At 44.8% G+C, this 108,475-nt stretch overlaps 3 protein-coding genes and 1 pseudogene across 4 annotated transcripts; 2 read left to right on the top strand and 2 right to left on the bottom strand.

The window, feature by feature from the left end:
* The first annotated feature begins 31,760 nt into the window (after positions 1 to 31,760).
* LOC111161027 (C-X-C motif chemokine receptor 3) lies at positions 31,761 to 34,395 on the top strand. The gene is made up of 2 exons (XM_022524475.1): positions 31,761 to 31,828; positions 32,858 to 34,395. The coding sequence occupies exon 2, from the start codon at positions 32,858 to 32,860 to the stop codon at positions 33,950 to 33,952; it is 1,095 nt and encodes a 364-aa protein (XP_022380183.1). The 5' UTR covers positions 31,761 to 31,828; the 3' UTR covers positions 33,953 to 34,395.
* Positions 34,396 to 36,858: 2,463 nt separating this feature from the next.
* Positions 36,859 to 56,229, bottom strand: LOC111160996 (germ cell nuclear acidic peptidase). Its single transcript, XM_022524427.1, has 10 exons — positions 56,177 to 56,229; positions 49,412 to 49,458; positions 48,970 to 49,006; positions 46,740 to 46,834; positions 44,684 to 45,013; positions 43,419 to 43,494; positions 40,066 to 40,210; positions 38,324 to 38,462; positions 37,371 to 37,575; positions 36,859 to 37,105 (listed from the first exon to the last, which is right to left on the bottom strand). The coding sequence occupies exons 1-10, from the start codon at positions 56,227 to 56,229 to the stop codon at positions 36,859 to 36,861; spliced, it is 1,374 nt and encodes a 457-aa protein (XP_022380135.1).
* Positions 56,230 to 62,191: 5,962 nt separating this feature from the next.
* LOC111161042 (O-linked N-acetylglucosamine (GlcNAc) transferase) lies at positions 62,192 to 96,286 on the bottom strand. Of its 2 annotated transcripts, none has more exons than XM_022524494.1 (22): positions 96,034 to 96,286; positions 93,052 to 93,202; positions 91,942 to 92,185; positions 85,342 to 85,410; positions 81,950 to 82,066; positions 79,304 to 79,383; positions 78,525 to 78,720; positions 78,133 to 78,273; positions 77,433 to 77,533; positions 77,113 to 77,266; positions 76,921 to 77,022; positions 76,315 to 76,494; positions 75,504 to 75,662; positions 74,663 to 74,752; positions 72,744 to 72,869; positions 72,176 to 72,346; positions 71,948 to 72,064; positions 71,688 to 71,858; positions 69,304 to 69,456; positions 66,546 to 66,798; positions 66,150 to 66,273; positions 62,192 to 63,301 (listed from the first exon to the last, which is right to left on the bottom strand). In XM_022524494.1, the coding sequence occupies exons 1-22, from the start codon at positions 96,068 to 96,070 to the stop codon at positions 63,127 to 63,129; spliced, it is 3,111 nt and encodes a 1,036-aa protein (XP_022380202.1). In that variant the 5' UTR covers positions 96,071 to 96,286; the 3' UTR covers positions 62,192 to 63,126. The 2 variants fall into 2 exon arrangements, with proteins under 2 accessions (XP_022380202.1, XP_022380201.1); XM_022524493.1 differs by having other exon boundaries at positions 93,052 to 93,232; positions 96,034 to 96,264.
* A 2,218-nt stretch (positions 96,287 to 98,504) lies between these two features.
* On the top strand, positions 98,505 to 99,710 carry LOC111160997 (annotated as a pseudogene).
* Positions 99,711 to 108,475: the final 8,765 nt, after the last annotated feature.

Consider the following 108,475-nt stretch of genomic DNA (forward strand, 5'->3'; position numbering starts at 1 on the left):
TCAACTTGTCCTTGACAGGATTTAGTATCCAGGTTATTGTATCCTCAAAGTGTTTTGCAGAGTGTCCTTCGTTTTCCCGTTTTTTTATGAATTCATGTCACATTAAAAATGTTTCTGCCAGAACAAAAAGTTTTTGCTTAAAGTATTTGTCCAAAGTCAATGGAGGAGCCTGGATTTTTTTTAAAACGTTTTTATTTATTTAATTGCTAGAGAGAGAGACAGTGAGAGAGGGAACATGCGCAAGGGCAGAGGGAGAGGGAGAAGCAGGCTCCCCGCTAAGCAGGGAGCCCGACTCGGGGCTTGATCCCACATGACCTGAGCTGAAGGCAGATGCCTAACAACTGAGCTATCCAGGCGCCCCCAAATTTTACTTTTGAAAATGTCTCTCTTACAGATAATTGCAAGAAAATTGCAAGAAACACTCAGATATCCTTCACCTGGATTTACCTGTTATTATTTGTCACTTATGTCATTTTCTGTCCCTCCCCTCTGTGTGTGTGGTTTTTTTTTAGTATATGTGCTGCCAAAGCGAGCACTCTGTGTGTGTGTTTTAAATGTTTCATGAATCATTTGAGTTACTTGAAGAAATTATGGTTTATTGTCCCTAAATACACAACATATATTTCTTTTTTATTCTTTTTTTAGAGATTTTATTTATCTATTTGACAGATAGAGAGATCACGAGTAGGCAGAGAGAGGGGGAAGCAGGCTCCCTGATGAGCAGAGAGCCCGAGGCAGGGCTCGATCCCAGGACCCTGAGATCATGACCTGAGCCGAAGGCAGAGGCTTAACCCACTTAAGCCACCCAGGCGCCCCACAACATACATTTCTTAAGAGAAATCGTGATCTGCTACAAAATCTTAATGCAGATATCACACTCTGAAAATTTAATTTTGAGACAATACAATACCTAGTTTAGATTCTCACTCAAAATTTCCCATTGTCCCAATATTGTTCTTTGTACCTGATCTCTAAAACAAAAAAACCCCATCTTTCCACGTAAAGATCATCCATTGCATTTCAGTTGTCAAGTCTCCTTAGTATTTAAACTAACATATTTTCCCAGACTTTTTTTTTTTTTTTTTTTTTTTTGGTCTTGCATGACATTGCCTTTTGAAGATCTGGTCCAGGAGTTCAGAAAGCTTCTTAGGCTGGATTTGTCTGATTGCTTTCTCCTGTTTAGTTTCAGGTTAAACACGTCGGGCAGGAATACTATACAGGTGATGTTCTGTCCTTCTCGGTGCATGACACCAGGATATTCTTGATGTCAGTTGTCCCACAACTTAATTTTGATCATTTGGTTTTGTGGTTATTTCTACCCTCTCTTTTCCGATGTTGGTGCTTCGCTCCCTTGTTTCCTTGACCAAGCTCCTTCGAGTTTCACCAATTTTATTCTTTTCCAAAGAACCAACTCCTGCCTTTGTGATTCTATTTCTTGTATACTTGTTTCCTCTTTCACTAATTTCTTTTACCTTTATTCCTTCCTTCATCCTTTCTTGAGCTTATATTGCTTTTTTTCTGTTTTCATTAACTTTCAACTATCCTTTTAAACATATGCATTACAAATACCCCTTTAATGGCAAGACAGAAAGGTTTAGGAGTAGCATTTTTGCTATCATTTTGTTACAAATAGGGGAACCACACAGATTTCTACTTTTGTTGGCAGGATCAATGATTTGTGGCACATTTATAGAAGGGAATACTTTTTCATCAGCAAAAATGCACAAGGTACCGCTACACAGAATAATAAGAACGAATCTTACAAATATGAGAGTGATTAAAGAAGCAAGAAACAATACAGACATATTTAATGATTCCATTTATGTAACTGTAAATAATGGGCAGTATTGATGTATCATTTAAAATGCATATACAGGGGCACCTGGGTGGCTTACTTGGTTAAGGGTCCAACTCTTGATCTCTGCTCAGGACATGATCTCAGGGTTGTGAGATCAACCCCTGTGTCGGGCTCCATGCTAGGCGTGGAGCCTTCTTAAGATTCTCTCTCTCTGTCTTTCCTCTCCCTCTCCCCCCAACTCCTGAAAAATAAAACAAAATAAAGATGCATGCATTGTGTATAAAACCATGAGGAAAAGCAAGGAAAGTGTGGTCACAGAAGTAAGGTTGTGGATTTCCTCTTTGGAGGAGGAAATGGGGCTGAAACCAGACAGGGAAACCTCAGGAGCCTTGGGGGATATTGACAGCGTTCTCTTCTGTGACCCGGGGAGTTTACACAGACATTAACTTGATCATCATTTATTAAAATATGCATATAGGGGGCGCCTGGGTGGCTCAGTGGGTTAAGCCGCTGCCTTCGGCTCAGGTCATGATCTCAGGGTCCTGGGATCGAGTCCCGCGTCGGGCTCTCTGCTCAGCAAGGAGCCTGCTTCCCTCTCTCTCTCTCTCTCTCTCTGCCTGCCTCTCCATCTACTTGTGATCTCTCCCTGTCAAATAAATAAATAAAATCTTTAAAAAATAAATAAATAAATAAATAAATAAATAAAATATGCATATAATCGTGACATTTTCCCTATCTATGTTACCTTTCACCATAAATGGCGAAAGAACAATGCTAAGGGAAATAACATAGTAGTATAAACATATTGTAATTATGTTATATCCAGAAGTAAAACTAAAATTATTTCCTTTATTTACAACAGGCCTCATTAAGATTAGTAACCTCATTTCATTTATACTGATAGCCTTATGTTCCAAATTTCATAGATTTTACTAAAAATGACAGGAATGATGTTTACATAATTATAATATGTAAATCAATCTCAGTTTTTTAATAGGTATTCCATATTTGAGTGGTATGTTTTCACTCGGAATCTAATTGTGAGTTTGTGCTGAAAACCCACAAAGGTGTTGCACTATGGTTACAGCTTTTCAGAGATTTCTACCTTCCCCATCCACTTCCTCTCAGCGGTGGAGGACCAAGAACCCCCGAGAGCAAGAAATGAAGGCCGAAAATCCAAAACAAAGGACCTGCGTTGTAATACGATGATTTGACCAGCTGAGGGCAGTGCCGTTCAAGGCTGTTTGTTGGGAAGTAAGGGGTGGACGCCCCGCTTTTGGAGTTCTCCCGTCCTTCGTAGTTAGCCGATTAGCCACTGAGACTGAAGGGGTTATTCGCCAATAAAGGTGGTGGGCGTGGTGATGGCGGTGCCCCACATTTCCCTTGCCTGTTTGACACTTCCCTCTTAACACCAGCCTTCACCCCTGCTTCCCCATCTGCAACCCTTTTCTTCCTCTTCTCCCTACACAGAAACTGAGACCAATGATGTGTTTGACTAGGCGTGGGGGCATGGACAGGCAGAAGAAACAGCAGGAGTGTGTGGGCAGCCCTTCAAGGCCTTATTGGTAGGGAGCAAAGCTAGAAGAATATTCCTGAAAAGTTAGACCTCACCCCAGGAGTTTCCCCTGCTTTTGTTTCTAGTCTTGCTTTCCCCCAAAGTGGCTCAAGTTTAGGCTTCACGCTGCTTTGTGGCTTTGAGAGGGTCAGTAGAAAGAATGTCATGGTTGTTTATTTCATTGACAGATGAAATGGAACAAAATGATCCTCTGGGGCCACCACCTCTGCCTAAAGATACATAGCATTTCCCATTGTAAATACTGCCCCATTCTCTTGGCACCTTTATTTAGAAGTTCAGCTACCCTAATTCTCCTCTCTTACTTAAGGATGGGCCTGAAGCAGAAACAAAGGAAACATTTATGTCAAAACTTTACGTTAAATGACTAAGTATTTAAAGGGTCTTTTCAGATTCTTCTTAGGGCTTTTCCATCTCTTCAAAAGACATAATTTTTTTTTTTTTTTTTTTTCTTTTCTTTTTAAAAGATTTATTTATGGGGCGCCTGGGTGGCTCAGTCAGTTAAGCGTCTGCTTTCCGCTCAGGTCATGATCTCAGGGTCCTGGGATCAAGTCCCACATTGAGCTCCCTGCTCAGTGGGGAGTCTGCTTCTCCCTCTCCCTCTGCTGCTCCCCCTGCTTGGGCTCATTCTCTCTCTCTCTCTCTCTCTCTCTCTGTGTGTGTGTGTCAAATAAATAAATAAAATATTTTTTAATAATAAAAATAAAAATAAATAAATAAAGATTTATTTATTTTAGAGAGGAGGCGGTGGGGGCAGAGGGAATGAGAGTGTTAAGCAGACTCTCCGCTGAACATGGAACCCAACACAGAGCTCTATCTCCTGACCCTGAGATCAGGACCCAAGCCAAAATCAAGAGTCGGATGCTTAACCAACTGCACCACCCAGGCACCCCCAAACAACATTTTCTTTATCGCTAATTCTATGGTACCATTAGAAGACATTTTGAAAAAAAAAATTATTTTCCCCAGAATTAAGAACCCAAATGCCTCAACTCATTTTTTCTCCTGCTTCCTGCCCCAGTATCATAGAAGTACAGAATCTGAGAGCCAGAAGAACTCCTGGAGAAATCAAATAGCCCAACTCCTGGGCAGTGTCCAAGTGAGGAATCAGACCTAGGGGGACAATGCCACGTCAAGGCCACCAGATAGTTCAAGGCTGTACCTTGTCCTCTCCACTTGGTCTTTCAGCAAGACCAGAGCCCTTCCGCCTCCTCACTCTCAGGTCTCTTGTGGATGAATATTGAAGTTGGCACAGCTCCTTCACAAGCTCCTGACTAGTTTGAGACACTGAAATCCATCCCCCTTGCTGTCCGTTACAGCTAGAGCCTTGTTAACCCATGTGAGTACCCCAGGTGAAGAAGTGGCTGCACCTGGGGTACCTGGGGGGCTCGGTCGTTAAGTGTCTGCCTTTGGCTCAGGTCATAATCCCAGGGGCCTGGTATGGAGCCCCACATCGGGCTCCCTGCTCAGCGGGGAACCTGCTTCTCCCTCTCCCACTCCCCCTGCTTGTGTTCCCTCTCTCACTGTGTCTCTCTCTCTGTCAAATAAATAAATAAAATCTTTTTAAAAAGAAGAAGAAGAAGAAGTGGCTGTACCCTTCCACCCTGTCCAGAGGACCTGTGGTGTGCTTGTGCTGGGGTCATCCTGGATGGCTGATCTAACAGGCTCAGAAGAAGGCGGAGTAAACTTGGGCAAGAACTAGATGAGGAATCATGAGACCTGGCTCTCTCCGAATCTGTGGAAAATCACTTCCCTCTTCTGAAGCACCATTTCTCCATCTGTGAAAAGAGGAAGTTGGCCTGGAACAACGCTGCTCAACCTGGGGTCCATGAACTTCCTGAAATTGTGTGCAACGTTGTGGGAGGCGATGTATGCAGACTCCGGGGAGGGTGCACAGAACTTTCATCAGGTTTTCAAAGGGGGTCTGTTACGGGCTGAATCATGTCGCCTCAAAAATTCCTATATTGAAGCACTAACCTTCATTGTGACTGTATTTAGAGACAGGGCCTTTAGAAAGTTAAATGAAGGGTTCCCTGGGTGGCTCAGTTGTTAAGTATCTGCCTTCAGCTCAGGTCATGATCCTAGGGTCCTGGGGTCCAGCCCGCATCGGGCTTCCTGCTCAGCGGGAAGCCTTCTTCTTCCCCTCCCACTCTCCATGCTTGTGTTCCCTCTCTTGCTGTCTCTCTCTGTGTCAATTAAATAAAAATATAAAACCTTTTTTAAAACTTATAAAGTTAACTGAGTTCACATGGGTGGGCCCCAATGTGATGGGACTGGTATCTTTATAAGAAGAGAAAGAGACACCAGATCTCTCTGTCTCTCCATAACATACAGAGAAAATGCCATGTGATGACACAGCAAGCAGGGGGCCATCTGCAAGCAGAGAAGAGAGCCTAACCAGGAGCCGAATTTGCTGGCACCTTGATCTTGGACTTCTAGTATCTGGAACTATGAGAACATAAATTATTTAAGCCACCTGGCCTGTGGTATTGTTTCGGTGGCCTGAAGAGACTAATACAGGATTCGTAGCCCCCCAAAAAAGATTCAGAGCCAATAGACCCACGGGTCCCCAGGAACCCACCCGGGACATTCATGTTTTACTGCAACATGCTTCTAGATATTTTGCAGGCTTCTTGAGTGTTTAACCTTTCATACACAGGGATTCCGGGGTAGCTCAGTCAGTTAAGCACCTGCCTTTGCCTCAGGTCATGATCCCAGGGTCCTGGGATCAAGTCCTGCATCAGGCTGTCTGCAGGGAGCCTGCTTCTCTCTCCACCTGTTGCTCCCCCTGCTTGTGCTCCCTCTCTCTCTCTGACAAATAAATAGTCTTTTTTAAAAAAAAAAAAAAACCTTTCATACACATATTTTACGTAGTTGTGATTATAGTGCATATACAAATTTGTTTTCCTTTTAAAAATTTTTTTCTTTTTTCAAATAAATAAATAAAATCTTTTTTTTAAAGCAAAATAAATCAATTAACTTATTTCTAGAAATGCTTTATATTTAGTGTAGAACTCAGAGTTGTCTGTGTTGCTAATCTTGTACCCTGTGGGATTCTTTGGCAGGACAGCATTTAAACAGAGTGCTTCACTCTTGGGTCCAGGGGTTCCTATTGAAACCCCCATTTGGACCCTTTCAATGGCAATGTTTTCTCATTCTTATAAGGGGGTATAATGGGCATACAAACAATGACAGCCACATCACAAAAGCACCAGATGCCCAACAGCCATCACTGACCTGTCAAAAGTACACTAATTTCAGAAGCATAAAAATGTGGAAAAAATGCGTGTCTTAGAATCAATGAAATATGTTTACTCACCACTACTGTGAATGCCACCTCTTCAGATAGATTTTTCCTAAACTTCATTCCCCAACGTCCCTTGCGTGCCTGTGATGTAGTTCTTACCAATAAGATGCCCCCGTGGAAAGCTGCGATTCAGAATTGACATGGGGTCACAGCTGTGCAGAGGTCATGGCTTTGCGGGCATGGATGGCAGCAGAGGCAGTGTTTCTGAGGTTAATCAGACTAACTAAGCAATGTTTTCTGAGAGTTTTGCCTAGACATGCTTCTATGGCTCTTCTAACATTTCTGCAGGAGATAAATTTCTTTCTGCCCCAACTAGTTAGAGCCCATCTGAGATTTCTTCTTTCCCACCTTCCTCGTTAGCAAACCCTGATTTTGTCTGCGGAAGCAACACGTAACAGCTAGAAATCTACATTGCCCAAGCTCCCTCAAAGAGTGATAACCACATGACTAAATTCTGGCTAGTGAGATGGAAGTAGAAGTTGGTGCATAAAACTTTTGTGAAAATTCCTCAGGAAGCAAGGTGACGTCAGTATGTCCCACCAGGTAATGTCCTGCAGCTGCCTTGCAGTGCGTCAGCTCCTCAAAGCTGGAGTTCTGTTTTCTTCTCGTTGCTAAGTGTGACCATAGGGCACATATTCAAGGCACATATTCATCTGGGCAAAATGAAAACCACACCCAGAAATGCATTTGAATTGTGATGAAGCAACAAATACATGAACCCTTAGGCCTCCTGCTGTATACTGATAATTCCCCCAGGAAACGGAGAACACTCTTTCAGCTTTGTACACGGCTTTGTACATAGCGGCATTTTACCTGACTCCCATTCAGTATGCATAAGGAGTCACTAGGTACAGGGTGCCTGGGTGGCTCCGTAGGTTAAGCGTCTGCCTTCAGATCAGGTCATGATCGCAGGGTCCTGCGATCGAGCCCCACATCTGGCAGACTGGTCACCAGGAAGTCTGCTTCTCCCTCTCCCTCTGAACCAGACTTGCTTGTGTTCTCTCTCACTCTTGCATCTCTCTCTCTCAAATAAATAAAATCTTTTTTAAAGAAAGGGTACAAATTGGCCAGATGCTTCTGTAGATAATGTTAGTGCAAGAAATGTTTGATGAGAACCTGAATCTATAACCTTGCTTTTGTCACAAGTAGATTTTTTTTTGCTGTATAACCAGTAATTTGGATTTTATTCTGTATTTACAAGGTTTGTCATTGAATAATAGTTAATATTCATCATATGGAAAGCTCATATTCATAACTCAATGAATGCTAATTTTCTTCTTGTTTGCCCTACATCCCTTTTCATACCCTAAGAGGCTGATTTTGTTTCTCATGATAGTCCTATTTCTTAGTGTTTTAAATTGGCACAACCCTAATTCATGAAGCTTTAAATTATTATTATAAATTTCTTTGAAGATTAAGTGCTCTTTATTCAACATTCTTTTCAGTGTGTCACATTGGATATGTCATACTTAGACATTATGTTCTACTGAACCTAACAGTGAAATCTGAGTATCATCTTTCCCACTGAAAAGTGACTGAATGTTTATACATGTATATTTTGTGGAAGGAAACACGGATGAGAGAGCTGAATCAGTTGACCTATCTCGTTGCGTCATTAACTTCTCTTCTTCTCTGCTGCTTTGAAGGCAGATGTGAAGGCTGGCAGTCAGGCAGCCATCTTGCGAAGGTTAAATGTTCTAATATTGTCTGAGCGGAAATTCAAAAAGAGTCCGAATTTCTGAAAACATCGTGTAGATACCATTTCAGCCCTTGATTACCCATCCTGGGACTTTTCCTTACATGGGAAAATATGTTTTTATGTTATTTGTTTGGGCCAGGCTTTGGAGTTCCAGTTATTGGAGCTAAATTGGAATGTAGTACCTCAAAGTAGGAGCTACAAGGTACAAAATCCAAAATTTTAGAATTGGCTCAATAAGGAGGATTAGGCTTGGAGCCATAATGGTAAAACTATGGAAGATTAGAAAGTTATCACCCTTAGTTATTTGGTGGTGAAACATTTGGTCAAACAATGTTGCCTGTGGTAATTTAAAAAGTGGGCTCTGTACCAACCAAAGCTGTAGGACAGGGCAGTTAGGTTATTTTTAAAACTGTATATGGGGAGCCTGGGTGGTTCAGTCGGTTGGGTTTCTGACTCTTGATTTCATTTCAGGTCACGATCTGAGGGTTGTGAGACCCAGCCCCACGTCAGGCTCCATGATCAGCCCAAAGGCTGCTTGAGATTCTCTCTCCCTCTCCCTCCGCCCCTCCCCCCTGCTCTCCCTCTCTCTCAAATAAATAAATAATTCTTTTTTTAAAAAAAACATGTATGGGGGTGCCTGGGTGGTTCAGTGGGTTAAAGCCTCTGCCTTTGGCTCAGGTCATGATCCCGGGGTCTTGGGATCAAGCCCCACATTGGGCTCTCTGCTCAGCGGGGAGCCTGCTTCCCTTCCCCTCTCTCTGCCTGCCTCTCTGCCTATTTGTGATCTCTGTCTTTCAAATGGATGAATAAAATCTTTTAAAAAAAAGTATGTATTTTTTAACCTGTCTACACAGAAGGGTGGGTCACGGGAACAGATACAGGGGAGAGACAGAGAGATGAAAGGAAGCTATCCTCACCCCTACGGTGGCCATTACGGCCCTTGCACCATCATCTCAGGTCCTGGCCCCCATGTCAACAAGGCTGGAAGAGTTTCCCCCCTAACCAAAAGCTAAGGGAGTTTCTTACCACAAGACCGGCTGTACAAGAAGTGCTAAAAAGGAGTCCTTCAAGTTGAAACCAAGGGATGGTAAACAGCTACGTGAAGCCATGTCAAAATGGAAAGATCTCTGGTAAAGGTAAATCCATGGCCACACAGAAGAACCCGGATGGTACCATGGGCACATCTAAGGTGGTATCTGGAGAGAAAGCCTGACAAGGTCATCTTGGAATGGGGGAGATCTGGGTTGCTATATGCAGAAGGAGAGGAGAGGGAAAGAGAAGAAGCTGAAGAGGCAAACGATAGAGGGGATCGTTCTGGATCAAGGCCTGCTGGAGGGGCTACGGGGGAGGAGCTAGGGTGCCTGTCAGAGGAGACTGCTGGCGGGGAAGGGGGATGACTCTTCCTCAGCTATGGCAAAAGGAAGTCAGGGAGAGGGAGACAGGCATTCTGCTGATGAGTGTGTTCCCCCAGCAGAGGAGGAAAACACCTGTTGGTTGCAAACGTGAACATTTGGAAGCAGACACAGTAAGCAGAAAGTTATCTGGGCCCTGAAGCCACCCGGGGAAAGGGAATGTGGAGATGTGAGGCGGCAGTTGAGGGCACGGTGACGTGGCTAAGGCTTCAGGTTCTGGCTTGGCAGAGAGGCGACTGAGGCCGTCCCGGAGGCTGTCTGGGAAAACAAGGTTGGCTAGAGGGGCTGGAAGCCACACTGAAGGCAGAGTGACTTTGGCAGAAGGAAGAGAATTGAAAAAACCAGAGGTGGTACTCAGAAAAGAGGATTTCCAAGTTTAAATATTTGAAAATGAAACCTGAAACTTGGGTTGAGCAGAGAAGGCATCCTAGGTGTGATTAAACCCGTGGGAGGCTGACTAAGAGCAGAGGTGGGAATTACTGAAATTGAAAGGAACAGTTCTATGGTGTCATCTATTCCCCATCACATACCGAGGACCCAGAAGATGACAAAACTTGGGCCCGAAGAGGTGAGGCAGCCAGTCCAGAGAGATGGCGGGGTTGAGATTTGAACCCAGATCTGTGACTCTGTGACTTGCCATCTTGAAAGGGACACGGTGCTCTCCTGCCACCAGTGGGGAATTGGAATAAAACAGATGGCATGGAGGGAGGACGATGTCCCCCAGGTGAGGGCAGGTGAAGGCAGAATTAAGCACAAAGTTAGTTTGGACAATGGAAAAGGAATAAGAAAGTTTGGTCCGGGGGTGCCTGGGTGGCTTAGTCAGTTCAGGTCATGATCTCGGGGTCCTGGGTCCGAGTCCTGCGCCAGGCTCCTTGCTCAGCGGGGAGTCTGTTTCTCTCTGTCTCTGTCTCTCTGCTCCTCCCCCACCTCATGCTTTCTCTCTCTCAAAAAATAAATAAATAAATAAATAAATGCAAATAAGATGAAAAAGAAAGGTTTCGTTAGGTTCTTACACTTGGGATCTCATTTTTTTTTTTAGTTCATTTTCTCTAGGGCCACTTTTAACAAAAGCGGTTCTTTGGAGGTTATCCACGTGTAACACATGACAATTTGGTGAGCACTTTCACTTCGTCGCTCGGTGCCTTCTCGACAGTCTCTGAGGGTAGCTAGCATGATTATGCTCGTCTTCCTGGGGAGAAACAGAAGCTCATAGACTGTGATTTGCCCGTGATCACACAGGAAGTGACAGATGAAGGGGTGCAGTCCACAGTGTTGAAAGTAGGATTTACAACCCCGCCCCCCCCTCCCTGCACCATCCCTTCAGTGTTGAAGAAATCTCTAGCTCTAGCACTTTCAGCCTGAATTGTCTGGGACCAGAAGGGGGTGGTCTAGGAAAATGAGAGCCGTGCATGCTTGAAACCACGTAGTTGGAGAGTACTACTGAGAATCTTCTAAAATGGCAGAAATACAGACATAACGGCACAGCCTGTACCTTCAAAGAACGCATCTGTGTCGAGGTGGAGAAAGAATTGTTTTTTAAATTGCAATCCAGGGGTGCCTGGCTGGCTCAGTCGGTTAAGCGGCTGCCTTTGGCTCAGGTTCTGGTTCGAACCCCGCATGGGTCTCCCTGCTCAGTGGAGAACCTGCTTCTCCCTCTGCCTACCGCTCTGCCTACTTGAACTACCTATCAAAATAAAAAAAAAAAAAAAAAAACCTTTTAAAGAAAATAAAATAGCAATCCAATATGCTAGCTTCTATGCCATCCTGGTAGACACTGTACTGTGGGACCCCCAAGGAGAAACAACCACTACCGTGCTGAGCTTTGAAAGCCAGCTTCTGGCAGGAAGAGCATCCTGATGGATAAGAAGGCAACTGAGTTCGGGCATAGCAGATGGGAACAGTGTGCCCAGGGACACAGACAAAAGCCTCTAGACCCATTTGGTGAACAAACCTTGCAGCATGCTTGCAAAAATGTTAAGAAGCCAGGAAACAGGGTTCCCTGGGTGGCTCAGTCTGTTAAGTGTCCTCCTTTGGCTCAGATCAGGTTCCCAGGGGTCCTGGGATCAAGCCCTGCACTGGGCTTTCTGCTCAGCGGGGAGTCTGCTTCTCCCTCTGCCTCTGTGTGCACGCTCTCTCTCCCTCTCTCTCTCTCTCTCACTGTCTCAAATAAATAAGTCTTTAAAAAAAAAGAAGCCAGATCACAGGGACAGAATATCAGTCTCTTTATGGAAGGCAGTAGAGGAGAGTTCTGGAGAGTTTTGAACAGGAAGGTGAACAAGGAGGTGATAGGATTAGGTTTGTATTCTGAACAATCTTTTCCGTGGAGAGGAAAGTCTGGACCCAGGAAAATTGGAGAGGACGCTGTTCACAGTGGGCCAGGTGAGAGACTCTGGCTTGAGCCATGCAAGGAAAGCTAGAGAGGAGGAAACGGATCCGAGGCAGCTCGCACAGGTAATTTTGAGCACTCGTGCTGTTGGGGTCACAGAATCATAGGAGATACACCTGCTTAGCGGATATGGCTCGCTGCTCTCCAAAAACACCGGCAGCCGGTGTATGCAGGTGAGTTCCTTCGAGCACCGCAATGCTTTTCCATTCTCGCTCAGTCTCCCTAGAATGCTTGTTCATATACACTGCTCCATGAAGTAGATTGTATTCTCTGATTGTGGATAAAGAAACCCAAAAGCTTCATTTTAAGCATGTGGTTTCCCATGTAACTGTGTGTCCAAGCCCTTTGGCAGATTGAAAGGCATGTTTCTTTGTTATTAGTCCCAGATCATAAATCTAGGTATGGAAGAATATTATCCTTCTCTCCTGGTTTTTTTTTTCTTTTTTTTTTTTAATTTTATTTATTTATTTATTTTGACAAGGAGAGACACAGCGAGAGAGGGAACACAGGCAAGGGGAGTGGGAGAGGGAGAAGCAGGCTCTCCACTGAGCAGGGAGCCCGACGTGGGACTCGATCCCAGGACCCTGGGGTCATGACCTGAGCCGAAGGCAGCCCCTTAACTGACTGAGCCACCCAGGCGCCCCTCTCTCTTGTTTTTCTAAATCAGCTCAATTTCGGTTCTGCACCCCATCTCAGCAGAGTGCTGGGAAATTCTACCTGAGTCATTCTTGCAGTTCCTGCCTCCCTGAGATCAAGACTAGGTCTTGGAAACTTCCACAGTGCCAGACATCTGAGGGAGCCCCATCTCATCACCGATTATCGGTAGTCTGTAAACTGCCACTAACCCTTTCATTGTCCCTGTCGCGGGAAGCTGAGGAAATCTACCAGACGGCTGGGAGCTCTTGTGTTTCTGTGTGAACAGGGCGGGGGGCGGGAGGAACTACACTTCGGGTGGGAATTACCAGCTCCTCAGAGCGCTGCTAGAAAGCCGGTCCGGAGACCCACAGTGCTCTCTCTCCCCCCTGCCAGGCTACATTCCTTCCCTGACCTGTTGAAGTAGTGAGGCAGTAAGGAGCAGAGCTGGCTTCACTCTGGTGGGGGGGGGGGGGGGGGAGAAAAGGGAAAAATACAAGAAGGAAAAAAACACCCTTGAGCCTAAGGTGTCTACAAAGATGAGGTGATTAGCTGCTGAGTGGGTTTATGAAAACTGATATAATATCAGAATAAAACGATATGGGAGCTTAGGATTTAATTTGAAAATTCCAGCGTCCAATCTAACTTTAAGACACTTAAAATGGCTTCTAGCCCCATATCACGTACTCATGGGGCATCCAATTTTGCTCCTAGGAGCAAAATTTCTTTTCTTCCTACGCCTGTGTGGTGGATGAAATTAGATGTCCACATCCTTCTCCCCAGAATTTGTGAATTTATGTTATATTACATGTCAAAGAGTAATTAAGCTTTGCTGACTTTGAGATGGGGAGATTCTCTTGTATTATCTGGGTGGGTCAATATAATCCCATGGATTTTTCTTTTTTTTAAAGATTTTATTTATTTGACAGAGAGAGAGAGAGAGAGTGAGCATGCACAAGCAGGGGGAGGGGCAGAGGGAGAGGGAGAGGGAGAAGCAGGGTCCCCGCTGAGCAGGGAGCCCAACACAGGGCTCCATCCCAGGACCCCGGGATCATGCTCTGAGCCGAAGGCAGACGCTTAACCGACAGAGCCACCCAGGTTCCCCTCACATGGATTTTTATAAATGGAAGAGGGAGCCAGAGTGAAGGAACCAGAGAGATGACAGTCTGAAAAGGACTCAGACCGACATTGCCGACTTTGTAGGTAGAGGAAGGGGTCATAAGCCAAAGAATGTGGCTGGTTCTAGAAGCTGGAAACAGATTCTCCCTTAGAGCCTCCAGAAAGGCCTCCTGCAGGCACCTTGATTTTAGTCCAGTGGGACACATTTCGGACTTTGGCCTCCAAAAGTGTAAGATGAAATTGTGTTGTTTTAAGCCACTGAGTTTGTCATAATTTGTTAAAGCAACAATAGGGAATGAGTACAAGCTGACAAGGGAGAATCCAACTTGTGAATTTCTCATCATTGTTTCCAGTATAACTGCTTCCATCCCAGGGCTTGAAGGCAGCACTGGGCAAGACCGGTAGCATGTTTGTTCCCATGCCTCGGTGGTAGATGGTGTGGTTAGAGCAGATGGCTCACCTCTAACCCTGCCTACTTGGGCTTTTATAGAAATAGATGTCCTCAGGGCACCTGGGTGACTCAGTGGGTCAAGCATCTGACTTTGGCTCAGGTCATGATCCTAGGGTCCTGGGATCGAACCCCGAGTCAGATTCCCTGCTCAGAGGAGAGCCTGCTTCTCCCTCTCCCTCTGCCACTCTCCCTGCTTGTGCTCTCTCTCTCTCTCTCAAATAAATAAAATATTTTTAAGAAAGTTTTTTAAACAATTGATGTCCTCTCTTTGCCCTCCAAGCCATCTAGAAACCAAATCTTTTTTTTTTAAAGATTTTATTTATTTATTTGACAGACAGAGATCACAAGTAGGCAGAGAAGCAGACAGATAGAGAGAGGTGGAAGCAGGCTCCCTGCAGAGCACAGAGCCCGATGTGGGGCTCGATCCCAGGACACTAGGACCATGACCTGAGCCGAAGGCAGAGGCTTTAACCCACTGAGCCACCCAGGTGCCCCAGAAACCAAATCTTGACCAAAGGTGAGTGTTAACAGTTTTTGGATCTGCAAACGGATTCTCCTTCCAGCCATGTCCAAAGACAGTAAGTTAAGGAGGAAAGCTACTTTACCTATTTCTCTTTTTTAAGACAGGGGAACCTTTTCTCCAAAGCCAGCCAGCTGGTTTCCCCTTACATAGCATGGTCCAGAACTCAGTCGTCATACGTGATTGCTCCTGCTTGCCAGGGAGTCTGGGAGAGTGAGTATCTGACATTGAAAGGGTTTTCTAGTGGAAAAGGAGAGGAGCATGGCTGTCAGGCAGACAACGAGAAGAGGACGCCAGAGCCACGGTCAGCCCAAGCTTTAGCCTGCCTCTCCACGAGAGCATCCTGAGCTCAGTATCTTGCTTCCTCCCACACCAGCTGGGATCCTGGGGTTTGCTCTGAGTAGCGGGTTTTCTGCTTTCACTACTTCCCACACTCCTGGCCAGATGACCACCTGGGTCACGGTAGAGCTGCAACACCAAGGGAGCGAGCCTTGTGGCTGAAACACCACTCGAATGAAGGTTTAATGCCAAGCCTTAGAGAGTGTTGACACCTCCTCTAACTTTTGGGCTTCTTGCAGAGGCTGGCATTCCTTAGAGGCAGGCATGAAAGCTAGGTCATTTGCCCGCACCTTAAATGCAACCTGAGTTTTCAAAAGCATCCTGCAAAGTTGTGCTTTCTACCTGTCGGGCAGCAGCAGGGGGAGGGGTGGGGAGGAGGGTGGAAGGAGGACCATAGAGCTTGTAAGAGATTGGCTTCTCAGACCTAGCCTGGACAGAAAATTCCAGGCAGGCAATGGCCAGGCTCTTTCTCCCTCCAGCACCTCCTGGAGACTGTTGCAGTAATTCAAGAATAAATGGGCCCTGCTGGAGACCAGAGTGGTTAGGAAGCCTTAAGAGGCAGGACACAGACTAGGCAAGGAGACCCCAGCATCTTCCTTCTGGCTGGAAGCAGGCACAAATATCACCCACACAGAGGAACCCAGCCATCTGGCCCCCGGGGCTTCTGCAAGGTAAAGAGAAGGATTTTTCCACGGGAGTCTTATCGAGGGGGCCCATTCCAACCTCCCAGGGGGTATAAATGGCCAGCTTCCAGCTCAAAAGATAGATCGCTAGGGCTGTTGGGTGTGGAAGGGTGAAGTGCAGGGCAACTGCATCTTTGGAGGTGGCTGGCCCAGCCAAGGGGGACGACTTGCCTTTGAATCCCGGCCCTGCCCTTTATTTGCTGGGTGATCATTCCCAACCTCACTTTACTTTCCTGAAAAGTAATGATCCCAGCTCCCAGCCGCAGTATTTACACCAGCCAAAAGGTAGAAACAACTCAAGTGTCCGTCAACGCACCAATGGATAAAGAAAACGTGGTCTACCTGCACAAGGGTTAGACCATAAAAGGGAAGGAGATCCTACCCCGTGCTACAACACACATGAACCTTGAAGACCTGCGAAGTGAAATAAAGCAGTCACAAAAGGGCAAAGACCGTATGATTCCACTTCCATGAGGTGCCCAGAGGAGTCCAGTTCATAGAGACAGAAAGCAGAATGGTGTTTGCCAGAGGCTGGGAGGAGACGGGAATGGGAATGTGTGTTTAATGGGTGCAGCCTCAGTTGAGGAAGATGAAAAGAACTCTAGACATGGATGTGGTGATGAGTGCATGAAAGTGTGAATATACGTAATGCCGCTGAGCTCTGCTCTTGAAAATGACTCCGACAAGGGGTGCCTGGCTGGCTCGGTCGGTGGAGCGTGCAACTCTTGACCTCTGGGTTGTGAGTTCCAGCCCCACGTCGAGTGTGGAGATTACTTAGAAATAAAATCTTTTTTTTTTTTTTTTAAGAAATAAAATCTTTGGAAAAAGTGGTTACGATGGTAAACTTTAAGTGATGCATATTTTGCCATTAGTTTTTAAAAATGACTTGCCCATTACTAAAGTAAAACACTCACATTAAAATAGTAAGTGTCGGGGCCCCTGGGGTGGCTCAGTAGGTTAAGCACCTGCCTTCGGCTCAGGTCATTATCCAAGGTCCCTGAGATCGAGCCCTGCATCAGGTTCCCCACTCAGCTGTCTCTTTCTATCAAATAAATAAAATCTTAAAAAATAATAATGATAAAATAAAATCATAAAGTGTCTAAATGAAACAACTCAAAACAAAGAGTCTGATTCCACGTTGACATACAGGTCTCACTCCTGCCTATCATTGTGGGGGAAGAAGGCCGAGGGACCTAACAGGTAATAATTAGTGTATTCTTCTTGGTATTTATAAGGATTCAACATATTCTAGAACTTAAAGTTTACACAGACTAGCTTCAAAGCCATCATCCCATTTTATCCTTTCAATATACCGAAATGATTGGAGATGTTGAGGTTAATGTGATTTTCTCTCTATGAAGAAGGCATGGCCTAGCATAAAAAGGTATCTGTGAGTCTTTGTTCCCAAAACTGGTTAAAATGGCAAGTTTTCTGTCGTTTTTAAAATGAAAAAAAAAAAAATAACAATGATGCTACATGGTTTTTCTCCCCAGGGAGCTGGGGAACTTCGGGAGATAAGAAAGCCCTGGATAAGGACCCCATAGAGAAAGGGAAGAGTATTTCTTTTTGGCAGCCCCAGCCTCAAAAGGGGCTCAGGTATCCTTTGTAAGGCCTCAGATCAGTTGGCTTGAACCTCACATTTAATACTCGAAAAAAATACTTGGGCACTAAAAGCACTAGGCCTCTCCTAAAGGCCGGCTTCTCTCTCTGAGAGCCTGCAGAGTTGCTGACCACCCCCACTCCAGCCTCAGCAGTCATGGCCAGGGTGCCCTAGCCTACTGGGCCGGGAGGGACTGGAGGCCACTGACTGCTGGGCCTAGCCCAAGGGCTTTCCCTTTAAAAAAAAATTAAATTGGGGCCCCTGGGTGGCTCAGTGGGTTAAGCCTCTGTCTTCTGCTCAGGTCGTGAACTCAGGGTCCTGGGATCTCTGCTCAGCGGGGAACCTCCTTCCCCCTCTCTCTCTGCCTGCCTCTCTGCCTAGTTGTGATCTCTCTGTCTGTCAAATAAATAAATAAAATCTTAAAAAAAAAATTAACACCGCCTCTTTCTTCCTCGCAAGTCCTGGCAGTTTTCTGCTGGCTCCCTATTTCCACGCCCTAGCCTTGGCCCTGTAGTCTCCATCCAGGGCCTGAGGCTTTTGACCATCCGCATCTGCTTTCTCTCCGCACCTCCTCCTTGCCCAGCATCCCCGCCCCCATCCCACCCCACAACCCCCCTCCCCCCAGGCAGCTAGTGTTCCTGGCACTTTTCACATCCGGTATTATCTCCCCCAAGAAGGTCAAGAGGGTTAATAATTGATGTCAACATTGTGAACTTTATTACCACTCTTCAATATAATATTCATTAACAGCTGTGTTTGAAACGCGCATCTCCTCAGCACTCCGGTCTAGTGGTTTTCCGCTCTTGCTATGCATTACAATTACCTGGAGAGCTCTTGAAAGCCGCCCAAACCCAGACACCCTCCCCAGCCCAATTAAATGAGAAGCACAGCGCAGTCATTACTCTCCATCAGGCATAATTACCTCTCCACGTCTTTGTAAGCAGTGGGTCCCAGTCCTTGACCCACAAAAAGAATTAGCAGGAGCGCTCCATCAGTATCCAGCCCCATTCCTCCCATGCTGAGAAGGGTATGACGATCTGTAGTATCCTTTCCAAATTTCAAGTTGTTTCTTCCTGTACCCTACTTCTGTCTCCACGCCCATTCTTTCCAAAAGCACATTTTTCAGAAGTGATCCTGGCTCAAAATATACTCTATAGTGATAGCCGGGGAGTTGTGGAAAACTGAATGGTTCCCAAAGAGCCATCCAGTCCTAAACCCTAGAAACTATGTACATTATCTGACGTCCTTTCTTGGAAATGGGGTCTTCACGACGTAATTAAGTTCAAAATTTTGAGACATGGGGCGCCTGGGTGGCTCAGTCGGTGAAGAGGCTGCCTTGGGCTCAGGTCATGATCCCAGGGTCCTGGGATTGAGTCCCACGTTGTGGGGCTCTCTGCGCAGCAGGGAGTCTGCCTTTCCCTCTCTTTCTGCCCCTTCCCACTGCTCATGCTTTCTCTCACCCACGCTCTCTCTCTCAAATAAATAAAATCTTAAAAAAAAATTTTTTTTTTAAATTTTGAGATGAGGAGTCTCTCCTAGATTATCTGGGTGGACATCAAATTCCATCAACAAGTGCCGTTATAAGAGAGAGACAGAGGGGGCACCTGGGTGGCTCAGTGGGTTAAAGCCTCTGCCTTCGGCTCAGGTCGTGATCCCAGGGTCCTGGGATCGAGCCCCGCATCTGGCTCTCTACTCAGTGGGGAGCCTGCTTCCTCCTCTCTCTCTCTCTCTGCCTGCCTCTCCGCCTACTTGTGATCTCTCTCTCTGTGTCAAATAAAAGCTTTAAAAAAAAAAAAAAGAGAGAGAGACAGAGGGAGATTAGACCCACAGAAGAGGGTGCTGTCTGAAGATGGAGGCAGAGATTGCAGTGACAGGGTCATAAGCCAAGGTCTGCTGGCCAACAGCCACCAGAAGCTGGAAGAAGCAAAGAATGGATTCTCCCCTAGGGCCTCTGAGGGAGTGTGGCCCTGCTGACACCTTGACTTTGGACTTCTGGCCTTCAGAATGCGGGAGAACAAATTTCTGTTGTTTTTAAGACCCCTCCCCCCAGTGTGTGGACATTCCTTATGGTGGCCCTAGGAAGCTGATACAGTGACCGAATAAGTTCGGTAACTCTTCATTATTTTTAAAGATTGATTTGTCAGAGAGAGAAGGAGAGCACAAGCAGGGGGAGGGGCAGTGGGAGAAGTAGGCTCCCTGCTGAGCAAAGAGCCAGGAATGCGGGACTTGATCCCACGACCACCCCCACCATCTCTACCTGAGCCAAAGGCAGGCACTTAGCACTTAGCCAACTGAGCCACACAGGCACCCCAGCTCTTGTTTTTATAGCTTCACCAAATGTTTCCTATGTTAACGGGCATTGTTTCTCAAACACAGGCCCTGGACGAGTGCTCCCCGGAATGCACCTTGTGCTAGGTCACACACTAGCCAAGCATCAGGGAGCGGAACTCACAGCATTGCAGGCTGCGGGTATGCAAGACCTTTATGTGTGAGCTATAGCCACACACAGATTCATCGTGCCTCTACCCTTTCAGAACCTACTACGCACTTGCTTTTAAACTCATTCAATAAATATTTATGAGCACCCACTATGTATCAGAAATTCAAGCCTCAAGCCACGAAAGATAGAGTGATTTTACAAGCAAAAATAGGGGCACCTGGGTAGCTCAGTCGGTTAAATGTCTGACTTTTGGTTCCGGCTCAGGTCATGATCTCATGGCTCCTGAGATGGAACCCCGTGTCGGGCTCCATACTCAGCCAGAGTCCGCTTGGATATTCTCTCCCTCTGCCCCTTCCCCTGGTCATGTTCTCAATATCTCTCTCTCTCTCTCTCTCTCTCTCTCTCAAATAAATAAATTCTCTAAAAATAAAGAAATAAGTAAATAGTGAAAATAAAAATAATAAAAACAAAAAGCAAAAATCATGTCTCTTGTGAAAAGTACATTCTAAAGGAACAGTCAGTAAGCAAATAAGCGAATAAATATCAGGTAGTGACTAACGCTAAGAAGAGCATAAAATGAGCTGAAAGGGTAGAGAGGGATGGGGGGGCGCTCCTTTAGATTGGGTAAAGCCTTTCACTAGGTGATTCCCTACGTTAGTCGCATGTTAATCTTCTCAAGAACCATTTCTTCTTCCCCATGTGTGGTAGGTATTATCTCCATTTTGCTGAGGAGGAAACTGAGACTCAGGGAAGTGCAGTGACCTGCCCAGATCATCCAGCTGTTCAGTGGCTAATATGGGATTGAAATCCAGGCCTGACCAACACCAATGACTGCCCTTAAAGTCCATTTACCAGTAGTGCACTATATCGTGTCTATACTCAGCTGGACTCACAGCGAGAGCCTCCAGAACCTGGGGTGGGCTGGTCCACAACAGTGGAATGAATGGTTCTGAGGGTGAGAAGGCTGGAGGTTGGATTGGCAAAGGCTACTTCTCTTCAGACACTTGCCCTGCAGAATTCCTTCAGTCTGGGGTGCCTGGGTGGCTCAGTCAGTTAAGCGTCTGCCTTCAGCTCAGGTCATGATCCCGGGGTCCTGGGATCAAGTCCCACTCCCCCTGCTTGTGTTCCCTCTCTCGTCCTCTCTCTCTCTCTCTCTGTCAAATAAATAAATAAAATATTTTAAAAATGAATTTCTTCAGTCTGTTTCTGTGTTGGGAAGGTAGGCACAGGGTACTGAAACTTCCCACTTCCTCCCCCTGTGTCATCTCACCTTTCCTTTCTGTCCTGCTCCATCAGCTGGGGCCCTCAGGACAGGGCCATGAGATCCAGATAAAGAGAGTTTTGAGTTTTTATGGCTCACTGGCTCTGGCTGCACTTCTGGGTCCTAGATGGCGGGTAGGATGTGGGCAGAGACGGGCCAAGCACTGGATACCTGGGGTGTGTTTGCAACAGCATATGGCCCGGTTTGCCTGGGACACAGGATACCCAAAGCTGAGTGAAGACTCGGGCTGGGCAGGAGGCTAGGGCCAGATCACCAAACAGCTTTCATTCTCTGGGTTGGTGTTTGCCAAAGCTTGTATTGCAGACAACTCACAGTTCAGGATAGTAATAGCAGTGACAGGAAGAGGCTTTATGTGAGAAAATAAAGGTTCCTCGCCAGGAAGGTGGAGTTCAAAGAGACTAAAACAGATATCCTTTAAAAAAAAAAAAAAAGATTTACTTATTTATTTATTTGAGGCGGGGGAGCAGTGGGGGTGCAGGGGCAGAGCGAGAGGGAGAGAGAGAATCTCAAGCAGACTCCATGCTGAGTGTGGAGCCTGATGCAGGGTTCAATCCCAGGACCCACAAGGTCACGACCTGAGCCAAAATCAAGTCAGACACTTAACCGACTGCACCACCCAGGTGCCCCTAAACAGACCTCTTTTATGCCAGACTCCCCAGACTTGACACGAAGGCAGAGGGAGAGCAGAGAGGCCACCATGGATGCCATCCTCGTGGCAAAGGTGGGCAGAGACCCACTGGAGGCAGACTGGGCTGGCGCTGGCGAGTCAGTGCTGTGGACTCCGGCTCTGGATCACCTTCTGTCCCCTCCCTGCCACCCCCACCACCCCCACCCCAGCTAGCAGTCTCCCTCCAACCTGTTTCCCTGCACCTACCTGCTCCCAAACTCTCTTCCAACTAGCTTCCGAACCCCACCACCTCCCTCCTCCCCCTCCTTCTTCTCCTCCTCCTCCTCCTCTTCTTCCTCCTCCTGTGTCCCATCCATCCCGTCTGGGGCCTCTTCCTATGCAAGTGCTCCTCCAGCTGTATTAGAAGCTACAGTAACTTACAGATACTCTGGGTGTGAAAGACCTCTATTCACTAGCAAATATGCTACAAATTCATCTGCATTCTGCAGAGGATTCGTCATAAGCATCCTCCAGAACTATCTAGAATTTTTTAAAAATATCATTTGCCTGCCTGTTTTTTTTTTTTTTTTTAAGACCCAGACAGTCTCAGCTTTGAGTTACCACACCAGTTGGTTTCCATGGTAACCACCGATGGTTCCAGACTCCTCTGCTTCATTTTTCTGTGCTGGTACACAGCTGTGGCATGCCCAAGGTGCTTGCTCCCTTGTTCCAGAAAGGGGCCCTGCCTTGGTTTCTCCCGAGCCTTGCCCCAGTCCCTGCCCGGGCTCAGGCACTCTGAACTCTGGCTGGGGATACGCTTCATGAGCAACACACCCCTCCTGCCAGGCCCAGCTAGGGGGTCAGCTTCAGGCTCCTCTGCTCCTCTTAAATTCACATCATGGCCTCTTCAAACCTGAGACAGTAGAAGAGGGTGGTGAAAAGTGTGGACTTTGAAGCCAGACTGTTTGGTTTGAAATCCAGGCTCTGTCACTTATTAGTCGTTGAACCATGGGTCAGTTACTTAACTTAGTTGCGTCTGTTTCCTCATCTTTAAAACGGGAATATAAATAGAACCTATGTGAAAGACTTGTTATGAGGATATGTATGTGTAATGGTGCTTTAAACAGTGCCTTGCAGGCTTCCCGGGTGGCTCAGAAGGTTAAGCATCTGCCTTCGGGTTGGGTCATGATTCCCGGGTCCTGGGATCGAGTCGCGAGGCAGGCTGCCTGTTGAGTGAGGAGTCTGCTTCTCCCTTTCCATCTGCTTCTCCCCCTGCTCATGCTCACTCTCTCTCGCTCTGTCTCAAATAAATAAAAATTTTAAAAATAAAACTACACCTGGCATGCTCTGTTACCTAAGTGGAACTGATCAATATTGTTGGTGCCTGTCTATGTCATCATCAACAGGCATTTTGGCTAAGGCAACAATTAACACGGTACTGTGTGAACGGGGAAACTGTGGGTACCGCAGAGAATATTTGGTGTCCTCTCAAGCTCCTTTAAAGGCCTGACCCCCAGGCCCAGTGCGTGCTACCCCCCACAGCTTGGAGAACGCCCCCCCCCCAGCCAGGCTACTTGTCTCGAAGGGACCTCTCACCCCATTACCCATGAAGACTTGGGTGTGGAGTTCAAAACTGGCACCCAGGCCCCACAGTCAAAGGCAGCAGCACTTTGACCAATTCTGCAACTCAGGGCCCAGGCTCAGGCCTCCCCATCTAGGGCATGGGGTACGTCCATGCAAATGAAGCTGTCCCCATGGGTGTGGGCTGCGGGGAGCTAACAAGTCACACCTAGCACTCACTGCGCGCCAGGCTGGGGTCTGAGCGTCTGTACCCGGACAGCCCCCTTTCATCCACAGAGGAGCCCAGAGAAGTGAAATGACCCGCCCAGGCTCACACGGCCAGCAAATGGCAGAGCCAGGAATCCAGCCCAGTCTGTCCCATGGTCTCTGTGATCACTTGCTCTGCCACACTGCCTCGCACGGGGCCAGGTCAGCTCCGACCAGCGAGCACCGATGCTTGCCCTGCGTGTGCTACTCGATGCCCCGGGCAGAGAGCTAGGGGCTCCACACTAAGAGGAAGCAGGGCCCTGACCTGCCACAGCCCTGCCCAGGACCTGTGGGAAAAGCGCCCCCCCCACGCCAGGCCAATGCCACACCCTGTTGGGGTTTTAGGAGATCTGTTTGGGTAGTTGAGGAATTTTCCAGAAGGCCCAGGAGTCCAGGCAGGTAAGAGTCCTGATGGGATGGGGCCCATCATCACCAAGGGGCCTTGTGCAGGCTCCCAGGAGGGCAGCTTCAGGCACAACTGGGTGCCCTCCAAGGTAAGGAACCAGGGAGAGACACCAGTCAGCTGTGTTTGCTCAGTGGGCTACCTCTGGGCTGGGCGTACCGGGGTTTCCAGGTGCATCTCTTCCTCCCCGTGGGAGCCCAGCAGCAGCCAAGAGCCCCAGCCCAGACTCCAGGGGGAGCAGAGTCTGCCTTCCCTGGCAGCGCCCTGCCACCCCCTCAACCTGGCGGGCCTCTTTCTGCTTGGGAGAAAGAACTCCAGGCTCTCATCTAGGGACACCCTGTGAAGGATGTATATCTTAACCCCTTCTCTTCAGCCACTTGAGCCCAGGATGGGGTCACCCTGAAAGCTCCAGGCACAGCCTCTGTTCTTTGAGGGACGCTGAGTGGCTTGGAGAGGGAGCTCGAGGATCTTAAAGCTTCCCACCTGGAGAGCAGGCTGCACTTTCCTTCCTGGTTCAAGAGGTTGCAGGGAGAGGAAACATGAGAGACTACAGAGCGGAGCTGCAGGGAAACAAACAGGGTTTCAGAGGGGAAGGGGTGGGGAAGGGGATAACAAGGTGATGGGTATTGAGGAGGGCATGTGGGTGATGAGCACTGGGGGTTACATGTAACTAATGAATCACTGAACACTACATTAAAAACTAATGATGTATTATACAGAGGCTAATGGAACATAATTTTTAAAATGCAAATAAATAAATAAAATCCAACAGAAAAAAAAAAAGAGAGAGAGTGCAGGGAAGCTGGGAAGGAGTCAGGCCTGAGAGGTCACACGTAGCCTGGTAGAGGGAAAAGGCAAGAAGCAGCTCAGGATTCCGGAAATAGCGCCTGCCAGGGAGAAGCAGTGGGGACACAACTGTGGGAGCAGACGGCGCTTTGGGGGAGGAGGCCGCCAGCCACAGCCAGGGAGCCTTTATTCCTCCCACTGTCTTCACGCAGGTTTCCCAGCTTCTCGTGGGAATAGCATCAGATGCTGACCCCACCCTGTTCGAGGAAGATTCCTTCAGTAACTTTTATTTCAGTAGAATATCACTGAGGGGAAAGTTGCCAGGAGAGCACAGAGAGCTCCCTGACACCCACGTCAGCAACTATCGGCGTCTTACCTGGTTTGCCTTATTCTTTGTGAACCTTCTCTCGCTCTGCGCATATGCTTTCCAAGTCATATGTAAGTAGGTTGCAGATGTGATGGCCTTTTACCCCTAAATATCTAAGTGTGTATTTTCTAGAACAGAGACTTTATTTACATCGCTGAAATCAACAAAAGAGCACAGATATAGGATTATTCTCTCATCTCCAGGCCATATTCAAGTTTCACTGACTGTCCCAGATATTTAGCTTAATTTTATTTTCCTTTTGGATGGCTTCTTAATCACTCAGCTAATATGTGAATACAGTCTCTGTGGAAAAGCTTACAGATAGAGCCAAAGTAGTCTTCTTGGCCCACTACCCTTGATCCCAGTCCCTCAGACCTTAAAAGGTATTATAGTGTCTGTAATGGGTAAGAGCATGAGGTCTTGGGCACGTGGGTGGCTCAGCTGGTTAAGCATCTGCCTTCAGCTCGGGTCATGATGTCAGGGACCTGGAATCGAGTCCCACGTCGGGCTCCCTGCTCAGCAGAGAGTCTGCTTCTCCCTCTGCCTCTGGCCCCACCCACCCCCCGCCACTTGTGCTCTCTCACGCTCTCTCAAATCAACAAATAAAATCTTTTTTTTTAATATTTTATTTATCTATTTGACAGACAGAGATCACAAGTAGGCAGAGAGTCAGGCAGAGAGAGAGGAGGAAGCAGGCTCCCCACTGAGCAGAGAGCCCAATGCAGGGCTCGATCCCAGGACACTGGGATCACGACCTGAGCCGAAGGCAAAGGCTTTAACCCACTGAGCCACCCAGGCGCCCCAACAAATAAAATCTCAAAAAAAAAAAAAAAAACAAAAAAAAACAAGAGCATGAAGTTTCTGCCACTTGTTGGCTATGCGGCTTTGAGCGAGTTCCTTAAACTCTGTTTCTGTCGTCTGTAAAACAGAGGTGATAAGAGTAATAATGTCAAAGTCACTCCGTGATTATAGCAATCAAATTAATTCGTCCCAATAAAGCTCTTAGAGTAGTGCCTGGTGCATAGTTACGTAATCAGTGCATGTCAGCTGTTCTTATTCTCCTGTTTGACCTTACTCTGTGGGGCAACCCAAGGGAACCCAACAACCGAACGGTGGGCCTGCCAATGACTTTGTTTCCAAGGAGTAGCCCAGCTCACCAGCGTGGAGGACATCCCCCGACTGTTCACAATGGGAGCAACTGGGACTCAAGAACCCATCCAGGTCAGGCTTCCACAGTCAGATTTGTGTGCATTAACAACATAACAGCATTGCCACCTGTATATCTCTAGAGAGCTTGGGCTGGCCTCCCAGCTGAGGTGAGCGCCCTGGGTACGGGCCAGGATGGAAACAGAGGCACCCAGAGCCCATACATAGGGAAGTTTCCACGCCAGGCCTTCCAGGGCTGACCTGCAATAGAATGGCGATTTCCGGGAGCAGCACAGATTCTCCTGGGGGCGTCGCAAAAGGTGTCTGACCCGTGGCAGGTCTTTGCTGGGTCCTCAAGACCTCTCGTCATGGAGATTCTGATGTTTCTTCTCCCTGTAGGTGGGAAGGAACAGGGCGAGAAGAATGGGGCTGTGATGAGCTTTGGCAAAGCTCACTCTAGGACACAAGATGCCTGGTTGGGACCATAGGGTGAGGAAGGCGTGGCTCTTAGAAGAACCAGTCCTTAGGCAGCAGCGTGCTTTACGGGGTGGGGTGCAGGCAGGGGTCTCCAGCCTCAGCAGTCAGAATAGCCCATTAGAAAGCAGCGTGAATAGGAATCTTGTCACAAGGCCTACTGGCCAACTAGCCTGGGACAAGTCACTTGACCTCTCTGAGTCACCACCTCCATCCCTCAGAGGAGATCATGTGGGGTTGCCTGGGTGGCTCAGTTGATAGTCCGACTCTTTGTTTTGGCTCAGGCCACGATCTCAGGGTCATGAGGTCGAGCCCCGTGTCGGACTTTTAAGATTCTCTCTCTCCCTCTCCCTCTGTCCCTCTCCCCCGGTTCTAAAAAATAAAAATAAGAGATCACGTGTATGAAAGTATGGGTTTGCTGAATGGGAGCTATTTCCACGTTTCAGTTTCCAGGCACAGCTGGGGACGGGATGATGAGAAGGTCGTTGTGCCTGGGTCTTGAGCTGTTGTCCAGCCCCCTCTACCTTCCTGCTTATACACATGCCTGCCTTTCTGGCCAGACTGACCATCCCTGGGCTGACCGTCTCTTCTTGACTTTCTTGCCTTGGCACCTGCTGTTCTCACCACCTGAATCATCTTGACAAATGGCAACAACACCCTCCAGCCTTGGTCCCAAAAATGATGAGGGCCCCCGAAGCTTAGGAAATCATCCTCATGGGCCTCGACTGCATACACCCCGGCCCACGGCCCCAGCATGCAGAACGTTCTTGCGTCCGAAGAGGGCTCAGACAGGAAACAGAGACGGGGGTGGTCCCCAGTCTCAGGGCCTCCTTGTGGCTTAAGCTGTACTTCTCTGAGGAGAAGGACCAGCAAAAGGAATCCCCAAGTCCCAGCCCCAAATGGGGCGAACTCACAGCCCTTCCTGGGGCTAGCTAGGACCCTTCTTAACCATGTGTAAGAAGAGTCCAACCACAGCTGAGGCCGCCACCTGAGTCCCACAAGAAGCTCAGGCCCCAGCAGCCAGGCGCTTTTGGAGCAGGGCCCCAAGGGGCATGGCAAGGCTCCACGAGGGAGGTCTTGAGAGGCAGCAGACACTGAGGGGAAGGAGAAGGAAATGGCCCCCTTCCCTGATCGGCCCAACAGAGAACTGTAGAGGCCCTCCTTCCTGTGAGAGCCTGGGCCCAGGGCTCAGACCTCTGAGCCTCCCATCTCCCCAAACCACAGCCCAGAGGTGTGAAAAAAAGAAAAAAAAAACAGGGGGATGGGTGGCAGAGAAGAGACAGGTGCACATTTCACACCTTGACCACAGGTGGGGCCCGGAGCAGCTTCGCTCTGACTAACTTCCTCTTCAAGCTTCCCCCCTGGCTGCTCGGGAGGGCAGAGGCAGGAGAGGCACATCTAGCAGAACTCTGGGTGCTGGCCCCTGGTGTGGTGGGTTCTCCCCCTCCTGCCGCGTGAGGGCTGGGCCCGCCCCCAACTTGCTCTGTGGGCAGCTTGGGACAGGAGAGGACCAAAGCCAAGGGCCGCCGTGGAAAGTGACCAGAATGAGGAGGAGCCGGCCGCTCACCAGGCACCTCCTGGGCCACGCACCTGTAGGTGTCATCGGCGTCTCCACAGCAGCCCCGACTCTCACGCGCATCCTGGGCTTACCCCTACCTTTCAGACAAGGAACCTGAGGCAAGGAAGTAAAATGCCAGAGGATTAGGCAAGGGCCCACCTTTCTGGAGGCTGCCCCAGCGCATGGCCCACAAGGCAGCACACCCTACCCCAGGGTTCCCCTTGACCCGAAAGGCTCCTGGTCACTCCCATGTGTAGCCAACCTCCCTTGCTCAATGTTCTCTGCTGCGCTCCTACCATGTGCTGGGCCCTGGCAGGGGCCTCGAAGTCTCCGTGAGCTCAGTTCATCTCCTTAACAACCCTGCCAAAGGGACAGGTGCAAAATGGGTATGGCATTTGTCTGAGGTCACCCTCAGGCATGGTATTATTCAAGGACACCCTCAAGTAAGGGGTGGGCGGAGCCTGAGCCGGACCCAGCCAAGTTCGGGGTTCTTCCCACCCCATCACAGCCACGCCAGAGGCTACAGCCCAACTCAGAAAAGCTGTCTGCAACTTTTCAAACCTCGTGCCCGACCTTCTCTCATTTCTCCATCCCGGCAGCCTGGGAAGGTGGGGTGCATGATCCCCATGTGACCAATGGGGACTGGGGCACAGGAAGGGGACCAGGGATGCCTAGACTTTGACACTGTACACGGACCAGTGACTTCCCAACCTCTGTTTGGAGGCCCCGCAAGGAGTTATTTACCCACTTCAGCCAACACAAGCTGTTTCCAAATCTATTGGCTATTTTCCTGCACAATTTCATACAGAAAAGATCCTTTTAACACCAAAAGGGGGGATGAATGACATCATTGCAGAATATAAGACCCTCCTTTAAGTCAAACAGAGATTTTTGTTACCCTCACTTAAAAGCCCAGTTGGTGGGAGCTCCTCATGGGCCGGCAGCCGGAAACAGGGCTCCCAGCTCCTACCCCTCTTCATCACCCCGCAGGCAGTCAACCGCCAAGTCCGACCCATCCTAACTGCGAGGCCCCTGGTATCACCGGTCCTGCCCACCCGTGCTCCTCCTCCCGACATCCCCCGGGGTCCTCAGCTCCCTCTGGCCCGGACCTTGTGGGCAACAAGCTGTTTAGAGCCAGGACACTCACATCTTCTGTCCACAGAAGGTGGAGAGGGGGCTTGCTGCCTTGCAAGCGTGTGTCTCGTCAAGAAGTTTGAGGCAGGAGCGCCTGGGTGGCTCAGTGGGTTAAACCTCTGCCTTTGGCTCAGGTCATGATCCCAGGGTCCTGGGATCGAGCCCTGCATTGGGCTCTCTGCTCAGCGGGGAGCCTGCTTCCTCCTCTCTCTCTGCCTGCCTTTCTGCCTACTTGTGATCTCTGTCAAATAAATAAATAAAATCTTAAAAAAAAAAAAAAAGAAGTAGTTTGAGGCAAATTCCAGGCCTGAGCCTAGAGGCTCTGGCGAAGCCCTCTGCCTGAAAACTAGACTCCAGTGGACCTGCTTTGCCTCAATGTCTCTCTCTGTCTCTGTGCATCTCCTTTTCATCTCGGTGGGAGAGAGGGAAAGAGGAAACTGCTTAGCAGACTCAAGGTAGGGGCAGCCTTTCCCTACAGATAAGGAGAACAGGGCAATAGGGAGGGGAGAAGGGGGCAGAGGGCCAAGGGCCAGGAAGGCGAGAGAAACCAGTGTAGCACGCAACCATGAAAGGCCTGATCGGCTCCACAAATGTTTACAGCTTTTCCTCCAAATTGGGAGCGCCCCGTGTACCCTTCCCTAACCCTATCCTCCTCCCTCTAACCCCAGAAGTAACTACTCTCACCAATTTGTAGTGTCTCCAGTCCCTGTCTTGTTTTATTTTTCGTTAAGATTTTTTTTTTTTTTTGAAGGAATTTCTCCACCCAACGTGGGGCTCGGACTCACAACCCCGAGATCAAGAGTCCCATGTCCCACCGACTGAGCCAGCCAGGCGTCCCTCCAGCCCCTCTTTCAAACTTCTGGGACAAATAGCTGCATCCCAAACAACAGGGTATAGTTTTTTGCTTGTGGTTTCTCGAATTTACATAAGTGGTGTCCGACTCTACGTGATGTGTTCTATAACTGGCCTTTTCCACCATGCAGTCATTAGATTTTTCTAGCTGCAGCCATGTCAAAACATACCATTTCAAGTTGTTTTTAAAAAAGATTTTATTTGAGAGAGAGAGAGAAAATAAAGCAGGAGTGGGGGAGAAGGAGAAGCAGGGAGTCCAACGTGGAACTCAATCCCACTGCCTCGGGATCACTACCTGACCCAAAGGCTGATGCTTAATCAGCTGAGCCACCCAGGCGTCCCAGCAGGCCTTTTGTTTTTAACTGCATGGATATATCCTAGCTTATCCACTTAAAAAGACTGAAAGCAGTGGGATGAGTGATAAAAAGAGAGACAGCCATGGTTTCATTCCCAGCACCAAGCCTTATTTGCTGTGTCTGCCGAAGGACATCCCCCCTGCTCTGGATTGGCCTTGGGGATAACACCCCCGCCTCACAGGGGAGTTGTGTGGTTTGAATGAGGCCGTGTTGGAGAGAGTGCCTATAACACTGTCTAGCACATACCAAGTTCATTATTAGTAGTTCCCTTTCTTCATCCCATTGATTAGCAGGGAGGAGCAATAGTGGAAGACTAGATTCAGTGTGATGGATTGCTTTAAAATATTTTCATTTTTAGGGGCGCCTGGGTGGTTCAGTCATTAAGCGTCTGCCTTTGGTTTGGGTCATGATCTCGTGGTCCTGGGTTCAAGGCCCGCATCGGGCTCCCTGCTCAGCGGGAAACCTGATTCTCCCTCTGCCTCTGCCCCTGCCCCCCTCCTTGTGCATGCACTCGCTTGCTCTCTTTCCAATAAAGAAATAAAACCTTTAAAAATACATAAATATTTTCATTTTTCAAGGAGGCTCGTCTCTTTTACAGACTGAAGACCTTTAGCCACGCAGTCTATAGTCACACACGATCCGCTCCAGCCCACGGCCCATGAACACAAGTTCGGAGCATCAAGCATTGACTATCACAAGGCAGGAGCAGCAGTTTGTGCCCCTGGCAGCGGGGGCCGCCCCCCCACTTCCCAGACACGCTGCTTCTCCCTCCGATCCCTCCCCTCAGAGGCCCTGCCCTTTCCCAGGCCCCAGGCTCTCTGGTCCCAGACTCGAGGCCAGCTCCTGCAGAGCAGCTTTCCCTGGCCAGGCGGAGAATGTCTGGAGTAGGAACTCCCGTGGCCCAGGGTCTGGAGAGGCCTGGTACGGACAACCCCATGGAAGAGGTTGCTGCTGAGAATCATGCGAAACCCTCACTTCCTCTGTGTAACACAGGTCCCGACCACAAGCACCAAGGCTGAGGGGCAGGCAGCACGCAGGCCGGCAGCCGGAGTACCAGCCCAGCGACGGTCCCTGAGGTAAGTGCCGCTGCCCAGCAGGCCAGGAGGGACACAGCTACGCTGCTCAGAGCAGAGAGCCCAGGGTACTGGGGGAGAGTCAGGGCTGGGTAACCCCACCTCCCCCTCATGAAGCCGGGGCCACCTGAGGGTTGGGTGAGTAAAGAGACCACGCAGAGTTTGTGGTAAATGGAGCCCTGGGCCGGGGAACTGGGAACCCACCTTGGCCCCTGGCTTGTGGAGGACCACAGGGGAGTCCCCTGTCTTGTCTGGCTTCGGCGCCTCGTCTGTGAAATGCAGCAGGTAGAGGCTCACCCCTGACGGCCTCCAAGGCTGCCTTCAGCTCTGACTTGGAGCTTACTCTTCCATGTGGGACTCAACTGGCACTGAGAAGGCTGGAGGCTCTGGGGTGGTTTGCAGGGCGATGGGGTAAGGAATAGTTCTACTAGAGTTTGGTTGGGGGAACCCCCAGTGGGTGGCGGGTGGCCTCCACGTTTGGGAAAGGAAAATCAGGAGCCAAAAGCATGTGATGGGGGGGTGCTTCAATGATTTGTGGAGAGGCCCCACGGGGGGGCAGGAAGTTGGGGTCCCTAGGCAAGGACTGAGGAGGGAACTTGACTAAGAGAGGGGACTGTGGGGAGGTGCCTGGGGAGGAAGGTTGTAGAACTAGGCGTGGCTGGGGCAACAGAAGGGCGAGTTGTGAAGGAAGAGCCAGGAGAGAGGCGAGGGGTCAAGGAGGGTTCTTGGACAGCTCTCCCTCGGGCCCACGATACCCAGGCTGATGGGGTGGTCCAGAAGGGTGAGAGAGAAGCAACCTTTGGGATAAGAAGTTACCCCTGCCTCCCGGGGTGGGCATGGTGGCAGCGGTGGTGGCCAAGCCTGGGCAGATGGAGTTCTGAGTTCCATTGGCGAGGCCTTTGAAGAAAGGCAGGAGCAGTGGCAGGGCATGCCCCTTGCCTGGGGCCTGCCTGATGGAGGAGCCCCTCAGAGAAATGCTCCCATAGTGACTGCAAGGCCTTCACCCGATCCGCTCCCTGCCTTCGTCTGCAGATGAGCGAGCGCCAAGTGTTCCAAGCCTCGGAGCTCGCCTTCCTCCTGGAAAACTGCAGCTCTTCCTATGACTATGGAGAAAATGAGAGTGACTCATGCTGTGCCTCCCCGCCGTGCCCGCAGGACTTCAGCCTGAACTTCGACCGCGCATTCCAGCCAGCCCTGTACGGCCTCCTGTTCACGCTGGGGCTGCTAGGCAACGGCGCTGTGGCAGCTGTGCTGCTGGGCCAGCGGGCGGCCCGCAGTAGCACTGACACCTTCCTGCTCCACCTGGCTGTGGCTGACATTCTACTGGTGCTGACCCTGCCCCTCTGGGCGGTTGACGCCGCCATCCAGTGGGTGTTCGGGTCCGGCCTATGCAAGGTGGCCGGGGCCCTCTTCAACATCAACTTCTACGCCGGGGCCCTTCTGCTGGCATGCATCAGCTTTGACCGCTACCTGAGCATCGTGCACGCCACCCAGCTCTACCGCAGGGGGCCCCCGGCCCGTGTGACCCTCACCTGTGGGGTCGTGTGGGGGCTCTGTCTGTTCTTTGCCATCCCCGACTTCATCTTCCTGTCGGCCCAACGTGATGAGCGCCTCAACGCCACCCACTGTCAGTACAACTTCCCGCGGGTGGGCCACACAGCCCTGCGTGTCCTGCAGCTGGTAGCTGGCTTCCTGCTGCCCCTGCTGGTCATGGCCTACTGCTATGCGCGCATCCTGGCCGTGCTGCTGGTTTCCAGGGGCCAGCGGCGGCTGCGAGCCATGAGGCTGGTCGTCGTGGTTGTGGTGGCCTTCGCCCTCTGCTGGACCCCCTACCACCTGGTGGTGCTGGTGGACACCCTCATGGACCTGGGTGCCTTGGGCCGCAACTGTGGCCGGGAGAGCCACGTGGATGTGGCCAAGTCGGTCACCGCGGGCCTGGGCTACATGCACTGCTGCCTCAACCCACTGCTCTACGCCTTCGTGGGCATCAAGTTCCGTGAGCATATGTGGAGGCTGCTGGCACGCCTGGGCTGCCCCAGCCAGAGAGCACACCAGCGGCAGCCGTCGTCCTCCCGCCGCGAGTCATCGTGGTCCGAGACCACAGAGGCCTCCTACTCGGGCTTGTGAGGCCAGGTCGGGTTCTCCTTTCAGCACGTGGCCCCAGTGCCCCTGTGCTCCAGGCTCCTTCCTCCCTCTCCTGGTAGCCTCCTGCCCCACGTGCACTCTGGGGATGCTCTGGCGGCAGCCCCAGCACCCCCAGGGTGTCCCGGGGAGGTACCCCTACCCCGGCCCTGCCCTTGGCTGTGGGGTCTATGCCCGTTGCTGCTCCTTAGTTGCAGCGCCCCACTTGGAAAGTGGCTGTCTCAGGGCCCTTGTTCCCTTGGCTGCCCAGAGCCCCACTGCCCCTCTTATCCAGTAACTAGACCTTGGCCTTCCCCAGGTTTGGGGAGCACGTAGCGGAAAGCATGGTAGAGAATGCCCCCATGGGGCCCTGGCCCAGGCCTCCAACCCAGCATCTGTAGCTGTGGTCCCCCAGACCTGTGTATTTGCTCCTGGTTTATTTTTTTATGTCTACAATTCTGCTTACAATGCTTCAATAAACAAGATAAGCAGGCCCAGGGCATGTTTGTCACACATCATTATCCCCAGCCCAGCCAAGGCTTCAGGGATGCGTTTCCCGCTCTCCTTGCTGGACCCCGGATCTATGCCAACCAGCGCTGCTTGCATGAACGTCCATGTTGAGCCTCCTCTGGGACCCCTGGGCGCTCCTGCCCCTCACAGGGAAGCACCCAGGTGTATGGGTGTGTGCCAACAGTTGCCTGGACCAGCCAGCTGCTGTGTGGACATAATTTGGGGAAGGGCCTTCAGACACAAAGACCTAGTCCCTGCACTACAGAAGCTTAGGCTAGCGGGGACGACGTGGTGAGAAATAACAATACCAAACTGTCTATTGCCATGAGGCAAATGAGTGGCTTGTGGACTGTGACCCTGGCATTCAGAGCCCTCTGGCTGGAGCCATTTAGGAAGGCTTCCTGAAGACAGAAATGAGCAGACCTTAATGGACAAGTGGTATTGCCAAGGGCAAAAAGATGGGAGACAGTATTTCTGGACAGAAGGGAAGGCACTGGCAAAGCGTGGGAAGGCTGAAAACTGCAAAGCCTACCAGACCCAGAAGTGCTCCCACCTGGCTAGAGTTAGGGCTTCAGATAAGGAAAGGGTTGAAAACAGTGAGACTCAAAATTGGTTTGGGATCAAGTGATGGTACCAGAGTCCTGCTAGAAGGTGGGAGCCGGCTGTTCAGCTGAGAGGGTATGCGGGCTCCTCGAGGATGGGAGCAAAGCACTGAGACCGAGACTGAATGACTTGTTAATAGTCATTAGCACATAAGCCACCTGGAGGCATGAGGAGGGGGTGCTATGGCTGAGGTGGAAGCGAGTAGGGGAAATGACCGGGGCTCCCCAGAAAGGTAGGTGGCAGGACTACTGAGTGAAGACCGTCCCTTGGCAGGTGTGGGACCACTGTGCTGCTAGTTCCCCTTCATTAAGCCACCAATGTGCCATGATCCAGTTTCGCAGGTCAGCTGGGCCTCTGCCAAGACTGCAGATGCGACTGGAGGCAGGCCTGCTGAGGAGGAACCTGAAGACTTATCTAGCTGGGAAAGCTCCTATAACCCCAGGGCCCACACCCAAACCCTTAGACTTGTGGTTAGGCTTCAGTCTGCCACCACGGAAAGACAAAGCACCTGTGAAATAAAGGAAGGATGGAAGGAAGAAAAAGGACAAAATGAGACATCCTGCCCTATAAAAGGTTATCAATGATGTTCCATGATGCTAGATTAGTAATGAGGTTTGTGGCAGGCTGAGCAGTGGGTCCCCCAAGATGTCCACCCTCGAACCCCCAGGACTCATGAATAGGTTACCTTACATGGCAAAAAGGTTGCTGATAGGGGTGCGTGGGTGGCTCAGTGGGTTAAAGCCTCTGCCTTCGGCTCAGGTCATGATCCCAGTGTCCTGGGATTGAGCCCCGCATCGGGCTGTCTGCTCCGCAGAGAGCCTGCTTCCTCCTCTCTTTCTGCCTGCCTCTCTGCCTACTTGTGATCTTGGTCTGTCAAATAAATAAATAGTTTTTTTTTAAAAAAAAGGTTGCTGATAAGCTGACCTTAAAATAAGATTCTCTTGGATTATCCAGGTGGGCCCAGTGGCTTCACAAGGGTCCTTAAAAGTGAAAGAAAAGGAGCAGAAGGAGGGAGAGGGTGGGGAAGAGTGATGGAGAGAGAGAGAGAGAGAGAAGAGAGAGACAGATGTTGCTGGCTTGAAGGATGGAAGGGGGCCACAAACCAAAGAATGCTGGTGACCTCTAGAAATTGGACAAGATGAGGAAATGGATCCCCAAACCCCAGAACGTCCAGAGAGAAACACAGCCCTGCCCACTCCTTGATTTCAGGGTCTTGGATGAAGGACCTGAGGGTTGGTTCTGCGCTAGGCACGGGGTGTCAATGAACTGACCCCATTTAACAAGCAAATTTCAGGAAACATTTTATTTATTTTTTTGTCTTAATAACAATTATATTGGCTCAGCACAGGCTTATTCAATGTCAAGAGCAACTGAATTCATGAAATATGCTTGTCTTTTATGTCTATTTAAGTATAACATGTTCTACCTGCCAGCAGCCCTGGTCTTGGAGCGTGGCCTTTAAAACTCGATCACCTCCAGCATCCTTCTCCTTCTCTCCACCTGCCCCTCTTGAAAATGCAGTTTGTGTCTGAATTGTGTTCTACATGTTAAAACTATGTTAAGAGTAATACCCAGAGTGGATCTGATCCAAAGGGCTTATGAGTACCTCAAGGGCACAAAATTGCTTAGTAGCAGAATCCTTGCCTAAGAACAATCATCGTTAACACTATGAGGCTATAAAGAAATGGTTTAAATCCTAATATTCCTAATATTCACCACTTATCAGAAACATATTTTTCTAAAACTTCTTAGCAGTTAAGGCAGGGGCTCAGCCTACAGAAATGCGCCCCCAGATAACCTCAATGATCCTGCCTTTGCTTATCGGCATAATCCTTGCTCAGCCGCCTCATCACATCCCCATGGCTTATCCCTTCCGTCTCATGCTTAATCGTTCTATAATTCTCCTGCACGTACTTAGCAAAGGGCCTCACATGGGGCGCAATGGGGGTTCCATCCTTGCGAGTTAGCGGCAACATGACCAGAGGCCCCTTGCACTGGGCACAGATAAAGCGATCGGTGTTCAAGGATCTGGTATAGCGGCCGACCCTAATGAGGAAAGAGACACCACACAGCAAACTGATCAGCCAGCGGAACTCAGCGTGTTCTCGGAGCTGCTGGCTGGGGGCCCAAAGCAAGGCTCTCAGGCCAGCTCCAAGTAGCAGAGCATGGAGAAAGAAGACGCAGAGAGGAGCAGAGGTTTACTCCACAGGCAGGCCAGCCATGGGCTTACTAACGAAACCACGAAGGGCCAGTTAGCTGGAGGCCACAGCAGAAACGTAACCGAAGAGAAGTCTGAGGCGGAGGGTCTTACCTGGTTTTGCACCGAGTACATTCATAATGGATCCTGTAGTTAATCTTATAGTTATGGCAGCGGGTGACCATGGGCAGCTCCGGGTGCACCATGTTCGATTTCTTGGCATAATACTTCCATGCGTCCCCATGAGAGTCACGGATGCCGTCAAGCAACCAGGAGGCTGCGTGGCATATCTCATGGATCAAAGTGTCCCGGAGACGGTCTTGGGAGAGGGATGGAAAGAAGTCATGAGCACCTGAACCACTGCCCTCCAGTCTGCCCCCAACCACCTGAGACCCTCAACCCTGCCACACACGAGCCCCAGGTGGCTTAGTAGGAAAGTGACATGGTGGTGTGCTGGAAACTGAAAGGAGCGAGATGAAGAATGAGGTGACAGGGCCCCACACCTGGGCAGAGGCAAAGGAACGAGGATAGAAGGGTCATTTTGAAGATCTGGTGATTGGCTAGCTATGGGGGTGAGACCTTGAACCTTAGTTACTGGGTGAATAGAGACACCGCTGCTGGCAACAGGGGAGCTACCTGCAGAGAGACAGTTAGCCTAATCGAAAGACAGCCAAGCCGATAATCGTGTCCTCTGAGCAGAGGCACCTGGGTGGCACAGTCCATCGCTTGATTTTGGCTCAGATCTCGATCTCAGTGTAGTAGGACCGAGCCCCATGTCAGGCTCTGTGCTCAGCATGGTCTGCTTCAGATTCTCTCTCTCCCTCTCGCCCTGCTCATGCTCTCTCTCTCTCTCTCTCTCTAAAATAAATAAATCACTCTCTCTAAAATAAATGAATAAATCTTTCCTGAAAATTCTAAAAATAAGAAGTTAATGCCCCCAGAGCAAGGCGCAGTAGGCCCAGCTACCCAGGAAGGACAGGTAAAGCTGTGGCACAGGCTGTCAGGAAACACCAGTATGTAAGAGTCGCTACATAAGGAAAGGGCGCAGCCAGAAAGCTGCCTGTCACCTGCGGAGTCGCAGACTTTCAGGGAAATCTCGATCTTCGCGTAACGCTGCTTCTTAGGGTAACGGGTCTCACCCGTGGTGCATAAGCCAGCGGTCCTCAGCATCTTTTTATTCCAGCCAATATCAATTTTCTCTGGTAGCTGAGAACAAAACAGCAAGCAAAGTGAGTCAGCAAGCAGTTTCAAGCAGACCAAAGACTATTCACTCAAGAGCCCTGCAAGGGGAGCGCCTGGGTGGCTCAGTGGGTTAAGCATTTGCCTTCGGCTCAGGTCATGATCCCGGGGTCCTGGAATCGAGCCCCGCGTTCCAACTCCCCATGGAGAGCCTGCTTCTCTCTCTGCCTCCACTCCCTCCCCCTGCTTGTGATCTCTCTCTGAAATAAATAAATAAAATCTTAAAAAAGAAAGAAAGAAAGTTCTGCACATCTAAACATTCTGGGGAGGGGCGCCTGGGTGGCTCAGTGGGTTAAAGCCTCTGCCTTCAACTCAGGTCATGATCCCAGTGTCCTGGGATCGAGCCCCACATCGGGCTGTCTGCTCCGCGGGGAGCCTGCTTCCACCTCTCTCTCTCTGCCTGCCTCTCTGCCTACTTGTGATCTCTGTCTGTCAAATAAATAAATAAAATCTTAAAAAAAAATAAAAATAAACATTCTGGGGAGAGTAAAAGCCAGGCTGAAGCCCAGGTGAAAATGACGCACAAGCCATCAGGACACAAGGGAGATGGCTGAGGGTACACGCACACAGGACTTGAGCTGCCCCACATGGGGACACAGGTCAGGGGCAGCCAAGGAGAGAAGGGCAAACCCCGCTGAGGCAGGAAATGGAGCCCTCTCCCCCCCCCAGCATAAGAATGCAGAGATGAAACTGCACATGCACCTCAGTCCCCTCATCAGCCATGTGATGTGACACCACTGTCATGAGGAGTGACTTCCCCAAAAGCTGGGGAACCTGGTTGTGTCAGCAGAAATAATGAAAGTCTGAAAATCCTAACAACCGCTGAGGCTCTGTTCTAGACACTTAAGGAGTATTACCTTCCCTAGGCCTAACAATAGTTCTGTGGGGGCACCTGGGGGGCTCCATCAATTACGTGTCTGCCTTCACCTTGGGTCATGATCCCAGGGTCCTGGGATTGAGCCCTGCATCAGGCTCCCTGCTCAGCAGGGGAGTCTGCTTCTCCCTCTCCCTGTACCCCTCCTCCCCCTGCTCATGAGCTCTCTCTCTGACAAATAATATCTTTAAAAAAGAACAATAATTCTATGAAGTAGCAGGTACTATTATCGTTCCCATCTTACAGATGAGGACACTGAGGCAAAGAGGGGATAAGTAACTTGCCCAGGCTCACAGAGCTCCTTCCCATTATCCTTCAACATAAAGCCTCTCTTTCCAGATACTCAAGGATCAGCATACGCCCTCTCCACTCCCCACACACAACTGCTGCTCTCTCTGCCTACCATCCCTCAAGAACCAGAAGTCTTACTTCCTGCAGGCAACCTTATTTCCTGACCAGTTGGGGCTCTCAGTGATTTTTCTGCCTCTGCTGATCTCCTGTGCTGGTAACAGTCTACCCATAGATGATTAGCCACAAACCCGTGTGATTTCTTTCACCTACAACTGCATCATCTCTCCTTGTAAGCTGACACTTCTCCAGAGCCGGAAATACACAGCTAACACATCCACACACCTCACAGCTCCCGAGAGCGCCAGGTGTCCAGCAGGTGCTCATCTAGCGCTCATTCGTCAATACCTTTTTATTAAACACCGAGCTGTTAAACAGGGTGTAGATTTTCTGAACCAGGCTATCCTTATTTTGCTTGAATTTCCTTCCAGAATACTGCTTCGCGTTTTCCAGGTCACGCAGGAAACATCCAGGTATTTTGCATGTCGCTTTCCTGCGAAGGTTAAGTTCAACTGAGTTATGTACAGCTGGAGGAAGAAATGAGAGAAGTGCGCACATGCGGGTCATATCCACAGAGACTCAGAAAAGGTGCCAGTTCCTCGTCCTTCCAGCTCCTTGTAGGAGAGCAGTCCCCAAAGTTCCACGCATAGCCTTTTTCTTTTCACTATTTGCATTCTCAGAGATGTGAAGCCTGTGGCTTCAACCTCAGCAGGAGTGATCCCACTCCTGTATCCGCAGTCTCGAGCTCTCTCCTGGGGGATCCAGTTCCAAGTTGACAAGGTCCCCAGGTGTACCGCCAACTGATTAACCTGAGTACGTCCCCTGCTTGGTGTGTTTTGTTAGCGGACTTCTGTTACACCAGGCTGAAAACCTCAGAGACATCTTAAAATCCATTTTTATCCTTGCCCCATATTCAAATAAGCTCAAAAACCACAATCTCCTTCTCATCTCTTCCAGCCAGACCTCCTTTGCACCCCACGGTCGCCAGCCTAGTTCAAGTTCCTCTCCCCTCTGGGCCTTGCTGCTACAGTGTTCCTCTGTGTTCCTCCCCTCCAGGCCCTTTTTCTTTCTTTCTTCCTCCACCCCAACCCCCCACACACACACTATTCCGTCCCTCCCCAGCTTGCCATGACTGTGTAGCCTGGCCATTCAAGGCCCAGGTCAATCAGACCCCAACCTCTGTCTCCAGCTACTATTTCCACTGTGGCCAAGGTGGGCAAGTTAAATGTTCTCTGGACAGGAACTGTGATTTCCCGCAGTCTGTTCATGTCTGGGCACAACCGATTCACCCCTGAGCCCTAGAATGACCACGTCTCCAGCTCTCCTGAGAACCCCCATCCATGTAGTGTTTTCTCCTTTGCAGAGAACTTCTTGTTGCCTTATCTTATTTAATCCTCACCAACACCCTCCAAAGAAGCGATTGCTATTCTCATGATCTCTACTTGGCGGACAAGAAACCAAAGGTCCGAGGTCAGGTGACTTCCCCAAAGTTCACAGAGACCCTGGATCTTTGGACCCAAATCTTGGGGTCTTTCCCATTAGACCCCTACTGCCGCCCCATCTTTTGAGGTCTAATTGCACTGCACAAAGAATAGTGCTAAGCACATGGAGGACTCACACTTGTAATAACAATTCATTTCACCCTTTAATCCTGGCCACAACCGCCCACAGGTCCCAAGAGATGAGCCCACTGAGCGGCACAGATGAAAACAGGAGCAAACACACGTAAGCTGAGTCTCTGACTTAACGGAACTCCTGAGACGGGGATTTTGCCGGGACACTCATGAATCCTGAAGTCACAAAAGAAGCCTTCTGGGAGGGGGCTGGGGTGGAGAGAGGAAATCAGAACAAAACCAGGCCAAGGCAGCTCAAGTCAGGGTCCTCATCCCCCAGAGCCCGAGACTGGTGACGAACATGGTCTGCCTCAAATTACCTTGTACTGAAAGCAAATTTGCATCCAAAAAGGTAGCAGATAAAAACCCAAACCATCTGCAGACCTCAGCAGAGAAGGGGGGACCCCCCCCCGCCATTGGCACCTATGTCAAGCAGGCCTTGTGGCTTGGCCCACCTTCCCCTCAATGCCTCTGCCACTTCACTTGCAGGCAGAATACCTCCACATCAGAGGAACCAGCAAGACCCCAAATGGGTACATCAGACGCCATGACCCGTGAGCAGCCTGTACAGGAACAAGGCGAGGCACAACAGGAAGCCCGCAGACTACCACAGGAAGCACCAAGGCAACCGTGAGGAGTCCAAACACACTAGTCTCCTTGGGCTGATGCGGAGGACGCCGCCGCCCAGGGGCAGCCTCCTTCTGTCACACCACAGCAAAGCAATCTGGGAGCTGCCCAAGACATGGGTGCCTGGAAGCAAAGGCAGCTCATGGCTGTTATCTAGGAACCCAGAGAAGATCCTTGGCTGGCCACAGATCCACCCGTGAGAGAACATGCCAAACGACGAGAGCTGCTTCTCTGAGCGACAAGTGCAGAAGCAGAGAGCGCCTCTCAGCTTAGGTTCAAGTGGCCCTGCTGTGCCCGTGCCTGTCATGTCGTTCTTCTTCTCCCCGTAAGATGCATTTATTGTGGGGCGTCTGGGTGGCTCAGTCATTAAGCGTTTGCCTTCGGCTCAGGTCATGATCCCAGGGTCCTGGGGTCGAGCCCTGCATCAGGCTCCCTGCTCAGCAGGAAGCCTGCTTCTCTCTCTCCCACTCCCCCTGCTTTTTTTCCCTCTCTCACTGTGTCTCTCCCTGTCAAATAATAAATAAAACCTTTTAAAAAAAAGATGCATTTATTGCTTCAAAATCCAGGTATAAACAAAACCAAAACCAAACAAGCAGACAGTCCTTCAAACACATTTCTTGTCTTGTAAGATAGTTCGGATGTAAGTATGTATGACTCCTGAACACGAGGAAGAACGAAGAAAATTATGCCTACTACACCGTCTTTTTAAGGGGAAAGGTGAAAACGTCCTGCAATCTGAATGAAAAAAAAAAAGTGTCAGTTTTTTTGCTTCCTTTAAAGTATTGACATGTCTTTGGTCTAAGTGACCTGCTGTTCTCAGGACCAATTCCACACAGCCTAATAAAAATAAAGGCACCATGAGCCATCTAGTTTCACCCTGATGTTTAAGCTTTCGAAATGTTCAAGAACATCGACAAGCTGTAGGAGTAACTGGAGGCAGCCAAAGCACCGTGAAAACCCGAAAGGCAATCTTGACTGCCCCCTCCCAATTCCAATGAATGGGGACATGTCCACTCTGCCTTCCCGCCATCTCCCCTGTGACTGCTTTGGTTTAGTGCCCACTGGTGGCAACAAGGCAGTACGTAGTCTGAAGAAAAGTCTCATGTTTGGCTACACATGAGTTTTTGACCTGAGTTTAAGGACCGAGGAAAGGCCAGCACCGATGTGGGGGCCAAAGGGCTCTGGACCCACCCAGGGGAGCACAGGAATTGTGGTGGGGTGCCCGTGCAGGGCTCTGCTGGGGACAAAAAGAGGTGGGGAGCAGTGCAGTGTCTCCTCCTCCTCTCCTCCCTCCTCTTCCCAATTTATGCCCCCCCAATTCAGGGAAGGAAGCCTTGTCCCCTTCCCAACCAGACTCCTCCATCCCCTGGAAGACCCTCCCACAGGTGCGGTGGACCACTTCACACAGACGGGACAACGGTACCATTAATTCCCACGCAGCTGAACAAGAATAGTACGTACCCAGGCGTGCGTTTTTCAATTTTCCCTGCACCGGGCTTCTTCTTTGTAGGCGCACGTCTTTTGGAGAGTCTCACAGCTGTAAAGATAATAGCTCATCTGTACCCTGAAAGCTGGGCCCATCCAGAACTGGAAGAAAGGTGCACCCAGGAGCAGCCCCCACAGCCACACGCAGAGCACCATCTAGAAAAGGTCTGAAGCCTGCATACTCTCCATCAGTTGGTGACAAAGTCTCCCTGAGTCAATCCCAGAGCTGTCAGCAGAGTAAGCTGGGTACAAGGCTCTCATAGGTACAAGGACTATATAATGAGGTGATGTGAGCCTGCCGCTAGAGGTCAGATTGTGTGGGCAACTGAGGCACAGGCGGCATAAGGAACAGTGTGGCACATCTCATGCACTTGCCCTAAGGATGTGGCTCAGGGGCGCCTGGGTGGCTCAGCCAGTTAAGCGTCTGCCTTGGGCTCAGGTCATGATCTCAGGTGCTCAGATCGAACCCCTCATCTGGCTCCCTGCTTGGCGGGGAGCCTGCTTCTCCCTCTGCCCCTGTTCCTGTCCCTTTCTCTCTTCTCAAATAAAATCTTAAAAAAAAAAACAATACAAGGAAGCATCTCAGATTCTAGCGTAGACCTTCACTCAGCATACAAGCCCAACCTGTGTGTCTTTGGTTAGCCCCCATTTACTGCTGACTGCTCTAGCCAGAGACTTCTGTAACAGCGGTGTCATTCATTCGTTCACTGAAAAAAAGTATTAAACATCAACTATGTGCCGAATACCAAGCTAGACCCTGGGAGAGACTTGAAACTGAAGAGTCCTCCCACCCAGAGGCTCATCGTCCACTGGGGGGCGGGGGACAGATTCAGAAACACATCATAAGACAGCTGGGTAAGTGCTTTAGCAGGGACAGGCTCTGAGAACTTTGGGAACCCAGGAGGGAGGAGCCTCTCTGATGTCCGGCTCCCTACAGGAACTGACAATTGGGCTGGGTCCCAAGAAAAATGGCATCTCCTTAGGATGAAAAGCACAGAGAGAAAGCGTGCCAGATCGAGGGAACGACAGCTCCTAAGACACAGTTTTTCCTCTCCCACTTCCAGAAAGATCTTTTTGCCTGGGATGGCTATCTCCCTTAGCCACCAGGAAGCTGCTGAAAGGCCTAAGGTCAGTAGGCAGGACAGACCTCTCAAGGGCAAAGCAGGCCTGGCTGGTGCACAGGGAGAGAGGAGAGCAGGGCGGATTCGGGAGGTTGGGTGCCCTTGAGGTAACTGGCTTACCGGGTGTCACACATATATTCTTGGTCTTACTCTTCCTCTTCCGTGGCTGCTCCACCACAGGTGCGGGCTTGTCATCTGTAATCTCTACCTCGGCTTCGGCACCGCGTGGTGGCTGGCCCAGATTTTCACCATGATTCAGCTCCCCAGCATCATTAGAGGAACCGCTTTGGGAGACACTGAAGACCTCCATCTCTTTTTCCTCTGAGGCAGTTTGGCCCTGATCATACGAATCCTCGTCTATTATGAGCACAGGGCCCTCAAAATCACTGTCATCATCAGTAATAACTATTGGCTGCTCCTCGGTGTCTGATAACACATCCAGAATCTCATCTGAAATTCACGAGACACGGTCACATATTCATATACTCCCTCTGCCCACCCCACACACTCAACTTCAGATTATCGAGCACAAATGAAGCAAGCTGGAAACGGGGACGTTCAGAATCACAGTTAAGAATCTGTTATCTGGTTGTTGAGTGTGCTACGACAAACATTGGGGTGCATGCAGCCCCTCGAATCTGTATTTTTCTATCCTTTGGTAAATACCTAGGAGTGCAATTGCTGGATTGTGGGGTTGGTCTATTTTTAACTTTTTTTTTTTAAGATTTTATTTATCAGAGAGAGAGATTGACAGAGAACATAAGCAGGTTCCCCATGGAGCTGGGAGCCCGATACAGGACTCGATCCTGGGGCCCCAGGATCATGACCTGAGCCAAAGGCAGCCTCTCAACCAACTGAGCCACCCAGGCACCCCTATTTTTAACTTTTTGAGGAACCTCCATACTGTTCTTTGACGTGGATGGAGCTAGAGTGTATCATGCTAAGTGAAAACAAGTCAGTCAGAGAAAGACAAAAACCACAGGAAAAATCATTGAGAGGGGACAGCTAGCAGAACAGTAGCAGACTAGGGTTCCAAGCCACCTCTCCTTTCCCTGCTCTGATAACACAGGTTAGCCAGGAAACTCTGGCCAATGGTAGCTCTTTGGTAGTTACCAAAGAAACAGCCAGCACTTTAAGGGTGCAGGTACCTTAAGGAGAGGCCTATGGGTCATGCCCTATCTTTGTCAGAAGTGAACAAAGATCAATAAAGTACCATCCCTAAGGCCAAAGAGGCTCCTAGTCTTGGGGCACCGGGGTGGCTCAGTCTGTTAAGCATCTTACTCTTAATTTCGACTCAGGTCAACATCTCGGGGGTTGTGAGATCGAGCCCCACATCAGGCTCCACACTCAGCGAGAAGTCTGCTTGCCTCTCTCCCTCTGCTCCTCCCCTGCTCTCTCAGATAATTAAGTAAATAAATAAAATCTAAAATTAAAAAGAAAAAGCTCCTCATCTTCCTACTTTTCACCCCCCTACTGAATAGGTTCCAAACTGCGAATACGGCTCCCTGCCTCTGGAAAGGTTTTTAAAAGAGCCTCTGAAACCAAAGGGGCAAAGAACTGCTGTGGGAAACAGGCTCCAAGAAGGACAGAAATCTCCAGAAAATATACGCAGAATGGGGAGAGGCAAAGACAAAGAGCTAGCTGGAGAAAGCAAGGGTTCCCCCGAGAAGTCACGGTGGGCTGACTCAGCACCATCATCTAGCTAAGTCTCTCCCCAGCTGAAAAGAATGAGCCCACACCTCTCACCTTCCCTCTCTCTGTCATTCCCACACACAGAGGATGAAAAAAATGGTGGGGATGGGTGCGGGGGTAGAGTGGGGAGGGTTGCTGAGCAGCCTTCATACCTTCCTAGTGTCAGCTCCTTTCTTCCCCAGCCCTGGTCCCTATATATAGGTAGGAGGGGAACCCTGTATATAGGTGGCCAGAACTCTATGGAAGGGGATGACCAAGAGCTAAAGTGCCTAGAACAGTTGCTGCTGCGTTTGGAAATTCACCAGGGAGGAGGTGTGTGTAGGGAATCTATCCATATCCACATCCAGCACCCACGAGGGAAGAAATGGTGGCACCTGCTACTAAGTGGGTGCCAGAATCGAACGTTTGCTGACGCATATCCTGATGTGTACCCTAAAACCACTGTGTGATGGGGATGCCGATCTCAGCTACTTCCCTCCGTTACGAGTATACTTGCCTTCGCTGCTGATGTCAGATATGTGAGCTCTGACCTTATCACTGAAGTATTCGTCTTCAGAGTCAGAGTCAATCACCACATAGCTGAGTGAGGAGACAGGGAAAAACAACAGTGAAACGTCAGCACTACGGTCTTCTTTTCACGGCCTTTCCTAACTCCTCCACCATGGACACGAGCACCTGAAAATGTTCTATTGCCATTCCCCTTCTTCAGAACTACTCAATCATTATTCCCGATTTTCCATCTTTCAACCAAATCACTAAATCTGGCTCTATCCTTGCGAAAGGAGCTATCTGTCAAGTACTGAGTGAAATGGGCTGTCCAAAGGCATGTATGCCAACAGTTCTGGTGCAGGGCAAAAACGGACTAGGCAAATGTTAATTTTTATCAGTTAGTGGACATTTTCCTTTATCTTTACCTGTTACAGTCACAAATCCACTAATCCACTTCTACCATATTCACATTTAAGCTGCCAGGTTGAGGGGCCTTGGCTTTCCCGTTGGTCACTCCCTCCTTAAAACTCTTTTTGGGATTTCCAAGCTACTGTTCTGTTTTGGTTCTCTTCCTGCCCCTCTATCCACTCCTTCTCACTAACCTCTCTTCCTCAGCTCACTCCCAGGCTTTCTCCACAGTGCCTTCGCACCAAGCTAATCAATTCCAAAGGACTGCGTGGACGTCACCTATCTGCCAACGCAAGCCATTATATCCAGGCCAACTGTGTGCCTGACTTCCAGCTCCACAATTCTAACTTCCTACCTGGTATCCCGTGGGTAGGGCTGACTTGCGGTTCACACGTGCAGGAATAGCCCTGCCCAGCGTTTATTGACGGCGTCTGCTCTGACGGGTCTGCCAGTCATCCTGACTGATCCCTGTCTGTACTCAACCAGTCGTTAAACGTTTTGAGGATCGGCCCTGCCTACAGGCCCCTCCATTTACACAGGCCCAAAACTGAACTCAGTTCAAGGAAAACTGAGAAGCGGAAAGCCCCCTCCTTCCCCAGTTTCACCCTTCCTCCAATATCCAACTTATAGTAGCCTCCAGGGACTAGACCAAGAGCTGTGGGCATTCCCAGCAGGCCCATTAAAACAGATTTTCTCTATGTATTTGTTCAACATCTATCCCTTGGAGGCAGGAAGAAACCAATTTTTCTATTTAAAAATTGGACATTTAAATGTATTATCAAGTAAGGACTTTATTATGTATAATACTGGAAGCCACAAAGAAACTACAATAAAGCATCTGAAACCTAAATGATGACCGTGATGAGCACCAGATGATGGACAGAAGTGCTGAATCACTTTATCATACACCTGAAACTAATAGTACACTGCACGTTAACTATATTGGAATTAAAATTTAAAATTTTTACAATTACAAACAAAAATACTGTAGGGGGTGCCTGACTGGCTCAGTCGGAGGAGCGAGCGACTCTTGATCTTGGGGTTCAAAGTTCGAGCCCCATGCTGTGTGTAGAGGTTATTTAAAAACAAAACAAACAAACATTTAAAAAAAAGTCTTCAGAAAGATAAAAATAAAAAATAAAAAAAATAGGGCAACCCTGTTGGGACCCCTCTCATTCTTGAGAGCTTTTTCTATCTTCACTTAATAAACTTCTATTGCTTTACTCACAAATAAATATATAAATAAATATAAAAATATTGTCAAAACACAGAAATTTCAAAATTAAAGAATAAAATAAAATGTAAATGGCAGTGATGAAAAGATCCTGCATCTCCTGTGATTGTAGTAATGTTTACACTACCATATACATTTGTCAAATTTGTCAAATTTCACTGAACTGTACACCTCAAACGGTGAATTTTGCCATTATGTAAATCATGTTTCAACACACCTGCTATGGTAATTCGAGGAGTCAATGTGGAAACATCAGTTACCTAGCATCCTATTTTGGATTTATTCCTGTAAATTTTCTTAGCACCTCCTACAGTCTGGCACATGGGCCCATAAGGGCCTGAGGAGTAGAGAGTGGAAATTAGAGGACAAATCGATCACAAAGACATTCCGAATAAGAAAGTGACCAATTAGATAACAGGCCTGGCAAAAAGATCTAATACTCTGAACCCGGCTGTGAGATCAGATACCTACTATGACCCTGAACATAGTGCTCAGGGAGGAAATGTGTTGTTTATTTGTCAATCTCCTTACACACAACATCATTCCTCAACAAATGTCAAATGTCGCTAATTTTCCTACTCACCTAAAGTTCCTTTTCTGCTCCTTCTTTTTGGTTCCAACTAAATCAGAGAAGGAAAGAGTGTGTCAGGAAGCATCTGAAGGAGGATACAAGCCTAGTTACCCACATCTTTAACTCCCTAAAGCCTACGTCCAGAAGTTAGGGCTGGTCAAAATCGATGGGAGGCTTATATCCCCCCACCCTATGTGAGCTAGAGAGGAAATAAAAGTCAGGATACCTAGAATGAAAAAGATCAAGGTGGCAAACCAAGCCCAAAGAACTGCCTCTGCTCCTAATAGCAGGGAAATGACCTTCATCTCACCAATGTGGAGAGAGACCCTAGAGGAGATAGACCCTGGACCAGCTCACACCAAATGTCCCAAACCACATTTCAGTGATCTTCACAAAGACAGGGTTAAGTTACGCCTTGAAACGGAAATTACCACTTTGAAGCGATGCTACTTACAGGGCTCAAACTCTTCATCACTGCTTGAGTCCACAGTAAGAATGCAACTGTGAAAAATGAGATACGCATTGGTATAAAGGAAGGCCAATGAACATCGTTCGCAAGTCCATGAGCAGAGGATCTCGCATGGAGAGAACCACCCACCAGAGTTTCTGACATGTGTGAAAAGTTTTAGGGAGTTGGGAAATTAAGATCACAGCAGGGGAGGTGAAGAAAAATTAGGAGCAACAAGTTGCTCAGTCTACAGCAGAATCGAAAATAGGGGAAGGATGTTCATTGAGTATCATCAGCTACCAGCAAGAAGCCTGTTTTCTGCCAAGTGATCTATTTCTATGTAAAGACATGAAAGTGGGGGGGCTCCCAGGTGGCTCAGTCCGTTAAGCATCCAACTCTTGGTTTCGGCTCAGGTCATGATCTCAGGGTTGTGAGATTGAGCCCAAGGCGGTCGCCACACTCAGAGGGGAGTCTGCTTGAGGATTCACTCTCCCTCTCCCCACACCCACTCTCTCTGTCTCTAAAATAACTAAGTAAATCTAAGAAAAAGAGGAAAAGAAAGATATGAAAGTGATTTCTGAGACAAGGGCCACCCATGAAAAGACCCAAGGATGAAGAGATTACAGGTAAAAATCAAAAGGACCAAAGAGGGAGGAGGACACCTTGTAGGGCTTTACTGGTTTGAAGAGGGCCTACGGGGGCGTCTGAGTGGCTCAGTGGCTTAAGCCTCTGCCTTCAGCTCAGGTCATGATCTCAGGATGCTGGGATCGAGCCCCACACATCAGGCTCTCTGCTGAGCCTGATCCCCCCACCCCCCCAGCAGGAAGAGCCTGCTGCTCTGCCTACTTGTGATCTCTCTGTCAAATAAATAAGTCTTTAAAAAAAAAAAAAAGAGGGCCTACATACTGGGACTGTGGTCTAGCTGGGACATCGGCAAATGCTGAAATCCATTTCTTGGGGGGCAAACGAAGGGGGATTGCCCCAGCTGCGGCTGCTCCCTGCAATGAACAGTGATGCTGGGGCCCCTTGCTTCTTTGCCCCCCCCATAGGACCTAATCACAGGTTATCTTAGTTAGTGTGACACAGAGCTCAAAGAGGAAACCAAAAAGCACTAAAGGTGGACCTATAGTTCCATCAAGTTAACCTTCGGCATTTCTTGATGGTGTTCATTTTAACCTTGAGATTGGTTATCAGATTAGCAATATATTGGACGGATAATATTTTTATATTGGGTTATAATATTGCATTGAAAATATTTTTTTCTGTTTTTCAAGATACATGCTGGCTCACCCCCCTTGGTTCATTTTCCTGCTCATGTATCTGTCACTGTACACTGGACTTACTCAGGAGTAGACCTCAAATTTTTTTTCCATGTTTGTAATTTAAATTCAATTAACATATACCGTATTATTGGTTTCAGAGTCAACTTTTTTTTTTTTAAATCGGAAAAAAAAAAAAAAAAAAACTCTTGCCAGGTGTAAGGTTTCCCAGGTATGGGTCAAAACGTGACCCTGGTTCTCTTTTCTTAAAAAGATTTTTTTTTAAAGATTTTATATATTTATTTGACAGAGATCACAAGTAGGCAGAGAGAGAGAGAGAGGAGGAAGCAGGCTCCCTGCCAAGCAGAGAGCCTGATGCGAGGCTCGATCCCAGGACCTGGGGATCATGACCTGAGCCGAAGGCAGAAGCTTTAACCCACTGAGCCACCCAGGCGCCCCAAGATTTTTTTTAATTTATTTGAGAGTACGTGCGAATGGGGCAGAGGGGTTAGAGGGAGAAGAGAATCTTAAGCAGACTCCATGCTGAGCACAGAGCCTGAAGTGGGGCTCGATCCCAGGACCCCGAGATCATGACCTGAGCTGAAAGAGTTGGAGGCTCAACTGACCGAGCCTCCCAGGTGCCCTGGTAATTTTTAAAATACAGTATTTCTGCTTCTCCATCTTGTAGTATTAAAAAACAAAAACAAAAACAAAAACAAAAACAAAAAAAAACAAAGTATCTTAGGTTAAAAAAAGACTAGTCAGTGGCCAGGCCACCAGAACTACTAATTGGACTTTGGTTGATCAGTGAGAAACCAGTCCTCCGCCCCTCGCATTATGTATTTCAGGAGTCCTTCCGCCTTCAAACTGTGGAAACCTCTTTCACTCTGTTAATGACCTTGTCTCCTAAGTCACTGGGAAAATAAAGCCATCAGACAGGAACTGCTTCATCCTCCCACCAGCAAATCTACCATCCTATCAGCAACTACCCCCGATCCTCTTATTTCTTTATAGTTAACAATGAACACAGTGTTCGCACCACCGTCTCCGGCCAAACCCTCCCCTACACTTTGGATCTCATCCCCCTCCCGCCTTCTCAAGGATTTTATTCCTCCAATTTTCCATTCTGTGTTGCACTACGGTCCCCTCTATCCTGGATCATTTGTTCCACTGTCCTAAGACCCCACATCCCCCAATTTTATATTTCCAGCCTCCAACTCTCCACTGAGCTCCAACTGTCTGAGTGACCTCTTGGACATTTAATACGCATTTGAAACGTCACATAGCCAGTATATTATTCTCGATTTCTTCCCTCAATCCTGTTCCTATAGGAGACTGACCAATCTCGGTCAATGGCACAACCATCTGCCCAGTAACACAGACCAAAAACTTAGGGGTCATCCTTAATTCCTCTCCTGATCACACATCCAATCCATCAGCAAGATTTGCTGGCTCTACTTCTAGAATACGTTTCTTTTATTTTTTTAAAGATTTTCATTTATTTATTTGACACAGAGAGAGACAGCAAGAGAGGGAACACAAGCAGGGGGAGTGGGAGAGGGAGAAGAAGGTTTCCCGCCAAGCAGAAGGACCGACGCAGAGCTCGATCCCAGTACCCTGGGATCATGACCTGAGCCGAAGGCAGACGCTTAATGACTGAGCCTCCCAGGTGCCCCTGTAATACATTTCATCTTGTCTAAGCACAAGTACCACTAAGAAAGAAAAAAAAACACTACCAAATGATGACAAACTATCAAATGTATAATGGATCCCAATTTCAAAACTGTGGGGAAAAAAGTCTCAGAATTGGGGTCTCAGATCTCAGGGTCCTGGGATCGAGCTCCACATCAGGCTCTCTGCTCAGCTGGGAGCCTGCTTCCCCGCTCTCTCTGCCTGCCTCTCTGCCTACTTGAGATCTGTCTCTGTCAAATAAATAAATAAAATCTTACAACTTTACTATTACCACCTTATTCTATGCCACCATTGCCTCTCACCTAGACTTCTGTAAATAAGTTCCTGGGCCTCAGTTGTAAAACACACACACACACACACACACACCACTCATTTTGGGGTGTCTGAGTGGTGCAGGCAGTGAAGCACTGGACTCTTGATTTCAGCTCAGGTCATGATCTCCAGGTCGTGAGATCAAGCCCCCGCCAGTGTCTACACTCAGTGAGGAGTCTGCTTGAGATTCTTTCTCTCTTCCTCTCCCTCTGCCCCTTTTCCCCCACTCTCTCTCTCTAAAATAGATAGATTTTTTAAAAAAAGAACCACTTACCTCATACGGCTACTATGAAAATTAAGTAAGATAATGTCTGCCCTCCTACAGGATCACATACCTCTCCCACATCGCGGCATTTATCACACTATACCGTAATTGCTTCTTTACATGTTTCTATCTCCCATCCCACACAGTAAAACTTATACAAGGATTCGGAAGTCAGTACTCAACTGTCGGGCTGAATAAAAGAATGAATGAATCTCAAAAAGGGTCCCTTTTATTATTTTCCATCCTCCCACCCACAGCCCCATAGAACCTTATTTTTAAAAGACTTGGCCTGAAAAAAAAAAAAAAAAGACTTGGCCTGAAAGATCTCACCAATAAGGTTCTCCATTTAAAAAATTAATTACACATGCCATTTACACGAACCTTACATGAAAGTTATGTGAGGTACTGAGTGAGCCCAAAGAAAAAACAAACACACACACAAAAAAACAGTCATTTGCATTAATGAAAACACAGTGCCCAGGTCCTGAGACATAGTGGTCCCGACTTGCAGCGAGGGTGGGTGGGGAGACTGGCCAGTCAATATCCAGCCTCAAGGGCCACCTCCACCTAGAACTCCAGGATCTGGTCTTCCCAGCTGTGGTTTCCAGAACTTGGGTCTCTCAATTCTTCATCAAATGCTAGAGGAAAGACTCCTGTTAACCAGCTTTGCAAGGGGAGAACTGATAATGCAGACTGCCTGTTTACTTCTCAGGAGAACTAATGCCAACCACCCGCCCAGGGCATTATTTGGGGCAAGAGAATGAGAGTCAGCGGGAGAGCTGAGAATTTTACACTGTGCATTTTTGAAAACGCACATTAATTTTTCAGCTGAATCCTGCAACAAGTATCTTTGTCCATTTAATTACTTTTATAAAGTGGATTTATAAAGCTGATTCCCAAACGTCAAAGTCATCAAAAACATGACCAATTTTATGACTCTTGGTATATTTGCTTAATCATTTGCAAAGGGTTAGATCAGTGCATGGTTCAGGAGCATTACTATAATAGGATAACTTTTTCTCATTTACTAATTTAGTAGGTAAATAACATTAAAATTTTCATTTCTTTTTATTACTTACGATGTGTATTTTCCAATGTTTATTTGCTGCATTCTTTTGCTAATCCCCCCTTCCGTTTTAATGACTATCAACTGTTATAATGTTTACCAGATAGCTTTCTGAGTGATTAAAAAACACTGGAAAGAGGAGTGAGGGAGAGGAACACTTTGTCCCTGTTCCTCCAAGAGTCCCATTCACCAGGAATAAACAATGTGTCTTATTATTCTTCTAGAAAGTTCTTAAACATAAGCACATACCAGCACAAATCAAGTGCACACATCTTTTAAAATAAATAGTATTATGCTACACAGATTGTTCTGTCACTGGAAGTTCTTCACTTTACGTACCTTAGTAGTCTTTCTGTTACCAGAACATACATTTCTTACCATTTTTTTGGACGAACAATAATTCATTCAACTACACCCTTAGGTCACTTAAACTTTTTCCAAATTGGTGCTATTACAAACAATCCTGCAACAAACATCCTTGTGTGTATTTCTCTGTGGACTTGTAATTCAATCATACATCCTTCTTTCCCAGAACTGAACCAAGACAAAGTATCAGCCTGTACATGTCTACATATGATGAAATAAATATGAGTTATAGGAAGAAGGGACATGGGAGAAGGGGAAAAGGAGTCAAGAGCAACTAAATGTAAACACACAGAAAGGAATGTATGACATAACCACATTTATGCACTTTGGTGTATGTGAATATATATATATATATACACATACAAAAATTAAATAAAATTCTTCTAACAGGGAAAGAAAAAGTCCTAGTAATTACTGGGTCAAAGGACATGGGCATTTACAATTTGGATATTTCCAGATTGCCCTGCAAAAATGTTGCACCAATTTATATTCCCACAATGACTGTAAGAAATTGCCTGTTCTCCTACAAATTCACCAACTCCAGTTATTACCATTTTTTTAATTTTTGCCAACCTGATATATGAAAAACAGTATCTCATGAAATTTTTTTTTCATTAAAGTTAAGGTGAATAAATTTTAATGTCTATGGGCCAACATTATTTTTTTTCCCTAAGAACTATCTTCTGATATCTTTGGCCCATTTTCCATATGTGTGTTCACCTTTTTTTTAATTGTTGACCTGTAAAAGTTCTTTGTAGATGAAGAACAGCATTTTATCATGGGTAATGTGAATACTTTTCCAGTTTGTCATTTTTATACTTCTGTTTGATATCAAACTGAGGCTTCCCCCACTCCAAAATTATTGGAAATGAAATCCACCTGTTTTCTAACACTTTTAATGATTTCCTTTATTTTTAAATATTTTACCCATGTGTAATTTATTTTGTCGTAAGGAGAGATGAAGAATCCAATTCTCATTTTTTCCCAAATGGTTAGCCAATTATCTTCAAATTATTTGTTGATGAATCCATCTTTTCCCCACTGATTTGAAATGTCATTTTTTTATCATGAACTAAGTTTTCATATTTGGGTATTAGGGCCGATTTCCAGACTCTGTTCTATGGTTTCTGCTTTCTCCCGTATTATAGGCTTACATGCTTATCTGTGGAGGAAATCAGGGCAGTGTCCCTGGAGAGCAAGACTTCAGAGATAAGACAACGATTTTTTTTTTTTTAATTTGACAGACAGAAATCAGAAGTAGGCAGAGAGGCAGGCAGAGAGGAGGAGGAAGCAGTCTCCCCGCTGAGCAGAGAGTCAGATGCGGGGCTGGATCCCAGGACCCTGGGATCATGACCTGAGCCGAAGGCAGAGGCTTTAACCCACTGAGCCACCCAGGCGCCCCTAAGACAACGATCTTAAAATACCCCCTTATCATGGAGAAGATAAACACTTCATCTGTGTACCTCTAGAGGGCAGCACAGTGAACAATGGGATAGATGCTCCTAAGACAAGTTTTAAGTTCACTAGAATGAAGAACTTTCTAGAAATTACACATATTCAACAATGTACTATGTTGTTTCATGGAGTTTTATGCTCCTGGGCACTAACAGAGACGTTATATATATAACAGCATTCGTGCATTGATTAAGAGGCTGGATTCCTATGTGATTCTAAGGTTCCTTTTTACAATTCATTCTATAACCAAGTTATATACTCCACACACTTGAAAGAAACATACAATTTTTGAGAAAGTCATCTGGCCAGCACAAGTATAACTAAACTAAGAGAAAACAGAATTTTTCAAGTCTCACCAATCATCATCCTGGATCTTAGATTGGCCAGCTGCTTCTTCTGACATGTCCATGTCTACAGTCAAAACAAAAATACACTCTTTAAAAAACACCAAAACTCAGAACCAACATTTCTTTTCTTTTTTTGTAGGCCCCATGCCCAGCATAGAGCCCAACATGGGGGTTTGAACTCACAACCCTGATATCAAGACCTGAGTTGAGATCCAGCCGGTAGCTTAACTGACTGAGCTACCCAGGTGCCCCCGGAACAAACATTTCTACATTCTGCATTTATCTTTGAGCAGCTTATTCACCCTAATTTGAGGCCAAAGCTCTGCACTGTGAAACGAGATGTATTTAAATGTTTGTTGCAGGCTTTTCCTGGCTGGAGAAAACTAGAGCAACACCCTCTCCCACCATGCCCTGCCAAGGTTCTCTGCAGACCAATCAGAAAGCCCAAAGCACATGGCAGTAACCTCAACTGCCATCTTATAGCGATGCACCAGGATAATCCATTCATTTATTAGTCCCCAGAGAAATTTTCTCCCCATTGTAAGGATTTACAATGCACTAATCCCCATTTAGCCCCTGGCCCATGAGTATCTTCTCTCAAAAGGGATTCCCACTACCCCCATCCCCGCTGGCCCACCACTCTCCCCACACGTGAACTCTCCCTACTCCCACCTCAAGCCCCAGAGTCTTCCACCTATCTGGCTTTGACCCCTCTCCACTCTGCCATCCCTCCACCTCTCTATTCCTATTCCCAGGCACTCTTACACAAACCAGCCCACTACATACCATTAGCCAACCTCTACTCCCCCCATCCCTCTACTGTACCCACTGCACCAATGGTCTTACATGGGACCAGGTCACCCCAACCCCAACCGCTCTCCAACCTCCCCCAATCCCTTTATCTCCCTAAGCTAGTTTTCTGCCTCAGCCTATCTTGCATAAATACAGCCTCAAAACCTTCACTTACCCCGCCAGGACCCCCCTACTCCCCCCTCGGGTCCCCAGGAGGCCTTACACCAAGAGGCCAAGACCCCGCCCCCAACACTTCCGCGGCCAGCCAGTCTTGCACCAATCAGGTCTCGACACCTCCACTCTCCACCCCCACCCTCCTGCCTGCACCTCCCCCCACCCCACGAGGTCTCAGACCCAACAGGCCCAGACCCCACCCCCAACACATCCACGCCCAGCCAGTCTGGCACCAAGGAGGTCTCCACACCTCCACTCGCCACGCCCACCCCCCCGCCTGCACCTCCCCCAACCCCACGAGGTCTTAGAGCCAACAGGCTCAGACTCCGCCCCCAACACTTCCGTGGCCAGCCAGTCTTGCACCAATCTCTGCACCTCCACTCACCACCTCCACCCGCCTCTATCTCCCCCAACTCCAGAAAGTCTTAGACCAAGGGGCCCAGACTCCGCCCCCAGCCAGTCTTGCACCAATCAGGCCTCGAAAATGCCACTCACCACCCCCACCCCCCCTTCACTCCCCCTCCTCCCTCTCAATCCCAGAGGTTTTACACCAACAGGCCCAGACCTCCTCCCAGCTCAGCCCCCCCAGCCAGCCTGCCCGCAACCAGGCATACGCCAATCCGGCCTCAAAACCTCCACTCACCAGGCCCTTACAACCTTCTCACTGCAGCTAGCGAATCAGACAGCCCCCTCCGCACCCCCCACTCCCCGCACGCACTCCTACCCACCCTCCATTTGCCCACATTTCCACCCTCATTCCCACCTCAATTCGCCCGCCAGCCTTCCGGGATCAGGCATCTAACACCCCCACGTCCTCACCAGCCCTCCACCTCCCCTTACGCTGCAATCTCAGCCAGTTCTTCCACTGCTCAGGCCTAGGCGACCCCCACCTACAACCGTACACCACCTCCCCCAAGCCCCTTCTCCCTCATGCCCCCAATGGGATCTCCACAACCCCCCTTCCTCATCTTCACTTCAGTGGAGTTAATATCGCTAAGAAAAAATTAAAATAGCTTCCCCTAAAAGCCTTTTTTAAAAGTAGAAGTCGGCAAAATATTCTGCCATAATCTCAGTCCCAAGGTTCATAGTGAGGGCATGTGGCGGTCTTGATTTTAATTAAGCCCGCTCAACTAGGGTGAGCTTCAAGACTGTTCCCGCTTCAGTAACCACTTAAGCCCCACCAGCCGCCTACCTGCTCCAAACGCCTCTAGCGTGGCCGATCGTCGCTCACCTCCAGCTGGTGGTTGATGCCAAGGGAGCTCCTGAGCAACTGCGAGGGGACGCCAGGCGCGAGACCTTTTATAGATCTCGGGCTCAACGCGGGGGGGTGGGGGGATAGGAACTGACGTGTTCTCGTTCTCCCTGTACCCACCTATCACAGTGTGGTGTGCGGTGACGGGGCAAATTTAAACTTCGCGCCTAGGAACTCAAATTTGGCGCCCAGCCGCAGTGCTTCCGGAGTCAGGTCTATCACTTCCACGGGTGTTGCTTATTTTGTCACAGAAAGCGCTATTTCGCGCCGAGCTCTAGTCCCCGAGCCGGCTTCTGTAGTTTGCCGATCCCTTAATTAACTTTGCGGTGACATGGAAGAACTGGGCTGAATCTTCCCCAAAGCTTCATCTTTGTGAGAATGTGGATAAAGCAAGCCCCGTTCCTTGCCGAAATCGCCCAAACCTCTAAGCCTGTTTGCCTGCCCCCCCCCCACTACTGTGAGCTAGGGGAGATAGGGGAAGGCCACCTAGACCCCTAGATAAGAACAAGGCACCAATCCAACAACACCTGGCAACACTTGCTTCCAGAACAATTGCTTCCAGAACCCTCCAGACCCTGCAGATAGAGGGGTTGGTTACTTGAAGCTTTTTGGCACTCGCTCCGAACACACCAAGAAAAACAAACCGGGGGGCGCCTGGGTGGCTCAGTGGGCTAAAGCCTCTGCTTCGGCTCAGGTCATGATCCCAGCGTCCTGCTCCTGGGATCAAGCCCCAAATCGGGCTCTCTGCTCAGCAAGGAGCCTGCTCCCCGCCCCCCACCGGCCTGCCTCTCTGCCCACTTGTGATCTGTCAAATAAATAAATAAAATCTTAAAAAAAAAAAAAAAAGAAAGAAAGAAGGAAAGAAAAACAAACCGGGAAGTAAATGCTTTCTAGACGATGTTTCTCTGGCAGACGCCCGTTAAGTTTCATAATTTAAGCATGTGCCCAAACGGAACACAAAACCTCCGTGCATGTAGAGATATTAATAATATTGCGTTTATTTCATGCTAGGCACTGTTCCAAGTGTTTTATATGTATTTAATCTTTAAAACACCTCAGAAAGTAGGCAATGTTAGCACTCATTTTATAGAGATCACACGGCTACAAAGTGCCAGCACTGGGATTCGAACTTCAGCGATGGGAGCTCCAGCCCTGCATTATAGAGATTACTCAAAAATAAAATCTTAAGGGATGCCTGGCTGGCTGAGTCAGCTAGGCGTCTGCCTTCGGGTCAGGTCCCGATCTCAGAGTCCTGGGATTGAGCCTCTCCACCCGCCCCCCAACCCTCATGGCTCGGGGCTGAGCATGGAGCCTGCTTCTCTCTCTCCCTCTGCCCCTCCCCTCTGCTCATGCATTCTCCCTAACAAAATCTTTAAATAAAATCTTTTAAAAAATCTAAACTCTTAAGCACCAAACTGCCTATATACATAAAGGTACTTTCTGAATGAGTCGGGAATTGGATAAGAGGGGCTTATCATTATTATAACCCTATCTGTACAACAAACTTGAAAGTTTACCTCTACAAGCCCCTTCTATAAAAATGGGAGCTACGTAACTGTGCCTCAGAGGTTTGGGCAAAGAACCTGAACGTTAGTTGTCATTAATATTAAGAGGCATGGGGGCGCCTGGGTGGCTCAGTGGATTAAAGCCTCTGCCTTCGGCTCAGGTCATGATCCCAGGGTTCTGGGATCGAGCCCCGCATCGGGCTCTCTGCTCGGCAGGGAGCCTGCTTCCTCCTCTCTCTCTCTCTCTGCCTGCCTCTCTGCCTACTTGTGATCTCTATCTGTCAAATAAAAAAAAAATATTAAGAGGCATGTGCTTCAGATAAAAAGGGTTAGGACTGGAATTAAATCTTGTTACCCAAGCTTATTCCAGATCCACAAGCAACTTCTACAGACTTTAGACAGGAGGAGCTGAAGTGGATTGAAAAGGACAGAAAGAGGGGAGGGGTGAGAACCTTTGAATAGGATGCCCGACACCTTTCTTCCCCACCACCTTTTAGGAAACAAACACCCATCTACATCAGGACTTTGAGGGCCAAAACCCACAGAGCTTGGGAGGTAAATTAGCTGAATTTTTTTTTTTTTGTAATGTAAAGCTCTATGCCCCACATGGGGCTTGAACCCACAGTCCCGAGATCGAGTCGCATGACCTACCAACTGAGCCAGCCTAGCACCCCAGAAATATTACTGAAAATTTTTCTCTTTTATTATCTCTGAGAAAACAGAGCTAAACAGTCTGTTCTGGTCCCTGCTACTCTGATATCCTCCCTCATACCTGTGGCAGAGTTCAACCACCACAAAGAACACGACTAGTTCACACGAAGAGTAAGACTACAGCAGTAGCCGAAGCCAGAGCAGTCACAGTCATTACATAAGCCAAACAAAAACCACCATGAATGGGTGTGCTGGGAGTCACAGGCTTTGTCGTCCTCTAACGGATCCCAAGCCCACCCCTCTTCCACACCTGGCTGAGAAAACAAAATAATTCTTAAGATCACAGCTCCACTAGGGAAATATGGTCCTCCAGTTGTTTGGAGATGTTCCAATAGGAGTTTCATCACTGGGTGACCCTGTTTTTCTGTCCAACACTCAATCTCACAGAATACAAAATACATCAGCCATATTAAGGGCAAATCATTCATTTATTGTTTAAAGATCGCAAGACAACATCTGGATTTCTGTAGCACAATTTAAATGTTTTACTTTTCTGATAAAGCAGAGTATAATAGAAAAAACAATTAGTTTCCAGTGATATATCTATAGCTCTATTCAGAATTAAGTCTTCCACAGACATGTTACCTGGAAACAAAAGCCTATTACAATAAGCAAAGCTTCAACCAGAGTGGCTACTTTTCGTGCCAGGAAAAAAAAGTTCATCCCTATAGGAGGAATGATGTGCTATGTAAAATGGCTGTAAGGTCACAGCCTTGAGGGCACTGGAAGTATATTCTCCTATTCCACAGTAAGTAATTTGGTGAATTTCAAACATCAGTTTATCTGCAACCATGCTGGCAACCTCTGACTGGTAGTTCCATCGGGTAAAAAATAAATTAAATCCCTATACTGATGTTTCTTGATTTACATTTTTAAAAGGTACACAGTTCATTTAACATGTAATTCTGGCAAGAATTACATTTGAGACTCCTTGCTCAGATTTTGGTTAACAGTAAGAATCTTTCAGAAATTCAAGTTCTTATTAATCAATAATTTGTCAGCTAGGATACATTCAGGCATCAGCTGCAACTACAGAATAGGTGCACTGCCTCAGCGCTTTGGAAAGACATTATAATCTAGAACACTACTAGCAGACAAAAAAATATCTGTTACTGGAGAGCATAAGTACAGTACAGCAACACAAAACATATATTCATATGTCGGCTTGTTTAAGCCTCAAGCCCTCGATCCTTTGTTGAAATTCAGTAATTGTATTCCTATGGGTTTTAATACCAAGAACTCAAGCTCCAGGAGGGCTAAAGTCTAATTTGTACTCCAAACCACGTAGCAAAGCCACTTGCTACTACTGAGGCTGATCCGTACAGACTTCAATACCAAGTCCAGAAGACAATTATTACATAATACCCGAGAAGGTCTGAAAAATAATTACTCATTTACATAGCTGGTCCTTCAGAGCATTTTACCTCTATCATGTTTTTTGATGAAAGTTATTTAATGTATCGAAGATAACTGTGACTTACTGATCAAATACGTGAATACTTATACTTACCTGGGATTTCATTTCTGCTGAAAGAAATAGGAAGAACAGGACTCACTTAAAAAAAAAAAACAAACTTGAGAAAGGAAGGTAAAAATCTTATCACACACTATCACTTTTGGAAGCAGCATAGAGGGGCAGTCAAAGGTAAAACACTGGTGAAATAGGTCAAAACTAGGCCCCCCAAAAATCTATATTATTATCAATGACAGTACCACAACTATGCCCTGCATAATTAATAATCACTCCTAAGAATTTTCATTTGGCACCAGATGATGTGTTTAAGAGAAACACTCTGGGATATTTAAAATCAGACTTCGTTTTGTTAGCTGAGTTATAGGAGAAACTTTAAAGGAGGGGAAGGGAAGGGAAGGAAATGGGAAACGGACCAGAAAAAAATTTTTGAGTCATCATCTAAACCAACAAAGCACTGATAGCTCCAAACATTAGGTCAGACACTAAAACGACTGATATAGGCTCAAGTGGTTTATAAAACCTATAAAAAAGACTACACCAGCAAAGTCCCCATTAATTTGTAGAGTTCAGAAACTAAAACAAGGAGCAACATTTTAGCTTAAAACCTTATCTCAAGAGAATCATATACACTTCACATGAATAAAAATACCTGAAACCAAACATTTTTAAAAGCTCCAATACCCAAAGTATAAAGAAAAAAATTAATTCAGAAGACTCAATCAATCCATGGAATCACAAAACAGCTGGACAATCTGTATCTCCCCTCCACACTAACCATCCCATGGAAGACCAAGGGAGATCAGACCTTCCAGACCTATGCACCACCTGGTTGCTGCAAAATTCTGTGTAGATTCCTTGTGGAACAGCAGTTTCCCATCTCGTGTCTCTCCCTATCACGCAGGAAGCAAGTCTGGCTGTGCTATTCTATTATCGTTTGTCACCCATCTGCAACATGATACCGTACAGATAAGCAAAAGTACATTATCTAGTTCCCTTTCCCCAGAAGGTTGAGGCTCAGGTATAGGGGCAATCTCCTGTGCATAGTCTTTATTTAGGCCGACTCAGTGACTTCAACAGGCTTAATCATGTGATCAGGTTTGTTGCCAGCTGCATAGTGCTCCCACATCTGTAGATAGAGCCGCTCTAGTTCCATTGTGTATTGTTTGGTGTTGAACAGAGGGCTAGATATTCTCTGCTTCCACACTTTGCCACGAATTTTCTTCAGGCTAGGCAATAAAACAAAAAAGAACCAAGCTTACAAATCAGAGCAGAAAAATTCAGAACCAGCCCTCACAAATTCCTAGTCACCTCTGTGGTAAAATACATGACTGTACTTCACACTGTGTTCTCTTCTGACTGGCCACGCTGACCTCAACGCTGAAAAAGGGAAGGATCACAGCTAACGCAATGCTAACATTTAGAATAATCAAGTTCACCTCCACGTCCTCTGAAAATATTGTTTTTCCTAAAGAAGTATATCCACGAGATCCCATGCTTTCTCCATTTCAGCTCACTTCTACCTTTAAAAGAATTGGCAATCACACATGTCTATTCCCATGTACCAGTTAGAATGTACACTGCTTACCCTTTTCATAAGAGATTTAGCAATATGTGTGTCAAGAAACTTAAATGTTAACAACCCTCTGACCGATCAGTAACACTTTTACATCTATCCAAAAGAAAATGATCAGAGATACAGGCAAACCTGGCCATGCAAAGATGGTCACTGAAGCATCATTTACAATAGCTAAGCAATGAATGTGAGATGAAGTTTTCAGTTTATGAATATTTTAATGAAATAGGAAAAATACTCCAGGGGATAAGAAATATACTATCTCTACTGCCATAATTTTCCACTTACACGTGACTTACTTATTTAGATATTAGCAAAAAGTGTTCCTAGTATCACCAAGACCATGGTTTTATTCAAAATAGGGAAAAGAAGCAATCAGTCCTTCACTGGGAACAGACAGGTAAAGAATTCTCAATTCCTCTTCTGAATATGTAATTTGTGATGACATTCTTCTTCTATGGAGAGAATTACTACCTCAGAGGGAGAAGCTGGAACACTCCTATGCATTTTTAAAAGCAATTAATAAAAAAGTTTTAAAGTTTTTGTGACAGAACTAGTAAAATGGCTATACATTATGTTGGCTTCAACCCAACCATGACTATATTAATGCTACCTTTCAAATAAATGTACTTCTGTGCTCTATTTTTCTAAGTTCTGTAGGTCAACGGGAGAATGGTTGAACTGTGCTACATCCATACAATGAAATACTACTCAGCAATAAAAAAAAAAAAATGAAGTACTGATATAGGCCAACATCAGGGATCGATCTCACAACATTATACTAGGTGAAAAAAACCTATAGAGTGCATACTGTATGGTTTCATTTGTATATGGTTCTAGAAAGGCAAAACTAAGTTATGGGGAAAAAAATTCAGGACAGTAGTAGTTGTCCTGAGGGTTGGTGTGAAGGACCAACTGAGAAGGAATGTGAAGGAACTTTCTGGAGTGATGATAATGTTTCCATACACTGTTACAGGTTTGGGTTACAAAGGTAGGTCTCAAAACTCAAAATTTAAGATTTATGCATTCCACTGTATATAAATTCTGCCTCCAAAATAATATGAAACTCTAAGGATGTCCATTCTTAAGTATACAGGAGTATGGAGGTCTGCAATGTACTTCAAAATGTATCATGTAAGATGGATTGCTATATGGATAAATGAATAGAGGAATAGATACGTGATAAAGCAAGGATAGTAAAGTGTTAGTGGTAAAATCTAGGCAGTAGGTACAGAAGTTTACTGTAAGACTGAAAATTTTTATAACAAAATGTTGGGGGAAAGTATCATATGAAATCAACTAAGCTCCAAAAAAATTTTTAAATACACTAAAACTAAAACATTTACTGTAGTTTTCTCTAGAATGATGGACACAAACCTTAATTTTTTAATGACTGAGCTCAAAATTTTCAATCATTCTTCTTAAATATATGAGATATTCAATGGAGAAGATTTTGAAAATATAAATGCTTAACATCTTCTGAATGCTTACCAAGAACTTTTGTTAAGTGCTTTACATGGAACACCTTTTTTTTTTAACCCTTACATCTCTGCAAGGTAGGTACTATCATGCATCCCCATTTTGCAGACAGAAAAAGCAAGGCACATAGAGACTAACTTGCCCAAGGTCACAAAGCTTGTAAGTGGGAGGGCGTGGATTCAAACCGCCAAACAATCTCTCTAGAATATGCTACTTCTCAGAAAAACAAGAAGAAAAAAAAATTACCCAGAACACCCAAAGAAAAGCCTCATTTAAGAGAGAAACACTACTTCATTGTAGGCTAAAGCACCGCTTATCTAAGCACCACCCCTCTAATTCCCACCCACTTAGGGCACTGAAGTTATGCTGGCATTTTCCCTTAGGCTACAGTGAAGATGTAGCACCCTAATAGGGTCAAAGGTCTGGCTGTTTTCCCTACAGCTCTTCAAATTTTGAGGAAGGGTTGTACCAATTTACTCACTGTCTGAAATGTATGAAAAGGCCAGCACCTGGATGCTCCCTCATCACTGGTATCATACTAAAAATATTTATTTTCTGGCAAATAATGGCTATACTACAATGTTATTTTATATTTGCATTTCTATTACAGAGGTTGAAACTTTCTCTTATTAACCATTTGTATTTCTACTTGAATGAGTTGTCTGTTCATTTCCGTGTTTGGTTTCCTTTTAAGGAATTTAAGATATGAATGTTCTTTGGTCTTTATATAACCAGACTATTATTATTTGACACAGAAACAAAGATTTTCTTTCCCTCTTTGCTTGCCTTTTTATTTTCTTGACTCACTTTTATTCAGCCATTTACTCTTTACATAGTCACACCTATTGATCACTGCTTTTATGGAAGTTCAGAAGTTCTCTCATCTAGAGATCATACAACTAAATCACCTAGTTCATATTATCCTTATTTTATGATTTCATTGTGTAACATCTATATTCTCTCTAAATTTTCCTTATCTATCTCCGTTACCATAAAATTTGTTCACGGAAAAGTTTACTTACTATTCTAGGTCAGTTCCCAGTTTCACAGCTATGTCTTCATATTCTTGTCTATTTTTAGCAATAAGCTCAAGACAACCTAAACAAGTGAGCTGGGAAGCTGCAACACGAGAAGCAAGAGTCTCTCCTGCAAAAAAAAAAAAAAAAAGAAAAAGAAAAGAGAACAGACTGCACATCTGAGGATGTAAACAGCAGTTATTAATGTTGTTTGTTATGTACCCCATACAATGCAGATGAGGAGAATGGAACAGAGTGCTTATACTTAGAACAAAGCTCATTTTTTTATCATCTTGCCCTAAGTGCTGCTTCTAGTACACACAATTTCACCTAAAAAATGTTTCCCCTAAAGGAGGTTTTAAAAGGAACAAGGAAGATTCCAATGATTTATGGGCAACTCACCTGGCATAGTGACCATGGGTGTTCCTGCCCAGAGAACATCCATCCCTGTGGTGTGTCCATTACAAAGGGGAGTGTCCAGGCAGACATCAGCCAGCTGGCCTCTCCTGACATGTTCCTCTTTAGGAGCAACAGGTGAAAAAATGATACGGTTTTGGGGAAGGCCCATGTTTTGCGCATACTGTTGAATATTAGGTTCTCCTACTGCTGGAAACCGCAACAGCCACAGCACACTATTGGGAACACGCTTTAGAATCTAAAATAGGGAAAATAAGAATAGGGTTTTTTTTTAAAAGATTTTATTTATTTATTTGACAGAGATCACAAGTAGGCAGAGAGGTAGGCAGGGAGAGAGTGGGGGAAGCAGGCTCCCCATTGAGCAGAGAGCCCGATGCGGGGCTCGATCCCAGGACTCTGGGATCATGACCTGAGCTGAAGGCAGACGCTTAACCGACTGAGCCACCCAGGCGCCCCAAGAATAGTTTTTAATAACAGTTCTGCCCTTCTCAAGAAAGGCTCTCATAGAGCTCTAATAATTCTACCAGTCTATTCTTGTCACCCAGATAGCAGCCTACGATGAACTTTGTCTTTCCCTCATAGATGAATTAGATCAACTGAATTACAGGTTCCTGTTGTGCTTAGCTGTCCCCAGAGTTCAAAGAAAGAGAAAACTGACGTAAGACACAAAACAAGTTACTAATTGGCAAAATCTGAGGCAGCTGTGTCCTGTGGGAATCATTATTGACAGTGGTTTTTGCTGATGAGCGAGAAATTTTCCATTTCAAATTTTAAATCCCCCAGCATGACACAACAAACAGGATGAGCTCACACTTGCCTGACTACGTGCCTAATCAAGATCAGGTGTCAGCAGACTTTCTGTAAAGGACCAGAGAACAAATATTTTTGGCTTTGCAACCACATGGACTCTGTCATAACTACTCAATTCTGTCCTTGTCACTGGAAAACAGCTACAGACAGTATGTAAACAAGCAGGCGTGACTGTGTGTATAAAAGTTACAGAAACAGGGGCGCCTGGGTGGCTCAGTGGGTTAAATCCTCTGCCTTCAGCTCAGGTCATGATCCCAGGGTCCTGGGATCGAGCCCCACGTTGGGCTCTCTGCTCAGGGGGGAGTCGGCTTCCTCCTTTCTCTCTGCCTGCCTCTCTGCCTACTTATGATCTCTGTCAAATAAATAAAATCTTAAAAAAAAAAAGTTACAGAAACAGGCAGTGTGTCAGATGTAGCCCATAGGCCGCAATTTGCCAATCCGGATTTAGACCTGCATCTATTCAATGTTACCGCACAAGTTTACTATCCCTTCCCTGAGAGGCATGAGAAGAGATGAATTTCAGAATCTGGGATACTTTAGATTTTTTTTAAAATAGTACATAAAAAATAGTATTATATAACACTCTCAGCAGCAACTCTCTGTAAACAAACACATTAGTACCTCTGCTTTGAGATGTACAAATATTCCTACTGAATGGAACATATAAAAGACCAAAAGACAACCTAACATCATTTCAAGTAGTTTTGCTATCAAATAAATTTGCCACAAACTTCTGAAAAAAGCTTCTGGTTTTTGGACTTTTTTGAACACTGGGAAGTAAAGGTTAAGGGACAGTAAGCCTGTATTCACCTGCTTCTCTTCCACCCATACTTCTCCTTGAAAAAAAGAAAAAAAATACAAAGAAAAACCCCACCCCAATATCAAAAAGAAAATGAACCAGCAATTATCTCTATTTCAACCCAGTGGAGTAAGAGCCAGTTACGGATAGTCAAGTTTAGAACTTTCAGAGGTCCTGCTTATGCAAACTGGTCCGATGAACTGACCGAGAGGCAATGGCAAAAACCAATTCCTTCGTGATCAAAACTCTACAATACTGGGAGACTGTCACACATGGCTGGATGTGGACATGATGCTTTTGCTATCAGTTTAGACCATGGGTTGGTAAACTATAACCTGTAAGCCAAATCTGGCATATTTTCTGTTTTGGTAAATAAAACTTAACTGGAACATATTTATACTCCTACATTTACATAATGTCTATGGTGCTTGCCTGCTCCAAATGGCAGAGTTAAGCAAATGCAATAGAGTATGAACTGAAAAAAACAAAAATAATTACCATCTGGCCCTTTAAAACAAAGTTTGTTGATCCCTGGTTTTGAATACATAAGTTAAAAAGGTTCTTAACATGATATTTATACACTGGAAGGAAAAATCAAGGGGCACCTGGGTGGCTCAGGTCATGATCCCTGGGATTAAGTCCCGCATTGGGCTCCTTGCTCGGTGGGAAGCCTGCTGCTCTCTCTCCCACTCCCCCTACTTCTGTTCCCTCTCTAGCTGTGTCTCTCTCTCTGCCAAATAAATAAATAAAATAAAATAGGGCTGCTGGGTGGCTCGGTTGGTTGGGCAACTGCCTTCGACTCAGATCATGATCCTGGAGTCCCAGGATCACGTCCCGCATCAGGCTCCCAGCTCTGTGGGGAATCTGCTTCTCCCTCTGACCTTCTCCCCTCTCATCTCTCTCTCAAATGGATAAATAAAACCTTAAAAAATAAAATAAAATAAAAATACTGTGTCAACTATACTAAAAAAAAATTTTAATTAAAAAAAAAAATCAAAAATGGCTGAAAAATCTACTCTTTTGTAGAAATGAGCACAACAGCTCCTGAATGGAAGTGGAGGGCAGCCTTAGCAACATGGTCTACATAATCTCTACGTGTCTCTAGACATGAATAATGAATCTACCCATACTCACATTTGCCCACATCTGCAAAGTAGAAGGGTCGATTTTGTATAACTGATTAAAATTACAGTACACAATGGCATCTTCTGGTAACCCATACTGAGAACGTGTGGTTACAATGATGGTACGAGGAACCTCTTCTCCAGTGGCAGCTTTATTGTTGATCTGGAACATGAAAAACAATACGTGTTTATATTTAAAGCCATTTATACTTAAAACCAGCAGCGTCTGGTATTTTTTAACTAATGAAGAATCCTTGGGGTGCCAGGTGGCTCAGCAGGTTGGGCATATGACTCCTGGTTTCAGCTCAGGTCACGATCTCAGGGTTTTCAGACTCCGAGGCTAGCGGTGAGTTGGCTTGAGGACTTTCTCTCTCCTCACTCTGCCCCTCCCCCAACCTGTTCTCATACACACATGCACACGCTCTCTCAAATAACTATCTTTTTTTTTTTTTAAAGATTTTATTTATTTACTTGACTGACAGAGATTCCAAGTAGGCAGAGAGGTAGGCAGAGAGAGAGGAGGAAGCAGGCTCCCTGCTGAGCAGGGAGCCTGATGCAGGGCTCAATCCCAGGACCCTGGAATCATGACCTGAGCAGAAGGCAGAGGCTTTAACCCACTCAGCCACTCAGGCACCCCTCAAATAACTATCTTTAAAAAAAAAAAAAAAAAAAGAAAGAAACCTTAAGATGCCAAATAGTATAACCATTAAAAATTACGTCATTTGAACTATGAAAAAATATTCATGACATATTAAGTCAAAAAACGGAAAATGTTACAGTATTATCTTAATGGGGGGGGGAACCACTCCACACCTTCAAACTTATGACTCAAGCCAAAAAGTTCTTTTCAAAACCTTATTCCAACAGCAAGCTTTGCTTATTTTTTTTAGATTTTATTACACACACACACACAGCTAGAGAGGGAACAGAAATGGAGAGAAGCAGGCTTCCCATGGAGCAGGGAGCCCAATGCGGGGCTCGATCCCAGCATCCCAGGATCATGACCTGAGCTGATGGCAGACACTTAATGACTGAGCCATCCAGGCACCCCTTCTGCTTATTTTTAATGAATGAAATGTCCTTTTCTAAATCACACCCACCCTTGGAGGCTAAACTTATTCCTCCAAACGATCTCTCCTGCATCTCCTCACACTGATGATCACTATTTTTAAGTATCTACGTATACAATTAATTACAGTCTTACCTTACAATTCCCACACATCTGGGTACTGCGTTAAACTGTTATATAACTATTCCAAGTATGCATGGACATTTCATACATTTGGGCATTGTGTTCTAAACTCAAAATTCTTTGTCCCTGTGCATTTCAAGAATTATACACATTTTTTTCTTAAGTCAAACATGTCTGTCCTATTTCAAATGGCAGTTAATCAGAGATTAAGAGAAAACACACCATCCTTTTAGCCCAATACACACTGTAAGTGACTATTATCAATTCCTTTGCCTTAACAGGAGCTAACCTGAGAGAAGAGTTCATTTTGAGCACCTTTAGTATAAACTGTTACACCACTAAAACTTTTAACTCCTGAGAGATCCTTGCCTTATAATCTTGACAGAGCTACATACTCACTTACTCCAATATGCAATATATATTTACTGAACACATAGTACATTACTGTGATTAAGACATAGACCCTAAAGGAATTCAGTTCAACAGAGAATATACAAACACAAGAATGATAACATGCTGTGCTGGATATAAAATACATCCCAGGTATTACAGAAGCAGAAAAGACAAGTAGCACAGAACAGGAAAGGTGAGATTAGCAGATTAGTGATAAGGACAGGAATGGATTCCTGGAGGAACTATCTGAACTAAAAAGTCTTAAAAGGAAGGAAGACTTAACTAGGGAAAGAATGAGTAACAGAAGCAAGAAACTGTATGCAGTACAGATAATTATTCACTGTTGATAAGAAAGCCACAGGCAAGGAGTAAGAAACATATTGTTAACCAAGTAGACCCTCATTAAGTGACCTACTGGCTGAATCCAAGAGACTTTTAAAATAAGACAAATTGAGGGGCACCTGGGTGGCCGAGTTGGTTAAGCGTCTACCTTCGGCTTAGGTCATGATCCCAGGGTCCTGGGATCGAGTCCTGAATCAGTCTCCCCGCTCAGCAGGGAGCCTGCTTTTCCCTCTCCTCCCTGCTTATGCTCTGTATCTCTGTCTCTCGCTCTCTCAAGTAAATAAAATCTTTAAAAAAATAAAATAATAAAGTAAGACAAATCTATGTAAGATGCCAATTTCCACTGAACTCAATTCCTCAACTATGAAACAGGGATAATGATACTTACACCTCCTGGAGTTATTATGAGACTTAAAGGAGATAAAAGAATACCTGGTGGTACATATTATGCTCTATTCTCTCCTCACCTGGGTAGTTGCTAGTCCATTGCTAATACTGAACCCATTAATTGTTATCTGAATTTGCCCTCTGTTAATCATCTCGATAACTGCTTCCGCAATGGTATTCATAGGAATAACAGGCATATTAAGAGCTGTATTACTGCTGTCACCATTGTCTCCTCCATCAGGACACTTCATCTATAAGGAAAAAATGACAAAATGTATTAGGGATAAGATCCCAAATGCAGATAACTTCATTTCAATGACAATATTGACCAGGTTCTGACCTTGACAATTTTCACATCCGGCAGACTATCAAGAAATGCTTTGAGGTCGATGCCATTAAGAACAATCCGATTATCATAGATGTGACCATTGGACTTAAAATCGATGACTGCTTTTTTCTAATTAAAAAAAAAAGGTTTGAGACAAATCTTTTAGGATGCATAGGGACAACAACAAAGAAATGACTACAGTTCTTTGCAACATCCACATAGCACTGTTTTTCTACCTACCTTCAAGTGAGGGAACATATTAGCGTGATCACCAATAAAGAAAGTATGGGGCATATAAGCCAGTTTCTCAGAATACTGCTCAGCAACTTCAGCTGGTGACGTTTCCTGATCAGTGATGATGTAGTCCATGAAAAGTGCACCACTAGTCCCAGGGTATCCCAGCCACATGGCCTAGAAGAAAAAAGAAACCAGGCCAAAACCTAAAAATTTTCATCAAAAGAGTTCAAAACCAAATAAACATACAAGGAGGGTTGACTTCTTTAGCCAAGAGGGATGATGTAGTATCTCAGACTACCTTTCGAAGTGTTAAACGTTTTTCCAATTTACAATACCAAACAACTGTTTGTACTCAACCATGAACTGCGTGTCTCTATACATGTGCCTGTGCATACTGTATTCAACACTCAAAATTCTTTATCCCTGTACATTTCAAGAACCATACTTTTTTTCTTAAGTCAAGCATGTCTGTTGTTTCAAATGCCAGGTAACTGGGGGGTCGGGGGTAGCAGAAATCACTGTCTTTTTAGCTCAATAAACATTGTGAGCAATTACTATTTAGTTCCTTTACCTGAATAGGAGCAGGCCTGAGAGCAAAGAGTTCATTTCGAGCACCCTTGGTATAACCATTCATATTTACAAGGATGTGTATGCCATCCTGATGGATGCGATCAGCTGCTTTTCCATTGCATGGAATCTGTGGAATAAAAAAAAAGAACTATGTGTAATCTCAAACTAATTCAATTAGCTTTAATGGCAAATAGAATTCAGAGTCATAGGTGCAAAACACAGTAACACAAATTACATTAATGCAGCATAAAAATATGGCTAAGTGCCATTAAAATGGGCCCAAAACATTACAGAAACAGAATACTCAGGAAGCGGAGTTCACTCTATATTGAACCTATGAATAACAAGACTTCATAGAGGATTGGTGTTTGAAATGGGCCTTCAAAGATGAATAAGAGTTTGAGGCAGTTGGACAGAACAGAATCTCAATAGAGAACAGAATGAATAAAGAACCAGAGTAAAGTGCATGGTAGATTTTGAAAATGCTGAGTAGATCACTTCTGTCTGGTATAAGGTATATATGAGGGCAAATGGCAGGTGAAAAGCATTGGCAAACATGGCTGTGCTCAGACTTAGATTGTGAAGGCTGGGGTGGCCGGGTGGCTCAGTCAAGCGTCCAACTCTTGATTTTCGCTCAGGTCATGATCGTAGGTTCATGAGATGGATCCCTATGTCGGGCTCCGCACTCAGCACGGAGTCTGCTTGAGATTCTCTCCCTCTGTCTCTCCCCATCCCAACTCGAGCCCTCTCTCTAAATAAATAAATTTAAAAAAAGAAAGAAGGACTGTGAAGGCCCTGCTGAAGAGTTTAGACTCCACAGTCAATAAGCAGTGGGTCCCTGAACGTCTCAGATGTGGAGGACAGTATGCTTCTTGGTCAGAGTCTAAACGCTATATCAGAAAGGGTTAAGTATACTCCCAAAGCAACAGCTACATTGCTAAAAATGTTGGTACACACTATTTACTAAATGACAAGGATCTCACAACCCTTCTGCTGGAACTTCAATGATTCATGTATCAATTACTAGATATACCAAACATTGCATATCCCTTTTAGTCACCAAAGTGACCCACAGAATCTATAAAGAAAAACCTCTAAACCGAGCAAATTAATTCCTCCACAGGTTTCAATCTTAATTTTGTTCAAAGCGTTTATTTACTGGGCGCCTGGGTGGCTTAGTGGGTTAAACCTCTGCCTTCGGCTCAGGTCATGATCTCAGGGTCCTGGGATCAAGTCCTGCATCGGGCTCTCTGCTCAGCGGGGCGCCTGCTTCCCCCTCTCTCTGCCTGCCTCTCTGCCTACTTGTGATCTCTCTGTCAAATAAATAAATAAAATCTTAAAAAAAAGATTTACTTATTTCACATAAAGACAGACAGTACAAGCAGGGGGAGCAGCAGGCAGAGGGAGCAGATTCCCCCGAGCAGGGAGCCCGATGCAGGACTCGATCCCAGAACCCTGAAATCATGATCTGAGCCAAAGGCAGCCACTTAACCAACTGAGCCACCCAGGCGCCCTCAATCTTAAATTTATCATAAAATTGATGCTCCTAAAAATAACAATAGAGCAAGTACAGAAATAAAGATAACCAAAGGCAAATGCCCACAAAAACAGATGAACCATGATGAACCCTAGAATTCCTCTATTTTCTTTAAATAACCTATTTATTCCTCTTCCAAGGCAGCATTTCCTGAAGAGTTCTATGTCCAAGCACAAATAGATCCCATTTTGATTTCATTTGCAACGTCAGCACAATCCACACTGATTACAAATGTAAATGATCAGAGAAATAAGACCACAGTAATTATCCATATGTAATGACTGATGTTAAATACTGGTCATGAAAAATACAAGCTACACACCAATAGTTTCATTCACTATTTGTTTTAAATTAAAAGCCTGAAGTGTAGGAGTTTCGCCTACCTGAGAGAGATCAATGAAATGATTGGCTTCTGCCATCACTTTCACTCTGAAGTTTGTGCCATCATCTGGGCTCAGGGCGTAACAGAATACCTGAAGGGCAGCACACAATGTATTTAAAAACCTCGGCTTAACAAGATACAGAAGCAACCACCGATATGTCCATCAAGAGATGATTGGATAAAGAATACACAGAGGGTGTTGGCATACACGCATGCATACATACAATGGAGCCATAGAAAAGAAGGAAATCTTGCCATTCACAACAACATGGATGGAATTAGAAAATATTATTCTAAGTGAAATATGTCAGACAGAAAAAGACAAGTACCATATGATTTCACTTACATATGGAATTATAAAACACAAATGACCAAACAAAAAATACACAGAAACAGACTCCTAAGTACAGAGAACAAAATGGTGGTTGCCAGAGGGAAGAGGTGAGGAGAATGGGTAAAATGGGTGAACGGGATTAAGATGTACAAACTCCATCCCTGTGACTTATTTTCTAACTGGAAAAGTACAGCATAGGGAATTCAGTCAACATTTAATGACTTTATATGGTAACAGACAGTAACTACACTTACTGTGGTGAGCATTTCATAATGAACGAATGTGAATCACTATGTTGTACACCTGAAACTAATGTAATACTGTATGTCAACTGTATTTCAATTAAAAAATTAAAATTAAATGTAAAGCTAATCTTGGCTCAAATCTTTCAAAAAAGACACTGACTGACCTTAACACCTAATGGCGATGATAAAGCCAGAAATATTTTTTGTTGTTGTTTTTTTTTTAAATAAAACAAATAGTGTCTCTAGGGAAATACTAGTCTTACCTCAAATTTATCAGGATTGTGCATGCCTGGAATAGACTGCATAAGGTGAGAAGTAGGATGATTCCCAAAGTCAGAACTCACATATCCTACACGCAGCCGACCATCACTAAGCTTCAAGTCTTTTGGATGTTCATATGGTGGTTTATGAAGGACATTAATCTACCAACAGAAACCAATGCCTGTTAGTATAGTTGAATCTATACATAAATATTCATCTAGGAAAACTGATAAAAAACAAAACAAGCCTGTACTTTCCATCTGTTGGAAATGGTTTGCCCAGAATACTTAAGTCATACAGCCAATTCAATCCAATCTTAGCAGTTTATATAATATGCTTCATATTCTGACCTGTTCCTGAGGCCTAAGAAGTAGCTTGAGCAAATCTAAAACTTGGAGAAAGCTCGAGGCAGTGTGGACAGAGCATGACATACCCTGCATTTTAGAAAATTCTATAGGGAAGCATTTCTAAAACACAGAATTACATTTAGCACTCTAATCCATTCTGCTGAGCAAACTGTCATCTTTGATCAAGTACTGCTCTAATTCTCAAAGCAGAGTATAAAATACCAAACACTTTTATTAAACATTATGGCTTTCAAACACCAGCCCTCTACTGTTAGAATTCCACCCTAGGGGATGGAAGGGGTCATGACTGAGACATGGTATCTCTGGGGTATCTCGTTTCTCAGCATGGGTTGTGTTCACCTTATAGTAAGTAACTCAAGAAACCACATACATATGACTGATTCACGTCATCTTCTGTATCTGTACTTTATTGTGAAACAGAAAGATTGAGACAAAACAATCGTACCTTATCCAAGCAGAGGTTTCCATGCCTCTCAGCAATAGCCTTCCTGAAGCCGTGAGAAAGAGGGTATAGCATACTATGATGAGGGTGCACAGAAGGCAACCTGTTCTTCTCTAGCTGGTCAGCCACAATACTGACCAACTTCTTCATTCGCTCATCATAGTCTGTCCAGTCACAGACAATCTAGAGGAGGCAAGAAGCAGTTACTACCCAGAGGCACCTGGGTGGCTCAGGTGATTGGGCATCTGCCTTTGGCTCAGGTTGTGATCCCGGGGTCCTGGGATGGAGCCCCATGTCGGTCTCCCTGCTCAGTGGGGAGCCTGCTTCTCCCTCTCCCTCTGCCATCTCCGCCCCACCTCTCCCCCACCCCCCAGCCTGTGCTCTCTGGCTCTGTCAAATAAAGTCTTGGGGGGAAAAAAAAGTTATTTCCCAGAAAACCCTATTCCAAGATTTAACATTTTACATGACTTCGGCCTAATATAACTTCAGATAACCCTTTAGAAAATAGTTTGTTTAAAGCTCTCTGGCCAGGCTTGGATTAATGTGGCACATAACAATTAAAAAGTGATTGCCACACCAAAACCCAATTACTGGCCTGTTATTCTTTACCTGCAGGCAATGAGCCAAGTTACAATAAGCATCAGGAAAATCAGGCTTCAGTTTCAGAGCAGTGCGGTAGGAAGCAATCGCTTCTGGAATATTCCCTGAATCCTGGAAATAAGTAAAGTGGGATGGTTAAAAGTTTTGCTACAATTAAACATTAGGTGCTTAGATGCACGTATTATAATCAACAGTAGTAACCTTATGAATGGAAGCCAAATTGCTGTGGGCATCTGCAAACGCAGGGTTAATCTGAATGGCACGAGTGTAACACTGCAAAGCTCCCTGAACATCCTGCATCTCCTTTAGAGTGTTTCCCATGTTCGAGTAGGCATCAGCAAAGGTAGGACTAATTCTAAAAGAGAAAACGAAGATTTTCTTCTTCTAGTACAAAAACCTTTAACTCCCTGTAATGTTAGTCTATGGTTATTAAAAGTCATCTTAACACAAGCCAAATGTGCCACAGGCCAAACATTTAAAAATGTAAAGGAAAAAAAAAAATTAGACAGTGAGGATCTTACCGAATAGCCTCCTTATAATGCATCAGAGCTTCCTGAAGTTTTCCCTGCTGCTGCAGTACACTTGCTAAATTTGAATGAGCAGCAGCAAACTCTGGGAAGACCTACAGAGTCAAGATGACATCCGAGGTTTAAAAAAAACTTCTAAACCAGCAGTAAAAACTTACCACGGTAAGAACTTTGCTCAAGTATCTTTATATCCCTACATTTCTGTCTACCTTCTCCAAGTCTCCTCATTCTTCAAAATCAAGTGACTCAAATTCTACCGCTTCCTTTATTTTTTACCTCTCCTTGTTTCCAAAGGTGAGGAGGTAAGACCTCTCCTCATCCAGCTTATGCCGATTACTCCAGCATCTCTCTTTTCTAAAATCTCGGTCTCTTATTAAACTCCTACCACAACCACCACCCACCATTACAGCCATCAGGCACTGAAATTATGGACTTATTTGTAACCTCTCTTGAACTGTGAACTCAGTTTAACTTTTCCGTGTAGCTCTACCTGCCCATAAAATAACAAACTCAACATAGAGACTTCCCTGAATGTCACACAAGACTTCACTCAGACCTTAGATACTCAATTACTGGTTCAAAGAATGATTCAACCACTGTTTTTACAAAAGAGGTGGATGACATGGCAAACTTTAACTGCCTTTCCTCTATTAACACACAGAAAAAATATCCAGCCACACCACCCTGAACATACTTCCAATGCTTTACGATATAAGCGAACAGCCTCTTCAATGTTTCCCTGTTCTCTTTTGATATTGGCTAGGTTATTCAGAGAGTCTGCATGGGTGGGACACAGCCGGAGAGCTGTATTATAACAATCTTCTGCTTCGGCAACCTAGAAAATGAAACAAATTATTCAACACCTATACGGAGGAATCACAGAGCCACCACAGATGTTATTCCAACAACTGCTTAATTAAGCCTAATGGCTGATAATATTCTAGAAAATAGGTATTTTTGCTATTCTCTCAACCAAAACTTGAAAGTAAAACAATTCACCACTCCGATACTTAATAGCAATAGGTACAGAAACAGCTTTTTAATCCTACCAGGTAACAAAGAAATAGACTGAATAAATGTCCTTACACTGCCCTTCTCTTTGAGTGCATTGGCTAGGTTGCAGTAGGCATCAGGGAAATGTGGTTGCAGTTCAATAGCTCGCCTGTAGGTGTCTATTGCCAGATCTATCAGGCCTTGCTCATAGTATACACAAGCCAGGTTGCCGTGCACCACTGCATGATTTGGACTCAAGCTTAGGGCACGAAGGTAAGCTGCCACAGCTCTGTAAATAAAAAAAAAACATACACACACACACACACACACAATGCAACTAACTTTTAATGGATGCTTTGTTACAATTAATTCAAGCTATACCAAAGTATATCAATTAATTATAATTCATGCTATACTATACTTAACCTCACATCAACATTCCACCTTAATAAAAATGTATTTTTACACTGAAAAATTTTCTATTTCCACATAAGAAATCAGCTCTCCCCTAACAAAAAAAAAAAGAGGTCAAAAAGTCAGGATTTACTGTAGAGCTACACACTTAGCCTTTGGAATCAGATCAAAGAAATAATTTAGTCTAAAAGATAACCACTTCAACAGGTTTACAATAAAAGAAATTTCAATTAAATTCCCAGTGAGAAGGATAATGGCTTGGAGGAAAGCCAGCAATGAAAAGTCAGGCAACAATGCCTCTAAATAAAAGGTAACACAGCAGACATGATGAGGGAAAAGCAACATACTAGAAAAGGAAAATGTATTTCAATGGACCACTGTCATCATTTTAGTCCAAAGGCTCAAGTGCCAATACAACAAACACTCAAGAAAATGTATCAAATAGAACATTCTCTCACCTGTCAAATATCCGTGCCTCTTTCAAGACATTTCCTAAATTGATATAAGCATCCAGAAAATTGGGGTCAAGGGTGACAGCCTAAAAATTACAAGACAGCTACTCAGAGACAAGTTAAGATTTCAGATTACACTTGCCAATTACAATTTTTTATTCTGAGATAATTTTAGGCCTCCAATTACATATTCCAGTATAGTTAAATCTTATTTCTTTCACTTAAAAAAAAAAAAACCCATATAGGGGCGTCTGGCTGACTCAGTCGGAGCATGCAACTCTTGATCTCAGCATTGTGTGTTTGAGCTCCACACTGGGTGGAGAAATTATGAAACAAACTTTTAAAAACCGTTATTTTAGTACCCACTCATTATTCACAAACCTCAATGTTATCAAAATAACTTGTGTAATGGGAGAGCACAATGTGTCCTGAAGGGAAAAATTTTAAACTGGGTCTCCTCCAATTTTACTGAGCTAAATACTTCTAACGGTGGGCCCTATCTTATTTAAGATTAATTAGCCTAACTCTTCTAGGAGCGCCTGGCTGGCTCAGTGTGTGCAACATGTGACTCTTGATCTCAGGACTATGGGTTTGAGCCCCATGTTGGGTGTAGAGATTACTTTAAAATAAAATCTTAAAAGTGTGCCTGGGTGGCTTAGTCGGTTAAGTGTTCAACTCTTGATTTTGGCTCAGGTCATGATCTCAGGGTTTTGAGATCAAGCCCCACATCAGGCTCTACGCTGGGCTTGGAGCCTCCTTAAGATTCTCTCCCTCTTTGTCTGCCCCCTCCCCACCTCAAAAAATTAAATGAACAGGGGCGCCTGGGTGGCTCAGTGGGTTAAAGCCTCTGCCTTCGGCTCAGGTCATGATCCCAGTGTCCTGGGATCGAGCCCCACATCGGGCTCTCTGCTCAGCAGGGAGCCTGCTTCCTCCTCTCTCTCTGCCTGCCTCTCTGCCTACTTGTGATCTCTGCCTATCAAATAAATAAATTTAAAAAAATTAAATGAATAAAAAATAAAATCTTTTAAAAAAAATCCTAACTCTTCTAAAACATAATGGCAGGAAGAAACAGCAGCAGGCTCTAACTGAAAAGGGAAATATATAGCTCATTAATAAAGTCTACATACTCAGTAAGACCTTAGTAAGATATGTAATTAGAGCTACACACTTAGTCAGATACATTACTTCAAGGAGATACTAACCATTAAATGGTTTTATCCAAATAAATCTGAAGTTGTTTTAAAATATGGCCAGATATAACCAGAGCAGGGATTCTCAACCCTGGCCATAACATTAAGAATTCACCTCCTAAAGGGTGCCTGGGCTCTCTCACGTACCAGTTAAATCAGACCCTCTGAAGATGGCACCAGGAATTCCTATCTTTTATAAGCTCCTCACGTGCAACCAAGGCAGAGAACCACCGAGCAAGAGGTAGGTACTCCTATAGTGTAATAAATGCAAACTTTAACTGAAATACTGAAAAGGTAAAGGTAATGAGTAATTGTGAACATATTAAAGAGTCATAAAGAACACTTCCTCTTCTCTCTGCTTCTATCACAAAGTACCTAGCATCTGGTTGTGTCTTCTTTGCCCCAGATAAATGCCTAAATCTATTAATGGTCAAACTCTGATTGTACCATTCCTTTTTCATTTACTAGCTGGAACACTGCTATAAATAGAAACTTCCCCCATCAACTACTGGGTTACCCTAAGGTCTGGTTCACACAGAAGGAAGACAAATGCTTTATTCTTCCTACTCTAGTTAGTTTTCAAAATGAATTACTCCTTATCTTCCAAAGGTAACAAATGAATTTCTTCTTAGTATATTTATAAACTCATGAATTTACACACATTTGACAAGTTTCAAATATATCTCAGTTAATATTCCAACTGATGTTCAAGTCCCATCTTTAGCCAGCATGAGCCTCTTCCGGTTGCCTTTTCGAGTCCTCTCGACATACTCTATCAAAGCTTCCTTGCTTTCTGGTGTGATAGGGTACTCAAGATTAATTTTGTACATTTCCTACCCCAATCTGGAATCAGCCTTTTGACCAAGAAACCCTGCTTCTTTAAAGTTGCCCTTCTTAAAAAAGCATTTTTAATTTCTAAAATATATTTTCCATGCAAACCTGGAAACTGCCTGGCGGGGGGGCACCTGGCTGGCTCAGTCGATGGAGCCACGAGTGACTCTTAGAACCTAGAGTCATGAGTGAGATCGAACCCCACGTTGGATGTAGAGATTACTTTAAAAAATAAAATCTTCAGGGGCACCTGGGTGGCTCAGTGGGTTAAAGCCTCTGCCTTCGGCTCAGGTCATGATCCCAGGGTCCTGGGATCGAGCCCCACATCAGGTTCTCTGCTCAGCAGGGAGCCTGCTTTCTCCTCTCTCTCTCTGCCTGCCTCTCTGCCTACTTGTGATCTTTCTCTGTGTGTCAAATAAATAAATAAAATCTTTAAAATAAAATAAAATAAAATCTTCAGAAACAAACAAAACTGGAAACTGCCACATCATATACCATCCAGCAAATGCTATAACGCTGTCAAAGAAACAAAGATTAAGTGACCGATGAAGTAAAGGCCTATTATTTGGTTCTAAGTAAAAACACCCTGCACACATAAGCACTTCCCAAGTACCAATTATTAATGACTAACCTTTTCAAAGTGATGAATTGCAAGCCAAATCTCTCCTTGTGCATTGAAAACACAGCCAAGATTACTCCAAGCTACTGCAAAGTTCGGTTGCGTCTCAATTGCTTTCAAATAACATGCCTTAGGAGGGGTTAATGAAAGAAGATGGGAGGGGAAGGAGGTAAAGGGAAAAGGGAAAATTTGTAAAGGGAAAAAAAAAGATGGGGGGGGGGGGAAGAAGGTGATATCATTATTCCTTCTCTGACCAGCCAAAAGTGACCCTGCAGCATAGGCTCGCTTGCGCCAAAACTAATGCGCTGCCACAGCTGGCTGCTCCTGCGCCTGCGCCACCAGAACCCAAGTGCAAACCACCATGTTCAGTTCTGCTGACCAATAACCGACCCTTTATTCTGGGACTTATCTGGGAAGCCAGTTGCCTTAATACTCTATGCTGGACTTCTCTTATCTGAACACCTAAGGGCTTCTGCTAGGTTTTCAAGTCTGCTCTAGAGGGTGCCGCTCAGAACCAAATTTTCCCACCCCATCACCCCCTCACCAGTTTCCCAAAGCGTGCCCTACAAAATGTTACCAGAGCTCACTGGGAAAAAAAAGGATTTCGTGATCAAATCAATTAGGCGAACAGAAAACAGTTTCTTTGCTACAGAACTTGCCTAAGCCTTTAACAGTTTATATGGGACTCCCTCAACTTAGTTGACCATGGAACTCTTTTTCCGTGGACATATTACTAGAATGCTACGAAACACACTTTGGGAAACGCTGCTCTAAACAATACTGTTCCTCACTCACATCAAAACTACGCTACTGAGGAGAAGAATGTCTTTCTGCCACATCAGGTATAAGCCAGGCTATCCATCCTCACAACACCCGACTCCCAAGGGGGACCAAAGCTGAAACCTCATATGACAGGACTGCACCTAGGTTGAGGTCCCTGTAATGCGAGCGCAAACATCGCTTGCGCAACCTAACAGCAACGCACTGCGCGATCGCTGCGAACTGCTGCGCTACATAGAACACCCCTAGACGCAGCAAACGGCCAACCAGATCCATTAATCTACTAGACAGGCCCAGAGAGAATATTTGTTTAATGAGATTAGTTGGACTCGAGGTATGTTAAAACCCAATTTTATCCAAAAAAGGCTACACAATAGGACTGAGGGAGCCAGTCAATCAGATTACTCATCTAGTCAACCGTTCACAGGGGCTCATTTGCACGCATTGCGCATTAACGCTGCGCAGCCTTTGCGCTACTGCAGGGTCACAGCGCATCATCAGAAGAGCAGAATGCTGCAATCCAAACAAAGAAGAAAAAAGGAAAAAAATGAACAACAAGAAGAGTTAGAAGCTTTTACTAGTAAATTATCTCTAATAATTTTTAATATCAATTAACTTTTACTTATCTTTGACAGAATTGTGGCTATAGTATAAAACATTCTCTTACGTAACTTGCTCATAAATAAAATTATTTTAAGCTGTTTCTGAAGCCACAAGACAGAAGATTCAGGCATGGAGGCAAATTGTTTTGCTGTGGCAGTTACAAACCCGTTACCATATTTCTCATCATGTGACTTTTCGGTGCGTTCCTTGCTGGAAGAGGAGGAGGTGTGTGTCTGCCCTAGATCCAGGCCTCGAGCTCCCTTCAGCGAGGCACCTTACGCATGGAATAGGAGGTTTCACCCACCTGAAACCTTCTAAATACAATATCAATGGTGAAAAACCAAAAACAAGAGAGAAAATAAAAACAAGATCATTAGTAAAAGTTCAACAAAGCAATTGAAATTCTTTGGATGTCTATTACATATGGGAATGAGGACAGTCTCAAGTCTGTAACATGGGAAACATGCAGAAGGGAGAGGGTTAATCAGGGCTATTGCATACAGCAGGGATTTTTGCTGGAAGAAAGGCTCTTCGCTTTCTACAAAGACAACTTAATTTTGCTTCCATCTACTAGGAATATGCTGGCTTGAATTTTCAAATGCACTGATTACAAAAGAAATCCATTGCATTTCACTCAAGAGTATGTTCTTGTTCACTAAGTTCTCACAAAAACAGAATAAACATTTTTCAAACTAGGTGTCTCCAGAGCTCTGAAATAAAGAAGTCAGCAACCTAAGGCAGGCGCAATGTCTCAGCCTAAACCGATCTCTAAAGCTGCAGTGAAGTGCAATTCATGTTAGCTGTCCGCTTGGTGGGGTGACAATTAATAGGAGCTTATCGAATATTTGTTCTATAAATTACCAATTAGATTTATCAGCTAAGATTGAAATCCATTACAATTCATTAGCTGGAAACCTACATAAAGGTTAATCCAAAGTGTCAGCAGAATTTATGAGCTACGCACTTAAAACTAGTGCCTTTTAACATTAGATGGTGCTGAAAAGCCTTCGCCCTCCCTGGATGAAGCAAACAGACAGCTACGCTGCGCATACACTCCACGCATTAGCATGCGCGTGGGGCTCAGAGCAACAGGTGGGAGTTTCAGAAGCATTCTGGTTTCTCCCCACTCCTCACCCCTGCAGCGCGGTTGCGTAAGGTGGCTTGTAACAAGACAATTTCATTTGTAAATTTAATTTACAATTATACCAAAAGCTTTAATAACCCAACCTGGTGTTCAAATTCATTATTTGGAAACAAAGAATGCTAAAAGCCACCTTTCCACTTTGGCAAGTTTTCTTTCGATCAGTCCATTTCCCAAACAAACCAGCTTTGTCCTTTTTTTTTTTCTTTTTTTTAAAGAGGTAGGGTGGGGAGGAATAAAAGAAGGAAGTAAGGAAGAAAAGAAGGTAGACAAATAGGTTTGGAAAAGAGGAAAAAGGAACTTAGGGGAGGGAGTAGGGACAAGGGGCAGGATGTTCCAATTATTAATTTGCAATCATTTTAACAGCCTTTCTTCCACTGTAAAAAGGGTAAGGAAGATGAAGGGAGGAAGGTTAAATAAGAATTTTAAATGCCAGTATTACAGGGTAACATTTGGATGAAATTCTTCTCCACTTACAAGCCACAAAGGACTTAGAAGAGCAGCATTTTCAATGGCACCTGCATCATATAGGAGTCTTGAGCCAAATCACAGGTGCTCTGCTTGTCACCAGCAGGCAAGCCTCAGATTTGAAGGAATAGTTACTTATTCCCACATAAGATCATAACGGAGCCCATTGTTATAAAGATGATCTAGCTCAGCAGAAAGGCTCCAAAATGTTCAGGTTCTTGCTTTACCCCCAGACTTAGAACAGATATGCCAAAGCCTGGCCCTGCTCTAGTCTGAGGTGATTCATGCCATCAGTTTTCCTCAGTTTCATAGGACTGTTTTTTGGAGATAGCTCAATGAAGAGTTGAAGACTTGGCAAAAAGTACAAGTTTTCATAACACTGATGTTTAAATGTATTCTATCAAACACCTACCTTGGCTTCTTCCAAGCGACCCAGGGCTTTGAGCAGGTTCCCCAGGTCACTGCGAACACAGTACAAATCCTAGAAACCAGGAGATACTCCTTAATTATACTGTCAACCAAAAATACCTTGAAATTACTTTTATGCATCTAAGCTTGCTGTCCTTTTATTCTGCCAACTAAAGATACTGCTTGACAAATTACAGAACCACAACCCCACATCCTCAATTCCAAATTCCAAAAAGTTCCAAAAACTTATCTGATGATTAAATCTGACCAGAACCGGCACAAAGCTATTTAGAGAATTCATTGATCCCACTTAGTGTGAATACTCAAACCTCCTGCTGCAGAAACATGTGTTTTACTAGAAGGTACTGCTCCAGACTCACCTGAGAGCTTTATACATGGTACTACCATCTTTTGAAAATCCTAAAAAATTTTGAATTTTGAAATGCATCTGATCCCACCAGTTTCAGATAAGAGACTATGGGCCTTGGAACTGGAAAGTATTATGCTAACTGAAATAAGTCAATAAGAGAAAGACTATAATCTCACTCATATACGGAATTTAAGAAACAAAACAGGGTGCCTGGGTGGCTCAGCGGGTTAAGCCTCTGCCTTCGGCTCAGGTCACGATCTCAGGGTCCTGGGATCGAGCCCCGCATCGGGCTCTCTGCTCAGCAAGGAGCCTGCTTCCCCCTCTCTCTGCCTGCCTCTCTGCCTACTCGTGATCTCTGTCAAATAAATAAATAAAATCTTTAAAAAAAAAAAGAAACAAAACAGAGGATCATAGGGGAAGAGAGGGAAAAATAAAGCAAAACAAAATCAGAGCAGGACACAAACCCTAAGAGACTCTTAAACATAGGAAACAAACTGAGTGTTGCCGGAGGGGAGGGGAGGTGGGAGGATGGAGTTACTGGGTGATGGACATTAAGGAGGGCAAGGAGGGCATGTGATGTGATGAGCACTGGGTATTATGTAAGACTGATGACTCATGAACTCTACCTCTGAAACTATACATTATATGTTAACTGAATTTAAATTTTTAAAATGGAGGGGGAGACTATGGGCTTTACTGAAGCTTCTCCTCTCCCTAAATGTCAGTCACTTTTAAAAAAAAAAAGCACCAAATATTTGTTCAACTATTTTGTTCAAAGGTTATCACTCCAGTATCAAGGGCCAAAAATTTTCCATAGTGAAAAAAAGTATTTAGCTGTGACTGGCTATCAGCAAACCTACCCTTGCGCTGTCAGGCATATTTAGAAACCTTGACTTCATTTCAGCATTAGACAGAAGGATTATCATCCAACCAAAGCTTCAATCCTGGCACCTGCCACTAGATTACTCATTAGTATTAAGTGCCATTAGAATTGAGTGGGTGAATAATGAAAAGCAGTTGACTCTGCTTTTTTATTAGCAACGCCATTGTGTTGTGAGTCATCTGTTCATCAGTATGAAAGACTCATCAGAACAGTGAGCTTAAATTTTTATTTGTCCTTGTTTGCCTTTGTCATTCAAATCTACCAGCTAACAAGCACAGACAATGGCAATAGGGAGTAAGCTTATCATTCCAAACTGTTCCAGAGGGGGAAAGAGCCTTATTAAGTCCCAGTAAGAGAAATTTTGCCAACTGCACCAAAGTATCATCATATATACTATTCTATGCACAATCGTATTATGGTTTCCAGAATCACGTGGTTAATTTTACTGACAAACAGCTTTTGTGACTGTATACAATCATCCACCAGGTGAACCAAAAGTCAGCCAGCAAACAGACTGCCACAGAACAGCTGTAACAGTTGACCATATTGGGTCAATTCCATGATCTACCTGATCTGTCCTGTCTGTCCATCGAGCAGTGACTGGTGTTTTGGGAGAGAAGGACTGTCTCCCGTGACCTCAAGTACAAAAGGCTAATACTAATCCTTTAAAAAAAAAGTCACAGGTATCATTAGTCTTATTACAGATTTATCCTCCTCTAATGACTCTAAGCATTTTTAGCCCTATTTATACTCAGAAGTAATGATTCTATAATCTTGCTATCTACTTTGTATAATTTTTCTTCCTAAACTTTAAGGGTTACCCTTCAGTTTGGGCCAACCATTAACTAAACAATCCAATCTGCACATAAAAGCTCTATTACTACATCTGATTATTGCAGTTATTTACCTTTGGACTTTTACCAATTCCTATGTCTCTTCTGAGCCATAATAATCAAAAATCTTGCAATAATTCCCCAACAGTGACCCTAATGGGCTATATATTTTAGCCAACTGTTGCATACTTTTACCCTCTAATTTCTATAAACTCTTGGATGGATGCCATCCAACTGCTGACAGTGCCTACCTATATTTAATAATACCATCTTGATCCATTACAGCATACTAAATCAAGTTAACACAATGCCCACAGTTAAAAACAGATTATCTTCAAGATCACTAGCAGATAATCAACAAGGCAGTTTTAGAAAAAGGTAAAAACATCTCATATTAAATATAATACTGAAATCCAAGTCTCCCATTTGGGAATCCAAACGTTTATGCACAAACAGCAGATTTCTAGGAAATCCAAGGATACAAGTATTCTCCCAAAAGTTCAAAACCCAAGACTGCTTCAAAATGAGTAAGAATTTCCTATAGAGGGGCGCCTGAGTGGCTCAGTGGGTTAAAGCCTCTGCCTTTGGCTCAGGTCATGATCTCAGGGTCCTGGGATTGAGTCCCGCATCAGGCTCTCTGCTCAGCAGGAGCCTGCTTCCCACCCCCCTGCCCCCGCCTGCCTCTCTGCCTACTTGTGATCTCTCTCTCAAATAAATAAAATCTTTAAAAGAAAAAAAGAATTTCCTATATAACCACCCCTCCCAAAACAGCATTTATTTCCTGCCTTTCTTCCTAGAGCTCCAACCCCTACCCACATCTATCTATCTATCTATCTATCCACACTTACACACATACACATGAAGAATCAGGTTGATAAAAACATTCGGTAGTTCTCAATTGCCTCTCAATTTAAATTTAAACTCCTCAGCCTCTACTCTTTCTGAATCTTCAAACTGACTCTCCTCTACTACACTCACTTCTTGTACTACTTGACTCACCACTTCAGCCAAGGAAGTCTACTTGCTATTTACCTTCCTACAGAATGCTTAGGTTATAAGCACCCACTCAAGAAAATCTTCTGATTAATACTCTCTAACAATAATCATCCAAGGAACTTAACGCCCTTTTTCTCTTTACAGGTCAGGTCCTCTCTCATTTTAGAACCTCCAACTTTTTCTCCCTGGCATATCACCCCAATTCCTAATAAGCACTGCACACACAATAAGCACTCAAATATTTAAATGTGACATTTGCACAGCAAACATAATAAAAAGCAGAGAGAAACAGAAATATATGGTTTTCCACAGCTTAGCTCACAACAGTAACAAATTACGTGACAGTAACATGATAGTCAGGATGCCAGTAGCTCTCAGCATTATGCATCCACAATCAAAGCCAAAGCAATGTTTCAACCGCCAACAGAGCTCCTTAGAACAACTCAGGGTTATAGCCATTTTACAAAGGACAATTTTATACGTAATTCATAAAAGGGACTGCTGGGTATGAGGCAACTCTAGTGAACCATCATGTAGATTAACCGCTGCAATAGCACCCTTAAATACAATGGACTAAAATTTCAGTGAAATTATTAAATCCAACATTACAGAAGACAGTTCAGAACATAAAAATATGAAACAGCTCCAGGTCTTAAAATTTCTATAATCAAGTCACAGAATAACTTCTACCATTAACTAGAAAGGATAAACACTGCTGAAAACAGATTACCAAGAATACTACCCTAACATTTTACCTTTTCACTGCTGCAAAACCAAAATAACGTGATTTTAATTATTTTTCATAGGCCAACTACTTCTATGATTCAAGACAACAATGCATTGCTAACAAGAGCACAACTTAGGAACAGACTATAGACTGTCAGTACTGAACTGACAAAGGCATTTGACACTAAGCTGAAGTCTAGTTAAGGCTAGATATCCTTCAATAAGTTAAAACATTACTGGTATATTTAAGGTGAAATCACAGCAGTCTGCACAATCCTTTTTTCACTCTTACTGGTGAAGGCACAGAAATAAAGCAGCAACTTCCGCTAGTAGAAACAGAACCACATGGGAATTCATAGCTGTTCAGTGCCTTTAAGGAGGTAGTCCCACGATGTATTTTAGGACTGTTTTTACTTCTTTGGTAAGGTCCAACAACAAGCTTTCTGTTAACAGGTTAGATATTGAAAAACACGGTTCTGTCTCCCACTTTAGTCTTCCCTTCTCCTTTAGGTTTTCTACTCCTGCAGTCTGGTATCAGGTCAGCAGCAATGACTGCCCTGCTACACATGTAAACAACTGAAAACCTGAGCCAAGGGGATCAGAGTTCAAGATGTGGAGCCACAGCTATATAAGAGGGCAAGAGTGAGTTTATACTCAATCAACAAGAGAAGGGCGGAACCAACCCTGATTAATAAAGGGTACGAATTTACTGTGAAAACTAGGTGCACAAGTGAACTCTGAGCCCTGGCTCTGAAGAACAGGGTCCAAGCCCCAGTGGCAGTACAGGGCTCCCCACATAATTTCTTGTGGAAACTAGTTAGATAATACTGCAATAAAAATCACAAAAAGCCATGCAAATCTACATATCCTTTCAGAATACTCAATGCATGTAAGGAGTTAGTTTCACTGACTACCTCCAAGAAGAGCAACTGGGAGACTTTTCACTGTATCCATACAAAAAGCAATGAAAAAATAATAATAAATATTAAACTCTTAAAATTAACTGGAAAAATAATCATTAACAGATGTCATAATGAAAAGTGATTTCAGATCTTTTGCACAAACTACTAAATTAAGCTGCAGTTTCCAAACCTGTAAAATGGGGATTAAGGGACAGTAGGATCCGATCAACGGTTTTCAAACTGTACTCAACAGCTGCCTTGAGCGAGGGGGGCCTCTGGGCACATCTCCCTTTTTTAATCTTTTATTTCTTCTCTCTTCTGTGTTTACTTTCAAGATATTCAAGCTCAAAAGAAATGAACAAAGAAAAAAAAAAAACAGAAAAAACCCTGACTCTTAAATACAGAGAACAAAGTGGTGGCTGCCAGGGGGGAGGGGGGGGGGGGGGGGGGGTGGACTAGGCCAAGGGGATTAAGATACACTTACCGTGAGGAGCACTGAATAATGTATAGAATTGCTGAGTCACTATACTATACACCTTAAATATAACACTGTATGTTAATTTTATGTGAATTTTTTTAAAAAGACAGTTACCAAGAGGAAAAAAATTATATTCAGGCTCAGGTTTTAATATCTTACTTCTCCATTACTGGCTGTGTGATCCCAAGAAAGTTACAGGACCCCTGACTCTCCTGACTCTCTCTTTTAACTGGTAAAACTGGCAATAATACTATCTACTTCAAAGGATCATAAGCATTAAGAAGACCAATATCTGAAACAACTGGCACAGTATTTGAGCACATAGCGGATTTTCAATAAATGGTAGCTAACATAATTAACTAACATAAATAACTTCCAGACTTGTTGTAAAACTAAATGTGGACCACCTAGCTTGGTTATGTACCCTTCATTTTTTCTGGAGACCTATACTCCTTCTATCATTACCTCTTAAGTATATATCTATCTGTAGTTCTTTCTTAACTACATCAAAAGTTCTGAGGGCCAGTCTTACTTTTTTTTTTTTTTTAATCAATCTTTCAGAGACCCTAACTCAATGTGAACTTAATGTCTACCAGCTGGGCCTCACTTGTTCGCCAGAGAACATCAGCAATTTAGCCCCCAAAATTTAAAAACTAATCAAAAACCTGGTTTGGATGCTATTGCCTCAATTCTACCACTTGTAATTATGTTGAATGAAAACAGAATACGCTACTGAGGAACACATTTCGCAGCCTAGTTTTCATGTCACTGACCCAAAACAGTGGCGTCCTGTTATAACTATTTCCTATTACAGATTAAGGCCCTTCCTCTAGTATGCCTTGAAAATCAATTAACTGTTACAAATACCTATCAGAACATACCCAAATTTAATCAAACAACCCCCCCCAAAATGTCGTATGTTCTGCATTTTTACGGTCATTATAAAAATAGGTGTAGGGGCACCTGGGTGGCTCAGTGGGTTAAAGCCTCTGCCTTCGGCTCAGGTCGTGATCCCAGGATCCTGGGATCGAGCCCGGAATCGGGCTCTCTGCTCAGCAGGGAGCTTGCTTCCCTTCCTCTCTCTCTGCCTGCCTCTCTGCCTACTTGTGATCTCTGTCTGTCAAATAAATAAATAAATAATCTTTTTAAAAAAATAAAATAAAAAAAATAAAAATAGGTGTAGAACTTCTTGCAATAAGGGTAATTTTTATGCTTTTTAAATGTAACTTGCTAGATAAAACTAATTTTTTAAAACCTAATGCAGATCCAGTCCAAGCAATTTCACCATTTTAAGTCATCAAACATTTCTAAACTCAACTTCATTCCATCCAAAAACCTATTTAATGTCTGAAGTAGCAGGCTATTTCCCTGTGGGCTTTTGTAAAGGGAAATAATAACCATTAAAATGTTACTCACAGGATTGTACTGAAGAGCAGAGACGTAAGCTTGTACTGCCCCTTCCATGTCACCTGCTGCTACCAATGCGGCTGCCAGGTTAATATAACCATCGATGAAATCTGGTTTGAGACGCAGTGCGTGCCGGTAGTGCTCAATTGCTTCCTGTAACTGCCCTCTTTCCTTGTACACGTTCCCCAAATTCGAATAGGCTTCTGCCAGAAGGGGGTTCTGTTTAATTGCCAGAGTGCTAAAGTGAGCAGATCTGGAAAAAGCGGAAAGTGTTGATACATGGGTATGCGTGTCACAGAGAGAAGGTATGGCCCACACGCAACTCAGTTTCTGAAGCTCCTGTGCTATTACTGCTGACTGTGTAACAAGACAGTATCTTTTAACTACTGTACGGTAGGAAATAATTTTGGAAATCAAAGTTTTCCAAAAGTAGAGGTATCCCCAATTTCAAGTTGGAATCCTTTTTTCTTATGAGATAAAATTCTTACTAAAGTCTTATCAAACTGCCACATTGTAAAGACATGAACACTAAGATCAAGAATGAAAATGCTATGTGCATGACCCTCATTTCCATTTGTTGATTAAAATGTAACGACACTCATCTTTTAATGTCTAAATAAGCCAGAATGGCAATTTATTAAAAGGGTAAGACAGATTCTTCCCTTTTGATTAATTCAACTGATGAGCTAAAAGTAGTATATCATAACGATTTGTGCATTTGCAACTTGAACCACATATGCACCTCCTACCACAGCAACATACACCATCATTTCTGAGCATTTCCATTCCTCAAACTGACACAGCTTACAAAGGTGAGACAGGATGCTCAGATGGAATAAATTATTCTTAGTATACCTGAACAGAGTTAAGAAGGCAGATGTAGGTGGGAAAATCCAGAAAAGGTCCCTAGTCATACTGAGAATATAAACACCACCACGAAAGAAAGGAGAAAAACTGGCAGTTGGGCATGTCCCAAGTGGGCAAAAGAGCAGATGTGCGTTGGTGGCTTAGTTGAAACCCAGTACTGGAAAAATTTCAAGTTCAAATATTTAAGTATCATTTTTTTAAGCTCAGCACCCAGAGGCAGCAATCACCAGCAGGTACCCCCACATCTCCTACCTGTCCAGCCTTCGACACTGGAAGTGTATAGATGAAAGTAATAAAAGCACACCAGTATTGTCTGGCTCTTGTCTCCAGAGCTGCATGCAGTGTCTCTCAGCTGCCTCAAAATCTCCTGCCTGATATTCTCGATGTGCCAACTCAGCTAACCCTTGGAAGGAAAGCATACGTTTCGTTGGTTCTGGAGAATCATCAAAACATTTGAGGGAAGGAGGGGGGAAAACAAAAAGTTAGAAATGCAAACAAAAAAATGTAAAAATATGGTATATTAAACTCAAAGATGAAAACGCTTGAAACTATGTAAAGCACTAGAGTGTTCTGCACTAATTTATACCTCCAAGTTAACATCAGGTGCAGAATTGGCATTTTTAGAATTCACCATTAACTTTTCTTTCCCAGACAGATAGAAACATTTACTTCCAAATAAGATTACATTTTATGAACAAAAATACTTTGTACTTTTAAATCATAAGTCAGAGATAGCATCTAGAGTCACCAAACATTATTCCCTGTATCTTAGTTAACATACAGAAACAAAATATACAACATGATTTGCAAGGTCACAAAGATTTAATGTCAGAACCACCTACTGGAAACTTAATAAACACTCTGTCCCATGTTTCAAGTTGCATTTGTGGGGGGTGGGATACTGGTAACAATCTCTCTCTTCAACTGACTGGGAGCACCACCTGTGTTTTTAACTCTTGAAATTACAAGAATGTATTGGTAATTTCTCTACTTCGTTTTTTATTAAGGGATACACTTGAAACCAGCACCAAGGGGGAAAACGTTAAACGCCAAGGTGCTATTTTTAAAACAGCTGATAAACAACATGAATTAGTCTCTTAGGAGCCAAAATATTTAAAGGGGTCATCAAACGTTTTAAGTAAAGACCCAAGATTATATTGCTCCTCTATTATCCCAATTCACAATGGAGACCAAATTAGCTAAATCCCACTCACACTGGTTTAAAACTAGCATTTTCCAAGAGCTCTGACACTGACTAAAGGATTAAGACATTGCAAACAACCCTAAATAAACCAAGCAGTTACCTACAACTGCAATGATTTTTAGGAAGAATGGGGAAATGCTCAAATATAAGACCATTCGATAAAGTGGGGCAGAATGAGTAACAAATGAAAGCACTTTGCTCTGTGTAAGTGACTTAATTCAGATACATAAAGGGTACAGCTAAAGCCCAGAGAGGGGGAGAGAAACAACCACAGACTGCATAAGTCTCAATTGTAAACACTTCCTTAAACAATGATACATTTTTACTAGGAATTTGATCATGGCACTTTCATTAGGAGGTTGGAATGGGAAACCATGTACAAATTACTTCAATTCTACCAAGGTCACAGTGACAAGCTCAAATTTGAGCCTTGTACCCCAACCCTTAGAGCTGGCAAGTGATCCGTATACTCAGGAAAGCAAAGTAAATTTCCTGACAGAACGTAAAGCTGACCACTACACAATAGCAGAGACATGCATCCAAATCCGGGTAAGATGGTATCTCAAGTAGAAACTAGTGAATTAATGACATTTTAGACAAGTCTCTGGAACTTCCTAGCCCCTCATTTCAACACACTATCAACTTTCAAAGCCCCTTTATCTGCTAATATTAACACTTGAAATGACAACTTCCTCAAAGTAACACAGAAAAGGGCAAGCTCATACAGACTCTTACATCTTTTAAAATCCCTGGAAGGAAGGGGAACACTGATCACTAGATCCCACTACCCACAATCTCACGGATTAAGATCAACGGAGGATTCTCCTATTACTTCCTGCACAATGTCCAAAAATAATAAAACCCTTGACACATCTCAACTGAGAAACAACAACAAAATAACCTTGTGGGAAACCTTAGAACCGCAGCTCAGTTTCCCCCCCTTCCGCCCCAAATAGCCTCAATATGGAAAGGCAGCTGAAGGACACTCCTATAATTTGGTCCTCTTATTTTTAGTACCGAATGCTCTCGACTGAATTGTCTAAAAGGGCAACCGCCTTGAACTTGTGCAGCTACACTCCAGTTGCTTTACAAACTCTTCAAGCAAGGATGAAAACTTAAAAAAATACACACCCTATGAATAAAGAGACACTAAGCTAAAGAATGGGGATGGAAGACCCAGAGGCGGCGGCGGAGGAATACAGGGAGAAAGTAACACAAAGCAGGAATTCGGCGGGCAGGGTGGTCAACGCCAAAGCACCCGCACCAAGGTGGTTTCTCCCCGAGGGTAGGAAGTGGACTGCAGGGCTGGCAACCTCGCGAAGGGAAGGGTGTGGTTCCCCGCGGGAGGGGAGGGAAGACGGGATCGGAAATCCAGGCTGGGGGCAGCGGGTGGAATTGGGCGATGGCAACAGGAACCCCTGGAAATTTCCAATCTAAACCGGGGCCGCTCGACCGAAACACCACCAAAAAGGCGCTGCCCAGCGGGGTGCTGCTCAGTAGCCCCTCTTCTCGAGGTTTCTTACAGCACACCAAGGAGCTTCTGCTTGTCCTCGGGTGATGCAAAGCGAGGACATGATTACATTGGAATGGCACCCCCACCCTAGATTGACAGAGAAGAACCAAATCTGGCTAAGGGGAAAGGGCTGGAGGGGGGAGAAAAGGGGGCGGTGGGCTGAATTCGGGGAGAAAACGACTGCGAAGGAGAGTGAAAGGGCAGGGATTCCAATGCAGTCCATTCTGAGACGTTCTAAGCGCGCACGTGTGGTAGAGGCGTCCCGAGAGAGTCGGCAGCTAGAAAATTGATGGGGTTAAAAAAGCAAAAAAATGGAAGCAGAAAGCAAGCAAGAAAAGAGGAAATGTTCGAGGAGCGGACAGCGGAAAACCCGAACAGATGCCGGTAGACGACGAAAAGCTCAGCAATGCCACTGATGTAATGGGGATGGCTAGGGGTAAGGAAGGGAGTGATGAGAGGTCGAGGACGGCGCGAGACCCCGACAGGGCGTCTGCCAAGGTAGAACGGACACCGGTACCTGTGCTGTCGGCCACGTTGCCCACGGAAGACGCCATCTGGAGCTTCTTGAAGGAGAACGAGAGGAGGGTAATTGACCCGCTGCCGCCACTACTGGCAAGAATGTTTCTAGAGGTAGTAAGAAGAGTGCGGCAGCCGTACCAGTGTTTTGGCAGGCTTAAGCGGCGGCAGCAGTTACAGGCTTCGAACCTTAGGAACTCTGGTTGGCCATCTACCTCTCACGGTCTTGAAATGGCGGCGACGGCTCCTCGGCCGAAACAACACGGGCCGGAACTACTTTCTGTTACAATCAAGTACCAGCGCGGAAGTAGCGCGGTAACCAGCGCTACCGACAAAATGACTATGATCAAAGTCGCTGGCTCCTCTGTAACCTTCCGCCCAGGGCCCATTGCGACAAACACGATTGTGTCGAGAGCGCATGCGAGCAACCCTGTCAACCCTACTCGCGCTTAGGGCACCGGCTGGGGCAGGAGCGGCCAAGTTTTTCAATAGCGAAGCGGAGGGTTAAAAAGAAATCCGTCTACACGACGGGTACATTTTTGTCGGAGTTGTGCGATTTGTTACCTAGCCGGTAGTGGAGGTTTTTGGTACCAATGCCAGAGGCGTCTAAAAAATTCCATCAACTTTATTCGTGTAAAAATTGATAGTTACAAGGTTGATGGATCAATCTGAGCAAGTGAATTTAAAGGTTTCTATTTCAAAGACTGAGCTGTTGTTCAAAACGATGGCGGAGAAGGTTATAATTGGAACGAGTCTCAATTCTGATTCCACCCACTGATCTCAGCACTTTTGATGAAAGACATTGATACTCTCACCGGGCCGAATGAACCTGAACATTTCAGATCGTAGGCATACAGTTCGAAATTTCAAAATCGTTTGGGTGTGCAGCGTAGTTCTGCCCACGGTCTTCGGGCAAATGCTTCATAACTCGGGGACATGCTGAGAGTTTGCATTCCAAAGGCAACCATAAAAATGTTAAAGATGATTCATATTCGTCAAAATTCTTGACTCTCTTCTGAATTGTAACTTCACTTCCCCCAGATAGCTTTGCAGATCCTAACAATCGATGATTACATTTAGCTCAAGGCAGCTCAACAATGACAGATGAATTCACTTGCCATCTACTTAAAACCACACATCCAGATTGAGTCTGAATTGCTTCCACTTCCCTGAACAAATCAACCCTTATGATCGTCCTGTAGTTGCAAGTCCATTGTTCCAATATTTTGTAACATTGGTATTAATTTATATCTCCTTGTTGAAAGGATTTGAGTTACCTTGTCACATCAGCAAGAAATTTTTATAAGCCCATGGAGGCAACAAGTTGGATCTCTCAGAGCTTTATTTCAAAAAGTCATCCTTGATCTAAGAAAACAGGTCAGTGAATTTCTTCAAAACGTTTCTACTGCCTTGTCATTTGACTACATTAACAACAACAACAACAACAAAAAACCCTAAGCCCTCAAGTTCTGCTTTGATTTCTTCAGCACAGTTCACAAACTGTTAATTATGGATATGAATGCAGAGAAAATTCTTGCTGATAATTTCTTCCATCACATCTGATGATTAATAGTCACATGCAATGAAAAAGACCAAGTTCAATCCACAGACTCTGTCTGGAAATTAGGTACCAACCTCTTCTCTCAGATTGGTTTAACTGCAAAAACGTTTTCTACCCGTTCTCATTACAGGTGCCCCATCTGTGGCAAATAAACTCAGCTTTTCAGCTTTTAGAACAGACTTCTCAGATTCCACTGACAGATGTTTAGGCCTCGCTGATTAGCGGGTGCTAGCTAATTAAGTAAAACTCTTTTTGTTATTCAATGTTAGGTCATGTTCCCTGTGAGGCAGGCTATTGGGCTTATCCCTACTTGTGGTCTAAGTTTCCTTATCCCGAGAGAGAAGAGTCAGAGGATATTATGATACATTTTGCTGCTGTGAGAGGCTGGATGGTGAGGCTCACAGTGCTTCAATCCGGAAAAATCCCAGCTGAAGTCTCAAGAACCCACTCCGGGTACCTTCCGGGCATAGCACCTGGAAGGTTTCGTCTGAAGGACTCGCTAATGGGACAAACACACCGTCTTTGGCCAGTCAAGTAAACATTTCCTAGCACATCCCTTTGTGCAAGACACGGTGGGGGACACGGAAATCGGCAGGAGATCTTCGACCCCAGGGAACTTGAAGCCCAGTTAGGCAGACACAAAAAGCCACTGGAGCATAAAACAAGAGTATTAGTTAGGTGCTAGAATACGTGAAGGTCTGTAACTATCTGGAGAGAGAACGGTCTCTTCAGGCTGGAGGCCTGACCTGGGCATGGAAGATGGTGCTTTTGTGTATTCTCGTTCACCCTGATTTCTGGCTATTTTTTCCCTCCCTTTCAGGGGCAGCGAGTCTAAATTCAGAATCGTCTGAAATAAATCAGCCCCGTTTTCAACCCGAATCCCAAACTTTGCCTGCATGCTAACATCGCTAATGGCGTATTCGGTTTTTGTTACCGTGCAGCGAATTGCCACCAGTTTCGCGGCTTCCAGCCGCACGCATTTCGCAGCCCTCGCGCCGGCTTTGGCAGAGGGAGCGGGAGTCACGCTCTGGCCGCCGCCGCCGCCACCCGCCGCGCTGCTGCCGCTGGAAAATGGCTCCAAGGGTTAAACGAAGCTGGAGAAACACACGTGGATGGATGAGGCACCGCAGGGTTCTCCGGCTGTTCGGGAATAACATTCCAGAGAGGGACTGAGCCCTCCGGGGATTAGAGAACGCGTCATCACGAAGAAAAGTAGTCTTAAAACCTTCCAGAAATCTTTGAACCTGAATAAAAGTAAACGAGCCTCTGACTTCATGGTAGGACCGTAAGCATCCCTAAGCCAGTGTTTGGAAACCACGATTCCTTGTTTGGTAGCTGCTGAGGGAGAGATATGACCGGCTGTGCTATCAACCGTGCGGATGAAAAAGGTGGAAAAAATAGATCAAAGAGTCAAAGCTTAATGGGCACATGAAAAAAGCTACTTTCTGCAGAACAAAAGCAGAAAGACAAGGGGAGCACACCCTCTGGGAGCTCCGCCAGATGAAGATACCTTTTCCTCTCCTCAGCAACTAGAGTCTTGAAAGATGTGAGAGCTCAGAGACCAATGAGGTCCACTTCCCCTAGCAATCATGACTACCCTGTGGCCTCTGGACCCACGAATGCTGAAGAGAGGTGTATCAAAATGGAGAAGGCGAGAGTCACGGCTTTGGTTCCTTCCTCCAATCCAAGTCCAGCACGGAAGGATGTTTTTTGTTGTTGTTGTTGTTTAAAGATTTTATTTATTTATTTGACAGACAGAGAGATCACAAGTAGGCAGAGTCAGGCAGAGAGAGAGGAGGAAGCAGTCTCCCTGCTGAGCAGAGAGCCCGATGCGGGCTCGATCCCAGGACCCTGGGATCATGACCTGAACCGAAGGCAGAGGCTTAACCCACTGAGCCACTCAGGTGCCCCACGGAAGGATGTTTGAAAAGATTTTCAGTCTTCAGCCCGGCACTGTGTGCCAAGAGCAAGATAATTCATAAAGGAGCTCGGAATCCCAGAATGGAGACTTGCAACGTCACCTCAATGAACACGTGTCTGTAGTAGTGGACATACACCTCAGTACTGCATTTGGTATTCTGGATCCTTCCAATGGAAGTTTCAGCAGTGCCTTCTAAAGTGTGTGGGGGAGGGACGGGGGGAAGCTTTCTCTGAAATTGGAAGTCAGGTAGACCAGGGCCCTACGGTCCTTGCCCCCAGGGATCTTTGTGGATCAGTCTGTGAATGGCTTGTTGACACCATATTCATCACATTGCAGAGTCCAAGAACAAGACATGATGATGTCCCCCCACGCTCACCATTGCTGACTCCAGGGCAGAATAATAAAATCCAAAGGAACTTCAGTGGACTCACGGGCACAGATGTCCTTGTGTCTAAAATTATGGGCTATCGGGATGCCTGGGGGGCTCAGTCAGTTAAGAATCTGCCTTCAGCTCGGGTCATGATCCCAGGGTCCTGGGTTCCAGACCCATGTCAGCAGGGGGAGGGGGTCCCTACTCAGTGGGAAGTCTGCTTCTGCTTCTCCCTCTGCTGCTCCCCCCACCAGTGCGCTCTCCCTCTCTCTCTCTCTCAAATAATTTTTTTTTAAATCCTTAAAAAATAAAATCAAATTATGTGCTATCATTTGAATTTTGATCCTGACTCTGCTCCTGGGGTTGCAAGAGTTTATGACTCAATGAAAAGTAGTGGTCTTATGGTTGTGACAAGCCTTATAAAGATGATACTGGAAACCAGTCACATGCTGGGAGGCAGAAGGAAATCTAGTAAATGTGTCAGATGGTTCTTTTCTTGTTCTGGATAGTTCTGATGACTGTTATCTTTTAAGCTGGAGCTTTTGCTCCCATGGTAAAAACACTTCACAGGAGAACTGGGCACTCAAACGGTAGGTTTCACTTTGATGAACAACCAGATGTGGATAGACAATTCCTGATCTAATTAAACATTCAACCAGGGACTCTAAAAACAGAGCTTTGTGTTATTCAGGGCCTTCGTTGCCTAAATCGCTATTCACCCAGTCAGACTTACCAGTTGAGTATCATGATTTCATGCAGGTGCTTTCTTTGTAATACCTGTCTCGTTTTATTATGTTTCTGTATACCAGAAGAGACTTAATTCAAAACCTGCCTTTGCCAAACAAAATGAAGGATTAGTGACAAGAGCAGCATTCATGAAAATGAGGAGAACTCTGCATCCTGCACTTTGAGTTCAAGAGAAAAAAAAATGAAATCCAGTTTGCAAACTTGCATTGCTATTAAAACCTTCTGCTGCTACAACTCTCAGAGTTTTTGATGAAAAGAGAATCAATTTGTTTAGGTGTGGGGAAAGGTCAGCGAGGTGTCCTGAGTTTGCTTTTGGTTCTTTAAAATGGAAAGTCTTGGGGCGCCTGGGTGGCTCAGTGGGTTAAGCCTCTGCCTTCGGCTCAGGTCATGATCCTAGGGTCCTGGGATCAGGCCCCGAGTTGGGCTCTCTGCTCAGCAGGGAGCCTGCTTCCCTCTCTCTCTCTGCCTGCTTCTCTGCCTACTTGTGATCTCTGTCTGTCAAATAAATAAATGAAATCTTTTAAAAAAATAAAAAAAATAAAATGGAAAGTCTTGAGGTTTTAGAAGTGTGAATTATCTTCCATCATGAACCAAAAAAAAAAAAAAATCACCATGTAAATTAGCAGATTCTCCTTAATCCACCCCCCCCCACCATCCTACACTGCTGTCCACTGTGATTTCTATGCATTGAGAGCACATTGCACGTGTATTCAACCCACAGTAAAGCTGAATGAAAGTTTTGGGTTAAAAATTGTTTTCTCCTTAAATGGCCTATTTTCAAAAGATAGTGTGAAAGAGACATATTCATGTGATAAAATGCAGAATTTACATACACTGAAAATGATTTTTAATCTCATAGTTTAAAAAGATTTAGAATTGTGAATTAACAACACTTTTCTCAATTATTTTTTTAGATTGTGCTAATTATCTGGTTGTGAAAAGTTGTATTTTTCCATTGCCTTCATTTTATCTAGTCGTTTGTATATTTTTTAAATGACCTTACATTTTAAAAAAATCTTAAAGAAATGTACGCCACCAATTTAGAAATTGTTGCCTTTTCTGCCATTAAACTCTGATACAAATTGGCATAACATATAAAGACCCATGGAACTAGAACTATTATTAAAGAAATAATACACGATGTTAGATTTCCTAACAATTTTTCGTATTACTTTCCTTTGCCAAATATTTTCTCTTAATTTCTTCAGCTGAGTCAACAATTTCTTGGATGGAACCTGATTGTACAACTCATTTTCATAAACGGATTGGATGCTCTTACAACAGTAAGCTTTATATCAAGTTTTTAATTGATTTAGATACAAGGGAAACACTGTATTGCAGTTGGATTCATATTTTTCATTAATGTACTCACTAGTAAAATGTGCTAGATTTGACCCCTGCCCCCACCAAACACCCTAGTTCAAAAAATGTGGAAAATGTGAAGCATTATAAGAAAAATACTGGGGTGCCTGTGTGGCTTAGTGGGTTAAAGCCTCTGCCTTCGGCTTGGGTCTTGATTTCAGGGTCCTGGGACCGAGCACGGCCTTGGGATCTCTGCCCAGCAGCGACCTGCTTCCTCTTCTCTCTCTCTCTCTCTCTCTGCCTGCCTCTCTGCCTACTTGTGATCTGTATCTGTCAAATAAATAAATAAAATTTTAAAAAAATAAGAAAAATACTAAAACCATATCAGATATATGGAAGTCTTATTGCCTACCGTATATAGTGCTGTTTTTAAAAAGTTTTTTTGTTTGTTTCTTTTTAATTTAGCTAAGTCTTGGCTAATGTGGAATCATTAGTTAATCATTTTACCTCTGATTCAGTATGGGGGGGTATCCCTAATATTTTTTAGTTATTTTGAAATGCAGAATGTTTACTCATTGCACAATGCTATAATACGGTGTTCTGAGATTACCCAGTGCAAAACATGTTTCCAGTTACACAGCCTTAAAGATAGATATGTTTGTCTATCTTTAGATGTGTTTATTTATCTATATGTTTATCTATCTATAGATAGAAATGTTTCTAAGATGAAAGATGTAATTCTAGATGTTTCTTCCTTTGTCACTTTTCTTTATCTTCATGTGAACACAAGGGTAGAAGTCTTAAATCAATCCCGTGACTTTGTCATTCAAATGTATCTGTCCCCACTTTTTTCTCTATTTGTGTTCTTAAAGTCAGAATTGAGGTATTACCAAGGAAAGGCACAAAGCCATAATAGCACGGTACTGTGTGTTTTGACTAAAAGGGGAAAGGGTTAATTAATTTTGGTGGAGCGCTAAATGTACCTTGTTAGGGAGGCTTCTTTTTCATTTTCTGATATATTTTCACCTAATAACATGGAACATGGGATGTTGTAATAATATAATTTAAGGTTTCACTGCAAACTATTTGAATAAGAATTATTATGAAGTTGTAAACTTGTTGTCAAATTAATGTAAGACATTTTAAACTACTTTTTTTTTTGCAAAGCCACTTATTATTTTTAAATAAAATAAAATAAAATTTTCAACAAGATACTAGCTGATAGGATCCAATAGTACACTGAAAGGATTATTCACCACGACCAAGTGGGATTTCTTCCTGGGCTGGGCAACCAATCAACATGATACACCCCAATAAGAAAAGAAAGGGCAAGAACCATATGATCCTCTCAATAGATTCAGAAGAAGCATTTGACAAAATGCAGCATCGTTTCTTGATCAAAACCCTCCACAATGTGGGGATAGAGGGAACATCCCTCAACGTCATAAAGGCCATATACAAAAGACCTACAGCGAACATTGTCCCCAACAGGGGAAAAACTGAGAGCTTTTCTCCTAAGGTCAGGAGCACAACAGGGATGCCCACTCTCATCAGGGTTGTTCAGCATGGGACTGGAAGTCCTAGCTTCAGCAATCAGACAACAACAACAAAAATAAAATGTATCCAAATCGGCAAACAAGTCAGACTTTGATTCTTCACAGACCACCTGATACTCTTTGTGGAAAACCCGAAAGACTCCACCCCAAAATTGCTAAAACTCATACAGCAGTTCAGCAAAGTTGCAGGATACAGAATCAACACACGGAAGACTGTTGCAAAGCGACCTATTTTTAAACAACATTTTGAAGTCCAGTTGACAGACAATGTTACATTAGTTTCAGACATAGAACACAGTGCTTCAACAAAACTATACATTGTGCTATGTTCACAACAACTGTAGCAAATATCCTTCACCACAGGGTGCCATGCCAATACCCACAGACTCTATTCCCCGTGCTATACCTTTCATCCACACCACTTCCTCATTCCGGAGCCGAAAGCCTGTACCTCCCACGCCCCTTCACCCTTCTGGCTCTTCCTCCCACCCGCTTTCCCTTCTGGCAACCACCAGTTTGTTCTCTGTATTTATGACTCTGTTTGTGCTGTTTCTGTTTGTTCATTTATTTTGTTGGCTTTTGTTTTTATTATTTTAAAGATTTTTAAAATTTATTTGACAGAGAGACACAGCGAGAGAGGGAACACAAAGCAGGGGGAGTGGGAGAAGGAGCAGGTTTCCCGCCAAGCAGGGGGCCCCATATAGGGCTCGATTTCAGGACCCTGGGATCACGACCTCAGTCAAAGGTAGCTGCTTAATGACTGAGCCACCCAGGCGCTCCTGGCTTTTGTTTTTAGATTCCACATATAAGTGAAATCATATGGTATTTGTCTTTCTCTGCATGACTTGTTTCACTTAGCATAATATCCTCTAGGGCCATCCATGTTGTCACAAATGGCAAGATCTCCTTTTTGTGGCTGAGTACTATTCCTTTATATATATTATATATAATATATGTATTCATTAATTTTATATTATACATAATTGTATAATATAATTATATAATAAATACATATAATTTAATATAAAATTACATGTGATATAGAACTATAATATAAATTATATAATAATTATATAATATATAATTATATATACATACTTATTATATATGTATTATATGTATGTCACACCTTCTAGATCCATTCATCTATCAGTGGACATTTAATATAGAGAACAAACTGATGGTTACCAGATGGGAAGGGGATAGGGGGATGGGTGATTTGGTGATAGAGTTTAAGGAATGCATTTGTTGTGACGAACCCTGGATGACGTATGGAAGTGTTGAATTGTTATATTGTACACCGGAAACTAATGTAACACTGCATGTTAACTATACTGGAATTAATTTTTTTTTATTTTAAAAGATAGACACTTGGGTTGCTTCCATATCTTGGTTATTGTAAATAATGCTGCAATAAATTACACACGGGTGCATATATCTTTTCAAATTAGTGTTTTTGCTTTCTTTAGGTAAATACCCAGTAGTGGAATTACTGGATCATGCGGTATTTCCGTTTTTTAAATATTTTTAAGGTTTATTTATTCATTTGAGAGAGAGAGAGAAAGAGTGTGAGCAAGGGGAGGAGGAGAGGGATAGAAAGAAAGAAGCAGACTCCCCACTGTGCGGAGAGCCCGATGTGGGGCTCCATCTCATGACCCAAGATCATGACCTGAGCCGAAATCAAGAGTCATGCTCAATCAACTAAGCCACCGAGGCACCCCTCTATTTTTAATTTTTGAGGAACCTCCATACTGTTTTCCAGAATGGCTGCACCAGTTTACATTCCCACCGACAGTACACAAGGGTTCCCCTTTCTCCACATCCTTGCCAACACTGGTTATTTCTTGTCATTTTGATTTTAGCCCTTCTAACCAGTGTAAACTGATATCTTATTGTGGTTTTGATTTGCATTTCCCTGATGATGAGTGATGTTGAGCATCTTTTCATGTGTCTGTTCACCATCTGGATGTTTGTACCATCTTCATTGGAAAAGGACTTATTCAGGTCCTTAAACAACTTAAAATATATCTAGGATGAGGTAAAAGTCTTTGTGCATCTATATTCGATGGCAGCTTTTGTCAGAGAGGCACTGTGTATTAATAAAAACTATTACAATAACTTCTCCATGTTTCTAGAAGCAGTGGCATGTATTATTTGTGGTATCATAGTACACAAAAGTCTTTGGGCTTGTCCTGAACCTCATTTCATCATGTGTTAATAGCCCGGTTCTCAGGTTCTCCTCATGTGATACCGTGTACATAAAATCTAGCTATTTAGCATTAAGTTAAAATTATTCTGATTTTCATGTAAATGTTTTATTTTTTTATCTAAGTGTTTCAAATTTTTTATTTTGTGTCCTTTTGGGGAGGACAAATGTTAATACTGTTCTATTTATGAAGCCAATTTTTATGTGTCTTTGGATACCCATAATATACAGTATGGTAAAGAAAGGTGCTGTTATTTTGCAATGATGAGGATAGAACTAGAGGATGTTATGCCAAGCAAAATAAGTCAATCAGAGAAAGACAATTATCCTATGATCTCACTCATATGTGGGATTTAAGAAACAAAACAGAGGATCTTAGGGGAAGAGAGGGAAAAATAAAGCAAGACAAAATCAAAGAGGGAGACAAACCATAAGAGACTCTTAAGCACAGGAAACAAACTGAGGGTTGCTGGAGGGGTGGCGGGTGGGAGGATGGGGTGGCTGGGTGATGGGCATTAAGGAGGGCACGTGATGTGATGAGCACTGGGTGTTATAGAACACTGATGAATCGCTGACCTCGACCTCTGAAACCAATATTACATTATATGCTAGTCAAATTTAAATAGAAATTTTAAAAAAGAAAGATGCCATTATAATGCCATCTGAAATTGTTAGGTTCTGTTAGTGTATCAATAAAAATGAAAGTAGGGGCGCCTGGGTGGCTCAGTCATTAAGCAGCTGCCTTCAGCTCAGGTCATGATTCCAGGGTCCTGGGATCAAGCCCCACACCGGGCTCCCTGCTCGGCGGGAAGCCTGCTTTCCCTCTCCCACTCCCCCTGCTCTTGCTGTCTCTCCCTCACTGTCAAATAAGTAAATAAAATCTTCTTTAAAAATAATAAATAAATAAATAAAAATGAAACTATTTGCCAAGAAATTACGTTTATAAACAGAAAGAAAGGGGTATTGCCGTATTTTCTGCTTTTGTATAGAGAGTGAGCCATTTGCTGTAGGTAGCACTACAAAATGTGAAAGTTTAGCTTTCTGGGATAGGGCAACAGTCTAGTTAAAAATGGAAGACAGGGCGCCTGGGTGGCTCAGTTGGTTGGGCGACTGCCTTTGGCTCAGGTCATGATCCCAGAGTCTCAGCTGCATGGGGAGTCTGCTTCTCCCTCCGACCTCCTCCCTTCTCATGCTCCCTCTCATTCTCTCTCTTGAATAAATAGATAAAATCTTTTTTAAAAATGGAGGAGAGGGTCGCCTGGGTGGCTCAGTTGGTTAAGCAGCTGCCTTCGGCTCAGGTCATGATTCCAGGGTCCTGGGATCGAGCCCCGCATCGGGATCCCTGCTTAGCGGAGAGCCTGCTTCTCTCTCTCCCTCTGCCTGCCGCTCTGCTTACTTGTGCTCTCTATCTCTCTGTCAAATAAATAAATAAAATCTTTAAAAAAAATGGAGGAAAAAAAGGGAAAATTTCATCCTCTGGTTTGGTGTAAGTACATTTGGAGTATATTTTTGGATTCTATTGAATGGTAACTTAAAGGACATATGTAAAAACCTGCACTTGACTTTTAAATATGTGCTTCTAAAAATCTGAGATCAAGACAAAAAGAAAAAAGAAAAGAAAACAGAAAAAAATGTGTCCCTTCACCATAATATAATAAAATCAAATACCATAAAATCAAACTGTTTTTTGTCCAATGTTTCTTCAGAAAACCATGATGAAAGGCCAAGCTATTATCAGGCTTATTAGAAAACTACTGTGCATTTTTATAAATAATAAGAAAGCTATAGAAAGAATTTAGAAAATTTCTTTCTGTGTGTCTCTGTCTCTCAGTCTAAGAAAAACTATTCTCCTTTTATTTAGTGCAATAATCTGAACATTTAGAGGGTCAAATTTGTCACAAGAAATGATTATAGAACTAAAAATAGTTTTTAAGGAAACCGGTGACCATCTTGCTCTTAAATAAAGTCCCATGCCAAAGACTAAATCATTGGCATGTATGAAGTAAACTATAAAGTATGCATTGTAATTTCTGAGTCAGTATTTTTTTTTCTGAGTCAGTATTATTGAACAGGATAAATTACTAAAATCTTAAACAGGTTATGCACAATATCTACTTTTACAGGTCTAAATATTTTCTTTAAAATACTTTCAGAGGGGCCCCTGGGTGGTTCAGTGGGTTAAAGCCTCTGCCTTCGGCTCAGGTCATGATCCCAGGGTCCTGGGATCAAGCCCTGCATCAGGCTCTCTGCTCAGCAGGGAGCCTGCTTCCCTTCCTCTCTCTGCCTGTCTCTCTGCCTGTTTGTGATCTCTGTCTGTCAAATAAATAAATAAAATCTTTAAAAAAAATACTTTCAGAGGGGTAGCTGGGTGGCTCAGTTCGTTGGGCTTCCAACTCTTGGTTTTGCCTCAGGTCATGACCTCAGGGGGCTCTGTGCTCAGTGGGGAGTCTGTCTGTTTAAGACTTTCTCTCCCTCTGCCCCTCCCCCACCTCTAAAATAAATAAATCCTCAGGAAAATACTTTCAGAAATGGCGATTTTAATTACTGTACATTTCACATTATTTATAAGAGATTGCTTTATGAGTGATTCAAAACTATATTTTATATACATTTAAATTTTAATGGCTTTTAATCAGATATGAAGTCTTAATTGGAAAATGAAATCATACTATCAGCAATACACAGTTTTGCTGAAAAGTTTAAGAAGGAAAAATCTCCAGTTTCTTTTTTTTTTAAGATTTTATTTATTTATTTGACAGAGAGATAGAGAGAGCACAAGC

Source organism: Enhydra lutris, unplaced genomic scaffold (genome assembly GCF_002288905.1).
Source record: "Enhydra lutris kenyoni isolate GAN:26980312 unplaced genomic scaffold, ASM228890v2 scaffoldscaffold81, whole genome shotgun sequence".
In the NCBI taxonomy this organism is placed as follows: domain Eukaryota; kingdom Metazoa; phylum Chordata; class Mammalia; order Carnivora; family Mustelidae; genus Enhydra; species Enhydra lutris.

Excerpts from the sequence above, each read along its gene's own strand:
- LOC111161027 (XM_022524475.1), top strand. The coding sequence starts at position 32,858 with ATGAGCGAGCGCCAAGTGTTCCAAGCCTCGGAGCTCGCCTTCCTCCTG.
- LOC111160996 (XM_022524427.1), bottom strand. The coding sequence starts at position 56,229 with ATGGACATGTCAGAAGAAGCAGCTGGCCAATCTAAGATCCAGGATGAT. Across the intron at positions 49,007-49,411 it reads TGATGAAGAGTTTGAGCCCT|TTGGAACCAAAAAGAAGGAG; the intron begins GTAAGTAGCATC and ends TCTCTGATTTAG. Across the intron at positions 38,463-40,065 it reads GCTCGGTGTTTAATAAAAAG|CTACCAGAGAAAATTGATAT; the intron begins GTATTGACGAAT and ends TTTTGTTCTCAG.
- LOC111161042 (XM_022524493.1), bottom strand. The coding sequence starts at position 96,070 with ATGGCGTCTTCCGTGGGCAACGTGGCCGACAGCACAG. Across the intron at positions 78,274-78,524 it reads CACTCAAAGAGAAGGGCAGT|GTTGCCGAAGCAGAAGATTG; the intron begins GTAAGGACATTT and ends TTCATTTTCTAG. Across the intron at positions 72,347-72,743 it reads TCAGGCCTGCTCCTATTCAG|GCCATGTGGCTGGGATACCC; the intron begins GTAAAGGAACTA and ends TTTTTCTTCTAG.